Raw genomic sequence first — 144,179 nt, forward strand, 5'->3', positions numbered from 1 at the left:
ACCCTATTTTTATAAGACTTGAAAAAACCATTTTTGGTGGTATTCTGATTTCTCACTTGATTAACCACCAACTCACTGTCTCCATACACCCTTAAAGCTTGGATTCCTCTTTTTTGAGAAAGTACGAGACATTAAATCAAGGATTCATACTCAGCTACATTATTAGTGCAACTAAATTGGAGCCTAAAAGAGAAGTAGTACTTTACTTGTGTAGGAGAAATCAACATCACACCAGCCCCTGACCCAATCTTATTCCTTGATCCATCAAAGTACATACTCCATATCCCACTCATATCTTCTTTAGTACCCACAAGATTGGGAACTACTAAGACCTGTCTCAAGGGTTTTTGACATAGGCTCAAATTGATACACATTAGCCCATTCATCCAAGAAAAAATCAGGTATCTCTTCTAGGGGAGTGGTCAGCTCATTCACTATGTCATTCTCATCCATCTCTAGAATAGGGCAATTCATGTTGATGGGGTTGGGGGTGTAAGATTCAGTATGATGGAGGGATTGAGGCTCTACTCTAATTGAAGCATTGGCTCCATATCTCATTTTAAAAGACATATATGACCAATCAGAAGATATGAAACCACCTATTTGGGCAGTAAAGTCTCTTGACAGATAGATGGCAAAATATGGCTTGACCTTAGCAATAGAGATATCTTGGGTTACAGTACAACCAGGGCATGCATGTAAGGCCATCTCCACATTCCTAAGGATCTCTATAGTCTTGACAGTACTACCATCCAACTGTAATACATTCCTAACAATGGGCTCATATTTCATTCCCAAAGCATCAGCAACACACCTAGGCATCACTGAACTGCTAGCCCCTGAATCAATCATGCAATTATGGACTAGTTTGCCCCCTATAATTAGAGAAACATCGAATGGAGGAGGTCTAACCTTTTTATTTATTTCTGCCCTATCTGATGGTTGTACTAGGCTAGTGGCACTTTCCATGCTAGGTGGTTGATCCTTTGATTCAATTCTTTCCAGCTCTTACTGCAACAACTTCTTTTGCATGGGTATAGTAGCAACAGCATCCCACATGGAGATATTCACATTTGTCTTCTTCATTTACTCTACCACACTGAATTGCATAGCAGGTGTTTCGGTAGAAGCTTTGGGAGTTGCAATTGTATGAGGTTGAGATGGAATAACCTGTGGATCACTTGTATCTTTTCTACCATGATTTTGCCTTTGCTGCTGAAAGGCACTTGATTGATTTTTTGCTTCTTGCTCATGAGATATTGCATTTGAAGTTGAGGCCTACTTGGGAGGAGGGATAGCATCTTCCATAGCTCTTCTTTTGCTTCTAGTGTTAATGAGCAATGGAATCTTGGTTTACATTACAATGCTCCTCCATCTAATGATTCATAAAAGAGAAATCACCCTGTCTTTGCATATCTGAGGCATCCTTAAATTGGTCATCCTTGTATGATGGTTGTATTCCAGGCTCTTGGGCTGTCAAAGCCATAAAAGATTCAGCCTTCTAACACATACAATAGGCATAAGAGTAGTTACAGGAGGGACAAAAATCTTGATCTTGAGCCATATTGTTTTGAGGGACTATGGCCCTACTTTGGTTTACATTTGAGGTCAAAGCATGGCCACCCTGCCTACTCTGGTCAAAAGAATTGTTCTAATGATTAGGATTTCGAGGCCTACCACTGCTTGGACTTTGATATTGCAATTGATGAGGCTTACTACCTTGAGCTTTCTATCTTTCTAAAGTCACCACCTTGTTGCTTACTTTCTGCATCATAGAGGAGTTATCCTCCAGCTTCTTCTTATAATCTTGCAATCTTTTCTCTAAGTTCTTTTCTCTTTTATCCATGTTCTGCATCAGAGATTGCATCATCTCTTTGATTTCATCTATCCCATTTGAAGATGTGGAAGCTTGAGGGACTGGGACAAGGGATTTTGATGTAGAAGTTGTCGGAAGGGGGGCCATTGGATGTTCTCTAATTTTATTGCTATGTCATAAGCATTAGGCAAGGTATCTCCTCCCATAGTTTGGATTGTAGTGGCAATATTACTATTAAAAGCTCTAAGGTAATGCAAGAAGGCATTACCAGGGGTAGGCTTCACTGAAGTAGGTATTCTATCCCATGCCTTTTGAAATCTATAATTAAAATCAGTCATACATTCATGGGGGGCTCTTTTTATAGTAGTCGACTTCTCTAAAAGTGACAAATAGTCACTTTTATCCTCAAAATGTTTGCACAATCCTACTCCTAATCCATCCCAATTTGTTATAGAACCATGAGCTAAACCTCTATACTATTGTAGTGCTTTTCCTTTCAAGGATGAGGCTAGGAGCCTAACTGCAACATCATCCTTTCTAACACCATGGATAGTGCAAACATTTGCAACCTCTTGAATGTGTTCTGAGGGGGAGATAGAAGTTTCACCAGTAAAATTTGGTATACTTTTGAGGGCAGCTACTAGTATGTCATGTCTTTGGGCTAATAAGACAGGGCTCCCACCATTAAAGGTGGAAAAAGTATGAGCTCTAGGCAACGCCATATAGAAAAGTGATCTATTGATATGTATTGATGGTAGTCTAGGCTGAGATCTAATAGCAGAAGGAGTAGACATAGATCTTGTAGGTGTATTTGTTACTATTGCACTCCTAACTGGTGATAAAGATATTCTAGTCTTCATTCTTCTAAGGTTTGAAAATGAAAGCTCTTGATACTGAAACTTACTTCTAGAAGATGCCCTTGTTTCAGATCTGGGCATAAATTACTGCAACTTTGTCTGGAACTAGATATGTATTTGAAGCTTAGAGTCGCCAAGTCATTCAGCTTGAAGGCTTAAACACCAAAGCTAGTACTATCTCCTTGGTGTTGATCTTGAAATCTTCCCTTTTAACACTAGTAGGCTTGAAGTTTTCTAAGATGTTGTCCCACCGGGCATGCCAAAAATTATTGTCACTAAAGTCTATACCCTTGTCCAAAGTTGCTACCTAAGGATGACCTTGTGAAACATGGAAACAACCTCCAAGCTATGGGACTTGAACTATGAGGTTGAGTCTCCGGAGAAGGCCGAACTCCTCTTACTATCAAGATGCACCTAACTACTCTTGGAGAGGAAAAGGGAGAAGGAGAGCATGACATAAAATCTACCTAATCTAATCTAAAGAGGTGATGCACCAAAATAGAGTGTTTAGACCAATCTCTGCCCATATATGCACTTTTGAATTATGACGACACCAAAAATATACACATTCAAACCTATATTAATCTAACAACCACATGCAAATCAAAAAGCTAGATGAATAACACAAGGAATGAAAGATTCACTTATATATCACTCACAAACCAAAGGGACACTGTCATGCAGATTACAGATCACTACAAAACACCAATGAGAGGCAAATAATTCTTGCACTTGCACATTAATGGTTGAAGGAGATAAAACAGAATGTCATATAGTTCAGAGGCAAAGGGAATTTACACATGAGATTGTAGAGCAATATCAAAGAAGTCAGAGAAGGATCGACCCTACAAAATTCATAAAATTTTGCCTTTATAGCTTAGGCATAACTAGGATGTCCTCCAGTTGTAATTACTTCGCAAAAACCTACCATTAAGTCCTGCAGAGAATAATCATGGAGAAAATCTGATCTAGATACGGATCTAGATGTAATGATATCTAATCTTCTATGTCAAATGATGCCTTGAGAGGACGAAAATGGTTCCATTAAGCCATTCTGACCAGGTAGATGGATTAGATTGGAGGTGGAGTATTCTTCCTTGTCTCACATTCATTCTGGGTTGGTTGGGATTGATTACAGAGATCAGATTCGCAAGATAATCCTGGTTTTCCATCATTTTGGCTCATGAATCAGCAAGTCAATGAGTCAAACTAAAATTGCAAGTAGGACGAGCCATGTGGACCAATGAGCTTATTTCATTTTTCCACCCTGCGGGTCCTCCTGAGTGGGCCACCTCTTCATTACTAACCATGCCATCTTCTTTAAAAAATCTTGACCACAACATTATACTAACCACCGACCACTAACCGTCAATGCCTTAACTCCTCATACCCTGGCCAGACCCTGTGATCCTAACTGGCACCAACCGACAGTTTCATAATACTTGGCCCCACCCTACCATGCATCGCTGAGGTGCTATGTCACTATGCATATCCTCCGAGAAATTTCCCATAGTGAGATAGTGCCCATCGTGGATTTTATTTAGATCTATGGTGATCAAAAATTGTGCAACTGCACACTGAGTTGGTTGAGTGGACCAACGAAATACCACCATTGTACTATGACCCACCTGACAACTGCTACCGAGGATGAGTCATAATATTACTTTGGAGAAGGGCGGGCTCATGATGTCATTTGTGCCATGCATTTTTGAGGTGCTATGTTGCTATGGGTAACCTTCGAGCAATTTCTCATAGCGAGATGGCGCCCACTATGGATCTAGAATGATCTGACGATCGTGAAGACTCACCATATTACTGCACTTTTCCCTTAAAACTTCTGGGCCCATGAACCAACTCAGCACACCTAGCATCCGACTCGGCCCAAACTGGTACCATCCCTACAATTTCATAACACTCAGCCCCACCCTACTACGTGTCATCGAGGTGCTATGTCGCTATGGCAAAGGACTATGCAACTTCCCATAGCGAGATAGTGCCAACCATAGATATCTTTTGATCTAATGATGGGGAAACTGCGAGCCCATAGAAATAAATCTAGGAAATAAGGAATATCATAAGGTTCAATCATTTAATTTTTTTGATATTCTTGGGATATTTAAAATAACATTAAACTGAGAAGTGACCATTGGGTGAGCAAGTATTTGAAATTCAAATATTTGGTGGGGGGTATAATATGTAACAGGAGCCAAGGAAGAAGAAGAAGACACGCAAGTCAAGCACCATTAGCACTGACACATGGTCAAGGAGAGGATGAGAAAGAGGAGGAAGTAAATACTGTAGAAGGTGTCGAGGAAGAAGAAGTCGATGAAGTACCTATAACTACTGACAAAAGGAAAAGAAAGGAAAAGACACAAGAAGGGACAAAACCAAATAACGTTGCAAAACCTAGTCAACCCAAACTAACAACACCTACCACAAGGGATAGTACAAGAGTCATTGCACAGAAGGCTAAAGAGGCAACTAAGTCTAAAGAGAAGGAAGTTGGAGCATAGAAGAGATCGAGGAGAAAGCATGTTGCCCAAGCTAAAACTGATGAGGAAATGATTGAATCAGATGACAACAACCAATTCCAAGTGGTGAGTCATAATGCATCCTCAAACCTAGACAATTTATGTGAGAATGTTAGAAACAATGTTGATTTATCACATTTAAAGATTGAGAAAAATTAAGTAAAGGAGGTAGTATTTTTCATGATGGCTACATTTAAGAAGACTCCTCTAGAAATTGCCAACTCCATACCTAAGAGTTTATATGATAGAGTTGAGAAAAAATGACATTATTGTTTAGACACAAAGAAGAAAATTAGGGAGACAGTCCTTGCTCAAGTTATGCTAGAACTTAGCAAGGTAGAAATGTCAAAAGCCATTAAGAAATATGATGGCAGATTTGTGCCAAAGTATAGGGCATTTAACATATTACAGAACAACATAGAGGATGTTGTACAAAATTCCAAACAAATGTGGAAGATTGCATATGGATTGTCCATAGCCAAAGAAGTTGACCAAGAAATACTGAGGTAGGAGATGATGAAGAACATGACATTGAACAAGGCACAATTGAGGGAGGCACTGATATGAATGTTGATACTCAAGCAACAACTAAGGGAGAGAAACAACTAGAACAAAGTGTACAAGATACACAAATGCCTATTGCTAGCCCTCCATAAGTGATAAGTGAAAACATTGAAACTGTCAAAGTTAATGATGTTTCTGATACTATTGCTCAAAACATCAATCCCCTAATAGAGGAAGATTTGAAAAGGATACTTATCCAATCTACTCTTTAGGACAAATTATGTGAAAACCTTGTACTGGTGAGTGTAGATGAAGTTAAGAAGTCAGAGACTATAACTATAGGGGGGAAGTCAAAACACAAGAAATGCCTGCAATCACTCCTCAAGTCACAAGAGTACAACCTTTACAACCCCTAGTTGTATATCAAAGAAAGGAGATAATAGGTTGCATTGCCAATACACTCATGGAAGGCACTCCAGTATTAGAAAATATACAAGAACTTGGAAAAGACAAGACTGAGACAATTGGAGAAGACAAGGTGGAAACACTAGTAAATGATGGGACACAAAGCCAAATAGGTCAAGTAGATACACTTGCACCTCTAGCACAAGATCAAGGTGCAACAAAAAATAAAGAGGTAGAAAAGGACAAGTTTGAAGAGACAAGTTTGTTTCCCAAGCCAAAGGAACTAGTGGAAATTCAAGCATTGGTGACATTACTAGAATCTGGATCTCCTTCTAGTCAAGCTCTTCAGAAGTTGAGCATAAATGCAACACCTTTGTAATTCTCAGTGCCTAGTCCTAGCTCATCTAAGAAAAAAGAGATAATTACTTATTGATATGTTAGGCTAGATGAAGAGATTGTATTGCTCAAATTTGATTATGCATTAATAAAAAAGATGGCTATACTACAAGAAGCCCTAGCCAGGAATAAACATCAAGAATTGCTCAAAAGGGAGCATAGGTAGAAGCAATCTTTGATTGGTATCAAAGAGATTCTCTTAGATGCATTTAGTCTACCTACTCTAGATGAAACAAAGCCAATAATTCAACAATTGACCAATATAGTGGAAAGAGTAAGTGACACAAAACTTGGATACTAATGTCAAATTATTTTAATGGTCTAAAAAGAAGTTCCAAAGAAAAGTGAATGAGAAGATATCTATTGATATTGCACTAACATGGGTTGCATTGGAAACCAAGATAGAGAGTGTGAAGAAGGTACTAGAGAACATTTTCTCTTTGTACACCAAATTGTGTAATCCTACACTCTTCACACAAGAGATAAGGAATCAAATCCTGAGATTGGAGAGAAAAATGTAGTCATTAGTTGCAAAATTGACCATGTCTCTAGCTCAAAGTGAGAAACACTTCAAGACCCTCTTACAATCCCAAAGTCAATTAGCAACATTACAAGTAGATGAAGCCAATATAAGGGCTAAACTAATCAGCGTTTAGTCTACATTGACTCCTCACATGGAGATTTTATAGAAGGAGCTAGGCTATGTAGAAACACTTATGAAGAAAGACCCCAATCTTTCTACATTAGATGGCTTAGTACACCTTGTTGTCGAGCTAACCATCCAAATTAAGTCTTTAGAGGTAGCTTGTGATAATTGGGATTCAGCTCTTAAGATTATACTTGAGGTCCATAAATTTTTTTGGACAAATACACTATAGATGTATAACCCATTGACATTAGTGTCAAAAAGGGGAAGTAAAAAGATGGGAGTAAGAGAATGGGGGAATAAGAGCAAGCGAGAAAGAAAGAAAACAAGCAAAATAAAGAGAACAACAAAATGAAAAAATTAGTTTACACAAAAACTAGAGAAAGAGTACTAGTTGATGCAAATCTAATCAGCAGGAGAAAGATTTTGATACAGAGTATAGTACATAATAGATCAAACAACTCAGGGAGAGTTATAAGATTTTGAGGTATAAGTCATGTTGCAAAATTTTTATATTTTGAAATGTTGTATAGAATCCAAATAGCCATCTATGTTATGCTTGTAAGAATAAGATTATTAATGTATGATCAAGTGTTTTTGACACTCATGTCAAAGGGGGAGATTGTTAATCTCAGATTGGTTTTGAAAAGTGAGTGTATGTACACTTAAGTCATTTACTTAGTCCATGCCAAACAAGTAACATACGTCGAGCACAACATATAAGTTAGATCACATTGAGTAAATGGTAAGTGTTGAGTCACTCATATGCCAAGTCACTCCAGTGTCGAACAGATAGTATGTGTTGAGTCATTCAAGTGTCAAGCAGGCAATGCATGCCGAGTCATTCAGATGCTGAGTGATAATATTGAAATCATAGTTAGTGTTGAGCACCAAGAACTTCAGATGCCAAGTAATATTTTTTTGTCATGGTTGTTTGTATTGGCACAAATTGCTTTTTGGGCTAACTTAAGCATTGAATTGCAATTTTTTTTTGATAAGGATGAATCTTATATGTGAATCCCTATGTATTACATGCATCCAATTAGATAAAGGGAAGGTTTAAGTGGCAATATAGATGAATCAAAAATGTTACTTCATACCTAACCCTAAGTCACCTAAGTCTTCTTAAGGAGGACAAAACCCTAAATGTTCAAAATGTGGAGTATGAGTAAGAAGGAGAGTTTGCATGTGCAAATAGGACATTCATGGTGAACAAGGTATTATGATTTGAGATATATTGCAGAATCAATTAAAGGAGAACAAAGGAAAGAAATAGTGAACATTAAAGAGACATTTGATCAAGAAGGATCAAGTACACGTATTATAGAGGTGATCTGACCTCAAGCAACAGAGTGTTAATTTCATGATCAGTACTAAGACATTCTAATAGTTGAATCAGTTAAATCTCTTAATAGAGTAGTCCTAACAGGCTGTATTGAAATCCTCTATCACGGTGCTTACTTAATTGTGAGTTAAAGTGCTTTAACCAAGCACATGTCTAATAGGGTGTTGATATCCTTTAATAGGGTAAGACCTAACAGTCTTTGTAAGCCTTAAATGGGACAGACCTTTCATAGGGTAGATCATGTTTCATGATCAAACATTGTAACCTTCATTGGATACACTTTATTTGTGTAGTAGTGAAGATTTGTGGGTGTCATCCCCACCCCAATTTTACCTTCTCTTTGGAGGGTTTTTGGGTAATCATATCTTGTGTCATATATGTGTGAATGCGTACTTACATACTTTAGGTGTATATTCTTTACATGGTATTTCAATATATTTATTAAATTGAGAGATGGATGTGTGGTGATTTTTTTATGGGCTGAATTTTAAAGCATTGATTCAACCACCACCACCACCCCCACCCCCCACCACCCCCCCCCCCCCCCCCCCCCCCCCAAGTCTCAAAGTTTACCTTTCTTATTGTAATTCCAACACATTGGAGACAAAACCATAATAGGGGAAATGATTGTCACCAAAATGGTAATTATAATAGACAAAGAGAAATAATAATAATAGAAATCATTTTCAGAATAATCAATAAAATGTAGCAAATAATCAAAGTGGACAAAACAAGAACCAACAAAATAAAGGACAGCAAGATAGAGCTCCCATGATAATTGAAAGGAATAGAAAACTTGACTTTGCAAGGATTGTGGAATATCCAAATCCTATAACAAATGAATTAAGAACCATAATCCCAAATTTCTTAGGAGAAGAAACCCAATCAATTGAAATACATGTCATTAATCTAAAAAATACTATTGAAGAATTTGAAGAAAATCTTGAAGATGTATCTATGAAGTTGTTTGTGCAGTCCCTTACCAAGGACATTGCTGAATGGTATAAAGACTTATTTGAAAATTTCATCGCAAGTTGGTATGAATTTTTGGAGTTATTCATTGACTAGTTTAGAAGTCTATAGTGATACATCTTTTGCATCCCATGAATATACTAGTATAAAAAAGAATTCAAATGAGTTAGTGACATATTTCAATAAGAAGTTTTAAAAAGTTTTGAATAGGTTACCAAGAGATGTTTGACTAGTAGACTCCTATCTGATCAATTTTTACTTGAGTGATTTTGATAGTAAGACACACTATGAGATAAAATCTCTTAGGCCTAATACACTACAAGAAGCCTTCAAAGTTGCAACCACTATCGAGAATGATAGGAAAGCAGCTATAAAATTGGAAAGAGAGAAGATCCAAAGTTATTTAATCCCAAAGCTCCAAATTAGAACAAGGATGAAGAGAATATTGATAAGATGTTTAATATTATCAATGATTTACAGCTCAAATAGAATAAAAATGAGTTATTCAAAACTAATGATAGACCAACAAATATAGATTGTAAGATATTCCATAGAACACTAATTAGAGGGATGAAAAACCTATAAAGAACAATGAAACTCCTAATCCATTGAAAAGAAACAATAATTTCATTAAAAATGGCCCTTGGTGTGAGATCTATAAATTGTTTTATTCCCCTTATTAGTGTTTAATTGTCCACAATGTTCTAGAGGAAGGAGAAAAAAGAGATAAATGACCAACTATTAACACATTGTCATCAAATCCCTTTTGTAAAGATAATGATTCCTTGAAGGATGAATACAACCCTTATATTTACATGATGAGGGAAAGTGAAACAATATTCACATCAAGTTTTCTATGATGAGGATAAAAATCCATGACAATCAACTAAGGAGAAAAGAAGAGCTTACACAATTGCAACACTTGAACAAGCCAAAAAAAGCTATAGATTAAGAAATAGAACTATAAATCCTAAGAATGGGAAAACACTAGGGACAAACAAAATTAAAACACAAAATAATTTACCTAAAAGAGACAATGAGAAGGTGGTATCATATCAAGAAAAGGCGAGGGAAACTCTGTTGGATACAATCATTTAATTGTATGTTATCTTTGATGTTACACAAATGTCAAGTATATATCGAGCAATTAGTGTATGCTAAACTCACTCAGGAGTCAAAGGAAGTTGTAGTGTATGAAAAGCATTTCAATGTTAACCAAGTTTAGAATGGGTGCCTACTGAGCTCACTCGGTCACCTAAGGAAAGTCTACAAGGAACAAGTGTTAATGAGCTCACTTTATTACCAAAGGAAGTCTAAAGGAAAATCATTTTTGAGTTAATGTTGACCAAGTTGGGTCAACTAACGGAGGATTTTCCTATATTAATTTATTTGACCAAACAAGTTTGTTGGTTAGTTATAGCTGACTAATGGGATGAATTTTATTTGTTTGAAATTGTATTCAAGCCGACTTGAGAAGGGGAAACATATAAGTATAAGGTCAAGTTGTGGAGTGAATTTTTTTTTTAAAGGAGAAGAAGCTTTGGATTGAAAAGATAAATCAAGGAAGCAAATTAGGAGTTGTTTGTGTTGATATTAAAGTCAATTTCTCTATCAGTGACTCAACACTTAGTCAATTGGTTACATTGCTATCGAGATTATCATTTAGTTTATAGTGTTAACCAAGTGATTCATTTTTTCCTGAGCCAAGTAGTCAGAATCCAGTGTCTACCAAGAACCTAAGTCAATTTGCAGTGTTTGCCAAGCTCGTAGTGTTAACAATGTGAATCTAGTGTTGACCAAGTTATGCAGTGTTAACCAAGTGATTCAAAAGCTACCGAGTTTCTCAGTGTTCACCAAAGTCACATAATGTTGACCAAGTTCAAGCTACTTAGAGCTTATTAGTATGGACCGAGATTCAAGTTCAACTAAGTGCCAAAGTTTTTCAAGCATTGACAGTATTTTTCATGTATCATAACATCACCAAGTTTTTCTTCAGAACCTGCATTACAACAGTTGGGCTGAATTGTGAATTATGATGAAATTGGTATTGTAGCCAACTCTAGTGAGTTGTGATTTGGATTGGTATATATGTAATGCATTGTATCATATCCATATAAGTATGTGAAGAGTATATGATGAGTAGGAGTACAAATTAAAGAAGGCTACAAGCGGTATAAGGGATAGTAAAGATTTATCTATCTTAGTCAGATGATCATTGTAATTCAAAGAATATTATTTAGAAAATTAGAGTTGTAGATTAGAGATCACCCACTGGTTCATCCTAACATGTGCATTAGTCAAATCCTTTAACAAGGTAGACTTAACAGTATTTTGCTAAATCTATTAATCGAGTGCATACTCCATTGTATGATTGTAAATCCTTTAAAAAGGTGGACCTCATAGTTCTTATTGCTTCTAATAGGGAAGATCACCAAAAGTGGTTAATTGTAAACCTTAATAGGCTAACTTTATACTATAGTCTAAAGCTTGTGGGTATTATCCCCACCCAGTTTTGCTTTCTAATTGGAAGGTTTCTAGTTCACCATATATTATGTCAAAGTTTTATGAATGTTTTATTGCTTTCATTATTTCATGCATGCAATTAGATTAGAATATTATATGAAGGATTAATTGGTGAAATAAGATAAAGTTTTATTGGTTCCTGATTCACCCCTCCCCTTTCAGTAACCTTGCCTACCTTATATTTCCAACAATTGGTATCAGAGCTTCATGTTCTCACATCATAGATTTAATAGCTTATGTTCTCTTCTATGTGATTTATTATTTTATGATGGTTATATTTGCATGTAATTATTATTTTTATCTATGGTTAATCCTAAAAAATGGTATCAAAGTGAGGTTTTCTTTGTTTTAGCTATCCTTTGCAGGAAAGTCTCACAGTTGAGTGGGAGTGATGGCAGGCAAGGGTAGGTTGAAGGTTGAGAAGTTCAATGGGCAGAGCTTTCAATTATGAAAATTACAAATGGAGAATTATCTTTACCAGAAGGATTCATAGAATCCATTGGAAGGAAAACACAAGAAACAAGAAACTGTGAAAAATGACGACTAGGAGCTTTTAGATAGAAAGGCACTTAGAAGCATTCAATTATGCTTGACACCATAGGTGAAATTTAATATTACAAAAGCAAAGATGATGGAAGAGTTGATGCAAAGCCCTCCCTTCAAATAAGGTATTTATCATGAATTGTTTATTTAATATGAAGATGGAAGAAGGTGGATCTATTGCAAATCATTTAAATAATTTTAATATGGTTACTAGTCAGTTATCTTCTATGAATGTCAAATTTTGATGAAGAAATTAGGGCTATCTTGATTTTTTGTTCTTTGCCAGAAAGCTGGAATGGCATGGTAATAGTTGTGAGTAATTTTGGTTATCGATCTAATACCCTAAAATTTGATGATGTTATTGGTGTTATTTTGAGTGAGGAAACTCGTAGAAAAACATCAAGTGTATATACATCAGAAAGTGCTTTGAACACACAAATAGAGGTAGAACGAATGAGAGAGGAAGTAAATCTAGAAATCATTGGAAATCAAGAGGAAAGTCAAAGGAAAAAAGGTCTCAATCCAAAGCACTGAGAAATTGTCGGTACTATGGGAAGCCAGGGCATAAGAAGAAAGATTGTTGGACTTGAAAGAACAATGAAGAAGATAAACCAAAAGGGAACAAGGAGGAAAATGTGGTAAGTGGATAGTTTTTTTTCTAAAATTAAGTAAACCTGAACTTGGATGAGACGTTTGAGGGTCATCCACTCAAAATGACAAGATGTGTAAAGAATATAAACTATAGTACTCTAAATCTACTTTTTAAACAACTAGATTTATTTATTTTAAATGGACAAGATTAGGGGGGTCAAACTTTTCCCACACGAAAAATAGTTCCTAATTTTTTTAGAAATATTTCATAGTTATTTTCGTGTGCAACACAAAAGACAATTATATTCACTATTTTGCACATCCCTTTGTTAGGATGATAGTTAAGATTCATTTCTTGATGTAGGAGAATCTTGGGCTTGCTTGTGATTCTGCATGTTGGAGGGATTTTTTCTTAGGATTTGTGGACTCAGTGACCAAAGGAGTGGTGCTCAATCACTATTGGGTGTAGTGTTGGCAGAGGTGCTCAGTCATTGAAGGGGCTCGATCATTGAAGAGTCTAGAAGTTACTATTGCTCAGCACTCTGTTGTGCTCAACATGTGTTGGCTTCTTGGCATGTATTGGTTTCTCAACATGTATTGGTTGCTCAACAATGCTTGTGGGAGCTCGACAATACTTGAGAGTTTGCTGACACTCGATAGTGTGTTGGTGCTGACTAGAGTTCTTGGTACATTTAATGCATGTAGTATGTGATCATGATGTGGATCAGTCAGAGAGTTTGTGTGGACCTATGTGTGGTCATGGTTATATCTTCTATGTGTATTTAATCAGTGTTGTAAACTTGTGTCTTGTCCTAAGTATTTTGTATAGTTATCACATGTTAACTGCAGATTAACATGAGGGTTAACATTTTGTATTTAATGTTTCTTGTGAGCCCACTTGTAGCTTAAATATGCATTTAATGCAAGGGGTTTTATTTAATTTTTAATTTCTAGGCTAAATTTTGGCTTAGTTGGGTATAAGTAAGGGGTTGTGTGGAGTCTTTAGTCATGATCATTCAACTTGGAGAAGAGGATGAAGTTAGGAGTGAACTTTGAAGAGCTAGTAGTTGTGGCTTAGAAAGCTAGGAGAATGGTTGGTGAGCTTGCAAGTACAAGTTGAGATTTCCTTGAGGTTTTCTTCTAGAGATAAAATCTAGACTAATTGGGATTAGTGTTATGAGTTGAATCTTGTGGGATCTTGCAAAATTGTTCTTGTAATTGTTGTTGTAGTTGGCCCTAACCTGAAAGGCCTTGTAGTCAGGCATATTGTATGTAAACAATTATTTTATGAATAAAGAGTTGCATTTTTTATCAGGTCATGTACCTTGTGTTGTATTTCCATTGTGTGGTTATTTGTTGGGGGCTATGACATCTCCTTTGGGGATTCTCCTGCCTTTCACTATGTTAAGTGGTACCAAAGTAAAGGTCTTCTTGAGTGTGTAGACAGATCGCCAAAGTTGAGGCAGTTTGCACCAAGATCATGAGTTGGAGAAGGTTGATCTTGTGGTTGATTGATCTTCTAGATTTGTGGATTCGTTGCAAAGGGTTTATGAAACTCTTGGAAGATGCCTCTAAGAAGATTGGACCCTAGGACAATTGATGATCTTAGTGATGTTGTGGAAGAAAGAATCTCAAAGAAGTTTAACGTAGATTTTAGATCTTAGATGCAAGAGGTTAAAGCTAGTTTTAGATCTCAAATAGCATTGATGAAGAGTGATATGATTGTTGAAATTGTGAGTGCTTTAGGTGGCGTACCTAGGCATGTGTGTACTTAAGGTAGTTATAAGGAAATTGCTGAAAACTTTGAAGTTGTTGGATCGAGTGGTGAGGAAAGAACTAATCATGTGGAGAGACCTATTCAAATTATGGCTAGTTAGTTTGCTAGACCTAGATCTCAATTAAAGCTGAAGCATAAGATGGAGGTTTCTAATTTCTCAACTACTTTGAATCTTGAAGACCTAATTGATTGGATTGGTGAATTGGAAGACTACTTTGAGCTTGAGGATATTGAAGATCCTTTCAAAATAAGGTTGGTACAAACTAAATTGAAAGGACATGTTGCTCTTTGGTGGAAATAACTACAAAGAGACAAAGAGGACGAAGGTGAAATGAAGATCTCTAGATAGAGATTGATGGTGAATAAACTAAAGGCTAAGTTCATTCATATTGATTATGAACTTGAGTTGTTTAAGATGTTGTAGAACCTAAAGCAGAAGGATATGTCTGTGAAGGATTATATCGAGGAGTTCTACAAGTTGACTATTTAGTCTGAGCATAGAGAGTTGTCAAAGGAGAAGGTAGCTCAATACATTAATAGTTTGAGATTTAAAATTCAGGATGAGGTTGGTATGATAAATATTTCTTCAATCGAGGATGCTTATCAATATGCTTTGAGAGCAGAAGAGAAGTTAAAGAGGAGACATCAAGGTAATCCTTGAGGAAATGAGAAGTAGGATAGCTCGACACAAGTTAAACCAAGTGCAGAAGGTGAGCCAAAACCTGTTGATCAGAAAAGGAGGACAAGTGGAGGTGTGTTTAGAGGTAATTGTTTCAAATGTGGCAAAGAAGGGCATAAATATTGTGTATGCCTGATTGGTAGGACGGTTTTTGTTTTGAATGGGGTTGCAATCTAGGACACTAAACCTGAGCAAGGAGAGAATTTGTTGGCTCGACCAATACTAGTGGGTTAGAGTACACTGGATTCTTGTCAAAGGACTAGTTTGTTCAGGACTTGTTGTAAGTCTAGTGATAAAGTCTCCAAGGTGATTGTGGATGGTGGTAGTATTGATAACCTTTTTGCTTAGGAGATGGTTCGATAACTTGGTTTGAAGAGAGTAAGACATCCTTATCCTTATAAGTTTGGCTGGTTGTAAGGCGAGCATGCTTTAGAAGTGAGGGAGCAATGCCTTGTTGATTTCTAGATTGGGAAGTATAAGGATCAAGTATTGTATGATATTGTGGACATTAATAGTTGTCATGTGTTACTTGGTAGACCTTGGCAGTATGATTATATGTTGTGCATGATTGTGTCCAGAATGTGTTTACTGCTGAGAAAGGTGGTAGGAAGTATTCCCTAATTCCTTTGTAGAATGAAGAGCTCGGTAGGAGGAACTTGAGTATTGGTAGTCAAGTTGAGTTGAAAGATTCTGAGAAGGTTGGAGATTGGCATGGAAAGCAGACCTATGGCATACCAAAGATGGATGCAAAGAAGAAAAAGAAGAGCAAAGGAAAGAGTGTACAAGTTGAAGACTTGGAGGACATGTATGTGAAGAGCCAGTTTGGGATTTATGTGCTCAATCCCAGAAGATGTTCTTCCAGCTTCAACAAAATATTTTTGAACATGGGGTGTCTAATGCAGGAGCATCTTGTGCTTGCTTGCAATCCTACATGTTGGAGGGATGTTGGCTTTGGAGTTATGCACTCAGTCACCAAAGGAGTGGTGCTTGGTTGCTATTGGGTGTAGTCTTTCCTGAGGTCCTCGGTAATTGATGGGGCTTGGTCGCTGAAGAGCTCAGAAGTTACTATTACTCGACACTCTATTTTTCTCGGCATGTGTTGGCTTCTTGGCATGTATTGGTTTCTTGGCAATGCTTGTGGGAGCTCAAAAATACTTGGGAGTTTGCTGACACTCGGTAGTGTGTTGCTGTCGACTAGAGTTCTTGGTGCATTTAATGCATGTAGCATGTGATCATGATGTGGATTAATCTAAAATTTTGTGTGGACCTATGTGTGGTCTTGGTTATCTCTTCTATGTGCATTTAATCAGTGTTGTAAACTAGGGGTTTGTCCTAAGTATTCTGTGTAGTTAGTGTGTTAACTAAAAGTTAACGCGAGAGTTGACATTTTGTATTTAATGTTTGTTGTGAGCTCACTTGTGGCTTAAATATGTATTTAATGCAAGGGGTTTTATTTAATTTTTACTTGTTAGGCTGACTTGTGACTTAGTTGGGTATAAGTAGGGGATTGTGTGGAGTCTTTAGTCATGATCATTCAGCTTGGAGAAGAGGATGAAGTGTAGGAATGAACTTTGAAGAGCTAGTACTTGTGGCTTAGAAAGATAGGAGATTTCTAGGTGAGCTTGCAAGCACAAGTTGTGATTTCCTTGGGGTTTTCTTCTAGAGAGAAGATTTGGACTAGTTGGAATTAGTATTATGAGTTGGATCTTGTGGGATCTTGCGAAAGTATTATTGTAATTGTTATTGTGCTTGGCCCTAACTCGGAAGGTCTTATAGTAGGGCATATTGCATGTAAATAGTTATTTTATAAATAAAGAGTTTCATTTTGTATCAAATCGTGTATCTTGTGTTTCCACTGTGTCGTTATTTGCTAGGGGCTAGGACATCTCCTTTGGGGATTCTCCTACCTTGCACTGTGTTATTTCTAGAAGTTGTACATTTTTTTGTAATTTTATTATGAGTTTTTTTTTTTTTTGAATTATCGAACTAGCTACATCTTGAAATTTTGGTACCTATTCGTGTGTTGAGCATAACTTACACAAAAAAATAAAAAATGGAAACTTTTTTTTTAAAAGGTGTATGGAATCAAGTGTAAAACAATAATATATAGTTTGTTTTGATTTTTTTAAGTATATCAAAAGTTATTAAAAAAATAGTAGGCAAATGTACATAAGGAAAGCTAAGGCATTAGTAAAAGTAATTAAATTGTGTACCATGTTAATATTGTCTGAAAATAGAAAAATTTATATTTTCAAAAAACTAAGTGGCGGTTTTAGAGATACCCACTTCACCATTAGCAAACTTGATGAAGACAAAGACAAGAATTCATCTTAGAAGATGAAAAACCATCTAAAGGAAAATAAATTAGAGGGAAAATAGTCTGCCAAGCCTTTGGGTTGTTTTGCTATGCTATCACCAATCCACAACCTGATTGGGTTATGAAAATGAAAAAGTGTATTCAAAACTTGATCGGGTAGCTCAAAACCCGATCAGGTTTTGAAGAACTAAATGTTGGCTTTACTCCAAAGACCATAACTTTCACATGCGGAGTTTGATTAACTCCACTCAAAATGCATTGGAAAGATATTGAAGAGCTCTACAAAATGATATTGGTAAATCAATCTTTTTTAATCAAAATTTTATTTTCTATCAATTTAAATTAAGCATAATGTAAAATAGGTAGCCATTATTTTCCAAATGCATAGTAAATATGTAAACATGAATGCTAACATATTTTTTAATTTTCCCTCTTTCTCAAAAAAACACACACACTCACTCGCTAACTAAATAACTCTTAATATATCTCTGTTACTAACTCCTAACATCTCTCTTTGTCTAACTTGTTATCCTTAAGCATTGTCTCTCTTTGAGTAATCCCTAAGCCCCCGGTCTCTCTTCCTCTCCCTCTCTCCCTCTCTCCCTCTCTCTCTCCATATTATTACCCCTTTCTCTCTCTATCCTATTCTATTCTCTCCATCCTATCCCCTAATCTCTCTCTCATATCTCCCTCTCTCTCCATCACTCATCTCTCTCTCTCATTCTCTCTTGTCATATCCCCTCTCCCTCTTCCTATCCATTGATCTATCTTTCTCTCTCTCAAACTTCTTTCTAGCCCCTTACCCATTTGTCTATGAGCCCTAATCCCTAACCCCCCTCTCTCTCTCCATGTGAAGTTCCCACTTAAAGGATCACAGGTTAGGGAGAGAGAGAGGGGGGGAGGGTTGGGGATTAGAGGTCAGAGAGAGAGAGATGAGAGAGATTAGGGGATAGGATGAAGAGAGTGAGAGAGAATTGGACATGGACAGAGAGAGTGAGAAATAGGAGAGAATAGGATAGGATAGAGAGAGAGAGGGGGGGGGATAAGGAGGGAGGGATACAGAGAGAAAGAGGGGGGGATGGGGGGGGCTTAGGGATTACTCAGAGAGAGAGGGGTTACGAGATAGTTAAAGAATGTGAGAGGTTAATAGTTATTAAGAGAGATATATTAGGGATTATTTAGTTAGTAAGTGAGTGTGTGATTTTTTTTTTTAGGGAGAATAAATTAAAAATATGTTAGCATTTGTGTTTACCTATTGATTACACATTTGGAACATAATGACTACCTATTACATATCATGCTTGATTCAAATTGATGGAAAATAAAAAAAATTATGACATAGGATTAGTTTTCATGTTATAGATCCCTTCAGTATCTTTCCAACGCATTGTGAGTGGAATCAATCAGACTTTGGATGCGAAAGTTATGGCTTCCATAGTAAAGCCTATTTTTATTTCTTCAAAACTCGATCAGGTTTTGAAGAGGTTTTTTGTCCTTGAAACCCGATCGAGTTTTGTTTTTTATGCATTTTGGCTAGGCTTAGCAACCAAGCTTGGCCTCTTTTTGAAAATTTAAACAACCTGATCGGATTATTAACATTTTTAGGTTTTTTATGTGTGGTGTCCACTAAATTGTACACCATCTTGATGCACCACCCACTACAAGTTATGTATTAACTATTGGTGGGGTAGTAGTGAGCTAGGTTTCTTGATCAAAAAAGGTGAATGCTTTATCCACTACAGAGCCAAAGTATGTTGTTGCTACAAAGGCAGCCAAGGAGATGATATGGCTTCAGTTATTCTTTAAAGAATCGGGACACCAATAGAGGGACAATTATTTGTTTATAGATAGCTAGAGTACCATTCATCTTGGAAAGAATTCTTCTCTACATTCAAAGATAAAACACATATAGTTGCAGTAACATTTCATTCAGTCAATTTTGGATGATGGACAGTTAAAGTTGGACAAGATACATACAGATGGTCCAATCCAATAGATATGTTTACAAAGGTAGTGAGAAGGGAGAATTTGAACTCCTCTTCAGCTTTGATTGGTTTTCTAGAGTGAATAGAATAAAAGATCAATAGAGTCCAAGGTGGTTTATGTAATGGGAACCCTAGAAATTCCCAAAAACTAAACCAATTGCTGAAATAGATTTTTTAATGCAAACTGAAGATGGAACCGATGCTGAAATTATATTAATTCTCAAAATGATGAAATCAAGTACAAGCAATGTATTCCAAAGGCCAAACCCCAAGGGAATGACGTCTAGAATGTTACAAGAGAGGATGAGCGTCCCCTATTGCCAAGAAAGATATGTGATTCACACATCCAAGCTCTTATCAAATGTCATTCACAAAAATCTGATGCTCAACAATGAGACTTTCACCCCTATTTATCATTTTCCTTCACCCTTCTAGAAGGAACTAAAACATTAATTAATTGCAATTGCTAGAAGCTTCTCCATTCCAATAATTAATGCACTCTCTGGAAACTCCTCCCTTGCAATTCAATAATTAATTTAATTAATTAAATATAAAGTCACCTTTTAATTTAATTTATTTAATGAATTTATAAGAAATTAATTTAATTTCCTCTTATGCTCCACTTAGACTTTGGAGAACATGAAGGTTAAAAGATGGGTCATTATAGTTCACTCTCTTTGAAATTGCTTGTCCTCAAGAAATCTCAATCCTATTTACTATAGTACATGCTCACTCTCCCAAGTAGCATCTTCCTCTGGCAAATATCTCCATTTGACCAAATATTCTTTAATCAACCTACTTTGTAGAGTCCTTTCCCTAGTATCCAGAATAGCCTCAAGAATTAATACAAGCTTTCCCTCCTCATCTAATGGTGGTAATTCTACTGAAGGCACAACTCTAAGACCTATGGCTTTCTTAAGCCTTGACACATGAAACACATTATGTACCCGACTACCCTCTAGAAGCTCAATCTCGTAATCAACTTCGCCCACATTGTGAATTACTCTATAGGGGCTATAAAATCTAGGCTTCAACTTCTCTGCTCCGCTTTTCTTGAGTAATGATTGTCTGTATGGTTGTAGCCTCAGGTAAAGCATATCCCCAACCTCAAAACTGTGCTCTATTTGGTGCTGGTCCGCATACAATTTATGTTGATTTTGGGCTTGTTGTATATTCTCCTTGAGCACCCTCAAAATATCCTAACTATCCTGCAATAAGTGTTTAGCTTTGGGCACTGTACTATCCCCCAAAATCAGATCCATGAAACTAGGTGCTTCATATCCGTATAGTGCCATGAATGGAGTCATCTTGATGGACATATGATAAGTGGTGTTATAATAGTACTCTCCCATATGTAGCCATTTGACCCAAGCCCTCTGTTGTGCAGTCACATAGTTCCTCAGATATCCTTTCACCCATTTATTCACAATTTATGTCTGCCCATCTGCCTATGGATGATAACTAGTGCTAGGTGTAAGATCTGTGCCACACAACCTAAACAGGTCCTACCAAAAAGTACTCATCAATTTATTGTCCCGATCGTTGAAAATGAAACTAGGTAGCCCATGTAACCTGAATATCTCTCTAAAGAAAAGATTGGTCACCTGTGTTGCTATGTAAGTGGATGGAATAGCAAAGAAATGAGAAAACTTTGTTAGCTGGTCAACTATCACATAGATGCAATATTTCCCTTGTACTCGTGGTAACTTGGTGATGAAGTCCATAGAAATACTTTCCCATTTCCTATCCAGAATGGGCAAAGGTTGTAACAACCCTGCAGGATATGTGTGCTCTCCCTTATTCTGTTGGAAAATTGCACACTCCTTGACATGCTTCTGAACATCATCCTTGAGCCCTTTCCATGTAAATCGCTCACAGATCTACTTGTAGGTCTTTAAAACCCCTGGATATCTAGCTGTAGGTGCATCATGAAATTCCTTTAGTATTACCTCCCTAAACTATGATGAAGGAACCAAATATATCCAACCTTGAAACTTTATCAATCCGTCCATCACCATGTAACAATCATCATGTATGGTTCCTGCAATTACTCCAAAAGCCCAAGTGTACCTCACATACTCTTCTATGATCTTATTTCTCCAATCTCCTATAATCTCAGCTAGAGCATACATATGACGTCTCCTAGATAAAGCATCTGCCACCACATTCTTCTTACCTTTGACAAACTCAATGTCAAAGTCATAGGCCTATAACTTTGTAATCAACTTATGTTGTCTATCATTCAAATCACGTTGGCTCAAGAAGTATTTGATGTTGTTGTGATCGATTTTGAGAGCAAACTTTCCCCCAACTAGGTACAACCAAAACTTACCCAATGCATGCATTATAGCCAACATCTCCCGATCATAGATGGAATAGCTCCTCTCCGCTCCACGAAGCTTCCTACTCTCAAAAATAATGGGATGGTTCTTCTGCATCAAGACCACCCCGATCCCATCTCCTGATGCATCACAATGAAGCTCAAATGGCTTTGTGAAATCTAGTAGAGCTAGTACTGGACATGATGGCATCACCTTCTTCAAATGATCGACAATTCTTTGAGTTGCCTCTGTCCATGTGAAGGCCCCTTTCCTGGTAAGTTTTGTCAAGGGAGCAACGATCTGTGAAAATCTTTTAACAAATCTCCTATAAAATTTGCAGAGACCAAGGAATCCCTTAAGCCATATAAGATTCATAGGAGTAGGCCAATCAACAATAGCCCTAATCTTTTCAGGATCTATCCAAACTTCATCTGCATTGATGATATGCCCAAGGTATAGTAGCTCAGTCATCCCAAACTCGCACTTAGATTCCTTGGCATACAATGAATTTCCTCCAAAGTGGACAACACCATCTCAAGATGTTGCAAATGCTCCTCCCAAGTTTTACTAAAGAATAAAATCTCATCAAAGAAAATCAAGACAAATCTCCTAAGCTGCTCTCTGAATACTTGATTCATGCAACTCTAAAACATAGCAGGGGCATTGGTTAGCCCAAATGGCATAACCAAAAGCTCGAAGTGGCCATAGTGACATCGAAAAGCTATCTTCTCAATGTCCTCCTCTCTCATCCTAATCTGATGATACACTGACCATAGATCAATCTTTGTAAAAAAGCATGCACCATGTAATTCATGAATCGTCTCATCTATTCATGGGATGGAATATTTGTTCTTAATGGTATTCTTGTTTAATGCCCTGTAATCGATGCACATGTGCATCATCCCATCCTTCTTCTTTACCAACACTACTGTTGAAGCAAAGGGGCTCTTACTAGGCTTGATATGCCCTATTTCCAACAACTCCTTAATTGCCTTCTTTATCTTATCCTTATGTTTCTTAGGGTGATGATAGGGAGTAATTATGACTGGTTTGGCTCCCTCCTTGAGCTCAATAACATGCTCTATCCCCCTGTCAAGTGGAACCCCATGTGAAATCTCACCAAATACCTTAGTGTGCCTATCAAGTATCTCCTGGATATTTGGTGGATGACTCTTCACCTATGGCTCTTGTGAAGTTCGCATAGTGAAACATTTTGCTACCCGCTCTATGCTATTATATCGAAAAAGTCTCTGCATTCTCCTCAAGGAAACTACTCTACAACTCCCATCTGAAAGTCCTCTAAGTACAACAATTCTTCCTTCATGCTGAAACTTCATCTCCAATTTTGCTAGATGCTGAAACTTCATCTCCAATTTTGCTAGGTTAAGTGTGAACTCTACTAGCGAAGCCATCCATACCATGCCAAGGATGACATCATAGTCTCCCATGTCTACCACATAGAACTCATCTTCCACCTCATAGCCATCTCCAAACCTAATGTAAAGATTAGATATCTTCTGAGTGCATAATAGTTTGTCATCATTAGCTACCATAACTCTAAATCTGGCATGTTCCTCAGTCTATTGGCCTCTCTTGGCTACCAATTGTGCATCTATAAAATTATGTGTGGCCCTAGTGTCAATGAGTGAGATCACTTTCTACCCGTGTATAGTACCTCTAACCTTAAATGTGATTGCCTTCTGAGCCCCCATTAATCGTGCTAATGAGCTCTCATCCTTAGGAATGTTGCTCTCCTCTGTAGTGTTATCCTCATTTGAATCAAAGTGTTGATTCTCCCTCTCTGACTGTGACTCTTCTGCTGAGAAATATTCCATTTGATTTGCCTTAGCCTTGAGAGGACACTTATGAGATAAATCCCAAGGCTCTCTACAATGAAAACATAACTTCTTCTTTCTCAAATCATTCAAGGTGTCATTATCTAACTTATCTCTTTTGGGCTGAGCATCCTTGTGAAAAGGTTTTTTGTCCTTCTCCTTCTCCTTTTTCATATAAGAATAATTGTGCTAAAATCTGCTCCTAAATGAAGAGGGTACTAAGTCACGAGCCTTTTTAGTGGCCTCTTGCAACGTAGTTGGGTCATGCCCCTTGACCCAACCTTGCAAGGGTTCTAAGAGTCCATCCATAAACAACACTACTAACCTCCTCTTTGAAATACTTGTAACCAACACAACAAACCTCTAAAATTCACTGATATATGTCTCAACTTATCCCCACTGCTTGAGTTGTGTCAACTCCTTAAACTGTAATTCAAGATCCTTGGTACCAAATCTCTCTATGAGCTTCTCAATGAACTCGTAAGATGTGATCTGATTATGTCCCAAGGTTACCATTCCATGGTGCCACCACTCATGTGTCGGTCCATCCAAGTGAATAGTTGCATACTTTATAGCCTCTTCTTCAAGCATAGGATTCAGCTGCTAGTATGTATCCATCTTCTGCACTCAAGGTCATGTGATCATCTTCCTTGAAGCATCATAATAAGGTGAAGTAAGTTTCCCAACTTTCTTTCTTAGCTCAAGGCTTTGACTTTGTCCTCTTGATCTGGGCATGTGTCTCATCCTCAAGTCCAAGTAATCTCTGAGAGAAATGTCTACCTAAAACTCCAGTCCACTAGCCTCCCAATCCCTTCTAAACTGATCCTGTAACTCTACAATCTGTGGTTCATTAATTGATTGAACTGGATCTCTGGGTGGGAAGGTGGGTAGAAGAGGTCTCGAGCTAGTTGTTTGAGTTGGGTGTGCAACATGTCTAAAGTTATCAGCCTCATTTCCATTGTTGTCATATCCATTGTTACCATTAATGTTGTCTTGGCTTGCATTATCATTGCCCCTATTATTATTGTTTCCATTGTTGGCATCACTTGGTAATGAAGGTATGCTCTGATACCACTGATGAAGGTACGCTCTGATACCACTGACGAAGGGCCACACCACCCTTACCAACTCACAACCAAGAATGCAACAATATGAAGATAAAGAGAGAATAAATGCTTCCCAAGAAATTTTATTAAATTTTAAAATCCTTAGCAATTACAATAACATTTCTACAAGATCTCTCAAGATCCAATCCAAACCCAAGCTAGTCCAGATCCACACTCTGGTAGAAACCTCCAAGATCTCAACTTGTGCTTGCAAGCCACCAAGCAACCTTCTTGTTTCTAAACCGCAGCCACTAGCTCTTGTCCAACCTTATCCAAGATCCAAGTGTAAACTGCCTCACATTCGGTGCTCTACCTACACACTCACAAGTCCATCACAATCCTGCTATAAATTGCCTCACATTCGGCGCTCTGTCCACAGACTCTGGAAAACTCACTCTTCACTTCCTCCTTCTCTTTCACACTTTCCAGCTTCACACCTTGAAGCCTTCACACCTTCCAACTTTCCTTCCAACGCTTCTACTTCTCGAGCTTCTCCTTCTCAAGCCTCTCCTTCTCGAGCTTCCACTTCTCAAGCTTCTACTCCTCGAGCTTCCACTTCTCAAGCTTCTCCTTGAGCTTGATTAGAAATACTCATATGCCTTGCTTAAATAGGCACTTACCACCCAATGCATAACTTATCCACAACCTTCTAGAATTCCACCTACACAATATCCACAACCTTCTACAACTTCCATAACCTTCTACAATATTCACAACTTTCTACAATATTCTAACTTTCTAGAATTCTTCCCACACACCTCGATAAATGGAATGACAACCATTTATTTTTTGTTTTTTCTATTATGCCACCTATGCACCTCGAAAATAGAAATCCCCTTTTCCTTTCTTTTCTCCCTTTTTTTTTAAAAAAAAATTATTTCTCCTCTAATTTTCGTCACTTTCTCTCTCCTCCAAATTTTTTTTAATTTTTTTTTATTTTTATTTTTTCCAAAAAAAAAATTTATTTTTTATTTTTTTTTCAATAATTTTCCCATGCAAGATGCTCCTGCATCACTTGGATTAATATTGATGCCTATCTGTCTAGCCATTAGCTGCAACATCATATCCATTCACCTATTTTGATCCTGTTGCATCATATCCATATGCATATTTTGCTCCTCTAATGTACCCAATAACCTAAACATTACATTTTCTTGATCTAGACCAATATTCCTATCATCTCGGTCACCCATACTGCTATCTTGTTCAAAGAATGTCTCCTCTGTGTCTATATGACTGGATTGTACGTCCCTCTGCATGGATGAACTACCTTGTTCGTTCTGCAAGTCTAAACTCCTACTTTATCTTGCTCTGGTATTGCAAAAATTATAAAGTCCTTGTCACATGCTCAAACATAGATGTTGAAGATCTCCACAGGATGGCAAGACTTATAGCTCTAATACCACTGTAATGGGCACCCTAGAAATGCCCAAAAACTAAATCAATTATTGAAATAGATTTTTTACTGCAAACTGAAGATGGAACCAATGTTGAAATTATATTAATTCTCAAAATGATGAAATCAAGTACAAGCAATGTATTCCAAAGGCCAAACCCCAAGGGAATGACGTCTAGAATGTTATAAGAGATGATGAACATCCCCTATTGCCAAGAAAGATATGTGATTCACACATCCAAGCTCTTATCAAATGTCATTCACAAAAATCTAATGCTCAACAATGAGACTTTCACCCCTATTTATCCTTTTCCTTCACCCTTCTAAAAGGAACTAAAACATTAATTAATTGCAAGTGCTAGAAGCTTCCCCATTCCAATTATTAATGCACTCTCTAGAAACTCCTCTCTTGCAATTCAATAATTAATTAAATATAAAGTCACCTTTTAATTTAATTTATTTAATGACTTTATAAAAAATTAATTTAATTTCCTCATATGCTTCACTTAGATTTTGGAGAACGTGAAGGTTAAAAGATGGGGTCATTACAATTTGATCCAATGGGAGCCTCATGGAGTGGTGACATTGCTCCAGGCTCAGTCTCCAAGTGAGAGATTGTTGTTTAGTGTCGAGCCTAATCAATCCCCAAGTGGGAGATTGTTAGTTTGTAGTGACTAATTAGGGAAGTATTGTACATACTCCATAACTCCTTGGCATTTTTGGGCCGACATATTGTAACTAATTATAACCCTAAAGTGACAAAAATACTAGTATAAAATGGCTTAGGGTTAGGGATTTTCCATAAGGTATGATGTGATAATCGCTTCTTGTGACAGTATTGAGTTGTAAGGGTTTATAGATTGTAATTAGGTTGTAATCATTGGATAGTAATAATATTGGACTTGTTGTTTGGTGGACATATCCCAGGGATCGAGTGAACCACGTTAAATCTTGGTGTGTTGTGTTCTCTTTTGTGTGATTTATTATTTTTTGATATTGGTTATATTTGCATGTAATTTTTATTTTTGTCTGTGGTTAATCCTAACACTCATGAATGGAGTTTCATTACATGGTCTTCCATATAGCATCGAGTCTTTGATCAATGTTCATATATGGAAAAACATGATATGTATCATTGATCAATATTTGTAGATGACTAGTTGTGGTTCCTTTGGTCAACATCCTTGATCAAATAAGCATTAAATTCAACTTCCATCAATGTCTTCAAATGACTAGATTGTTAGGATTACTGAGACAAATGTAATAATTACATGAAAGTATAACCAATATCATAAATGAATAATACATAGAGAAGCGAACACTAGACACAAAGATTTAACGTGGTTCTCCCAATCCCTGAGCTACATCCACTAACAACAGGTCTAATATTCTCATTATCTAGTGATTACAACCTTATTACAATTTGCAATCCCTTGGAGCTCAATACCACCACAAGAAGCTACTAAATCATGCATAACAAAATCCCTAATCCTAAGCCATTTTATACAATATTTTTATCACTTGCAAAATTAGGGCTACAATAAGTCATCCAATAGGAAAATAGATCCTGACGCCTTTTAGAATAAAAAAGTCATTTGAGCTTTTAGGTGGCTACCCCAGAAAACCCCTGCAAGGGCATTTCCCCTCGACCCCACCCTATATTGTGATAGCGAGTGCATCTGAGGCTTTGCCCTAGGACCCTACAAGGGGTGTTGTCCCCAAACCCCCATACAACAATCTAGGGGGAAATCACACTAATGAAGTGGGAAAATATTAACCTTCGAGTCTGATTAGGCTCCACATAATAACATAGGTAGTTTTATGAATCTTGTTAATATATTTTACCCAATTCATTTATTTATTTTTCACTCAATTAAAACTTTTTAGAGGTTACACTGGAGACCCATTTATGTCCTAGCTCACCATGGAGAGCCACTCCACTCTATTACCCAAACACATAGGCTTGTCCCATTCAAATATGTTAGAATAATAAACAAATCAAACAAGGTCTCCAAGACAAATAGCCAAAATGATAAAAAAAACATTGATGGCTTCAACCAAGATCATGGGTCCCTTAGAATCCCAAAAAGGTGCACTCAATTATGGTCATGATGTGGTCTAAATGTCAATTACCAATATATTATGATGTTATCTCAATCGAGCATTAAAAAAAAGCTACCAAGGAGAAATGGTGAATTGCACATGCACAATGCATGCTCAACTAGCCTCATTGTCAATACTGAAAAATCGATGGTGAATCCAATACCAACAAGTAGTAACTACTCATTGGTCACAATCATGGGATAAGTTCATGCTTTTAAATTAAAAGAAAATGTAATAAGGGCTCAAGGGCTAATGTATTTTGTATGGCGCCCACTCCCGCTCTAGCTTCTGATGTGGCTTATGCTCCCGCGTCTGCGTCTACCCTAGATTATGCTCTTGCTTCATCTACCTTTGGCAGTGATGTTGCAAGCTACATTAATCGGGCTTCTCCTACCATTTCTTAAGAAATATTTAAGGGAGGGTTTCACCCTTTGCCCAAGGTGGGGGATGGTTCCTCTACTAATTTTTAGGCTAGGGATTCTCCTGTTCCTGGTGGGGAGATTTGTTACTCAGGTGTTGTGGGTGGTTCTGCCATTTCCTATGCAAATGTGGCCGCATATGAGGCTAGTCTTGGTGGTAAGGTTGTGTGTCTAAGGCTCCGTGTTGTTGAGCCTATTGTTGTAAGTAATCCCATCGTGATCAATTTAGAGTTTGATCTGGTTGATGAGATTTCTACTTATGCAAAGGACTTCTCCTCTACTACTACCATCTTTCATTTTAGGGGTTGTTGGCCCTCTCTATCAGATCTGCATGCTTGGATTTCCAAATTTTGGGAGCCTATAGTTTCAAATATAGTCCAAATTTTCCCTGTGGCAAGGGGCTTTTTCATTGTGAAATTTGCTTCTACTGATGATCGAAATGCCATCCTTCGGCGTGGTTTCTCTTGGGAGGACAGGTTCCCTTTGATGGCTAAACCTTGGTTTGTGGATTTTGATCTGTCAATTGAATCCTTTAACAAGATCCCTTTGTGGGTAAGGTCACCTAATCTTCCCCTTGACTTATGGCTAGATTCAGTCCTGGAGGTTGTGGGAGAGGCCCTAAGGAAATTTTTGCTGCTTGATACCACGTCTTCCAATGTATTTTGGATGACATATGCTCGCATTCTTGTGGAGATAGATGTCTCTAAGGGGCTCCCAAAAATGGTTAAGTTGGCCTCTCCCAATGGCTCTTGGATTCAACTTCTTGATTATGAGGGCATTCCTTTCAGATGTTGAAAATGCCATAAGACAGGCCACCTCGCAGCGTGATGCTCCTCTAGAAAGGTTAGATCGAAGAAGTCACCTTCTTGGTGGAAGGAGGTTTCGAATGACCACTGCATTGTTCAGAAAGCTCCCTCTGTAGGGGGTGGGTTGGTTGATTCATCTCAGGATTCTTTAGAAGTGGATTCTATTGCTACTCCTCATGATTTAAATGCATCCCCTATGGTGGTGGCCAATACAGTTGTCCCTCCTTCGAATGTTGCTATTGTTGATTTGGCTATTGCTCCTCATGTAGCTCTGGCTCCGAGGGGAGCTGTTGCCCCTCTTTCATGTGGTGGTGGTACTTCTTCCTTGGCTAAGAGGGCTTTGGGGGATGTTTGTGGTGTGGATGACTTTGCTTGGCAGAAGGCTGTTGAGATGGTGGAGGATGGATGGACAACAATAAAAGGAAAAAAGGTCAAGCCCTCAATTCCATCATTTGATATGTCTTTACATTCTCAAAAGATGGGTTCTAAATGTAAATCTTGAGGCTTAGATTACTTTTCCTGTTGCTCGCCTCGTCTTTTTGAGGCCGCCCCTTTTTGGTTTTGGTTCTCCTAGTCTTTTTTGCCTATTGTCTTGTAGTTTGACATGGTTCTGGATTAAATGTCTTCTTTTGTTATCATGGGGTTTCAAGATCCCATTTAAAACATGTTTAGGTGGTAGTCAAGCACTATGTTATTTTTGAGGCCACCTTGGTCACCTTGTTTTGTCGGGTCACCTATTTCAACTAAGGTTTGTTGTTATTATATTTGGGCTTCATTGAAAATCATTTGATTTGTAAAGGGTTTCAGGCACCCTTCAAAAATTGTTTTCCTTAATCAAAAACATTTAGTTGTAAAGGTCTTCACCGTTGATGGTCCTTCAGAAATGGGCAAAATTTAAACTTTAATTTAAGTTGAAAGGAGAAAATCCTTCTAGTCTATGGCACCTAACAACACATTGGTCCAATATAAACTTCTATTTTAGGAACTTAAAAATAGGCAAGAGATCTTGAAGGAAACCATATATTTTGACATACAAAACCAAATTAAATACATGAAAAACTAGAAAGGAAAGGAAAAAATCATACATGTGGGAGAATAAAATACATCTCAATTTACAATAAACAAAAATAAATCAACTGAGAAATGAGTGAGATCTGAGAAAAAACTATATTGCTCAATAGCACACACAAAATGGAAGATATATTCAAAATACTAAGAGAGTAAAAAAAAACTTTATCAAAACAAAGCAATCTTGCGCAAACTAATAAGTCAATATATGCAAAATCTATCAAGATGATCAAACTAAACAATCAAAAGGTTGGTGTTCTCAAATACAATTTCAAGGAAAACTCAATTTCTCAAAACATGAAGTAAGGAAGACAATTTTTTCCAATAAAAGTTACTTTTTTGCCTGAAGGCCAAAAGACTAAAACTCAAATCAGTTTAAAACATCATAGTCAATAGACTTCCCCAATAACCCGCTAAAAAAATTAATCCACTTCCAATTGAATGGAAATTTTTAGGGCACTAAAATATAGAACGAGTATTAAATAATAAAATCCACACCCTTATTATGGACCACAATTATTTATTTACATGAATGCAAGGGAACCATGGTATATAAAATTATAATAAATACACAATCTACAAAGTTAAGGTTGAGAGATTAACTCCTAGGAGTTCCTATATACCTAAAATATAAAATAATAATAATTTTATAATTGCAAAGGTAAAGGAAACACTTTACAATTATATTATTATTAGTACTTGTATATTGTAATGATTTTTAGATCTAGTGATTAAAAATATTGTTTAGACCAATCACAATTTATAATGTTTCTTATTTTATTACAAATTTAATATTTGTATAATATAAATAAAATATTTTTAACTTTATAAACTATTAAAACTATCTATTGTTCATATGATTGACTAAATGGATTTTACTTATATAAGAGAATTTTATTTTTTATTTTTTTGGTAAATAATAACTTACGATTGTATATAATATTATACTTCAAAAATATTATAGCATAATAATATAAAAATATATTATATAGTATAATAATATATAATATTAATTAAAAATACTAGATTATTGGTTCATTAACGGATTGGTGGGGCTCATCCCTAGTCTAGCAATTAAGTAGTGGCTCAATGGCAATCACTGGAACTGAGATGGATCAAAATAAATTTTTAAGGGGCATCAAAAACCAACCCAAGGCCTTCAAACATTGGAGCAATAGAAAGATCCAAAGATGGAAGCATTGTGGTAATGTCAACAAAGAGGATTGCAGATAGTACCAACAACCAGGCAAAATACCTCACAACACTAGAAGAAAATTTGATGGGATAGAAGTTGGCTATGAGAAAATCCACCTAGAAGGTGATTCACAAGTGATAGTTTGAAGCATAGTGAAAGGAAAATCGAAGGCATGGCATTTGGATAGATACATCAAACAAATCCGCTATCTTTTAGAAACTTTTCGGTAAAAGCGCAAACCCGTGTCACCTTTTTGTAAAGGAAAAGGCTAACAAAAGTATAGTTCTATTCACCTTCAATGAAATAAAACTGGTATTATTATTTAGAATTTGAAAAAAAGGTGTACTAATAACATGTGTAGAAATGGATGAAGTTTAAGATTATAATTTTTAATAACTATTTGGAATAAGAATTGATATATTTTCCTAATTTTTATAGGTAATTTTTTAGTTGCTAAAAAACACTAAAAATTATAGGTCTAGTTCCCACCACAATTCTATATTGAAATAAACTTATTTCTCTTTGATCTTGGACTATGTTATAAATAACATATATCGCTAGAACAATAAAAAATAAAAATTGGCTTTAGGCCTATATTTTGTCTTTTATAATGATTCAAATTTCAACTCGCCTGAAATCAATAATTTTCATCTCCCACCACATTTTTCCAAACAAATCTATTCTAACCAAAAGAAAAATTATACATTTTGGAAGAAGAGTCTCTCTTGTAGATCATTTTTTTTTTTTTTAAATTGATATGATTTAATATTTTTTCTTTCTCAAGATCGACATCTCTTTAAGTGTTAAAATATGTGCTTGTGAAATTTTTTATTCACAATATACTATATCTAATTAAAACACTATAAACTATATATGAAAATATTTTTGACTTTAAGCTCTATAAAATGGTGTTTATATGTTATCAAAAAAATATCATACAAAATAATAAAAATTATTAAAATATCAAATATTTTAATTTCTTTAGTAATTGGATACAAACTAGTATAAAACATGTATTTAATAGACATTTTCAATTAGAAAAATGTGAGATTATTTATCACTTAGCTAAAATGTATTTATCTAAATAATATGTTTAAACAAAATTAATTTTTAGATAGAAATACTCAAATTCAGTCATTCAAATAAATCAATCTAAAAGGTGCCATAGTTTTGTTATTTTACCCGGGCTTTAGGGTATCACATGTTCTAAGAGAGGCCAATGTCATCGTAAATAAGCTAGATCAAAGTTTGGAACGTGTGGTGACAATATGGAACTTTTTGAAGATTTCAATAGTTTATCAAAAGACATAATGTGGATATATCTCTATATTTCCAATTTGATCATTATTTATTAGAATGGATGCAGGAGTACCACCTATGGAGCAGTGTCTAGTAATCGTACGCGAGAGCAACCTTGGACAAGGCACATTGTAAGACCATGATTACCCCTTTCTTTCTAGAGGCTTCGCTTGGAAGTTTTAATGAGCATCGATCAAATTTAGTTCTCGACTCTCGGCTTGGGCAGCATAGTGAATAGGTAGTAATGGAGACCAACTTTTCACTTAGCGCTGATGGGAAGATTTTGGAATTCAAAGATACAATCTCTGTTAAACTGCATGGGGAATGTTTCCAACATGATGATTGAGTACTTTTGGGAAACTCTAAAGCTTCTTTTTGGTGAAGAATTATGGGAGTATGGGTGGGGGTCGAGGTTTGATCTTGACATCTCATCCCTTTTTCTGGTGCTTTCCCTAATTTGAAACCAAAGGCATGAAGCATTGCTTGGGCATACATTGAGCCCAAATGGGGTTTGAGGTCGGAGGAGTTGGTTGACAGAGCGGAGTTGGGGATAGGCATTCATAAGTGTGATCGACCTTGGCGCCTGATTTGCAACAACCTAGGGGAACTGAAACCCCTCTTGGTATGGACCTCAGGCACTCCTCTGAAAGTACACTTGCCAATTGCTCGTTGGGGATGGGTGAAATTTGGTGGCTTTCCGCAAACTCTAGAAATGGAGCATGTTTTTATTGGCAGTAGACTGGTAAGGCTATGAAGGAAAATCGCAAAGATTAGGTCTATTACTCCCTTGGATGAGGACATGAATTCCATGATTTGTAGACAAATTCCGCCAAGAAAGAGGACTCGCAGTGTTGCATTGAGTGATACTTAGTCGTTTGGTCGAGTGAATGGTGGTGAGGTTGCAGACATTGGTGGTTTGATGGTTTCTAGCAGGCTTGCATACAAGGACATATGTGCTTCTGGAGTGGACATCTCACTGCTGATAGCTGACTATGGATTGAATTCTAGTGAGCCCCATGGGCGATGTGGCAGAGCTTGTGGTGGTTTGCGCGGTTTTTGTGCTGGTGCTCATAGTTCTCGACTGAGGGTTGGTCCAATAGCTGTGGCAAGCAATGCCATTCAGAATTTCTCCAGGGAAGAGGTCGCTCTCTTGTTTAAATGAGCTTTCTCTTTGATGTTTCTGATAGTTGGTTTTCTGGCATACTTGTACATCCGGTCGTAAGTGGCCTTTGGCCCTTCAATGTTTTATGGGGTAGATGTGATCACACTTATGTCTCTTTGTGATCCTTTTGTGTATCTAGGAGGGTATTGGGTTTGTTGGTGTTGTGCCCTGCTCTGGCCTTACGAAAGACGACGAAATCTATTTACTTATACATTTTCTATTTTAATATATAACAATTTTTGCACCAGTAAAAAATAAAATTATATTACTAATATATTTTAAATATTTGATATATTTAATATAAAACATATTTTATGTAATAATGATATTTGTATAATTTCAAATGTGTGAAAAATAGTATCATAGTTATTTGTAAATATATTTTATAATTTAAATTATATAAAATTAATAGAAAATAATTGATATTGTTTATAATATAAGATTATAGTTCAATATTAAAAAATTTTAATTTTAATATGTTAATATTTACATTACAATTTTTTAATTATTAAAATATTATTACATCTACTATAATTTAAGTATATAATAATAATTAGGTAAAAAGGGTAAATTATGAGCCTCTTATTTCGGAGATCATGGGTTTGAATCTAGACAAAAATATTATCTCCATGTGATTAGTAAAATGAGATAAGTATTTTTTACTTGATTACTAAATTTTAAACGAGGAGAAACGCTAGGTCTTTGTCACCTAATATTATTTTTCCATTTCATTTCCTTTTCCACTTCCTTATAATTCTAAATAGTTCAAAATTATTTAGAAGCTAAGTTTCTGATTCAATTAACTTTCGCATGGGTAAATAATTGTTTTCTTTATTGCAAAATATAAGTCCTTCTCATCATTCATAATTGTTTTCTTTATTGCAAAATGTAATCACCTCTACAACCAGAAGAAAATGGAATGGCACAATTAAGCAGAACATTGTACAACTTATATTCTAAAATTCATCATGCACATTCTATGAAAATGGGAGATGAATACTTTAATACAATTTATCAAGACTTAATGCTTTTAACACAATGTGTCACTGGTGACAGTTATAGAATAAAATAATTTTTCAGAATAAGTCTTACCTCTAGATGCATGTCTCCTCGAGGGTCAACTTTCGCTTGCACAGGTAACAAATATACAGAACCCCAACATATTCAAAGGAAGTGAAATCGCAAAGCAGAGAAATATTTTTTTTTTTAAATTTAGAACTACATAATCTAGTTCTTCCATTCTTCTTTTTAATAACCAATTTAGTTGAAGACAACACTTTGACAGGCATAATGGACATGGACTGAGTTATATTTGCAGGCTGTATTATTGTTTTCCTTTCCGTGTGTTTTTCATTCTCATAATTTGGAAAGGCATTTTACTTATCAGGCGGGAGAAGCTCAAATTTGAAAATAACATAATTATGTTACTGACCATCGATTGATGGAAGCACCATAGTACTGACAGGATAAGACAGGAAGACAGATTACTGGACGAGATGTACGATGGTTCATAATACCATCGATGCATCCATGAACCAGCACCGTTAACGGAAACAGAGGTAGACGGAGTATGGCTGGGCCCCATCTTATCCACCTATGCGGTCAATGGCTTAGTGTGGGATGTTTAAGTCTGACAAAAAAAACACCTCTATAAACACGCTTCAACATTCTCCCATAGAACCATCACCGATATCTCACTGCCAAAGTTTATATTTTGAGTTGAAAGTAAAAAGAAGACTCGATCTCAAATTGGAATGCATTTTCCAACCACTGTACTCAATTCTACATCTTTAAAGTTTTTTAACATTTAACATTGTCCCCTAAAGTTGTTTCATGGAAACAGTACAAAAATCATGAATGTGAATTGGATAAATCTGAGTTTGCTCATAAATAGTAGAGAAAGCTATACAGCGCAAGCCAATTTTTGCATCTACATGTTTTAAAACATATTTCACGTCATTTCATATCCCAAAATAATAGCAGAAGTTAGGGTTGTTGAAGTTTAATCCTTGCCATGGATATTATAGCCCAGTGCATCCATCGACTCGTAATGAATATTCGGAAGTGTCAACCAAAAGACATAAAACTAAAATAGTACATTTTTTCATTTAGCAAATAAGTACTGTGGATTCTAAAATGTGTATTTTAATCTTCTGCTTTTACCAGTTTTTGCATGTGGCCTTTATTCTCACATCATTTACAAGAATGGTGAGATACAAAACAAAAAACTAATAAAGTAATACTATACAATATTTAATTGAATGGGAAAACTTCATACATCACCAAATCCAAGTAATCAAATAATCATAAAAGCCCACACTAACAATTCTACTTGGAAAAGAATGCTCAATTTAAAGATGTTCATAGAGGAAACTCATCATCGGTAAATTACTAAACTGACCTTGGGATTAGGACCATCTATGCATACCCTTGAACTAGAAAGTTTGTCCCTTAGCTAAGAGAGTTTCACTATCACATTCCATCATCCTATTATACAGTAATAAATAGCTCTTCGTAGAAGAATAGAATAAGATTCACAATCACATTCCAATATCTGCACTCCAAGAATAAATAGCGTTTAATAAAGGACAGAGAAAAAAATATACACGTCAAAGGCGTAGAATAAATAAATATGCCTCTGCTCCCCCATGTATAGAAACCTGACAACTAATATAAATCTAGAACTACATAAAACAAAAGCTCAAATTCTAAATAAGGGCTATATTCAGTAAGCAACAAACAAATATCTACAGAAAATATACTTGATTATTTTACATAATTATTTTTGTCTTCATGCATGGTGGTGCAGCTTGCTGCCCATGAACAGAAATTTTCCAAATAATTTCTTATATATCCGGTGTATAGGTAACCTTAAATGGCTTATTGGCTTACAGGAATGCATCCTTCTCCAGTAACTTGAGCACGTCCTTATGATGATTCAATTTGGCAACGTCAATGGATGTCTTTCCATCCAAATTTTGCAGGGTTCTGTAATAAATACCACATGAAAATGTGAATAGATGAATAAAAATATGCAATTGACTACCACATAGAAAAACTAGGGACATAAACCAAGCATCAGAGGCAATTGATCCCACAGGATCTATACATACACAGAAGCTCCATTTTTCAATAGGAGTTCTACACACTCCTGGCGTCCATAGCCTGCTGCATAATGAAGCGCCGTATTATTGTTTTTATCAAGTGCATCAACAACTACCCCAGCTTCTATAAGTACTTCAGCACATTTCACCTGAATAAAAATTAATAAAGATTCAGTACATAAATCAGACACAACCACGGAAAACAGAGAAACAAGAAACAATTATGGTCCTCACTATCTGTCATGGCAATTGTACACAATGCAACATATGTGCTTGTAAGCTCAATTTCATGGCACTACAAACCATACTCTTATGAATATTTGAAATTTCTGCATAACTTTGCACATACAATCCTTTCAGTATATGCGAACAGACAAAACAGGTTAGCTTCCAGGCAAATGAAATGAGATTTGATATTAATTGACTAGCTAGCCTTCTCCGTGCTCAATACTTCAAGTAGATATGGATGCACTAAAGTGACAAGTTAAAAATATATGCCAAAATTAGTTTTATCAGTATAGCACCCACAAAACTATTGATATAAATCATTGTTTCACTCAAACACTAGTCTGCTTGTGTAGGATGCGAAGAAGCCTATAGAACATTAACAACAAAGTACAACATGATGCATGCTTCGCATGCATGAATCAAACTAGTGTTGATGTGCATAATATGCAATGCACTTGAACTTCCCAAAAATATCAGACCAACAAGCCTAAGTAATTAATTTTCTAGCTTCTCAACATTTGTAAACACATCATCATATCCAAAAACTCATTCAGCCTTCAATCATAGTTACATCGTAGAATAAGCTTGAGCAGTTACTGAACTTGGCAATGTGTCAAGCCAGTATTGCATGGTGCTTAACCCCATATACAGCAACTATAGACACCTAGCTGCCCAGCTTGGGCAGTTGCTGAACTTGGGAATGTGTCAAGCCAGTATTGCTTGGTGCTTAACCCCATAGACAGAAACTATAGACACCTAGCTTGCAGTGGGAAGAATAGCAACGATCAGTCAGCATGGCTCTAGTAGAGAGATGAGTAAACAAGTACAAATTTTGGGCACATCTCCAGCATTTGAGTGGACTCAAACTCACTTCTGCATTCCAATAATTCGTGTATAATATCCTTAAGGCAAGTAGTCTTCAAACTGATCATAATCCTGTGGATCAAGTTGCCCGCCTCCTGACACAATTGGAAATTTGTGTGATTTGGTTGTCAAAATAAAGGCTTCAATGGGACAGACATCTTCTTGGGATGTTTTATTCCATTCAGGATGAAAATGCTCAGAGACAACGTGAACCTTGATGATTACCATCCCATGCTCTTCCCTATTGTGGTATTCATGTCCCTTCTCTACAGATGTTAGAAATGAATTTGTCCCTTAAACAGTCAATAAAATCTTTTCTCATCAAAACTCTATCCTTAGCTGATTCCTCAACTCAAACATCATGCCACCAGCCACACCATTAAAGAGAGCCTGCATCTTCAGTGGACTCAAGGATAGGCTAGATTTCATTGAATGCAGTGACGAACTACACCCCTCCAAAGAGTTTTGAAATACCTTTCCAACACTTCCAAGGCAAAGAATCCATATGAAAATTTATGACCTATTGAAGATTTAACTATCAAAACTGTCGCATGAAATTTCAGATAGACACTAACTTTGACCAGGTATATCAAGCCCTCAATCGCAAAATATGATCAAATGCAATACTAGAGACCTAGATGAAGTCTTGTGACGGATCCAAGTATCTGATTTAAGATGAAAATAAGAGTTCCCCATCTAAACATTTGGAAGGTATTAAAGAGAAGTCACTAATGAAATATTCATTATACTAACAAATGATCGGAAGGATCATTATAAAGAATTTACAAGAATACAATACTAGAAAGTTTCAAATAAGAAACTGAAGATAAGATAAATTTATTAATGTCCAACAAGAGACCAACAAGGATCTAAGGGACTAAAAGTTTACAAACAAGGGAAACCACACACAGTAAGTACACCAAACAGTGCCCATGAAAGAATAAAGCAACAAAGCAACAAAGAAACAATGGAAGGTACCAAGTAAAAGGACTAGGGGTCCTTCCTTGGCCGGAAGAAGTCCATCACAAGGACAAGGAACAAGGCGACCAATCATCCCAGAAAGTCTCTGAAGAAGATCCTAGAAACAATCTTATCTACATGATTTACATATTAAACATAGATGACCATTAAATAGTAGTTAAATAATGTTCTAATACCTTCCCTTAATAGTCAATCTATCAACAACACCAAGCTGCCCCCGAGTTTAGCAAACTTATTTGGGCCAAGAGGCTTGGTGAGAATGTCTACAGTCTAATCTATAGTTGGAACATATTACAACTGAACTGCTATGTCTTTAACCATCTGTCGAATGTAATGACAACGACGGAAGACAGATTCTAGGCAAGTTTGAAAACTCCCTCGTTGTTAGAGAACGAATCTGACCTATTTGAGATATTTGCATATCCGCAAGCATCCGACGAAGCTAAACTACCTCACAAGCTACCTTAACTACTCCTCAATACTCTACATCTGTTGAGGAGAGAGACATTGCCTGCTCTTTTTACTAGTTCAGATGACTACACCAGATCCTAAACTGAACATATATCCAGAGGTTGATTTCTTATCATCGATTGAGTCTAGGATCATGACTCCTAGCATAAAGAAGTCCATAATCAAAGGTACCCTTCACATAATGCAGCACATGCTTTGCTGCTACCCAAAGATCAAACTTGAGGGCTGTCATGAAGCATGAAATTTAGCTTACTGCAAAACTGAGATCTAGTGGTATGCAATAGATGAGACTGCCCACAAATCGCTTGAAAGTGGTTACATCAACAAATGGAGAATCAAACCTAGCTGACAACTTCAGTCCTTTCTCCATAGGAGTGGAAATAAATCTGCAAGTCTGCATTTGAAACATATCAAGCAAGTTCCTAGCATACTTAGACTAGGAAATAAAAATGTTATCATTAGCCTACCAAACCTCAACACCTAAACAATAATGGAGAAGCCCAAATCCGTCATATGAAAATCCTTGTATAGGCTTTGTTTGATTTTGGCAATCAAATGTGTTAAACAGCTAGTAATGATCAAGTCATTCACATAGACAACAAGAAAGAGAAAATCATAACCAGAGTGCTTGAAATACAAATTACTATCAAAAAGGCTATGCTAAAAACTATGAGCAACCAAGTACTGATCAACCTTGATGTACCACACTCAAGGAGCTTGTTTGAGTCCATTGAGTGCTTTCTTGAGTCGACATGATTGGTGTTCTTTGCTAACAACCTTGAGACCAAGAGGCTACGTCATATAGACTTCTTCCCACAACTCACCATTGAGAAAGGCACTCTTTACATCTATTTGATTGACTTTCTAGCGAGGACAAATTGTACTCATCTTGGCAATAGGAGCAATAGTCTTCTCACAGTCAATGCCATTCCGCTGAGAATCCTTGAGCAACTAATCTGGCCTTGTATTTATCCAAGGTACCATCTACACGATACTTGACCTTATACACCCATTTGCAGCTAATGGGCTTCTTCCCTGGAGGAAGATCAAAGAGAACCTAGGTGTTGTTCTTCTAAAGACTCTAATATTATGCATCTATTGCCTATTCCCACATTGGAATCTCTTTTGCCTCTACAAATGTTTGATGCTCATAAATACTATGAATGTTGGCCACGAAAGCAAAGTTAATTGTACTTCGTTGTTTGCCCTTATGTCTAAAAGATCTACCCTCGATGAGCTCATCAGGACAAAGATCACTGCTAGTCTTAGCCCAACATTTAGCTCAGAAAGTAGATGTACCAACATCATATGAGGAGTAATAACTAGAGATGAAAGTGGAAGAGGATCTGGAACAGGTGGAAGATTAACATCATCCAGAGGAAAGTCGGGTAGTGCATCATCAAATGCAAAATCTGCATCATCCCTCTCATAGGTGAACCCAATGGAAGACGAACACCCAAATCATAAGCCTTCAAAGGCTAAACCTTAGAATGTTGCTCAGAGCAGGGAAGTTGAAATGGTCCTCACTTTCAAAGACAACATAGCAATTGAAGATAAGATGATTTGTGTCTACATCAATCAGCCAGTAAGCCTTATGGTTGTCGTTGTATCCTATAAACATTAACTTCTAACTCTAGAAATCCAACTTGGAACGATGGACATTTGGAATAAATACATATGGTAAAGAGCCAAAAACATTTAGATGGTTGATCCTGGATTTGCAACCAATCTAGGTTTCCTCAAGAGTCTTCCCCTTAACATGTGTGGGAGACAAATTAAGGAGATAGGCCGCATTAAACACTACTTCTGCCCAATACTTCTTAGGAACATTTTTGTGTTCTATCATTGACTTGGTTGTTGCTATGGTGTGGTTGCAACGTTATACAACACCATTTTGTTGAGTGGCGTATGTTGTGGTTAACTAATGTTTGATGCCATGTGTATCAAAGAAAGTGAAGAAAGCAGTACAACAAAACTCCCCCGCTGCATCACTATTAAACCTAAGAGATATAGTAGAACTACCACACTCTTTTCCTACTGAGGCCTTAAATTTTTGAAGTATAGTAAACACATCGGATTTCTATCTAAGAAACTACACCCACTTTTTCTAACTAAAACCATCAACAAAAAGAAAGAAATACCTACACCTAGTAACAAAAGGAGTATTCATCGGACCACATACATGAGCATGGACCAACTATAGTACCTTAGAGACTTTCCATGAGTCATCGTCCTTAAAGAGTGTCCTGTGTTGCTTCTCATCTTAACAAGCTCTACAAACTCTAATTTTGAGTTTGAATTTCAGGTAGGCCACGTACTGAATCTTCCCAAACAAGCTCAACAAAATAGTGAATGTTTAGGTGACCATATCATTGATGCCAAAGATTACTAATAGAAGATGGTTTTGCTAGGAAGCATGCTCAAGAGAATCACTCTTATCTACAATGTTGTATAGACCATGATCCTCAATGCCAACAGCTACAACAGTGTGTGTCACACGATCAACAGTCAAACACTTGTGTGTAATGAACACCACATCAAGCTGAGAAGAATGCCACATGATCTGACTCATGAGAGTAAGTTTAATTCCATGCCAAGAACACAGTATGCATTGAGGAATATGAGATACCTCCCACCACATTATATCTAAAGCACCCTAACCCTTATCACATTGCTTGGATAAAGGATGAACATAAATTATTGGTAAGTGAATAGTGCCTTGTGAAATTCAAGATTGGGAACTACTTTGATGAAGTTTTGTGTGATATTATGCCTATGAATTGTTGTCAAATTCTTTTGCGAAGACCTTGGCAGTATGATAGAAAGGCTTTACATGATTATAGATTAAATTAGCATAATAGTTGGGGTAATGGGAAGAAACAAGTATTGTTTCCTTTGATTGAGAAACCTGAAGAGAATCATTGTACTACAATTAGAGCCTGCTTGGTATGAAGAAACATAATATTTGTTTTGCTTTGATCCCTAGAAAGATTGAGAAAAAAAGATGAACTTGACCATGCACCTAAGGTTAGATCCTTGTTGACAAAGTTTCTTGATATTATTTTTTATAATGTACCTGATGGTTTACCTCCTATGAGAAGCATTAGTGACTATATGGATTTGATACCTAGAGCTAGTTTGCCTAATAAAAAACCACATAGACTAACACCTTTAGGGAATGAAGAATGGAACATACAAGTGCAAGAATTACTTGAGGAAGGTTTGACAAGAGAAAGTTTGAGTCCTTGTACATTACCTATTGTATTGGCACCTAAGAAGAATGGGGAATGGAGAATATGTATTGATTCTAGAGCTATAAACAAAATAACAATTAAGTAGAGACTCCCCTTGCCTAGAATGGATGACACTACGAATGGTTTGAGTGGAACTAAATATTTTACAAAGATTGATTTGAAGAGTGGATATCATCATATTAGAATCAGAGAAGGAGATGAATGGAAAACTTCTTTTAAGACTAGTGAAGGTTTGTATGAGTGGTTGGTTATGCCTTTTGGTTTAACTAATGCACGTAGTACTTTTATGAGATTAATGAATGGAGCTTTGAAAAAACCCTTGGGTAAATTTGTGATTGTATATCTTGATGACATTAATCTATAGTAAGACAAAAGAAGAACACCTAATGCATAACAAACAAGTGTTGCAAAGGTTGAAAGAGGAAAAGTTGTTAATAAACTTGAAGAAATGTTCTTTTATGAAAGAGGAAATTGTGTACCTTGGTTTCGTGATTTTTGTTGATGGTTTGAAGATGGAAACTGACAAGGCAAAAGTTATACTTGAATGGCCTACATCTGAGAGCGTTGGAGAAGTTGGAACATTTCATGGATTGGCAAGTTTCTATAGAAAGTTTATCAAAAATTTCAATTCAGTATGTAATGCTATGACAGAGATAATAAGAGGTGATATAAAAGAATTCAAATGGACACATGGAGCAAAAAAAAGCTTTGAAACATTGAAAGAAAAGGTAGCGGAATTGCTTCTGCTTGCTTTGCCTGATTTTACCAAAGTTTTTCACGTTGATTGTGATGCTAGTGGAAATGCAATTGGATCTGTTTTGAATCAAGAAGGTAAGCCTGTAGCTTTCTATAGTGAGAAATTGAATGATGCTAAGAGAATTTATTCAGTTCATGACCAAGAAGTATATGCAATTATTCAAGCCTTGAAGAAATGGAGACATTACTTGATGCCTAAGGAATTTGTATTGTACATTGATCATAAAACTTTACAGTATTTGGGAAGTCAGAATAAGTTGAATCAGAGACATGAAACATCTGATGTCTTCTCACAATCTCAAACAAAGTAGCAAATGCTATGAGTAGAAGAAGAAGTTTGTTGACAGAGATGAGAGTTTAAGAGTTTGGGTTTGATTATTTGAAGAACTCGTATGAAACTGATCCTGATTTTGCAAAACCTTGGAAACCTTGTAAGAATCACATCACTTATGAACAAGATAAGTGAGTTGATCATTTCATTCAAGAAGATATGTTGTTTAAAGGAATTCAATTGTATATACCTAGAGGATCTATGAGAGAAAATATCATTAAGGAGAAACATAGTGGTGGACTTGGAGGACATTTGGGATTGATAAGACACTGAAGTTGCTTTTAGAAAGATACTTTTGGCTACATATGTACAAGGATGTTCGAAGGATGGTAAAGACTTGCAATATTTGTTAAGTTGCTAAAGGAACTAGTTAGCACATGAGATTGGATACACCTTTACCTGTTCCTTGTAAACCTTGGGAAGATATCAGTATGGACTTTGTTTTGGGATTACCTAGAACTCATAGGGGTAATGATTGTATCTTTGTGGTGATTGACAGATTTATAAGATGGCACATTCCATACCTTGTAAGAAGACATCAAATGTGGTACACAACAGATCTATCTTTCAGAAAGATTGTGAGATTACATGGATTGACTAAGACTATTGTTTCAAACAGAGATGCTAAGTTTACTAGTTACTTTTGGAGAACACTATGGAAGTTGAATACTGAGCTTAAGTTTAGTTCTACATTATATCTATAGACAAATGGACAAATTGAAGTTGTAAACAGAAGTTTGGGTAACCTGTTGAGATGTTTGATTGGAGACAAACCTACTAATAGGGACTTGGTCTTGGCACAAGCACAATTTGCATATAATAGTTCAGTAAACAAAAGCACTAAGAAGACAACTTTTGAGATAGTAAACGGACTACATCTTAGAGGAACTACAGAGTTGAGAACCAGAATGTTGAGTTGAAACATAGTGTCGAAGTTGAGGAATTTGTGGACTTTATGAAGAATTTACATGAAGTAAAGAGTAATCTGAATAATGCTAATCAAGAATATAAGGAAAGAGCAAATAAGAGGTGAAGACATAAGACTTTTGAGGTTGGAAATGAGGTGATAGTACATTTGAAGAACAAATTTCCTATTGGTACTTATAGCAAGTTGAAGATGAAGAAATTTGGGCTTTGTAAGATCTTCTAGAAATATGACAGTGGAAATGCCTTTGAAGTTGAATTGCCTGATGACATGAATATTTCACCTATTTTCAATATTTCAAACATTTATGAGTACTTTGAATCTGATGAAGAGACATCTGATAAATCTAATGATCCTAAAAAGAAGACAGAGGGAATAGACAAGATTTTGGATACTAGAGTCTATAAGAACACCAGAGGAAAGGATAACAAAGAATACTTAGTGAAGTGGAAGAATAAACCAGTTAGAGAAAGTTCTTGGATTTTTCAAGTTGAGTTCGATCTTTATGATACTTCTCAGAACATCAGGACTTCCTAATGTGGACATCGGTCATTATTTACCCTAGGTATCTGATGTAGGAGCATCCTGGGTTCTTTGTCAATCTTGCATCAACCAAAAATATTTCATGTTTATTTGTTTATGTCTTTTGTTTGAGGAATGGCACTTGTTATTCGTATTCCTTCTTTCTACGCAGTTGGCTTCTTAATGTGGACCTATCATGGATCCTTCTCCTGCATTCATAGAACTTAATTTGATCGTATCTGGGGGTTATCCTTTCTCTTTTCTTGTCATGTGTTCTTTCTTGGCAGCTTTGAGTAACATGCAATTTTGGCTTCTGCGAGGTAATTTATCAAGGCTTTCCATGTCCTTGGGATATTCTTCTTGGATCACGTGTGGACCTATCTTTGTCTCCGCGGATGTTATTTTTCTTAATTGGAAGGTCATTGATTTGTCCTTTGGACCAGGACCTATATTTTGTAATAATTTACCTGACAAGCCAGCTTGTTGTCTTGTTGTCTATATATATTCGAGATCTAGGATTAGAATAGACACAATGAAGCTAGATAAAAGGAAGATAATAAGATTTTGGCTCTGTAAGCCCGAGCTTCTAAGCTTGCAGGTTGTAGTTTGATTGTTGATGGCTGCAAGCAAGTAGGCATTATGCTTGGTATGTTGAAGGAAGATTGTCTCAGAATATCTATATTGAATTCAATTTAATCTCTAGTGGTTTCTCCCATTTTGTGGGCTTTCATGTGTAACTCTAGCAAGGGTAGCTTGGGAGTGTCCTTGTTGGACCCTCTTGGCCTTGCGTCAAAGGCGTAAAAGGCACTCTTTCCTCTGTGTTCTCAACAACACTGGCTTTAGGCTGAGACCTTCCCTACTTCCATTGTTCGTAAGCTAAATCATTGTGACAATCCTTGATCACATCGCCATATTTATGACAGTAGTTACACTAAACCTTCTTTGTATCTTGAGACTGACTGGAGCCCTTCTGTTGAGATGACTGAGCTTTGCATTTATCCATGTGAAAGGATTTGGCTGCAAATGCTTTCTCCAAGGAGGACGAAGTGGCACTCCTATCAAATTGTTGTTTCCAACGATCTTACTACAAAAGTTTGGTCCACAACACTAGAAACTTCAGATTAACATTAGTGGAAGTAATGTTGAGTCTCTATAAAGTGCTCATAAGATTTAGGTAGACTCTTCAGAGAGATAACTATCATATCTTATTCGTCCATTTTTCGACCAATAGCTTCGAGATGATCTCAAATGTCCTTAATCTTTGTGAGATGCTCCGATAAGGACATATGTTCATTCATCATGATGGAGAACAACTTGTTCTTCAGGAAGAATGTGTGGCACTTGTCGGATGTCTCATGCAACTCCTTTAGATGCTTCCAAATTTTTTATGTTGACTTGCTAGAAGGAATCTAAGGCAACTGCTCATCTATGACAGAGAGCTTGAGAAGCATGATAACTTCTTGATTCCGGTAATCAAACTTGTTCTGGTCTGATCCGGCTGTGGTAGGACGGTTCTTTGTTCTCAAAACAAGATCATCAAGAACATGATACTCAAAAATTGCCACTATGTGTTGCTTCCATGTGATTAAATTTTTGTTGTTGAATCTTTGATTGCCTTCCAACATTAAGTTGGTCAATGATGCAATCTTGCATGCTTCTCAATGCAAGAAAAATGAAAAATAAAGATGAGGCAATAGCACAAAATCTGAAACATGAATCCAGAGTAAAAACTAAGGCATAGACAAGTACAAACTTCAAAGAACACTATGACTAGCATGGAATTTGAGAAAAAGATTATAGCTAAACCAAAAAAATCCAACAAAGCCCCACAAGAGCACTTAAAAAACCCACAAGGAATCCATAATCAAATCAATTTTCTGACTAGCGCAAAGTTCAAGGCAAAAAATTTAAAAACTGAGACACCCATAAAATTTTGACAACCTAGTTGAGCTTTTGAAAAACCCACCAAAAATCTATAATTAAACTTTTAATCTGGCAAAGAGCAAAGAATTTTGAAAGAAAACTTAGCCATCTGTAAAAACCTTTAAACAATGGCAGACTGGCTGTAAAAAAATTGAAAAATTAATTATATCAAATGTTTATTTTTAAAAATTAATTTACTTTGTCTTCATGGATTGCTAGTAATTTTACAACTTAAATAAATTATTTTAATTGTTTACTTTGTATTGTCTTCATAGGTTGCCAGATCATCTGGATCAAAAAGGAATTGGAGCACATATTCTTTCATCTACTAAGTATAGTGCAATAGGTTGCAATAAAAAAGAGTAATAAACTTAGTATATGTGCACTCCATCTTGTGTCTCCTTTCATACAAGCAGAATGAATACAAAAAAGGGGAAATAGAGATGTGAAATTTAGATGCAGAGCATACAGAGCATACAGACTTGGATGCTTCCACTTCTCAGTTTGCAATTGCTGAAATGGAAAAATTTGGCAGCGATAATAATATTGGTGCAGCTGATCCCATTGGTCTTGGCACTATTTGTGAATCAACTAATACCATTGAAGAAGATGGACATGAAGGTGAGATGAATAAATTATTAATCCGTACATTAAAACAGTGATACTTGATGTTATGAATTATCAATTAACATTTATATATTTTGATGGTAAAGTATATGATGCTATGATTGCAAGTTTATGGTAAAATATATGATGCTAACATTCAAAATTTATATATGTTTTTGTATTAATGAACCCAAACCCCATTTCAAAATTTGGTGTCCCGGGAAACCGGTGAAACCAAACCAGCGACTTAGGTATTAGTAGAAGCTACTGAAGATGAGACTGTGGACCATGTGAATCTTCAAAGACAACCAAGCAAGTTATCAATTTGTGCACTCAATGCTAGCAGAAAATTTTGACACGATTTGCTTCAAAGACTCCTCATGCCAGTATTAATTAGCTACCTTTTATACCATATAAAGTCATAAAAAGAAACACTACTTGAGAGGTATATTTTTGTCACAGTTTGTTTATTAAATAACACGGCATGAATGATGGGGATTTATTACATAATTCAATCCCTAATTTGAATTATGAAAGACAACTAACATCCCTGGTATATTAGCGTGTAGACTAAATACTAGAGATTGTATCTTAGCTATTGTAATGATGTCAAAACTCTTTTACTTTGAATGCCTCTTTGTTTTCAAGGAGAAACTATAAATTAACAATGTCATTGATTTTATAAGTTATAAAACAATGCGAAGCATTTTTATGCACACATATCTGTGTTGCATAAGGGATCATTTGTTTCTTTTAGAGTTCATACCTCTCCATAACCACAAGCAAAGTGCAAAGGAGTCCGACCTTCAGAATCTTTCTCATTTTTATCTGCACCATTTTCAAGAAGGTTCTTCAATCCCTGCATTCATACAAAAATTTATTTCAAAATATTATATTGGTACATAAGACTGTCTTAGTGGTATGCACATCTTTGTTTTAAACACTCGGCTATGCATAATATATGAAAGTACGAAAAACATTTTTTAAATGTAAAGAAACATTAGGGAAAATCTTCTTATGGAATACAGAATTAATCCTAAAAAACTGAATATTGGTGTAAGAAAATGATAGACTAATCTTGTGAAAAAACTATATATGAGCACACCCAAAAGAATGTGGCTGAGGAAGATTCGTACAGGTGGGAAAATTTGAACAGTGGCGCAACTAATACAAAGATAACACAGAAGCTACAAAGAGGGGTCACACTAACTTCTAAGAATCAGCTGCACCCTGGAAGAACTATTAGACCAAATGAGCTAGAAATGAATCCTCATTTGACGCATAAATGGCCATTCCTAGTGATGTGGCAAAGTTGATGCATGTGGGACGCTCGAGGCACATACTTCATTGCATGGAACATGCATCAGAATAAATAGAAACATCTTGGTATGTGTTAACAAAAGACCCAATTCCAAGGAAATATGCAATCATTTAGAGTTAGAATTGCCTTAGATATCTCATAATTGCAGTGCAAGAAGACAGTTGTAAGAAGAGGGCTTTGAGGGGTTCAACTTGTGCATATACTGTATGTGAAGGGAAGCTGCCATTTAGAATGGAATTAGGATTACATAACTAGAGCATTAAGCAACTTGTGCATCTTTGTCTTTCTGTTAGTCAAGTTACTGGTGAATTCACCTTGGGTACAAGAGTAGCACATGGGTACAAGAGTAGCACATGGATGCTAAGTAGGTAGTTGTAGAGTAGTAAAGTGCACAATAATAATGTGGATAGTGTTGATCACACTGAGGTTCCAACAAATTCAACTAGCATGAAAGGCCAAAGGAGTTCAAACCCATTCTATCTGTGAAAGCACACAGAAACATAAGCTTCAGGTGTGCTTGCCCTTGAGCCTAGGAGGGACTGAAGTCCATTCCCCCAGTCTGTTCATCTTAAACTTGATGGGTGATCTCTGATTGGTGCATTAGGATAAGGAGAATCATGGCAAGGTCATACAGGCACAGGTGGAGATGCTGATGAGGATTTGGTTTCATGCACCATGCACATTGTGTGTGATGTGACAAATGAAAACTCAGCACTATTGAGAGAAAAAGCAGTAACAATGAGATGTGCAATAACTGAAATAAGCAAACAGTTTGGAAGGATATTCCATGAATTGCAATATATTCTATGAGAAGGATTCAAGAAAAAAGTCAGAAAATAGTGATTAGAGTTCCACAGAAATCAGAAAGTAGACATTCCAGATCTAAAGGCGAACCAAGAATTTGGCATTTCTAATTGAGAAAAAAGCTACCATTGAATTACATTATTAGAGAAAAACAAAATTTATATGCCCCAGGATCAAGAGATTAAACAAGAACCCAGACTTTTGGATTACAAAACAGCTATATTGAATTACAGAACTAAATCATGAGAAAACCTTGAACAGACAGATATTAAGTGCAGAAAAAACACAAAAACATCAGATTTGCGAATAGAAGAAAGGGCACTCCAAGAAACATAACACAGATCCAATAAACAAATAAGTTCTTTCTTGTTTAGGGAGTGATCTCATATACCATGACTTTACTCAAGCATGGCAATTCACATAAGTCTCATTATTATCCATCAGGTGAACTTCTGTATTGAATGATTTGAAAAGAATATGAAGCTCCATAATGAAAGAAATTACATTTTTCTGGTGTCAATCCTCAAAACACAAGATTAAGGATTTCCCACAGCTGCTCCGCAGATAAGGCTTCACCCAAAGAACCAGAGCCTCTACATTCTTCCAAGGCCCCAATGCAGAGGAAAGATGGACCACAGTGTCTCACAACAGGAAGGGCTCCTTGTTTTCTTCTGCTATCCACAAGCAACAAGGTTCCATTTAAACCACAGCCACTCCTGCAATCAGATGTTTCGCTGCCAAACCCTCTTAAGAAGGGAAAAGAGCCTCTGCTGCAGTCATTGAGGGTGTTATTTGCTCAGCTTGAGTTTGAACCCCTCAACATGCCTCAGTGCTAACTACTCAGCCAATCACTCCCCACCACTCTCACAGTCCTGGGCAATTGAAGGCAACCATGCTCCAGAAACATTCAGGGTTCCTTATGCTGGCTTTTAAAAAGAGTTTGGCTTCTTGAACAATAGTTTCTCCTCTCTTAAGCACAAGGACAATATGCGATAATTTGAGTCACGAATTTTGTGTCATGGAATGTCTGAAGTCTCACTGACCTCGCTAGGAAGTTTCCTATGCAGAATACTTGACAGAAATATCCTGATATAGATTTTTTTTAGTCTTCAGGAAATCAAAATTGCTTCATCCATGCTTTCTGAGGCATGTCATTTTATTTGGCCAGCCCTGGATTTTGCACTCAATCATGACGCAGGTCAACATTTTCAGAGACAAAATTTGACCATTTCCAAGTTTCGGGGACAATTTTCGATTTTTTTTGCGTGACCAGCTTGGAAATGTTTCCAGCTGTCTCCAAGTCCCCGAAATGGTTTTTTTTCCAGTACTTGGACATTTGGAATGGAAATGCATTTCTGGGTTAACACTACTACAAGATTATTGCCAAGGCATTTGATCTTAATATCCATCATTTACATCTATAGATTTTCCAGCTAGAACAAATCAGTTTGATAAAGTCCAAGTTTATTATGGACAACATTATTTTTGAGTGGGAAGGCATGGAGTCACCATATTCCTTAAAATTGATATCATTTGGCCTCTTCCCTTACCATGTTCAGTGCCCTTGGCTTTGGCCCTTGTCTAATCCAATTTGTGAAAATTTTGTTTCGGGATGCCTCTGTGTGTATCACATCAAAAGCCACTAGTTTAAGGCTTTTGGACTTTTTTGATCTACCTAATAAGGGTGTCATTTGGCTCCTTCCTTGTATATTTTGCAGTGTTACGGGACTCGGACTCACCTCTGACTCGGAAAGTCAAAATCCGACTCGGACTCGGACTCGGACTCGGACTCGGCGACCAGACTCGGCAAGGACTCGGAAAATCAAACAACCCATGAAATTAAAAGATTTTTAAGCATTTAACGATTTTTTCATGCATCATTTAGTCAATTAACATCAAATACACAATAATTGAGATAAATAGAAGCTACTTAACACTCATACACAATTTTGCATAGATCACACAAGTATAACAACGAATTTTTGAAGGAAAAAACTGAATAACATAATATAAAGTTGACGATTTAAGATTTGAGATTCAATCCTTAATAGATTCCTGACATACCACAACATCATTTTCAGAATTCATATACATTGTAAAAAAACACCTTCCAGAAATCTCTGTCTTTTTATTTTATTTTATTTTTAAATTTATAAAAAACAAAATTCGGAGAGTCTTGGGCTCTGGACTTGGCAGAGTCCTTGGACTCGGCGAGTCCACGTGGACTCGGCCGAGTCAGAGTCTAGAGGCCATTTGCCTTGGAAAGGTTGCCTCTGCCTCGGACTCACAGAGTCCTACTCCAACTTGGCAAGTCCTGGAACACTGATATTTTGGTTGCTGAAGGCTTTTTGGGCATTTTCTGGTAAAGTCTCTTTCTATGAGGCGGGTCAGGGAATTTCCCTTACCAAGCACCTTCGCAACTTGTCAATGGCCATTTTGTGAATGATTATTTTCACATCTTGACTCAAGATGAGCACAATGTCAAAGAGATGCTTCAATGTCTCAACACATTTTGCTCAGCCATTGGGTTTGCCATTCAATAGCATAGAACTAAATGCTACCAAAAATCCTTCCTCTAAGCTCCCTCTTGGATGTTTCTATTAAATTTTCAAGGATCACTTGCAAATGTAATAACACTGCCAGATCGGTTTGTGTGTTCCAAATGCAACATCCCCTTAGATTTATATATAAAGAATAGGCCATGAATAGACATGTCCGTTCAAGGGACATGTCTATTCATTAATCAGATAATTAATATGATAACAAATTTAATCACATATATGTGTGCGTGTGTATATTATATTAATTTTTCTCATATAACAATAACCTTATATCTCAAATATAAAGAACACATATTATATCTCATATATAATCAAATATCCTACTGAAGCTATCAAACATCAACACTCCCTCTTAGCTTAAAAGGATAAACACATAAGAATTAATATTACTACAACGTAATATTACAAATAACAATTTTAAGGATATCTCATTTGATATCTCTAGATTACCACCATTTGATATCGCATTCAACATCATGAGTATTGGTCTTCTGGAATATCAACATATGACATTCACCAAGTACCCAAATAAGGTTTGATATCACATCTAATATTAAGAGTATTGGCCTCCTAGACTATCAATGATATTCACCAAGTACCCAAATAAGGTTTGATATCACATCTAATATCAAGAGTATTGGCCTCCTAGAATATCAATGATATTCGCCAAGTACGTTTTGAGTAATGGACTTCCAGAATGTTGAGATCCAAGAAATTCACCATATACTCAATTTATTTGATCTCATAATACAAGCTATTGTAAGATTGTCACCTTACAACAACTTCTGCAAATACAAGTGACATCATTTGGAAGTCATCACTTCCTCATGATGTACATAGGGAGTAGGTCCATTAAAATCACAAAGCCACGAGGTATATTCATGAATTACAACCCTCTTAACTGCTACAATTTATTGATCACTGGAGAATCCATCTCAACATGGTTTACTACCTCTGAATCAATATGATCGAGATCACCAAAAGTTGACTGAATCATATCCTCTATCTTCTCCCTCTCTTTCAAGGTTGCCTCTAATGAAATATCAAGCTCCCTCTAAATCTCAATCTCCCTCTTCTAGCAATAACATTCTCGAAGGAAAGGATCAAAGCACATAGCTCTTATAGTACATAAATATAAATAAGAATGTTGACATTAATTAGAATGTTAGTAATTTAACTCATGCTTATTACCAACAATAACATACATAATTTTAACATAACTCTTTATTTTATATTTCCAATAAAAGAAATAAGATAACATAATACTCAATCTTTACCTTTCATACTCTCATAATGAATCTCTTCATATCTAACAACATTATAAATTGTCATCATTTCCTTACACTATCAAATATCTACCATAATATGTTAACAATGCAAGGAATTAAAAAATATATAATTACCTTGGACTATTTAACATATCATAATTATGTTCAAGTTAGATAATTAACATTTATGAACACACTTCTTGAATTTAAATTAAAAATGCATTGAGTATGTTGTTACCCACATCGATGCTCATATGCATGCGCTTCATGTGACATCTGCACTTCTAAATGGTTCCACCCATCCTTGCATATCACCTTTACCTTGCTTCATTTCACATTTCCACATGTTGTGCTAGGTAAGAATTTGTATGGTGACTTATTTATCGCCTTGACATACTCTTTGATTATTGGGTCACTAGTTTGCACAATTGCATATACCATTGCTTTTAATATATATATCTTCCACCCTCTTACAAGATATCATATTGATCTCATCAATCCTTTACATCAAACTTGATTGGATCGACAAGCGAAAGCTTATCTCTGTATCACCGTAAACCCTTGTTTTAATATCTTTGACGGTTTCATGATTAACGGTGATCTTGCCTAAACTCACTTGGCACGGTTTACATGTTGAGCCCTCACAAATTCATTGGTATGGCCCGCTGCATGTGGTTTCGAAACGCTAAATAAATTATACTCTCCCATTTTTAGATCGAATGCAAAGATAAATGCCACATAATCTCTTCTTCATACGGTTCTTTCCCGTGATTTGCCTTTCTATCCTTGTGGGTCTGTTGCGTACGACTAAGGGTCTTCTTTTATATGGTAGATGTAATCATTTTGCCTTTCCTTATATCCACATGTGGATTTGCATGCATATCATGATGGGGCGTTGTTTTTCCTTTTTCCCATTCTCGCAAGTAGAATGATATCACTTTATTTATCTTTTACTTCAAACATTAACATTACAAATGCTCATCTGTGCCTCCGTCAATTGCTTGTGGAAAACTCCTATGTATGGTGTGGGGAAGTAGAAGGAAGGCACATGTCATATGTACCACTTAAAAAAATTTGCAAAAGTCTCATGTTTTGGGAGTTTAACTGAAGTCAGCAACTTTGTATTTACGCCCAGACCTGTATTTGTGCTCCCGCTAGCGATATTGGAGTGTTCATTTGATACCCAATGGGGGTGTAGGAAAGCTTCCACACAGAGACCAAGTGACCATCATACCATTTATTTCACTGAGTTGAAGACATTACGCACAATACCCCTTGTTGAATACAATCATCGCCTTTTTACAAACATTTATGAATTGGAAAATATGCTGCAGAGGGGAAACGCAAAATGAAATTTTCCGGGCTCACAAGTTATGACGAATATTTAATCCACATCTCTGGATATAATAATATTTATTTCAAACATTCATGAAATATGATGTTACCTCTAATGCACAAAGAATGGTCTTTAAACTTCAGAAACTACAAAGATGCACTTTTATCATTTATTGAAGTTTACAAGCTACACAAGAACTAGGTTTTGATACATGTTAAAGTATAGCTTCAGTAGAAGTGAAGCTCTCACTACATTTGGTATATGAATTTGTGTTTATCTTATATATACATATAAATATTTATATATAGTTTCTGATTATGTATCTCAGAAATTATTCATAAATTTTAATATTAGTTGTATCTCCCAGAAGTTTATATATATATATATAGTTTCTGATTATGTATCTCAGAAATTATTCATAAATTTTAATATTAGTTGTATCTCCCAAAAGTTTAGATATATATATATATATATAGTGATTATCAAAAGGCTATCGATGTTTGTCATGTTACAAGATTCAAGAATTGGCAGAGTAACGGATTTCCGGATTATTGATTGATTAACAGAGGAATAAATGTGTTCCTTATAAAGAATTACAAGGACATTGCTTCTAAAAGAAATGATGTAGACTGAAGACGGAATTAGAAACAAAACTGAAGACAGGATAGGAAACATTCCTATCTAAACTGACGACAAAAAAGACAGGATAGGAAACATTACTATCTAGACCGAAAGACGGACTACAGACAAGTGGTTGATCATTATAGAAAGTATAAGATATTATCTTAATACCCTCCCTTAATGGTCAACGTACAGATGTCAGAACAGTCTGGGATAACTGAGACCCACCCTGGATCTATAGAATGCTGAAACCAAGAAGCTTTGCCAGAAGAGTGCTATGATTCAAAACAGATTGCAATTACAAAACTAAAAAACAATAAAACCCAGAATCTCGTGCAAACTTGCGTATTACAGACAACATGAAATGATTTTTAAGGAGAAAATCAACAAACCCAGAAAAATAGAAACAGACTAAGAAGACGAAAAATGCAGCTTTGCCTTGATCAAGAAGCTCGAATACTTGACTTCTGATGCTGCTGATACAGATGCTCATAATATGTGAATATCTTAAAGGGCACAAACTTCGAGGTGAGAAAATGAAGGACCCAGAAAAATTGGAGTACCCAAAAGAGAGCTTGAAAAACCCAGGAATAATATGCTGTCAGAATCCAAATTTGATGGCTCAAAAATCGAGGCACCCAAAGAAATCTAACGACAACCCATTTGAGATCTTGAAAAGCCCACCAAGAATTTGTAATCAAAAAACAATTCTGACTCCAAAAATTAGGGTTTCGAGCAAAAAATCAGTCGGCGGCCATGGAGGTCGAAATGGCAAAAAATGTTAGTTTTCTAGAAAAAAAATGTCAATTTAGCAATGGTAGGTGGCAAACAGGTATTTGTTGTGATCAAACAACACAGAGCCATCTGAAAACGACTATGATTGCCCTTTAAAAATGTGGATTTGGCAGGAGCAGAGCTGTTTTTTGTTGGATACAAATCATGCTGCAAAAAATGACCTGATTTGTAGAGTACAAACAAGCACGGTTTGCTGAGTAGTGTTAAATTCGGACCAGACACGAGCACCTATGTTTTTTTTGGATTAAAAAATGACCACGATTTTTCCAAATTTTTTGATAAAAAACGACCATGAAATTCAGATGTTTTTTCAATACGTGATTTGCAGAACTAGACGCAAAAAGAAATCACAATTTTCAGCGAGGAGTCACAAAACCCTAGCTTGAGATTTCTCCAAGTAGAAAAACCTAGGCGGGTTTTAGAGAAAATCGACTGAAATTTTTTTTGAAAAAATTTAAACAAATAATTTCAAGAAGAAATTATAAATTTTTCAAAAAAAAATTAACTCTAATACCATGTTACAAGATTCAAGAATTGGCAGATTAACGGATTTCCAGATTATTGATTGATTAAGAGAGGAACAAATGTGTTCCTTATAAAAAATTACAAGGACGTTGTTTATTTTGTTGTTTCTAAAAGAAACAATGTAGACTGAAGATGGAATTAGAAACAAAACTGAAGACAAAATAGTAAACATTCCTATCTAAACTGAAGACAAAATAGACAGGATAGGAAACATTCCTATCTAGACTAAAAGACAGACTACAAATAAGTAGTTGATCATTATAGAAAGTATAAGATATTATCTTAATATGTCATAACTATCGGCCTTGCATATATTAGCTAAACCAAAGGCGTGAAAACAAGTTTATGGTCCACATAGGGACATGACCCTATGTAGCCATTGGCCACTTAGAGTCATGTCTTTGTAGATCACCAGCTGGGAATGAACAGCAATCACAAGGCAATGCTCTATCCCCAACAGCGATCAATAACATAATTCAGTATAATAATATAAGGAATTGCAAAATACACATGGCATCATATTCATATATATAACAGTATAATTATCTATCAGAATTCTGTATCAGAATCATATAAATATATAAGAAATACTCCTAGTTCTATATCAGAACTTTGACATTACTGATCAGGAAGTATGAAGAAGATATCAGTATATCTCTATCAGAGATCCCCTTTAACTTATACAATACCATGTTAACTTTTCGAGGATCACTTGTAGATGTAATAGCACTGCCGGATTGGTTTGCGTGTTCCAAATGCAACATCCTCTTAGATTTATACTAAGTCACAAGGTTCGAGTTCAAGTTCGAGTTCGACAACTATGAAGTTAGGATCAAGTTCGGCAGGGTCCAAAAAAATTCGGGAAAAAATTCGACATTAAATTTATCTTAAATAAATATATAAATAAAACAAAAAATTAATGTAATAATAAATAAAAATATAATATATTAGTATTTTACCAATGAGAAGAAGGTCAATAAAAAATATATAAAAATTTAATATTTTTCTAATAAAGAATATACCTAATTATTTTACTATTAATAAATAAATAAAAATAGCATACATTATAATAATGTTATTAACTATTGAAACCTAAATTAAAATGAAATACATTATAACAATGTTACTAACTATTAGAAATGGTAGTCGGGACTTGCTAATAGTCGTTGTTGATGCCGCCGCTACTGGGAGATTGTTAGGATCTTACCGCTACAACCACCTTACTATCAGATGTTGAACATGGACCCTCTTCTTCAGACGCAAATAATCTTAGATGCTAAACGACCTACATAAATGACAACTGACGACTAGTTCAAATGCCTCTACTCTAGATGCAGACGTGCAAATGATTCTACTTCAAACGCAAATGATTTCAAACGCCAGATGACTAATGATTTCCCATGCCACGACTTGCAATAGACGACGTAAATGATTTGCAAGCTGCGGTAGACAATTTGCCTTGCCATCCTTCAGAAACGATCTTCAGAAGAAATAATTTTGAGCAAATAGAGCTTCATTTTAAAGTTTTTTTTTGGCCGAAAACCCTAAAAAATGACACCTATGAAATATGTTCTCTGCCAAAAGACAGTCAGAATGATTTCATACAAATTTTATGCCGAATTTAACGATTTTTTTTTTTTTTTTTTTGAAGTTTGCCGAAATCCAAACATGAAGCCGAAAATTCGGCGAACCCTATGACTTAGGATTTATATATAGAGAATAGGCCATGAATAGACATGTCCCATGATGGGACATGTCTACATGTCTATTCATTAATCAAATAATTAATATGATAAAAAAATTAATCACATATATATGTGTATTATATTAATTTTTCTCATATAACAATAACCTTACATCTCAAATATAAAGAATGCAAGGCATTGGCCTGCAGTGCAGCGGTTGCTGCTTCTTTTTGTAATAAGAAGATCTTGTGTTCGATTCCCAAAATGGGAGGTTAAACAAGCTTAATATAAAATATAAAGAACACACACACAAACACAAACACACACACAAATATATATATATATATATATATATATATCCTACTGAAGCTATCAAACATCAAAAGCTCCACCATGGGTGGAAGTGGCTTGGCCATTGTGAGATCTTTCAATTTTTAGGAGTTCCCTTCACTTTCCAAGGGTCTCTCATGGACCTTTGAAATGCGGTCCTTGCTAGAATTGAGTAAAAGCTACCCTAGTGGAGAACCAGGTCACTCTCTCTAGCTAAACAATTTCAAGTGTCCTCTAAAATCCTTGCAGCCACCCATGTCCATTACTCGCCTTGTTGGGCTTCATCAAAGGCCTCTTACAACAAGCTTGTGAACTTGCCAAGGGATTCCTATTCAGACTCCCTCTAAATCTGATAGCAGTCTTCCTTTTCTTGCAAGAACGTCCCTGAAAGAAAGGAAAAGATCAAGGAAAATAGATCTTATTATAGAAATACAAATAAGAGATTAACTATATTGGGAGTACAATACTAAGAAATTGTACTCAAAAGGCAATACTTATCTCATGTAGTCAAGGATAATGCCCTCCAAATGACTTCTTCTATTAAGTCATTGTTTCCAAGATAATTCACAATTGCCAAGGATTTCCTTCTCCATTGCATGCTTGTTAATTGTAATGATATAACCACTATCCTTATGAGATATGTCTATAATCATTGATTAGTTTTTACACTAAATTGAGCTACTTTTGAATTAGTATTCATTCCCAAATTTATCTAAATCACCAATAAACTCTTTATCACATGTGGGGCCCAACGTCTATTTATCAATGTTTGGCCACGTCGTCGATCTGCCCATTTGAAGGAATCTTAATTACCATGTTATTTTTCACAATACAATTGCATTCACTTTGGGACCTTTAAAACATCACTAATGAGTCTATCCTCTATGTATTCTATAGTTACTAAAGTCAAAATATCTTCTAACAATTATTGATTTGATCGAACATAACGCGCTTCATCCTCGTGCTTCAAATATAGTGCATATTCGGATTTGACTTTAAGCACTTCCCTAATGGTACAAGCTCTGCTTATGACTTATAATGGACCGTCTCCTATACATGTGTCATTATCAGTAATATTTATTGTGTTGTTTCAGTGGTGTTGATTCTATAAGACTTCAATTATATTTTTATTGTTCACTACAATATAACATATATTGTAATGATGGAAAGACTCCTTTATTGTTCGACATCACTATTCTCTTGTGGTGGGTTACTATTCATGCGGGCAACATATTAATATTGTCCCTTAATGAGATGTGCTTGACTATATTCTACATAAGTAGGAGATATTTCCACAGCAAGTCAAATTGTGATATTGCTATCAGGATTTAACTGCGTAGTTTTTGAGTCAAACTGATTGATCCATGTATCATGAGTAGTGATTCATACACGAATCCATATCTCATGAGAATAAATGGAATCCATCTCTCCCAGTACTAGGATGGGTGACCTCCCGGGAAGTCCCGAAGCTTCACCTTTGTGAGCATCACCTAGATCCAATGAGTGCTAAGTGTTCCATTTAGTCTCATGAGAGTTGGATTTGTGTATGAATCACTACTCATGATACATGGGTCGATCAGTTTGACCTAAAAACTACACAGTTAATCCTAATAGCATTATCACAATTTGACTTGTGGAAATATCTCCTACTTATCAATTAATGAGCTTATGAGGCTTTCTAATGAATGGTTCATAAGGCACAACACTAGGTGAAGGTTTTGCAAATGGGGTTGCAAGCAGAGTGGGTTTAACCATGGAGGAAACTCAAAAGTTTAGCGGGCTTGAGTTGGAGTAGTATTGGGTTGAGTGACCTCCCGAGAAGTCCTGGTGCTTCACCTCTGTGAGCATCACCTAGCTCCGATGAGTGCTAAGTGTTCCATTTATTCTCACGAGAGATGGATTCTTGTATGAATTACTACTCATGATATGGGTCAATCAATTTGACTAAAAAATACACAGTTAAATCCAAAATAGCAATATCACAATTTGACTTGCTATGGAAATATCTCCTACTTATCAATTGATGAGCTTATAGGGCTTTCTAATAAATGGTTCATAAGGCACAACACTTGGTGAAGGTTTTGCAAATGGGGTTACAAGCAGAGTGGGTTTAGCCATAGAAGAAACACTATAGTTAAGCGCACTTGATCTGGAGAAGTACTGGGAAGGGTGACCTCCCGAGAAGTCCCAGTGCTTCACCTCTATGAGTATCACCTCTACTTGCTCAAATGTTGCTTGTGCCTGAGTAGATGGAACTCAATCTGGATCTTCACACCCCTGCATGTGAATGCAAAGGGGCACCCCCCAACTCGACCCTACGGAGAGTTAATTGCAAAAATCTATTTCCCTTCGTTAGATCCAATGAGTGCTAAGTGTTCCATTTATTCTCATGAGAGATGGATTTGTGTATGAATCACTACTCATGATACATAGGTCAATCAGTTTGACTCAAAAACTACACAATTTAATCCTGATAGCAATATCACAATATAGTCTGCATAATCAAATGGGGTCGCCTTGGGATATGTTATCCTTCAATATGGCTTGTCTTCCCTTTCATGACCATGCTCATATTAAATATGTCTTCATTCTATGTATGCATGGTTAATAATGGGTCCAACATGTAAGTCACCTTTATTATGGCAGTATCCATGTAGATTGCAAGGTTTGTATTTGCCCTTTCTCTTTTTAGACCTTCGATTGATTCTTATATTTCAAAGGTGATTAGATGCGTCACACATTAAATATGATTGCACATTCCTTCTATTCATCACTGCAAGGATTAATGTTGACCACAGATGTAGTTTGGATTGAATAGTAAATGTAATCGATGTTTCACTTAGGGCTGTGTGGGATGCTGCTTGAATCTCCCTTTTGTGGATCCCTCCTATTACGCTCCACTAATTATCAGCTTTCCTTAATAGTGGTCACTGTACACAATGTCAATAAACACGCCGCAAATAGATGAATGTATGTATTTTTACTTTGCTCCCCTATCGTCAGTTATACTCCTATTCACTGGTTAGGATTAAAACACCTGACTATACAATTTCATTCATAGCCAATTGTCCTTTCTTTTCTGCAGCTAAGGCTAATCTCTTATGAATATGCGATGATTGTGAAGAAAAGGTCTATGAAATCTAACTCTATCTAACACGCTTTTAATCATTTTCTTACATTTGCAGCCTAGCTTTGATATCATGTTATATTTAGGATTGTTCAAATGTAATAGCATTGCCTGATTAAAGTATGTGTTTTCCAAAGGTAGCAGTTGCTTGCATTTATATTTAGAATAAGCCAAGAAGAGATGTGTCCCTTCATGGGACATGTCTATTCATTATTATGTAATTAATATAATGAAAAATTATAAATTTGTAGTTATATATATATATATATATATAACTAATTTCCGTGAATCATTATTAAATAAATTTCTCTCAATATATATATTATATCTCACATGATATTAATTAAATATATATAATATCTTCTATAGTTTAACTCATAGGTTTATCCAACAGAAGCTACCAAAAACAATAACAAAGAATATTTGTGTCTAAAGCTTTGTTTTTGTAGTTTTTTTGCTATCTATGAGAATATTCGATCTTCCAGTTAGTCGACTAGGGTTTTCACAAAACTCTGTTTTATTGTCAAGTTGATTTTTTATTACATATTTTGATAGTTTTTTCAAGAGCTTTCTTGGGTATCTCTCCAATCTTTCTGCATCTTCCAAAAATTTGTATTGGGATTCGTGCCTGAAAATTTGCAGTTCAGTCTCAAAATTTGTGCATGTTTTTCTACATCATATTATTCACAGTGTGATTTGCACATGTTGCATGCATTTTGCCTCGATATTTCTTGTTACCATTTGGTCAACCATCTTTGACCTCATCTTCTCAATGACATCTCTGACAAACATTCTACTTGAGGGCAGTCAGAAATTTAACAACAAAAATGACAATATTTGGGATCCACATATGATGACAATTTTTTAATATGTCTTGGTAAAATTGTTTTGGGGAAGTATTAACCCTCCAGGGGAAGAAGGCAAAGAGAAGGATAAATTTGTTCAGCAGAATCGAGAAGCTATTAGGCTCATAAACTTTCAATCAATAATGATCACCTACCATAGGTTTCTTCCAGCAAAACAACTGTTGAACTGTGAATGCATCTCAAAAGCTTGCATGAAAGCTCTGATAAAAGTCATGTGTTCTTCCCAAAGACCATGTTTTTCACAATCATGATGGATGAACAGGTGTCCATACGGATCATCTCAATAAAATCAAAGGCATTCGAGACCAGCTGGAAGCCATTGGACACAAAATGGAAGAATACATGGTGATGATCACTCTAAAGAGTCTAATGTCTTCCTATGAGCACTTTGTTGAAACTCTCAACCTTGCCTCCACTCATTTTGATATTTCATTTTCCTATCTCTACATAATGCTTCTACAATAAGATCGCTGGAAACAACAATTCAATAGTGGTGCCAACTCATCTTCAAACCCACAAGCTTTCTCAGCTTACTCAGTTCATAAGGATACAGGTCACAATTAGTTCTCTCAATCTTCTTAGCAAAATCCCTCTGCTCAATCATCAAAAGGCCTGGAAAAGGAAACTATTTAGTGCAACTAATACCATAAGTTTGGTCATATGAAGTTGAAGTGTTGTGAATGCTTAGCTGCTCAACCCAAGCAATCTAGCCTATAGTGCATATTCCAAAGCAAATTGAGAAAGGTCAGTCTTCCTTTCACACTTTCGTGGCTAAAAGACCTATAGATCATGTAAAATTCTCCGCCTGCTATTGATTCAGGAGCCTCCCACCACTTCACTCATCTACAAGACTAGTTCATAGATTTACAGCCATTCTCATATTCAGTCATTTTTGGAGGAGAAGAATATTGCTACCAAAAAAGGCAATATAAAAATTTAGTTCAGAGGAAGGAAACTGATTTTCCTTGATGTATACTATGTTCCAGGAATGGATCTTAATCTTCTCTCAAGTCAATCAAATTTTGAGACATTTTCCTTGGCTTGATTTGTGCTTCAGTTCACATCAGTGAAATATCATTGATCAGAAGACTTAGTCTATTATTGTTGTAGGTGTTGAGGATCATGATCTTTTCAGACCTTTTGAGTCTGGTGATTCTCAGAAGCATGCTATGGAAGCCCAACACTTCTCTATTGTTACACTGGCATTAGTGGTATGAGCGCTTGAATGTGCACTATCTTTCTCAACTTGTTCAAAAAGATCTTTGTTGATGTTTTGGTAGCTTTAGTAGGATAAATCTATGAGATCAAGCGAAATTAATATAATTATATATATACAACTATAATTAAGTTTTCCATTATATAAATTATATTGATGAACAGATGTCTCATGAAGGGACATGTCTCTTCTCTTGGTTTATTCCTCATACAAATACAAGAGGATGATGCCATTTGGAAAATACATACCAAGAATATGGCAGTGCTTAGTACATTTGCAGTAATCCTCAAAAACTTAACACAGTATCAGAGCCAGACTTCAAATGTAAAGAATAAAAAAAAGGGAGAAGATATTCAAGGAATAATCACAGAAGAAACATGACAAATAAAGTAATATAAGCAAATAAAATTAATAAGGGCGAACAAATGGGACTTGAAAAGGAGGAATTAGTATGAAATGAACGTCGACCATTAAGAGTTTGCAGCAGACGGGAGAGGGAGGTTAAAACCGCTCACTGCAGGTATAGGTAAGAGGAAACAAGTATTCTACAGACTCTCCAGCCTATTGAAGATGGCAGAAATTATATAAAATGATGGAATGGAGAATCACGTCAGGTCTACAACCATCGTATTAAGGGTGACATTTTCAAAAGTTTTTGAGCATCTATGCAAGAAATTTCGCTAAGGAAGATTACGAGCATAGTTGGCATAATCGCAAAGTAATCTACAATTTTTCAAAAATCACCAAGTATTTTGGATGGGCGAGTTTTCCTGCCACAAAATCACAAATTCAAAAACTTGGCAGTATGCAAAAAATCATCAATTAATGGCAGAGTTTTTGGCGAGTTTTTAACAAAAACTCGTGAGTTTAAACCAACAACTATCCTGTGCGCACAAGCTAGGGATATAGGCCAAAAAGTTACATGTTTTCTGTGCATTTGAAGGCTTGAGGAGTGGAGAGAAGAAGGGTGCCAAGGCATTCTTAGGTACCTAGACCCCCTCTCTTTTCTGCTAGTAGAGCTAAGAAGAGGAAGATGTGATTGTATCGATGTATTTAGTATTTACTTCTAGTTTGACATAAAATATTTACGATTTTGCTTCCCCCCATTAGCATTCCGCATCAGATTGCGATTTTGTACCCACTGTGCATTTATATATATCTAAACTATGTTTGTTTCTTTTGTGTTCTCTTTAATTAACTCATTACATGCATCTTCTCATTGAATTTCGCAAAAAAAATGTATTTTTAATTAAATTAAGAGGTTTTTTAGGTTCCCAAGTTTTTCTTGAGTTTTTTCCTTAAAACTATCCGATTTTTTCCCAAATAAACTTTTTGTGGCTTGGCGAGTTGTTGTCGAGTGAGAGTTTTCCAACTATGATTACGAGTGTAAAGCTAACTATGTGCCAAATTGGCTAAATAACAAATTGATAACAAGGCCAAGTCATGGATTTAGGGATAAACGGATATACTCCAGCGACGGGGATACCATTGATCTTCAACATCTAGATATGTTTGCAAGTAATCTCAAATGTAGGTCCAAGTTAAGAAGAATCCCAAACTAGCTAAATAGTCTAAACACTCAATCAATTACCATTCAGTGGAGAGCCGCATAACTTTTACAATCAGCAATAATTCATTTGGACTATACATATAGGAAGACCAAGGCATCGAACACGGGGAGATAGAGAGAAATATGAAGGAAGAATAGGACAATCTTCCTACTCAATAGTATAATCCATGGCATTCAGAGATTATTGAATAGCTGATACTCGCATTTGTAAATTGCCTTTTACCCACGTTGGAAGTCCAAACATTAGAAAGCTTCAGAGAAATGTATTCCTAGCGTAGACCATTTACTCTCTACACAAATGCTTAAGAGTAAAAACCAAAAGCTATGTTAGATAGGGAGAGAATGGTCAAACTATGGAATCACGGAATCTTACAAGCACTGAAAATGAAGGTCTTCGCATAATACAAAGTCAAACACCAAATAAGTACCACCAACAAAGGTGACGTGGATGCCACCGAAATAGGACAGTTCTAAAAAAATTACGCATTGGACAGTAAAGGTAGACTCCCCATACCAATACCAGCACATTATTGGTACAAACATCGACATCATTTGCTGAATAAGAAGACCATGTGCTCGATAATCCTATAGAAAATTTGTCAGATGTTGAGAAGCAATCTTACATTGGCATGGAGAGTTATGATTGATTCATACAATGAAGTGATTAAGTGGTGAATTGAGTAAGGCGACCACCTTTTCCCTACAGGGACATTCCACAGGACACCCACTAAGTGGGATTTGATGAGATTGTCACTGCGAAATAATGAAAGTTTCTATACTCATTATCTCAAATAGTGACAACAGCTTCATGATATGTAAGGAAACTTAGATAATTATAAATAAGAGAAATAATGAGTAAGCGATATCACGTGAGAAAATAGAACGAGTGAGTAGAATATAGTAGAATATAAAAGCATGCAAAGTACAATTTTGATGAGGAACTCTCTCACACTAAAATCAGTTCAAATTTAAGGGGATTCATCACTCTAACATAACCCTTTAATTACAAGAGATAAGTATTTTTTGATTATTATATCTTAAGAAGTACTTTTATTTATATTTTTGTAGTTAATATTATTCTATGCATATTACAAGAGCTATTTGCCTTGATCTTTTCCTCTGAGAATGTTATTTGAAGGAAGAGGGAGGAAAAGGGAGACTGAGACTCAGAGGAAGCTTAACATTTCATTAGAGACAACCTTGAAAGAGAGGGAGCAAATAGAGAATATAATTCAGTCAACCTTCCATGATCTCAGTCATACTGATTCAGAGGGAATAAACCATGTTAAAAGGGATGTAATGGGCACCCTAGAAATGCCCAAAAAACTGAACCAACTGCTGATAGTGATTTTAATGTCTTTGCATAGATTTGAAACCACATAACATGAACAAAAAGGAATTTATGCAAAACTGAAGATTGAACTACTATTGAAATAATATTAGTTTTCAAGCTAATAAAATCAAATACATAGCAAACTTTCCAACTTACTAATTACTCCAACAGTATAACATGTTATTCCAGTCATGATTTCCCAACTTGTTGCTATAGTAGTATGAATAGTGCCACGCTACCATGCTGGTACAGTAAAAACTGCCTTCAATCAGTCCAAGACCCTCATTAAAACATTCCTCCACAATGGCATAAGTATCGGACAAGGAATGAGAATGGTATGAGCAAACACCCAATCCGCCTATAGCTGGAAATGAGCCCAAGCTGCCTATTAATGAAGCTAATAGGAATGAATTCCAAAGGCCAAACCCCAAGGGAATGACGTCTAGAATGTTACAAGAGAGGATAGACGTCCTCTAATGCCAAAAACAAATCCGTAACTCATGTATCCAATTTCTTCTCATATTCAACCTGCTTAACAATAGCCACAAGCTCTCCTTTTATTCCTACTTCATAGGGTTGACCACTTTTCACAAGCAATGTGGGATAAACAAAATAACATTTTAAAAAAAAAGGCTAACGGTCACACAACTGGACAACTGCTAAAGTGAGGACATTACACTCTGCCCCCCTTGAAATTGCTTGTCCTCAAGCAATCTCAGTCCTATTTGCTGTAACACCTACTCACTCTCCCAAGTAGCATCTTCCTCCAGCAGGTCTCTCCATCTAACTAAATATTCTTTAATCACCCTATTCTGCAGAGTCCTCTCCCTAGTATCTAGAATAGCCTCAGGAATCAATACAAGCTTCCCCTCCTCATTTTATAGTGGCAAATCTGCAAAAGGCACAACTCTCTGACCAATGGCTTTCTTAAGCCTCGACACATGAAACACATTATGCACTTAACTGCCCTCTGGAAGCTCAATCTCGTAGGCAACCTCACCCACCCTGCGAATCACTTTGTAGAGACCATAAAACCTAGGTTTCAACTTCTCTACTCCGCTCTTCTTGAGTGATGACTGTCTGTATGGTTGTCGCCTCAAGTAAACCATATCCCCAACCTCAAAGCTGCGCTCTATTCGATGCTGGTCAGCATACAATTTTTGCTAATTTTGGGCTTGTTGTATATTCTCCTTGAGCACCCTCAAAATATCGTGACTATCCTACAAGAAGTTTTTTGCTTTGGGCACTCTACTTTTCCCCAAAACCAAATCCATGAAACTAGGTGCTTCATAACCGTACCGTGCCATGAATGGAGTCATCTTGATGGACATATGATAAGTGGTGTTATAACAGTACTTTCTCATATGTATCCATTTGACCCAAGCCCTCTGTTGTGCAGTCACATAGTTCCTCAGATATCCTTCCATCCCTTTATTCACAATCTCTGTCTGCCCATCTGTCTGCGGATGATAACTAGTGCTAGGTGTAAGATCTATACCACACAACCCAAACAATTCCTGCCAAAAAGCACTCATAAATTTACTATCCCAATCACTAACAATGAAACCAGGTAGCCCATGTAACCTAAATATCTCTCTGAAGAAAAGATCGGCCACCTATATTGCTGTGTAAGTGGATGGAATAGCAAAGAAGTGAGCAAACTTCGCCAGCCGGTCAACTACCACATAGATGCAATCTCTCCCCTGTACTCGTGGTAACCTAGTGATGAAGTCTATAGAAATACTTTCCCATTTCCTATCCGAAATGGGCAAAGGTTGTAACAACCCTGCAGGATATGTGTGCTCTCCCTTATTCTGTTGACAAACTGCACACTCCCTGACATGCTTCTAAACATCATTCTTGAGCCCTTTCCATGTGAATTGCTCATGGATCTGCCTACAGGTCTTAAAGACCCCTAGATGTCCAGCTGTAGGTGCATCATGAAATGCCTTCATTATTACCTCCCTAGACTGTGATGAAGGAATCAAATATATCCTACCCTGGAACTTCATCAATCTGTCCATTACCACATAACGATCATCCTGTATGGTGCCTACAATCACTCAGAGGCCCAGGTATCCCTTGCATACTCTGTCGTAATCTTATTTCTCCAATCTCCTGTAATCTCAACTAGAGCACAAATATGAGGTCTCCTGGATAAAGCATCTGCCACCACATTCTTCTTACCTTTGACAAACTCAATGTCAAAGTCATAAGCCCGCAACTTCGTAATCCACTTCTGTTGTCTATCATTCAAATCACACAAACTCATGAGTATTTGATGTTGTTGTGATCAGTCTTGATAACAAACTTCCCCACAACTAGGTAGGACCGAAACTTGGCCAATGCATGCATATTAGCCAACGTCTTCCGATCATAGATGGAATAGCTCCTCTCCACTCCACGGAGTTTCCTATTCTCAAAAGCAATGGGATGCTTCTCCTGCATCAGGATTGCCCCAATCCCATCACCTGACACATCACAATGAAGTTCAAATGGCTTTGTTAAGTCCAATAGAGCTAATACTGGACATGATGACATCACCTTCTTGAAATGATCGAAGCATCTTTGAGCTGCCCCTATCCGTGCAAAGGCCCCTTTCCTCGTAAGGTTTGTCAAGGGTGCAGTAGTTTGTGAAAACCCCTTAATAAATCTCCTATAAACCCTGCAAAGACCAAAGAACCCCTTAAGCTGTGTAAGGTTCGTAGGAGTAGGCCAATGAACAATAACTCTAATCTTTTCGGGATCTACCCGAACTCCATCTACACTAATGATATGCCCAAGGTATAGTAACTCAATCAACCCAAACTCTCACTTAGATTCCTTGGCATATAGTGACTCTTTCTCCAAAATGGACAACACCATCTCAAGATGTTGTAAATGCTCCTCCCAAATCTTATTGAAGATCAAAATGTCCTCAAAGAAAATCAGGACAAATCTCCTAAGCTATCCCCTGAATACCTGATTCATGCAACTCTGGAACATATCAGGGGCATTGGAGCATAACCAAAAACTCGAAGTGACCATAGTGACACCGAAAAGTTGTTTTCTCAATGTCCTCCACCCTCATCCTCATCTAATGATACCCTGACAATAAATCAATCTTCGTAAAAAAGCATGCACCATGCAGCTCATCAATCAGCTCATCTATCCGTGGGATGGGATATCTATTCTTAATGGTCTCCTGTAATCAATGCACATGCGCATTGTCCCATCCCTCTTCTTTACCAATACTACTGCTGAAGCAAAAGGGCTCTTACTAGGCCTAATATGCCCCATCTCCAATAAATCCTTAATCGCCTTTTCTAGCTCATCCTTGTGTTTCTTAGGGTGACAATAGGGAGTAATCATAACTGGTTTGGCTCCCTCCTCGAGTTCAATAACATGCTCCATCCCTCTGTCAGGAGGAACCCCATGTGGAATCTTGCCAAAAACTTTAGCATGCCTATCAAGCATCTCCTGGATAGCTACTAGATGACTCTTCACCTATGGTTCCTATGAGGCTGGCATAGTACAACATTCTGTCGCCCACTCTACATCATCATGCCGAAATAGTCTTTGCATTCTCCTCAAAGAGATTACTCTGCAACTCCCATCTGAAAGTCCTCTAAGTACAATAGTTCTAGCCTTATGCTGAAACCTCATCTCCAATTTTGCTAGGTTGAGTGTGAACTTGACTAGCAAGGCCATCCATGTCATGTCAAGGATGACATCATAGTCTCCCATGTCTACTACATAGAACTCATCCTCCAACTCATAACCATCTCCAAACCTAATGTGAAGATTAGATATCTTCCAAGTGCATAATAATTTGTCACCATTAGCTACCATGACTCTAAACTTGGCATGCTCCTTGGTCTATAAACCTCTCTTGGCTACCAATCTTGCATCTATGAAATTGTGTAGCCCTAGTGTCAATGAGTGAGATCACTTTCTGCCCCTGGATAGTACCGCTAACCTTAAATGTTATTGCCTTCTGAGCCCCTATTAATCGTGCCAATGACTTCTCATCCTCAGGAATGCTGCTCTCCTCTGTAGTGCTATCCTCATCCGAATCAAAGTGTTGATCCTCCCTCTCTGACTGTGACTCCTTTGCTGAGAAATACTCCATTTGATTTGCCTTAGCCTTGAGAGGAGACTTATGAGATAAGTCCCAAGGATCTTTGCAATGAAAACATAACTTCTTCTTCCTCAACTCATTCAGGGTGTCATTATCCAACTTATTATCCCTTTTTGGCTGAGCATCCTTGTAAAAAGATTTTTTGTCCTTCTCCTTGTCTTTTTTCATATTTGAATCCCTATGCTGAAATCTACTCCTAAAAGAAGGTGCTAAGTCACGAGCCTTCTTAGTAGCCTCCTGTAATGCAATTGGGTATGTCCCTTGACCCAACCCCTCAAGGGATTTGACAGTCCATCCATAAACAACACTACTAACCTCCTCTCTAAAATATTTGTGACCAACACAGCTAACCTCTGAAATTCACTGATATACATCTCAACTGATGCCCACTACTTGAGTTGTGCCAACTCCTTAAACTATAACTCGAGATCTTTGGTATCAAATCTCTCTATTAGTCTCTCAGTGAACTCCTCGTAAGATGTGATCTGATTATGTCCCAAGGTTACCGTGCCATGGTGCAACCACTCATGCGTTGAACCATCCAAATGAATAGTCGCATACTTGATAGCCTCCTCCTCAGGCATAGGATTCAATTGGAAGTATGTATCTACCTTTTGCACCCAAGCTTGTGTAGTCATCTTCCCTAAAGCATCATAATAAGGTAAAGAAAGTTTCCCAACTTCCTTTCTCAGCTCAAAGTTTTGATTTCTCCCTCCTGATCTGGGCATGTGTCTCATCCTCAAGTTCATATAATCTCTAAGGGAAATATCCGCCTAAAACTCCACTAGCCTCCCAATCCCTCCTGAACTGATCTTGTAACTCAGTAATCTACGGTTCATTAACAAGTTGAACTGGATCTCTGGGTGGGAAGGTGGGTAGAAGAGGTCTCGAGCTCGTTGTTCGAGCCGGGTGTGCAACATGTCTAAAGTTATCAGTCTCATTCCCATTGTTGCCATGTCCATTATTACCATTAATGTTATTCTCAAGACTGTTGTTGCCTCAACCTCCATTATTATCATTGCCACTATTGTCATCATTTCCCCCATTGTTATTGTTTCCATTGTTGGCATCACCTGGATTAATATTGACACCCATCTCTCTAGCCATAAGCTCCAACATTATATCCATCCGCTTATTCTGCTCCTATTGCATACGTTGCCCCTCCTCTAATGTACCTAGTAATCGTTTCAACATTACCTCCTCCTGATCTGGACCGAAATTCCTGCCTCCACCTAGTCCTGTATCCCTGTCATCTCGGTCACCCATATTGTTCTCTTGTTCAAAGAATATCTCCTCTGTGTCTGTATGACTAGATTGTATGTCCCTCTGCACGGATGAATTAGAATGTTCGCTCTGCAAGTCTGAACTCTTACTTTGCCTTGCTCTAGTATTGCGGAAATTGCAAAGCCCCTATCACATGCTCAAACATAAATGCTTAGCCCTTTTAATTTTTTATTTTAGTGTTTTGACATTTTGTCAAACACTTTTCTCTCTATTCGGCTGTCCCAAATTCCCTATAAGACCCACAGGATGGCAGGACTTAAAGCTCTAATACCACTGTAATGGGCACCCTAGAAATGCCCAAAAAACCAAACCAACTGCTGATTGTGATTTTAATGTCTTTGCATAGATTTGAAACCACATAACATGAACAAGAAGGAATTTATGCAAAACTAAAGATTGAACTACTATTGAAATAATATTAGTTTTCAAGCTAATAAAATCAAATACATAGCAAACTTTCCAACTCACTAATTACTCCAGCAATATAACATGTTATTCCAGTCATGATTTCCCAACTTGCTGTTACAGTAACATAAATAGTGCTGCGCTACCATGCTGGTACAGTAAAAACTGCCTTCAATCAGTCCAAGACCCTCATTAAAATATTCCTCCACAATGGCATAAGTATCGGACAAGGAATGAGAATGGTATATGCAAACACCCAATCTGCTTGTAGCTGGAAATGCGCCCAAGCTGCCTGTTAATGAAGCTAATAGCAATGGATTCCAAAGGCCAAACCCCAAGGGAATAACGTCTAGAATGTCACAAGAGAGGATAGACGTCCTCTAATGCTAAGAACAGATCCATAACTCACATATCCAATTTCTTCTCATATTCAACCTACCCAACAATAGCCACAAGCTCTTCTTTTATTCCTACTTCATAGGGTTAACCACTTTTCACAAGCAATGTGGGATAGATAAAAATAAATAAAATAAAATAAAGGCTAAAGTGGGGACATTAAAAGGGATTCTCTAGTGATCACTAAATTATAGCAGTCAAGAGGACTGTGATTCATGAATCTCCCTCGTGACTATGTGATTTTAAAGGGCCTACCCCTTGTGTACATCATGAGGAAGTGACGACTTCCAAATGATTATCACTTGTACTTGCAGAAGTTATTGAAAGGTTACGATCTTACAATAACTTAATTTTCTATTATGATGGATAGCTTATGATGTATATGCAGCTCATGATAGATTATACTTTGCATGGTGGATGTTTATATAGTGCAAATTATGAGAATGCGTGTGCACATACCTTATAAATATTTTTTACATGGTGAATGTAATGCAAATTGATGTTTTGGAGGCCACTGCACATAGTACTTGGTGAATATCATGCAACTTGATGTTCAGGAGAGCATTACTCACAGTACTTGATGAATATCTTGCATCTCAACATTTTGAAGGCCATTATTCAAAGAGTATTTGGTGAATATCATATATTGTTATTCTGGAGAACAATACTCAAATGTGGTATCAAAATGGTGAATATCATATGTTGATATTCTGGAGACCATTGCTTTATTGAGTACATGGTAAATATCAAGTGTTGATATTCTGAAGACCAATACTCGTGATATCATATGTGATATCAAAATGGTGGATATCTTCTTATCAAAGATATCTTTAAAACTTGCCAATGGTGTAATACGTGTCATGTGTTTATCTTCCCTAGCTAAGAGGGAGTGTTGATGTTTTGATAGCTTTAGTAGGATAAACCTGTGAGATCAAAGAGATTAATATAACTACATATATATACAACTATAATTAAGTTTGCCATTATATTAATTATATTGATGAATAGACATGTCTCGTGAAGGGACATGTCTCTTCTCTCGGTTTATTCCTCATACAAATACAAGAGGACGCTGCCATTTGGAAAAGACATACTAAGAATATGGCAATGCTTAGTACATTTGCAGCAATACTCAGAAACTTAACAATCTTGTCATTGGATTACTAGATATTCAGACCCAGAATCTTGAAGCTTGCGGAGCATGTCAGGCTGGCAAGGAGCATCGCACTCCTTTTTCAGATGGTGACTCCTAGAAAGATTGTAAGGTATTACAAATGATCCATGTTGATATTTGTGGACCTATGGCTACTCCCTTTGTTATCGAGTCTAGGTATATTTTAATTTTTGTTGATGATTTCAGTCATAAAATGGGGGTATATTTCCTTCATTAAAAATCAAAAGCGTTTGTTTTGTTTCAAAAGTTCAAAGCATTTGTAGAAAATGAGTCTAGTCAACATATTGTTACTCCTAGAATTAACAATGGGGGAGAATTTAGCTCCTCTACCTTCTCCCATTTCTATGAAAACTGTAGCATAAAGCACTGATTATATACACCCTACAACCCTCAATAAAACAGTGTCATTGACCGTTGAAACTACACGATCACCGAAATAGACCATTCTACGCAGTCCACACTATTGTCTATCTTCTCAGCTGTGCTCCTATAGTGGCTATAAAGAAACAGACTCCGGAAGGGGCCTGGTCAGATCGTAAGACTAGAATCAGTCCTCTCAAAGTTTTAGGCTCCACTATTTTCTCTAGATCCCTGTTAATAAACCTACCTAGTTAGATGCCAAGAGCCAGAAAACTCATGATAACTGGCTACAGTGATAATCACAAGACCTATCGCCTAGTTGACACAGAGACTAATTGTCTCCTCTTCAATCAAGATGTGGTCTTCAATGAGGAACGAGGGTTATTTCAGCTCTCTCCTTCAGTTATGGATTCCAAGGATCAATCTCTCAAAGCTCAAGACTTGGGTGTCCATCTTCCATTAGGTCCATCTGATGGGAGGGCTCCAATTGTCCATGTTATTGCCTCCACCAGCTCTTCTCTCCCTTTGGATCACCCAGACAAGCAGCTTCACCACCTGATTTCTCTCAGAATTCATCCGATCTTTTGTTTGATGATGATGATCCTATTGCACCTCCTGCTTCTAATGTTGGCACTTCTACCCTCTGGCCTAAATGGTCGGCTAAGACGGTGATCTGCATGACGATGAGCTCATCAATGGTAGAATTGCTTGGAAGAAGAGAAAACCTTCTGATTCTATACATTTTGTTCTCATGACCAACATTCACAGTGCGTATGTACCTCTAACACACAATGGCTATGAACTCTGTGTGTATGTACCTCAAGTGGGAAGAAGCTATGAAGTCTGAACATCATAGGCTGTTGAAAAATAACAATTGGATTCTGTAAGATCTTCCTTCAAGATGAAGATATTCTTTCGTTATCAGAATGTTTCTAATAACAACAATTGTTTCAAAATAGAAACATCATCTTTGTAAACCATAAATGAGTGTCTTGCTCATTCATTAATTCATCTAATATTTTACCAATTACATGTGTTACAAGGACATGGATAAAGAAGAGGCTGCAATAGAAGAAGGGTGGTAACTCCTAGACGTGAACCTAGACCCCAATGATATATGGGGTTGTAAGGATGACAGAGATCTGCTGCTACTATTGTACCCACCTAGCGGCTTTTATTTGTGTTTTCTGCTCTTCAAGCTTTGCCCATGTTCTCTAATCTATTTTATTCTCTGGACTGTTCAACTCGTAGAAGGTAATCTCATATCTGCCTATTTTTCTGTGAGTGGTGTACTTGAATTTAATATTTTGGGCATGTTTACAGTAAAATCAAGAAAGAATAAATTATGCTTTTTCACTTTTTATTGATCTAAACACGCCTGTTTGGTAATATATTTCAGAAAGTCACAAAGATAACCAAATGTTTCGATGACAATCTCAGCTTCAAGAATCTATCTGGTAGCTTTTGTAAGATTAATATTCACAATTATTCAAAAATTACAGACCAAGAAATAAGGCATTCCAGGTAAACTTTCTGACATCGATTAATTGTTCCATGTGTGCATGAAAGCTTTTACCACCATACCTCCACATCACCCACACTTGCAGTGCGGTGAACAGTAAGCTCATCCTCACCCTCGTAATCATTGTTCTCTTCAACCTGATCTGCACCTGATGATTCATTTGATGCACCGGCATCAAAAGAAGATCCACCTCCCATGGTTTCACCTAATTTGGCCAGAATAGTTGGATCATTCCAGTACCTGCGAAGTAGAAAACATTGAGATCAAGCTATATATAGGAAAATCAAAATTCTTCAACAAAAGTCATTAAACCCTAAACTTTTGTACTTTTTAGCCTCATCAATACTTTTCAACAGTCAAACAATGTAAGCTATAGCTCAATAGAAATGTTTCCTACTTCATCATTGCAGCTGGACCCCCAGACTCAATCTCGTCAAGAATAGGCTTCAAAGTTGGATCTTGTTTAACTTGTGCCATATGTTGCTCTATCTGGTCCTTTTGTAACATGCCAGACATGACTGGGTCCTGGAATCAGTTTGCCAAGTAGCACTTAATACCAAATTGAAGGAATTGTAAATTTATCAACCATTTTTGACAGTATGCAAAACACTATTACCTGCATCAAAGCATTACCAAGTTTCTCAGCCATGGTCATAAACTGAGGATTTTGCATGACCTGTTGCATTGCTGAAAAATACTGCTCAGCAGCCAGCTGTGGGATTCCTTCTTGACCTGATCCACGCACACTGTGTTGCAATTGTTCTGACATTTGATTGAACGATGGGTCCTTGGCTATCTGTTCTGCCAATTCCTTTATACTTGGATCCTAAAAATGAAATAAATGCAGAGGTGTTTTTCAAAATAAACATTAAGAATTGAAAACACAAATCATATGAAGAAGCGATAAACGCATTATAATATAAAGTTCAATACAGAAAATAAGCAGATTAAAGATTTTCTGAAACAATGGTATAGCTGACAAGTGGATAACAGAAATAGCTGATGAAATTTAAGTATATACAATAGAGAAAAAACAATTGTTACTGGTTTGTGTGTATAACAGTGAGGTGTGTCAAGATAAAGTTATAAACATTAAGGAGAGCAAAAAGGAGGACCAAGCAAAAAGGAGTGAAAACAGAAGAGAAAAAATGGTCACAAAAGAACAGGCCAGAGAAACAACAGCACCATCAGATCAAGAGTGGTAATAGGAGCAAACTTAATTCCAATGAAAACTATAGGCACCATCCACTATAACCACCTTTTGGTGAAGCCCTAAAAATGGACCTTACATGTACAAGCATTGACTCCTGAATTTCTGACCTTCAATCCAACGCCCTAATTGGAAAATTCTAGAAATTCTGGCCTGCGCAATGGAACTTGCAGCACTTGGTAGAAGAGAACTGGAGTGATCTACAAATTTATTCTTTTTACCTAAAGGTTTCTTACTGGTAGTTTTTTCCAACACAGGATCAAAGGAAAAGATTTTAACTAGAGGCCCATGGCTCTTGATTCCTTGAATGGTTCAAGGTTTTTGCCTCCAGCATTGGCTGCCAACTTTAATGGCAACTAATTTGAAGCTTTCTCCAGTATGTCTGAGATTACACAACCTGCCAGCAGAGTAGTGGATATTTTGATTCTCGCGAGGATTAAAAACTCTCTAGGAAAACTTTGAATCGCTGATGAGAATGGCTCTGAGTGAACATTCAGAGATTGTGGCCCCAATTTGTGTCAAAGTGGATGTATTTACCCCTATCCTATCTTTCATCCTTCTAAATTCAAGTCACGGACTTTCATGGCAAATATTCAAATTGAAGCTTCAAATTCTTCCATTGGCAAATCATCATGCCAAAAAATTCTGCTCAAATCATGAAAAAAAAAATATTGAAATCTATATGGTAGGAAGGCAGGGCTGAGGGGCTCCATTCTGGAAAAAAATGTTGAAGCTTCTTCCCATTAAATCCAATTTTGAATTCGGCAATTAACCATGTAGCTGTATCGAGACATGTGTAGCTGACTTGTGTAATCATTACGTAGACTTATTTAAGTAGTTGAGTTGGCCTAAATAATATAATTAGGTATCCAAGTTGGCCTACATGATATCAAGGCATAGGTAAGGTACATGTAGGAGGTAGTGAATGTTATTCGATCATCATATTGTGGATGTGTTCTTATTAAAGACGATTGGAGGTTTGGCCCCTCAAAAAAGTCTAATTTTCAAGTATTTGCAACATATTTTCCCTTATATTCCTCTATGTGCAAGTTGTTCCATTATAGGTGGTATTAAAGCATGATCTTGGCACTGTGAAAGCAAGAAACAAAGCTAATTTTTTTGAGTTTCAAGGTCATATTGGGAAGCAGAATTTCTCACTTTTTGACAATATTTCAACAAATCTTTGGAGTGTTAATCAAGAGTATGCTTCAGTCCTAATTTGAGAGTAATTGGAGCAGAATTAAAGGAGCTAATGTAGAATTAGGGTTTCCACCAATTTTGTTCCTAGGGCTGCAAATTAATGATTTTTTTCCTAATTTCTAAAGGATTATAAAGTGATTTGATCCACCTTGTATACATATAAAATTGGGCATATTAAATAAACATATTAAATACCCCATTAATAATATTTCTCTACTATATAGTCTAATGTAATTAATTATCTAACCATAGAGTTCACCTTAATAATATTCCCCTATTATATAGTCTAATTTAATTATTTGACTGTATAATTCACTTTACCTAAAATCATTCTAACATTTCCCATAAATCCTTTAACCATTTATGCAATTTCACTTTGCAAAAAAAAATCTATTTCATTCCAACTCATTCAACTCAACCACATCTAAGATATTTTGGAGCATTTATGATATGCAACCCCCCAGTTTTTACTATTCACCATTTTGAAAATCTATAAGTTAAGGGATTGTTGAGAGGAAAAGGATCCATCTTCTTGCTATCGAGATCATCATCTTGAATTGCTCTTTCATTTTCATCCATGCTTTGATGGTCTACTTTTGGGAGGTTCATGCCTCTGTGCCCTCTAGGTGAAGGTACCATTCAACATAGACCAATGTATTTGTGACGTGCTTAACCGCCTCCCATGGATCCCTGTCTCTGGCTGTTGTGATATTCATTGATAGCTCAAGCTTTTGGTCTAATGGCAATGGTGATTCCAACACTACTATCTTTACTCAATCTTTAAAAGCATTTAATTGTTATCTCATTTATAACACATGGTCTCATTTCTTGCTTTTTATAAATATTGAGACCTTTTTGGTAGTATTTAGTTCTTCTTTAGTTGTTATCCAGGTTTTAGCTTCATTTCCAGAATAGATTTCATCTTACTTAGCATACTTGTTATGTATCATTGTATCTTTCGTATTATTTACTTATTTATATGCATTTTTAGCATAAAAGCATCTTTCATTTGTAAGGTTGTCATCTTGGCTTTGATCTCACATGCTAAATTGAGAGTCATCAATAGATCAAAGCAAGATCCTTGGAGATGGAGGATCATGGGACGCCCTTATTGTAACTAGTTGCTTTCGGTTATTTTTTGTTATTTGTTTCATTGAACTGATGTCCTATGAGTATGTGTAGAGTGATTTTGTTGTTTTAGACTGACCCTATTTGCTAACATACACACCTACATATCTTATTATAACTCATTTATTTCAGTAAGTAGTTTTAATTTTAGGGTTTTAAGAATATCAATCTATTCCTGCAATTTGAAGTTTTGTAAGTTTTTAGATTTAAGCTGGAAAAAACATGTAATGATAGTCTTTGAAGATATAATTTTGGGGCTAATTGTTTTCAAATGATCTGATCAAGGTTCAGTCTACAAAAGCATTAGATTTTGCATTGTCAAGCTTCAGTAAGGGAGAAGAATCCCTACACTAATAAAAAAACCCTTGATAAAGGTAATTCATCAATAGTGAAGATTGATACCAAATCCATGGAATATATAAGGGAAGGAAACAAGAAGTTGAAGGACAAAATCAAGTTGGACATTGCGATTAAGATCCAACAAATATCTTAAGAATTGGCTTCTCTCAAGATCATAAGGGGCAATGAAACCTGACAAAAGACTAGGGACAAAAATGTGTCTTCCCAAGGACATGATGCTAACTCAAAGGTGAGGATGAATCGCATAAATAATTCTATAGCTAGCCACTTCACACCTAAGATTGATATGGGAAATTTCAATGACAAGGATCCAACAACTTTGCCAAATGAAGCGATTCTTTTATCTTCATCATGCTCCATGCCAACAAAAGGTTGCAAAGGCATCATTATCTTTTACTTGGAACCATACCAATTCATATAGAATTGTTGGCTATGTTAAGAGAGGAAAGAAAGGGAAGTGTTGTCATAAGGTTAGATATCAGTGTTAAAAACCCCGCGCACCGAGCATGCATACATCCCCGGTGTGGGTACCTCGCGCACCCAAGTACCCCCACCACACAAAAAGCGTGGCCGAACCGGTCAGAGCACCCAAGTGGGACACGAGTGCATCCGGGGTGCGCGTGGGGTGCAGCTAGGGTGTGCATGGGGTTTGACCAACATGTTGGATAAAAGTCAAAACAAAAAAAAACAAAAAAAAAAATTGCAATTGTTTTGTATTGTTTCTTTTAGCAAGGCAACCCTAATTTGGTGTGCGTCCCATGAGATCTATTTTCATTTTTGATATTCATATTTGCACAATGAATTTTGAATCTTTCATCTTTGTCGTTTGATATATTGATAGTCAATGGTTGACTTACATGGTACTAATTGTGGTTTATATTTTTCATTTATCATTATCATTATTATCATTATGTTTAAAAGTTTTAGCATTTTACTAAGTTCAATGGTTATGAAGTTTCGAATTTCAAGTTTGAACTTATGATTCATGAATTGCATTTCAATTTTCTATAGTCAACTATATTTGGTATGTTATATTGAAGTATCATTTCATAATTAGCATTTTCAATCATATATATATATATATATATATATATAGTATATGACCCCGCCCCCCCTCCCACCCTCCTCCACAACCCCGCCGTCCCCAAATTGAGGCCCTTTTTTCCCCATACCCAAAACTCGTCCCAACGTCCCCCCGCACCCTTGCACCAATGTAACACTGTTAGAGATTTAGAAGGAAATCATTACACATTATGGTGACAATCTTTTAGACGGCTACTTCAGCCAACGTATCAAATCAAAGCATTGTATTCATCAATTGCAATATCTATCTTAAAAGTGAAAAAAGTTGCAAAGAAAAATTTGAAAGAATATTTCTTAGGAGGTTTACAGTACCAATCAAATATGAAGTATGTGTTACAAACATAAATGGCAAAATACTTGACTTATTAATCAGAGATCAAATGATCTATATATACAAAGAGGAGAGTCGAATAGAATAGAAACATTCTATTCTAGACTACACCTAAATATTAGAAACATTCTAATATTTACAAAGATACAATAAGATACAATAGTGAGCATTAAAAAGAAACATTAAGATTATTCTAATACCCCCCCTTAATGCTCAATCTGTTGACTACACCAATCCCCTGAATTTAACAAACTTGTCAGGACCAAGGGGTTTTGTGAAAATATCTGTTGGTTGCTCTGAGGTAGGGACATAGAGTAACTGAATAGATCCATCTTCTACTAACTGTCGGATGTAATGGCAATGAAGCTCTATGTGCTTGGTTTGTTCATGAAACACTGGGTTCTTGGCAAGTTTGAGTACTCCCTGATTGTCTGAGAACAAAGAAGTTGGACCTATTTGAAGAATATGCATATCACAAGCATCTAACGAAGCCAAATTGCTTCACAAGCTGCCTTGATAGCTCCTCTATATTCTGCTTTTGTAGAGGAGAGTGCTTGTGCCTATTGCTTCTTACTGGTCCAGGTAACTACTACAGATCCGATACTGAACACAGCCAAAAGTAGGTTTCCTATCATCAACTGAGTCGGCCTATTCGGAATCAGTGAATCCACTAAGCTGAGGAGTAGTACTCCTTGTGTAAAGAAGACCATAATCTGAAGTACCATGTACATAGCGCAACACACGTTTTGTTGCAATCCAATGATCAGTCTTGGGGTTCGTCATGAACCGTGAGATGTAGCTGACTCCAAAACTAAGAACAAGTCTAGTAGTAGTAAGGTAGATGAGACTACCTACCAGTTGCCTAAAGAGTGTTTCATCTACAGGAGGACCATCAGATTGTGCGGACAATTTCAGACCAATCTCCATAGGAGTGGAGGCAGGTTTGCAATCCTGCATTCGAAACATGTCAAGAAAATTTCTAGCATACTTGGATTGAGACAAGAAAATATTGTTGTCAATCTACCAAACCTCAACACCTAAACAATAATTAAGCAATCCGAGATCTGTCATATCAAAAGTTCTGCACAGATCCTGTTTGATTTCTGAAATCAAATGTTCTGAACTCCCAGTAATGATCAAATCATCCACATAGACAACAAGAAAAAGAATATCATTACCAGAGTGTTTAATATACAAATTACTGTCTGACGGGCTAAGTTGAAATCCCTGAGCAACCAAGTACTGATCAATCTTTATGTACCAAGCCCAAGGGGCCTGTTTAAGACCATAGAGGGCCTTCTGGAGTCTACATACTTTTGGTTCTAAACCGGCAACCTTGAAACCTGGGGGCTGCGTCATGTAGACTTCATCCTGTAATTCACCATTGAGAAAAGCACTCTTCACATCCATCTGAAGAACTTTCCAACCATACTGAGCTGCAATGGCAAGAAAAAGGTGAATAGTGCTCATCTTGGCTGTCGGGGCAAAGGTCTCCTCATAGTCAATGCCTTCGCACTGGGTGAATCCTCGAGCAACAAATCTAGCTTTGTATTTGTCCAAGGTACCATCTGCATGGTACTTGACCTTATAGACCCATTTACAGCTAATGGGTTTCTTCCCTGAAAGGAGATCTGAAAGAACCCAGGTGTGATTCTTTTGAAGACTCTGAAGCTCAGCATCCATTGCATGTTCCCATTCTAGAATTCCTTTGCCCTCTGCATATATCTAGGGCTCAGGGATACTGTAGATGTTGTCCATAAGAGTAACAATAACTATGTTGTGTTGAATGCTCTTATTTCTGAGGTTCTACCCTCAATGAGTTCATCAGGACAAAGATCACTAATCGTTTGAGCCCACCATTTTCGCCGAGGAGTAGAGGAGCCAATATCAGATGCTATCGGAATAGTTGGATGAGGAGCAGTAGGAGCTGTATTCTCTGGAGGTGGCTGAGGTGGTGTATCAGTAGCATCAGATGACTCATATAAAATAGAAGGACCCAAGTCAAAGATTGCTGAAGACTGAATCTCGGAATGCGGCGGGGAGGCAGAGAGCTGAAATGGTTCGAGTTCCTCATCAAACACAACATCACGACTGAAGATTAAACAATCAGTGTTTACATCAATCAATCTGTAGGCCTTATGTGTGTGACTGTATCCTGTAAACATGAGTTTCAGGCTTTTGGAATCCAACTTAGTGTGTTTGGCATCAGGAATCCATACATATGCTAGAGAGCCAAAAACTTTCAAATAGTTGATCCTAGGTTTGCGACCAGACTAGGCTTCCTTAGGAGTCTTATGGTTAACTGCAAGAGTGGGTGACTGGTTAAGAAGGTAGACAGCTATGGATACTACTTATGCCCGATATTTTCTGGGAACATTTCTATGTTCTAGCATAGCCCTAGCCATTTCTGTGATGGTACAGTTTCGACAATCTATAGGACCGTTTTGCTGAGGGTTGTGAGGTGTAGTGAATTGATGCCTAATGCCATGAGTACTACAGAAGGCAGAGAAAGCAGAAGAACAAAATTCCCCCCCATTATCAGTCCTAAGAGTACGGATGCAGGATCCAGACTCTTTTTCTACTAAGGCTTTAAACTATTGAAATACAGGAAAAGCATCTGATTTTTGCTTAAGAAAATATACCCACATTTTGCAACTAAAATCATCCACAAAGAGTAAGAAGTACCCGTTCCTAGTAACAGAAGGAGTATTCATAGGATCACATACATCAGCATGGACCAGCTAGAGTACTTTAGATGCCCGCCATGATTCACCATCCTTAAATAATGTCCTATGTTGCTTCTCTGCTTGGCAAGCTCCGCAAACGCAATGGTTCTGGGTCTGGATATCAAATAGGCCATGGACTAAATTATCCCAAGCAAGTTGTGCTAGATATTGAATGTTCAGGTGACCGTATCGCTGATGCCAGAGGCTACTGAGAGCGGATGATTTTGTGATGAAGGCTCAAGGGAATTGCCTGAATCTACAAGCCTATAAATACCATGATCCTCAAGACCAACAGCAAGTGTAGTGCAAGAAGCACGATCAATAATCGAACACTTATTTCCACTAAAAACAACATCCAACTGAGGGGAGAGCTTCATAATCTGACTAACAGACAAAAGATTATGTTTCATGCCAGGAACATAACATACATTGAGGAACATGAGTCTTCTTCCTCCGGACTGAATCTGAACATTGCCCTTGCCTACAATATTGTATTCTTCGCTACCTCCAAAGATTACTGAGTTAGAATAGGGAGTGAATTCAACAAACCAATCACGCCTGTGAGTGAAATGTCAGGAGGCATCGAAATCTATGTATTAGGTGGAAGATTTCACATGATCTGCAGGTATGCTAGCCATAAAGGCATGGTAGATAGATTCTTTCTACTCTGAGTGTTGGGCAGCATTGATTTGCTTTTTAATTGAGTCTGACTTCTGATGCTCATAATATGTGAATATCTCAAATGGCACAAACTTTGAGATGAGAAAATGAAAGACCCAGAAAAATCGGAGTACCCAGAAGAGAGCTCGAAAAACCCAGAAATAATATGCTGTCGGAATCCAAATCTGCTAGCTCGAAAATCGAGGCACCCAAAAAAATCTAACAACCCATTTGAGATCTCAAAAAAACCACCAAGAATATGTATTCAAAATGATTTTCTGAAGTCAAAAACTAAGGTTTCGAAGAAAACCCTAGACAGCAGCTATGGAAGTCAATGTTTTTATTAAAAAATGGCGGATTTCTAATAAAGGAACACCTGGAATTGGAAGATTTGCTATCAAACAGGGTTGTGAATGCTAGATATACAAAAATGACACTACAGCATTGATCTCAACATACAAAATACGTGTTTTCTGCAAGCGTTTTGCAGCTCCAGAAAATCCGTCGCTTTTTTCAGATGTTTTTTCAGCTTTGCACTGCCATTTGTTGCGATTGCCAAAGGAGACGAGGTTGCCAATGAAAGAAGGATGCAGAAAAAAAACACCCAAAGAAATCGCAATTTGCAGATGCAATTTTGTAGACGTGAGTGGCCAAATCGCAATTTGGAGAGAACAAAACCCTAGCTCAAGATTTCAAATTTCTCCAGGAAGAAAACCTTGGGCGGGTTTTTGAGAAATTGAACGAAAAAATTTTGAAAAAATTTAAATAAATAATTTCAAGAAGAAATTATAAATTTTTTTGAAAAAAAATTAAGTATTAGTTCTAATACCATGTTACAAACGTAAATGGCAGAATACTTGACTTATTAATCAAAGATCAAATGATCTATATATACAAAGAGGAGAGTCGAATAGAATAGAAACATTCTATTCTAGACTACATCTAAATATTAGAAATATTCTAATATTTACAAAGATACAATAAGATACAATAATGAGCATTAAAAAGAAACATAAAGATTATTCTAATAGTATGCATATTCCATCAAAATTGTATATATTACGTAATGACTATGGGAAATCAAGTAGAGGAGAGTTTTGTCGCCAATAGAAGGTAACAATTTGTAAACATAGCAAATAGAAGCACTCTTACATATCAGTCACTCCCTCAACCTACTAGACTAATTCCATGATAAATTAAAAAGAAGAAAGCTAAATGGTTGTCGGGCATAAATGTACCAAAAATATTCTTGTCATTCACTATCAGGAATCATCATAGTACAGGCTCTCAAGCTAGTAGGTTTATTAAATAGCAAGAGAGTAGCAATGACGATAGACTCGGGAAGCACTCACAACTTCAACAGAAGTTAGATGCTTGTCTAAATGGTTTTTGTATGTCAAAATCCAAAATTCAGTTTCTAATTGCATATGAGGGTACCAAGGAAATACCCACAGCGTTAAATTACCCTTGGAAAATTTTTAATTGCCATCTTGATTGCCTAATGTTTGTTATCCATATGGGTGCAATAGATATTGTTTTGAATAGGGAGAATTACTCTAATCCTACTTGGTCATGGGTTAGAATTTCGAAGGTTAAATATCTGGATCCTTTGGAGGATATTAGAATCCTCACAGTTCAAGATTCTCCAAAAGGGTTTGCAGTATGGACCTTCATTATGGAGTGTAGGCAAGTGGTGACTAATCATTTGTCTTGACAGATCAAGGATGGATGCTCAGCCCTATTTTGGTCTGACTCTTGGAATGGGATGCCTACTTTATCTCAAAATGATCAATTTCAAGATTCAAAGGATCTCTTTGTTAATTTATGGGGTGACAAGGTGAAGGACTATATGGTTAAGTTGCTCTACTCCTTTAGGTGATCAATGGGTCTAGAAGAACCTATCAACTTTAGGGTTAAATGATTAGCAATTGGCCATAATGAGGAAGATTTTCTTGGAAAGAGAGGCAACTTTGAATGGACGTAGGTATAGGTTGATTTGGTGTGCTGCTAAAAGTGGTAAGTATTGTTGTGAAACTAGGGTATTTTATGCTTGCTAACAAGGAGGTCAGCAAGGAATGGTCCTTTAAGTTATGTTGGGATCAGGATTGTTACCAAAGGCGGAGGCCTTTTCTTGGTTGGCTATCCAAGGGAGGATTTTAACCAAGGGAAAGAAGGAAAAAATATGGTTTTCTTTGTATTTGACTTCTTTGTCCCTTTCAAACTAGTTGGCGCGAGTGTCATCCACCCTTGTCACTCCTTCCTTGTACTAGTCGTATTCGTGCAGGTAAGTGTCCTCCGCTTCCACTTCCACTTCCACTTCCAAGATTTCCAACATGTGACAGTTGGGATGAAAATTTTCATACTCCATTTGCCAATCAAACAGCCCATTGAGGGAACTGGTTTCATCACGTAATTCCCTACCCCAATACTCCTTCATCATTGGGTTCTATCCCTCCTTCCTCAATGTACTCCCCTTCGTCAAATTCAGAATTTGATGCGAATTCATGGCTCATTGTTTGGTTTCGAAGGTTGATGGCATATTTCCTCCCTTTACTCTCGATGAAGAGAGTGTTCTTCAAATTGTAGTTTGTCTTTGTTGTGATGAGCCATTCTCTCTCAAGGAGGGCATCGTAACTTTTCTTCTCCAAAGAGATAACCACAAGGTCTAAGAAGAATTATTGGGTTTCAATAATCACATTCTGGGCCATGAGTGTCTCAATTGGTTTTATACCATTTGGTTTGCACCTACAAAGTTGAAGTTTTGCAGCCAGAGAGTGGATTCCCCAAGCACCTTCCATGTCTCCTCTAGAAGCACATGTACTCTGGACACTCCATCCACAATGGTGTTGATGGGTACCACCCATAATTTCCATTTCCACCATTGTCGAAGTTTGTCACACAACCACTGTCAACAACACTTAAGTTTTGTGGGGCTGCTTGAGCAAGTAGCTTTTCTAGGTGCTTTCTCTCTCTTTCATCCCCCACTTACCAACCTCTCGACCACCCTATGTATAACCAATGTTAGTGATTACCACCTTCACTTGTAGTAATGTCTCCAATAGGTTTTCCTGTTGTACTGGGATGGTTGCTAGTAACATCTGTCATATGATGTTGGTTTTTGGTATTGACCGTACTAGTGTACTAGCAGTGCCCTACCTCTATTCTTCCTCCATTACCAAGTCCGACCCAACCCTAGCTTCCTTCAGTTTTGCCTTCTTCATACGTGGATCAATGTATGTGGTTTGCTAGGCCTAGAGTCTCATGACTGCAAGGACTTCCTTTTCAGGGTGTGTTATATCATGTTTACAACCTTCCCCTTAGGACAGTCAACATCTTCATGGTTGTCAAGACCACACCATTGGCATAAGAGACTTCCACCTCCTTGCTCCCTTTGGCAGTCTCGCACGAAGTGACCCCATTCGCTCCATTTGAGGCATTGTATCATCGATCGCCCCTTCACATTGTACTAGATGCGACTTCTCGAGGTATTTCTATTGTTATTATTGTTGTTGCCTCTTCAGTTGTTGCAGTAGCCCCCATGTAAGGCATTAGAGTTTAGGGGTCTTGGTGGTGCGGTCAGTGGGGTTGCATGTTCCCCTATGTGAAGAGCACTTCGGTTCTCCACACCTTAGGTTGTACGGGCATTCCTTAATGGAGTGTCCTAGCACTAGGCAAATGTCACAAAAGTATTTCTTGGAACAATTGGCCCTAGTGTGCCCTACATTTTTGCACTCAGTACACCATACTTCTTTGCTCTCCTCTGTCTCCACTCTGTGTTTGGATCGTTCATGATTCGCCCTCACTATCACCCTCGGTGTTGTCATCATCACTGACCCTCTTTTTCCATCTTGATTTTTATTCTCTTTCGATGTCCATTGCCTAGTTGCATGCCTCCTTGAAGGAGAATGGAGGTAATACCTTCATTTTTTTCTAGATGAAAGGCATTATTCCTTCTATAAACCATCTCTTCTTCAGCCCATGGACTGGTTGGCCTTCCAATTTACCAATCAGTTACTTTAGCCTACGATGGTAGCCCCGAACTATCTCATTCTTCCCTTGGCAAGTATTGTGTATTTCTGCTACCACCTCATTGTCATCACAAAGTAGACTAAATTTTGTTTCAAAGGCTTGCACCAAGTCCTTCAAAGTCGTTATCTTGGACACTAGGAGGTCTGTGTACCAAACAATTGCTATACCTCTTAAGGTGGTTGGAAATCTTTCAGAGAGTAGTCCTTGTCATCTTGTCCACATGCCTCCCAAATGGTAACACACATTTTACAATGGTGTGTCAGGTCCTCTGATCCATCACCTTTGAATTTGGATGGATTTTGTTTGTATGAGTTATTTATTATTTTTCTCCAATTGTTGGTACCTTGTGTGTTATTAGACTTAGGTGGGTCGATTACTCCTCTGCATCCTTGTACTTCCTTTGTACCTCTCGGTACATGTGAGATGTCTTCCTTTCCCCCTCCATCATTGCACCCACCTATACGGTTTCAGTATTCCCTCCTCCAAGTTTCGAGTTTTTTTTCCTCTATCCTTGTTTCTTTGGATATGTTAAGGCTCCTAATGCCCCATAGGGTACTTTCAAATATGTCACCTACCTCTCCCTCCAAATCCTTTTCTTTGCTACTAACTTCCTCAAAGTGCTCTAATGGCTCTATCTATGTTTGCATAGAATCACTCTCCCACTACCTGCTTTGCACCCTTGTAGTGCATAGGGAATGTCTAGTAGAGATCCCCTGTCGGTGTGTGTACCAATGGAACTTTGATTGTTGACAATGCTAAAAGAGCTTCCCACAAGTTGTTGTAGCCATTTTCGTTGCCCGGCTTGTTGCTTGATCCGCAAAGCCCTCCTTACCAAAATCTCTACATCCTCAGATTGTGGTTCCTTCCCCGTGCACCTTCTTTATTTATTTGGCAAAAGGGGCATTAATTTTGGTTGTTGGGAGTGTGGCGCCTAGTTGTGTCGCATGGTTCTTCCTCCCTTCGGTTCCTTTCTTTGTTGTTGCATGTGTTGTTCTCTTTCCCTTGACTTACGCTATTCTTAAATTTCCACCAGCATGCAAGCCAACAACCTTGTAAGGCTACCCAAAAGATCATACACTTGACTATTCACCATGAGTTCGGCACGTACGATGCTAGGGGAAACACAAGACCTTCACCATGAGTTGGGCAAATATGATGCCAACAGAGGCTACTCTCTTGAGCCTCCCGCTCCATGTACTAGTCGACCAACACGTCCCATGCGTAAACCAAATCCTGTGACTAGTCTTCTGGGGCCACTTTTGTATTGTCCTTGACGTCACTGTCAGTTACCAGGACTTGTTGATCGAAGGGACAACCCATTATGTCGCCATCCCGCCTATCCTACTTCATCAAAACTCTAGGTTCGAACTTAGGCAACGGCAGCATAATGTTAGATGCCTAATTTGAGATGTATTGCCAATATAATGCAATTATAACCATTCAACATATAGTGTTAACTAGGGAGAATTGAGCAAGAAAGTACATCATACAAGGCGATATGACAGAATGATATGGTTTTTCATAACATCATAGTTTCCTTCCACAATCACAATGATGATTTGCTTCCTTCTATCATGGATACAAATAGACCCACATTTGATTAAGTCCACCAACCAATGCAAACTGACACTATTTGGAAACAACTATTTTATTATTCCACCCCTTGACTAACAAAGTATTATTATGGCATAATAGCTGCCTACACCATCTTGTAAACAAATCACATACTACAATGCTAATTCCTAGACATTTACTGATCTTGACTATATACTTTCAACAAATAATATAAAATGGATAACTGAAAGCACATACAAGTTAATCCATTGTGCAATAACAAGTTCATAATGCCTATAAAAGGTTTGAGCATACTGCCACCTCAATTCAGGTAGTCAGTTTACTGTTCAACTTCTCAAACATCAAGCTTTCTATTGCAAATATGAGAAAACTTCAACAACAAAAAATGCATTTTGTGAATATCATAATAGGAATTTAACATACATTGAGCAGGCTTGACATTGCAGAGAAATCAAATGGATTTGGAATTCCCGTGTTTGCATCTGATGCACCCCTCCTTTGTCCACTATTTTGTGATTCAGATTTATCAATCTTAGTTTCCTTGGTTTCTGTTGACTTCTTATCTGAAACACTCAAGAATAAAAGGGTAAATCCACCAACTGAATTATGTCATATACAAGACTTTAAAGCCCAGATTTGTAGAGATTATTTCTGATGGAAAAGACACAATCATTAAGTATATACATCATATTACCAACTAGAAAATGGCTTTGCCAACAAACATCATTTGTTATTAGTTTAAATACAGATGATAAAATTCTTCTTCAATGAAAAGAAGTTGAAAATAAACAAAGTTCGCAAATTATACACTTGGAAGCGTAGCTTTGGAGAAACAGAAGTAAGCATAGCATTGACATAGTTAAGAACTGACCAGTCTCAAGCAGTGGAATTATTTCACTAGTTTCAAAATATGTCTATAAGTTATATCTATTTCATGGGTCAACTTAAAAATCTAGGAGTACGATAAAGCCACAAATGCATTAAAATTATCTGCTCAAAGGTATGTTTAAAGCTTATGCACTGTCTAAAATGTTCATACAAAAATTTAAAACATTGTGAGTCTTGTTAAAAAGATTTCTAAAATATATAGGTGTTGTTCTTCTGGTTTTCCCAATTATGTAAGTCTCTTTAAAATTTTAGCTTTCAAATTTTAAATTCAAAGTACCTACATTATTATTCTAATTTGTGCATTGTGGTTTTGCTAGCAGATCTCTAATCAAGAACATAACACGTTGAAGATTGCTTAGAGAAGTTTCAGGTAAAACAGAACATTGTCTAGAAGCTTCTCAAATTGAAAGAAAATCTAAATTATAGTGAAAACTTAAGGTTATCTCACACAACTCATAATTAATTTTTCAATTTCAAATTCATAGTATGAAAGAAGTGTGCAGCTCATTTTAGATGATTTTCAATACCCAAAATGGCTTTCTTGTACATGTCTAAATGTACAGATACTGCAAATTTCCACAACTCAAAATATGGTGCTCGTATTGTAGAGAAAAATGGATATGCAAAGATGATCAGCACAAACTTTCATAGGCAATTTTTTAAAAAACTGATGATAAATACAGTTTTTTCATACTGTTTGACCACTTGTTCAAGACCCCAAAGATATTGAAACAAAACAATTTATTCTTTGTAGTATGAACAAAAACCTAGGTATGAAGCCAAAGTCTGATGTCGTACAATACTGTGCAATCTTGCCCTTCTAACTTTAAACTCAAAGGCACTTGTGTAGTATAGGGTATTAGAATACCTTTAATATTTTTAATATCTCACTATATTTAGCTAGTTCTAGTCAATGGTCATTTAGGCTTTCTTTTCAGTTTGCTCTTTCAATTCTATTTATAGATGTCTTTATTAAGACAACCATGTTTGTTTTTTTCACACTATTATTAGCATCTGTAAACTCCATTTGAGAGTTTATTGTTAATGCAATAATCAATCTGTTTATTCTGTTATATTCAGTTTTTAACAACTTCATGGTATCAGAGCGGTTAGTTTTTTGGGCGAATTTTTCTCCTAAGGTTAATTACAGTGCTGCCATCTTTGACTAATATTATGTTGGAGGGAAGCCAGCAGTTTAATGGTGCAACTACAACACCTAGAAGCAGCACATGATTATGATATTTGAATATCGTTGTCTTGCCAAGATTGCTTTAGGAACAGAGCCACATCCTACAACAATTTATATAGATCGGGATAAACGGGATGAACGTAACCATGAAGTTGTTGTGCTGATCAAACTTTCAGTTGCAAATGATCAGCTCCCTCGGGTGCTTTCCAGTAAAATAGCTACAAAAATTTGGGACATCTTGAAGGATCTTTATGAGATGTCTGACAAAAGCCACACTTTCTTTCTAAAGAATTTGTTGTTTTCAATCATGATGGATGTGGATGAGAGGGCAACTCTCCAAGCACATCTAAAAATCAAAAATATATGTGGCCAGTTAGAGGCTATTGGCCGCAAGATGAAGAAAGAAGATATGATAGTGATCAAGTTGAAAAGCTTGCCCCAATCCTATGAGCACTTCGTAAAGATGGTCAATATCACTTCTACTAGTGTTGCCCTAACTTTCTCTAATCTCTGCAACAAGCTTCTACACCAAAATCAACGGAAGCTACAATTTGGAAGTCATGACAATCCCTCCTCTTTTGAACAAGTAACCTTTCCTGCACAGTCTTAAACCAGATTACAAGTACCGCTCAATACTCTCAACAGAAAGGTTCAGATGAACCTCTAGCATCTTCAAAGAGGAAGAGTGTTCAGCGCAATTATTGTCACACGCTTTGGTCACATGAAGAAAGATTGCAAGAAAGGCTTGGAAGTTGCACACATAAGAATGGTCCCAATAGAAGGCCTCAGTTACACTGTATGCAGATGAGTTGGAGGTTGCCTCCTATGCCTTCTGATCAGCTCATATTATGGGAGGGTTTTAATAAATTTTTCCTCATAAATTATATGATGGGTTTTCATAATTTTTTCCCTTTGAAAATTGTTCAGTTAGGTTTTACCGTTTTTTCTAAAAAATGGAGTTTCATATTCTCTAATCCATATTCTTGGATTTGTATCTCTGCTTCTGTTCAGTTTTGATCATTTTTCACCTCAAAAATTGTGATTGGTCTTGGTCGACTTTTCTCATCAAAATTCATTTCCAATTTCTGTAATACACGAAGTTCATGTGGGATGTCCGTTCAGGGTTTTTTACTGTTTCTCTCCGAAAAATGATGCTTTATACTCTTTAAATCATAGTATTTTGCAGTCAGCTTTGGGGCATTTTGCTCATCTGCGACTGTTTGGAGGTCATGACAGTCCCTCCTCTTTTGAACAAGTGGCCTTTCCTGCAAAAGTCTTAAACCAGAACACAGGTACCTCTCAATTCTCTCAACAGAAAGATTCAGATGAACCGCTAGCATCTTCACAAGCTTTGGTCACATGAAGAAAGATTGCAAGAAAGGCATGGTAGTCGCACACATAAGAATGGTCCCAATAGAAGGCTCCAGTTACGATGCATTCAGATGAGAAGGAGGTTGCCTCCTATGCATTCTGATCAGCTCATATTACGGGAGGGTTTTAATAATTTTTTCCTCATAAATTATTTGATGGCCCCTTTTAAAAAAATTCTGTTAGGTTTTACCATTTTCTTCTAAAAAACGGAGTTTCATATTCTCTAATCCATATTCTTTGATCTGTATCTCTGCTTCTGTTGGGTTTTGATCATTTTTTCGCCTCAATAATTGTGATTGGTCTTGGTCAATTTTCTCATCAAAAATCATTTCCGATTTCTGTAATACACGAAGTTCATGTGGGATGTCCATTCAGGGTGTTTTACTGTTTTTCTCCGAAATATAATTCTTTATGCTCTTCAAATCATAGTACATTGTAGTCAGTTTTGGGGCATTTTGCTCATCTGCAACTGTTTGGAGGGTTCCGCAGTTGTTCTCAATATATCTTTGTTTCTAAGTAAGAACAGTTCCATTTGTTAAATTTTGAACCAGAAGTAGATAGGCAACAAAATTGAATCAAGAAACACTCAAAACCATATATCACTATTCAGATACCGTGGGAAAAAACACTTCTGCTTGAGGGAAACAAACCCAGCCTGCAAAAATGGTGTCTTTAATTCAATCTTCAAAACAATACAAAAGTTCTTCCTTATGACTGAAATCTTTAAAACATTCAATCAACAGTACTAATCTTTTATCACAATAACTCACTGAGATTGTTTAATGATCGAAAACAATATGATAATATAACTGTGTTTTCCTTTGCACTCAGATAACAAATGTGAAATTCTGAAAAATAGAATAAACTGCACTGAAGCAATCTCAGAAAAACATCACTCAATGGAAGCAATCTCAGAAAAACGGTATCACCCAGGTACGATAATACTAAAGACTTTATAAGTCTGACTATGCAACTAATTACATATTACAGAACATAGACTAGAAGACAAAAGGCCCGACTTCGCCCTCAAATGGTAAATAATAATCGCACATGTCCACCACTCTTGTCATAAACAAAGCATCAAGAAAAATGATGAAGTTTAACCCTCAAAGCAAACCAAAAGAAAAAACTTGCATGGAATATGAGGAGGTGGCAGTTAACATCACTGCTTCCTTTACAATAGTCAGAACAATCATAAATTCCCAAGAAAGATAACGGCACTTTAGACAGCCATGAACCGATGACTCACCTTCAACGTATGAACCATAAGCCAGGTCATATGGCCAAGTCATCATGGGCTCCAAAATTTCCTTAGATACAAACAATCATTGCGCGAACATAATAGAGCTGAAGCATTACTGATCAAAGCCAATAACAACTTCCAGCAAAAGCAAATACTCAGACATAAGCAGGAACATATATCATTTCAACTTGGATTGATTTAGGAAGAATGTCACAACTGAGAAGACATAGAAGCAGCTGAATGTGCATATCAAACAGCAGCAATGATCAGAATTTGACGGAAAACAATGTAGACATTTTTCATCTATTAAACTCAACACTGTTATCCAACATTAAGTTGGATGGCTCTGTGATTACTTTTGGTCGGTGATTTTGCCGAAGATGGACAGTGGAAGAGTTTGTGGTCAACTTTACTTTCCCACCAGCAAATCATTCTGAAGAAGGGGACCACCTTTCCGTTTTTTTCTGGCTATACTTGATCACTGACATTCTGCAGAACCAGGAAGTGTCTCACAGCAGAATGTTTTGTCATATTTGTGACCACAAGACATGAAACGTCTTCTGCAAGGTAGCTCGTAGAATGTTCATTAAGGGAGGGTATTAGAATATTTTTAATATTTTTACTTTTAGTATCTTGCTATATTTAGCTAGTTCTAGTTAATGGACATTTAGGCTGTAATGTCCCCTTTTTAGCATTCATAGCATGATGTTGTCGTTAGCCTATTTCCCCACAGTCCCGTAGGCTAACCAGGACATTAAAGGGGCTTAAAAGCCATTTGGCCTAGATAGTTTCAGTTGCAAGTCTTTTTGAGGGGTTTTGAGGCAACTTTGGGCATACTTACTATTTATAGTAAGTCATCTTGGATATGGTCGGACATCTAGTGGCAGCGGTATGTCGATGGTAATTATTTAAAATCGGCAAAAAGACTTGTTTATCATTGATAAGATTTGTTATGCATTGATAAAGTTATTTTATAAAGTTAAATTTAAATATTTAACTTTATTAATGCATAGACTATAGTTTGTGGGAAATATTTAAATTAAAAGAGTCCCCTTTATTTTATAACACATTGGAGACATAAGTTACATAAAGGGAGTGATGTTTTATCCCACATTGAGCAAACGAAGGATTGAGCTCTTGTGAGAACACTATAAAAGAAAGGGAAGAGCTTATTTTTAGTATGCTTAGAAATATCAAAAAAATTGAAAAATTTTCTGGAGATTATGTCTCAATAGTTTGAAGGACGAAATCCCTTCAAGTTGGAAATCTTGACGCCATTGAAAGATATGGTCTTGAGATTCAAAAGGGTAGCAGTCTGAAAAAGCAGATACAAAAAAGCAGTCTGAAAAAGCAGAACCGAAAAAGCGAGCCGAAAAAGTAGTCCGAAAAAGCGGAACCGAAAAAGTAAGCCGAAAAAGCAGTCCGAAAAAGTAGTTCGAAAAAGCAAATCGGAAAGGGCAGCATTGAAGAAAATTATTACAGCCATCTACAACCAGGTTCCTTTATTAGTATTGTTTTTTTAGGATGTTATAAGTTCAGCTGTAAGTGTGCATTATACCAGCATTATCATTTTGTAATCCATGTAAATGCCAAAAGTCTTGGCCATATTTCATGAGCATTGTATTAGAAATTTCATTGCAAATTAAGAAGATAATAGTTGTTGGTGTCATTTAAGCAATTCAATATCATTATTTATCAACTAGTTAATTTGCACACCAACTGTTTGTAAAAATGTCAGTTGGCTGTAGGGTTTTCATTTCTCATGCTTAGATCATATATATGCACTGAATATTGTCAAAATTAGTAGCACACTCATGTTAGGCCATTGTGTAGTCCATTTGGAGTCTTCTAGCACAAGATTCTCATTGATGCAAATTGAAAAAGAGTCATTTAAAGCCAGCTGAAATACTATATCAGTCATAAGTCCCTTGCATGTGAATTGTTTGATGAAATTCCTTGAGCTTTCATCAGCATTTTTTTGAAAACAGATTTGAGGAGGGTCATTACATGTGCTTTCTTTTTAGTTTTCTCTTTCAGTTCGATTTATAGACATCTTTATTAAGACAACCTTGCATTTTTGTTCACACTATTATTAGCATTTGTAAACTATATTTAAGAGTTCATTGATAACGCAATAATTGATCTGTGTATTCCATTCTATTGAGTTCTTAACTTTAAACTCAAACTAATGTGTGTAGTATAGGAAACAAAGCATTAAGAAAGCGAGCTAATATAAAATAATGGAAATATCTCATGGAAGTTGAAAATTTCAACAACTGTACTAGCACCCATCATCCAGAAATTTTGTGGATCTTACAAACAGGGTAGAAATAGATTACCAGATGCAGCATTCTGAAATCTGTTTTATATTTGCATAGATGACTGGCTTTGTGGGTTAAGGGAGGAATCACTTCTTGATGTCGTGCAGATAGGAGAACGAGGGATTCTTGAGGAAATCCTATCCCAGTTGGGTAATTCCATATCTGATTTCATTTTTGGATTGCCCACAAGAAGACATGAGGAGTTTATTTTTTTCATTTGGTTGAAAAATGACTCCATCGAGGCCTCGAATTTTCCTCCAAGCATTTCCTCGTTGACCAAGAGGAGAGCCAGAAGTTGATGACAGCAGACCAATTGCAGGGCTTAGGACAAGCTAAAAGTGTGATCACCTAGGCAAAGCGATAGTGGTCACCACACACAGACACAATAATTTGGTCTAGGTTTTCATTAAAATCCTAAATGCACCCTAGTGAGTCGTGCACACAACCGTGGCCCAATTTGTTGCACAATTAACTCTACCAAGGAGGTAAGGGAAGTTAGACCTCCAACCCAATCCATCTTAGATTTTAATCATATGATTAAAAGCAATTATTTCTCCTATTTATACAATTTATGCAGTCAAGTTTTTCAACAAATTAGTGAAGTCGATACAGCACTACCAGATCAAAAGAATAATCCAGACAACATATAGGAAATCTCACATTTAATGGATCACAAATGGCAAAAAGTGAAATTATGTAATTTTCTGCTAAGTTTCAGGTTTTTGAGTTTTCAGTAAAGATTTAAGTTTGGGTTTTTGTGTCGAAGAAATTTGCATTTAGCATCTGAAATTTATAACAGCCATATCTTCATCATATCAATCAGATTGTGACTATTTTGGAATTGTTTAAAAGAATTTCCAAAGCTCGTTGCAATAACGTAATTTTTGATAGAATTTAGAGGCCTCTCTAGTTGTCCTGATTCAGCCAAGGATGGATTCTTTTTGTTGGGTTTCAGCTACAGCTTAAAATGTTTGGCTCCCCGTATTTGACAGTTTGTCTACTGCATTTTATGGATGGTGAGCCTAGCACGTGGGTACCATCCCATAAAGTCTTAACATTATTGCATTGATTTCACCTTTCCTTTCAACAGTTCATTCAAAGAAGGTTGACTTTTAATTCCCCGTGATTGTTGAGGTATGGGATTGTTGACCTGGTGACAATTTTTAGAGTGGTTGTAAGGCTCAACTAGGAATCTGCGGCTGATCCTGATGACATTTTGATGCTTAGCTCCAACATTCATTATTAGTGATGCATTGTCAGATCTTAATTAGTCCAATCAGGTCCTTCACAAGTTTCATAACCACGATATATTTTATATATCATATGGATAACACATGATAGTGATGCATTATTCACATGGGTACCAAAGCTTCTGTAGATATTCCCAAAAATTTAAAAGAACGACATCATGAGTGAATGATTTTTAGTTGGTAAGACCAGAGGCTCAGACACAAGTGTATTCTTATTTGAACACCCAAGCTCAAAGATCTTCTACAGAAAATTCCCCAGCAGGGAATACAAACTGGTCAATAGAGCTAGGCAGTCTTGCTTACCTCAAGAATTGGACCTGATTGAGAGGGAAAACAACCCATCCCAGCTAACAGTAAAATGAACCTCGATTGCATTACCGCTGCATATATGGCAAGAGGTGTTTCCTTGCCCAATCGAGTTTTTTGGAATGGATGAAGGCAAGCAGTAGATAGCATTTGGGGTGCAAGAGAAAAAGAAGCTGACAGTTGTCCATTCTCTGTAAAACTCTCCTGATTAAATACAAACTCATAAATCAGATAAAGGTGTTAACTCATAGTAACACGGTGATGCATCCCCCCCCCCCCCGATTTGCCCCACGTCCTGGAGAATTCAACGCACCGAAGACTTGGGGACTCCATCCCCCTGTCCCGAGAGGCGCCACCACCTCCACGGGGATGGGGGACATCCCGATGTTGACTATTTGCAGATTCGACTATTTATGTTTAATGTTCGACGTTCCAATTCAATGCAATGTTCAAGTATTTACCCTTTTACATCTTTATATCTTATATTGCAATCATATTTTCATAACTAGCATTTTAAGTACCATATGGATAATTATATATCTCCCCTCCTATCCCCCGCCATTGTCCCCTCGTCGTCCCCAAATTAAGGCCCCTTTGTCCCCCGTCTCAGAAACTTGTCCCCGCCATCCCCCATCCCCTAGGGCAGTGTAACTATGTGTTAACTGTACTCTTGCACATAAATATGGCATTCCCAATACTATACTAAATTTGTCAAAAAAACTCAACAGAGTGCACTCTTTTCCGTTCTAGCACTAAATGCATCAATTCAAAATACATCGCATAAGAAAACAAAATTTGTCCAAAGTGAACAAAACCAGACAGATATTCGGGACTCTGAGAAACCACCCAATATACCACAGACCAATATATCTCGAGGGAAAAAAGCACCAATTAACTGTGGCAAAATGCTCCAGTAATCCCTTCCACAACGGCTCACGATAAACTAACAAGAAACCCCACAGTTATATGTATTCCATTGGATTCCGAACAACTGTTAAACCCGTCATCATTTGCTCAGATCGATGAGAACTCCTACCAACATTTATGGCTCATCCATGGTACACGATTTTAGCCACTTACTGCAATTGAGCTCATTTCAGTAAATACTCAGCCAAGCCATCACCAAACCCATGCAACGGCAATTGCCCAAAATACACCTATTGTGTATTTATAAATGATTAATGTAAAACTCTTTATCCAGTTGCGCTTGCTTTCTAACTACCCAATTGAATTGTAAGGAGGCCCTGCCCTAGTTACCCTCAAATGGTTGAATTGTTTTTTAAGAAATAAAAAACGATTTTCCTGCATTTAATCCAACAAAGCATGTTTTAGTCGGACCAGTTTAAGAGAGTAAAAGCCCAGTGGCCCTGTTATATATCCAAGAAGGCCTAATCTAGAAATATTATCAACGGTATGCATTTTTCCTTCATTTAATCTTGTCTCTGCTAAAACCCAATCAGCCGATTAATATTTTACTAATCAAGCTAAAATCCCTGAAGGATAATACGAAAATAACATCAGTGGGCATATAACTCTTAATCCATTTAAACCAATTAAGCGCAATTTTTTTCGCTGAAAGCCGATTGATAGATAGCACGCGCCTCTCCTACTTAAATACCCTAGAATGCACAATTGAAAAAAATATACATACTGCAAGAAATTTTTTTGCCACTACATGCGAGCAACTAGTCTTTTACAGCCTATAATGTTTTTCACAGATTAAATAAATTAAAGAAACAGAAACTGATAAACATTTCGTACCTCCTGGGGAGGCCATAATTATTGTCAAAACCAAGCTTCGCCGACCGTCTGCGATTATTTGGTTTCAGGGTGTCAAAATGCTTCAAACAAATGCAAATTGGAAGTACTCTGTGCACTCTACCAGCACATCATTATTTGGCCACGTTGTCGTTTGATCAGCTCCTCCAAATCTGTATTAAGCTTCAGTTGATGTTTTATTCGTTTCAATCTCCTACGATGGGAAGAGGTCCACATGGCACCTTATCAAAATGCAAGTGCTGTAATTTCATTGGTTGTTTTCCATTTTCTTCGAAATCTCTTTGCTCATCAAACTGTATTGCACGTGTCCATGTTAAATTGTATATACTTTAGAAAGGAGAAAAATAGAAGGGGGTTTTATACCATGGGCACAAGTGGTCGATGAACCATCCACGGAATACAAGGAAGTCATTCAAAAACAAGTTAGGAGACAAATTAAGAGGAGAAGGAAATACAAGAAAGTATTGTAGACATCATTATCAAAGGCTTAAAAGACTGTGGGGAATGTGAGAAAATGGAGATTTTGACACATGAACTTCCTTAGAGACAAACTAAAATGGACTGGTAAAATTCGGCAAGCAAACAAAATTGGGAGAAGTATGGGAATGGGGAAAAATAGACATGTGAGAGTTACTTTCAGCAACATAGAAGATAAGAGTGCAATCTTGAAGAACAGAGGGCTACTCAAAGACACTCAAATATACTTAGACGAGGATTTAACCATTAATCTACAAGAGGAAAGGAGGAAGGAGTGCGAGAAAGTAAAATCAGCAAGGGTTGTCGGCAAATGGGCTTGGATGAAAAACGGTAAAACACAGATTGCCGACAAATCAGTAAATCAGAAATAGGAACTTAGGGCCCCACGAGAGTATCTAAGCATGGTGAGTTGGAATTATAGAGGATATCCATGGAGAAGAGGATCGGGGTCAGGGCCCATAGTCGAGGGACAAGACATTATTTGTCTCATAGAAACACACGAACACAAGGGACGTAAGATCCCAGATTTTGAAAGGTACAATAAATCTGTGTGTGGAATGAAGAAACAAAGACAAGTAAAGGGCATGGAGGGATTACTATCTTGATAAAAGATACATAGAACAAAATCATAAAATTGGAGAAAGAAGACCCAAATAAACAATTTATATGGCTAAAGATTGAGGATGATGAGGAGATCACATGGCTAGCAGCATGCTATTTCGCACCAAAAAGCTCTAAATTCTACAAAAAGAGACATCTAGACAACAAAGATCCATTTGCAGCTTTAAAGAAAGACGTGCTTTTCTTTAATCAAACTGGTAACACAATCCTTCTAGGAGATTTTAATGTTAGGATAGCGAGTAACCAGGCTATTCAGTTGGGCAACGATCTAACAGAGGACGGTAATCACTTGTGGCTAAAAGAATATGATAATAATATTAGTAAACGAACTTCTCAGGATAAAAAAGGTGGTGCGTCTCACTTTGGGGCTGAACTCTTAGTGCTATGTAGCCTCCACGAGTTAGTTATGTGTAATGGTATGAAGACGTGGCCTAAATCAAACAAATTTACTTGGAAAACGTATAACAGACAAAGTGTGATAGACTATCTAATATGTTCGCAATCAATCATCACCAAAGTGGTTGATTTCAGAATTAAACAATGTCTCATAGAGCTAAATTCAGACCATATGCCTCTCTATATTAAATACAATATGAAGGTCAAAAGACAGAAAAGTGATTAGGTCCTAGATGAAAGCACAAAAGGACATAAAGAGGGCAAGATTCTTATAAACAACGATAATAAAAATATATTTTGCACCGCTCTTGAACAACAACTCCAAATGCATCATGACATCACGAATATCAAGGAAAACAATGATAAGAAAAGCCACATCAGTAGCAATTTTCTAATCTCACTAATTAAGGAAGCACTGAAGGGTTACAAGAGAACAAGGATAAAGAAGAGCATCTCAAACGCCTTTCTAGCTAACCTATGGTATGATGAAGAATGCAAGGCCACAAAAAGAAAATTTAAAGGGAGAAAGGAAAACAAAACAATCATAAGAGAATACAAACAACAAAATCCAAGAAAGAAGAACATGTGATTAACAGGAAGAAGGAGTTAATCATGTTAGAAAAGCACAATCCTTAAGATTTTTGGAGAAAATTACAAGAAGCTAGGAAGCAGGCTAAAAATAAAATTATGGATTCTCAATGGTTAGAGTCTGCAAAGACTCTTTACGAGAGACTGGAGGACGAAGTTTCACTCCCCACAACCAACAATTTGGATGAGCTATTTTTTGATGAAGACGTTACTCTAGGGATAAGGAGATTAGTGAGTGGAAAAGCTCAAGATATTGATGGGTTGTAGGCTGAATTTCTAAAGTGGGGGATAGGTTTGTTGACTCCACACATCAGGGACATTTTTAATATGGTCATGCAAGGCTTCTTTCCAATGGAGTGGACCACTAGTGTAGTTATTCCTCTCCATAAGAGTGGAGATGTCAATAGCCCTTCCAACTACCGCACCATCATGGTGAACCCCCTATTAAGTAAACTCTACGGGAGTATACTAGAGTGGAGAATTAGCAGATGGGCAGAGAAAGAAGGGAAAAGAGCTATGGGACAAGCGAGTTTTAGACCAAAACATTCCACCATTGATCATTGCATTACCATAAGGTTTCTCATAGAAAAAATGTGGGATAAACAGGGGGAAGAGACTTTTTGTTGCTTTGTTGACTTTAAGAAAGCTTTCGACACTGTCCTTAGGGATAAGTTATGGAATGGGATGGAAGAATTAGAGGTCCCAACAGAGTATAGAACTGTTGTTTATAAACTTTACGAACAAGTTAAAACAAAAATTAGAACCAAAGTGGGCATGTCAGAATGCTTTGGCAGTGACATAGGGGTCAAATAGGGATGCTCGTTATCACCTACCTTGTTTGGCCTTTATATTGACAAATTAGAGGAATGGCTAAACAAAGCCAATGGAGAGGGAATTCAGTTGGTTGAATATGTGATCAGATTGCTTTAATATGTTGATGACGTCATTCTCATTGCTAAAATAGCACAGGGGCTAAGAGAACATTTGAAGAACTTAGAAACCTTTTGCACGGAAGTAGGGATGGAGGTCAACACTTCTAAGACCAAGATCATGGTCTTTTCCTTGAGGAAGAGAAAACAACAATGCACTTTCATATTTAATGACAAAGCACTATAAATTGTAGAAGAATAGAAATATTTAGAGATAGATTTCCATTACCGGCTCAGTTGGGAAACATGCAAATCAAAAAGGATACAAGGGGGATGGAAGGCATTGTATCTTCTTCAAAACAGGTGCAGGACAGCAAAGTTATGGGATTGGAATATTGGTGATACCAGTTATTTTATATGGTAGCGAGGTATGGGGAAGTAGCGTATCAAACCATAATGGCGAGAAATTGAAAGAATTCAAAAACACTTCACAACTAATCTCAAAATCAAATCCACGGTCCTATATGAGATTATTTTGACAAAGGTGGGATATTCCTGGTGGAGGCCTCAACAATTGTTAGATTGCTGAGCTATCTAAAAAAGGTGAATAAAATGGATGCACATCGTTGGCCTAGTAAGGTGGTTGATGGAGAACTGGCTCGTCGGAAGAAGACATGGAAGAAATAAAATAATAAATGGTTCAATAAGTGGAACATTAACTGCCTAGAATGCCCAGAAAATAATTCTGAAATTAAAAAAATTGGTGGTAGGAAAAATCAGATGTCATGTGGGCGAACCAGCTAGGTAGAAAAAAAGGCTATTATGTCAAAGAATTTAATCCCGTGTGAACATGATGACAAAGAATATTTAGAAGCCAAGATCAAAGGGAAGGCAAAAATCCTAATCACTCAATTGAGATCTAGTTCCCACCATTTGAGATATGAAACTAGTAGATAAAAGGTCCCTAAGGAAGAGCAGGAGGATAGAATTTGTAGAATTTGCAACAAGGGTGTGGTGGAAACAGAGTGGCACTATTTGAAGGATTGTACAACATAAGAAGACATTTACAACCAACACAAAGAAACATTAAAAGTGGACAACATAAAAGACCTTTTCGAAGGACCAAGACTCCTTAAGGGGACCATTTTACTTATGCAAATTCACAACAAAAGAGACAAGTTGGAGAAATCACATCAGTCTGACTAGGAGTTTTATGTGGGTCCCTTAGGCTTATGGTCTCGTGGTCATCATTAAAAATCTTTCATTCATTCATTCATACTCCATGATATTATGTCATAGTTTTTGGGTTTTATGTATGGTGACAGTAATATGGGACTACTTCGTAATCCTTTCAGAGAGGCGCTTCGCACTATAAACAAGGCGTACATACCCTATCCCCTAGTTGGATTTGAACTTGTGACCTCTCTTTCAAGAGTACAAGGTAAATGTTTGACTCTCTTTTAGGTTAGCTTTTAAGTCTCCATGTTGATTTAACACTATATTTATTAATTTAATGTTAAGTAATTTTCACAATATTGTATCAATATTTATGATTTTAAAGTGGTTGTTATAATTATTATTATTTATAACTTAATGAAATTATTCTCTAGTTTAAAGAAAGGAATCGTGCAATGACACGTCAAAACATCAATACAACATGACTTGAGGGACAAATGTTGATCTCACTTTATTAAGGGTTGTTTAGGGCACCTTGGAAAAAAACATATTGATGTGGTGTTGAAACTTTATATTTTTGGTCAAATTTGGAGTTTCAAATAGTGATAAAACCCTAAATAATAGCCTCCTAAACTCCATCCCCAACAATTAATGAGATGAGGAGTAAATGACATGGATAAAACATCAAATTATTTTCAAGTCAAAGTTAGAGGAGTAAGGAAGGAAGATTTTTTATAAGAACAATTAGAATTCAGTAAGCGAATGCTTCAGAAATGATGGAATTTTGACCTATTGCAAAGATGAAATCAACAGAAGATGAAAACAATCAAAATCTAAAAATCTAAAAAACACTCAATTTAGGAAATCCAATTTCCAATCTCCAAGCAAAATCTTGGATTTTCACGTGGTAGTTATTACTAAATTTAGGAAATCCAATTTCCAATCTCCAATCAAATAAGATATAGAATCAAGACTATAACAATGTAAATATTTTACTTTCTACTGTATTTCAAGTTTTCTATTAGGAACTGTGGGCTTATATAGTTTCTAATATATAAATCAAAAGTTTCAACTCCATTTGTCACTATGGATTTGATTGATTTTGACCTTATCAATCCTTTGGTGATTTTGTCTTTGTGATTGGAAATTATTCAGTTATCTGGCAATTTGATCATTAGAATTCTATCTTATTGGTTTCATTAAGTTTGGGTTAAATTTGACAGGATTGTTGTGGTGTAATCAAATAATCGAAACCACTAAAGACAAGGAGTTGATAGGAGCATTCAGGTGGTGTTTCTTGTCTCATTGAAATTGTACACAAGATTAAAGGAGGATTTGTTGTTACTACCTAATAGAAGAAAGCATTGGTCTATAATACATTTTTTAAGTCTCTGCCAGAAGGGTTACAAACAAAATGCAGTCATCAATATTTATTTCAAACAAAGCAATCATAATTGAAAAGCATGCAATATTCTCAAAAAATTCAATTCAATGACCAAAAGATAAGTTACAAATTATGAAGTATACAGTTTGATCCTTCTCAAGACTTGTTGTCGTCTTAAGAGATCACCCTAAATTCAAGAATAATTATTAGATAATCTATTATTAAAAAATTTAACCAATGGATTATAATAAATTATAGGTACACCCACTTAGGTCTTGTAGAGCCTAAAGAGAAGGGGAAAAGGATTGTAATCGATCATTCTCATTTGTTGGCCAAATCAATTGGAAAGTCTAAGAATTGAGTTGGGCAAGCTCATAGGATTTCCAATATATTGATTTAAGAACCAATAGATTGGTGACTCTGTTGGGGAGGTAGTTAAGTGATCCATTGGAGGGGGGCAGAGAGAGAGAGAGAGAGAGAGAGAGAGAGAGAGAGAGAAGTTCACTCTAGTGGACAAAAGAACCAAGAAGACCAGCCAAGCATATTCCTTGTAGAGAGGTGGAAACTATGATAAATCAAAAAGTATTTCAACTAGTGGCTCCAGTGAGGGAGAAGACCTAGAAGGAGACAAGTAAGTATCCTATTTGAAAGTGACAACAACTTTATTGATAGGAACCTAATGAATAAATAAAGAAGTTACTAAAAATTTGGATATTCAAATTGTACAAAAAATATATTTGTATAAAGTAAATAAGAAATACTCACAATGGAGAGGATTATTTATTCCTCTTAGATTCGAGTCATTGGACTTTAGAAACATCCTTTGTAATCATAATAAGTTATTCCCTAAGCTTGTACCTAAATTTTATAGAGTTTGGGATGAGTGGGCACTCAGACATTTGGAGGCATTCTATAATTTTATGGATGACTATCAAATTTATGCAAAAGATCAAAAGATACAATTATTTTCTAGATCACTAAGAGATAATGCAAGGGGAGCTTGTGAATTATTTCCCTCTCAAAGCATCTCATCGTGGAAAGAATTTGAGCAATGGTTAATGGTTGAATTTCACGACACAGTTGAAGATGAGTACTCATATACACAAGAAGAAGGTCAAAATTACACTATGAAACCAAGATCTTGTTCATCTCCTTAGATGAATTCTTCAATATATGAAGATATGAACATGAATCAATACTTTCCTTTTTTAGAAGGATGTCTCCTATTTATGAGCAAGTACCTTCAAATATGAAGCCTCATGATTCTGTGTTCATTTAATTATTAATAAAAATTTGTGAGTCTGGTTTTATTTATCGACATGACTCTTTTAAATCAATTACTATTGCTTGAGTATTTGAGACAATTTTTGAACAAGTTGTAGAATGTAATGATAAGGAGAAAAGAATACACTTTTTTTAGCATTATAACACTTTGAAGGAGGATTGTGAATTTCAAGATGTTGATTCAATGCATGAGGACTTCATTAGAGAAGATAACATGGAAGATCATGAGCCAACATGACCGATTCATATGTAGTTGATGAGAAGACCTACGAAACATATGTATGTGTAAGTAATGAAACAAATGTAGATGATGATGATGAATTGGAGGAAGAAGATCTTCTCAACATCAAACAAATTAATGATGAGATATTTGCATAGTCCATGATCATTATCTACAAGAACTTTTGGATTTGATTATGTATAGTATTTTTTTACATCAAAGACGTAAACATAAAAATGACTTCATTTTTCAAAGGATACAATGCAAAAATAAATATATCCTACGAAGTGTTTAATGAACAAGGGAAATTTCCAAACAACAAAACTGGTATTTTGATAGATAGGTACATGTTTTGTAGATGAAGTTCAAAAAGAAAGCAATTTACAAGAGGATGTTGTGTCTAAGGAAAATATACATTATGATGAATGTATAGAAGAGAGAACATCTAAAAATAATTTTCAATATTTTTGAAATCCCTTATGTGATCGAACATCAGAAAAGGACGTAGAAAAGTCTTGTGAAGGTTTCTATGAATATGCATTTTCTACATTTCAAAATTCATTGGGGATGAGAATTTGTATCTTGAGCATAAGGAAAGGGAAAGTGCATTTTAAAATAACTTTGAAATTTCTTCAAATCCACTTTATGAGAGAACCATAGAAGAAACTGACAAGCAAACATACAATGACATAAGCAAAAGAGGCTCTCTTGTATGCCCTAATTCACTATGTAAGGAAAATAAAGCATTTTTATAAAATTGGGAGATGGTAAAAATAAATGAAATTAAATATGGATCAAATGGGATTAATAACCCATTGTATTACAAAAAGGGTTATTTGCATCCCAATTTGGATATTAAGGTTGTGGACATAAATATTCCAAAAGAAAGGAACTATAAGATAAAATTGTCACAAATGTTTTTTGTACAAAGTAAAGTACACTAATACAAGTAGGGGGTATGAATAACTTGTATGCCAACTATAACTTAAATCCAACTTCAATGACCAATAATGTGAATAATTCCAAGATATAAAACATACACAATGATTTGTTAACTAGGGAAACACTTGATCAAAAAGAAAACTTCAATCAGGATAGAACCCACAATATGATGTACTAATATAAAAGTTCCTTGTGAAAGGTGTGACCCTATTAGGAGAAAAATATTATTTAATTATTACATTTAGGTGATATGAGACTTTGAATATGTTAGGATTAACCTCAAACAAAAATAACAGTTACATGCAAATATAACCAATACCAGAAAATAGTAGATTGCATAAAAGATAACACAAGACACCAAGATTTAACGTGGTTCACCCAATCCCTGGGCTACATCCACCAACAACAAGTCCAATATTATTATTATCTAGTGATTACAACCTAATTATAATCTATAATCCCTTGCAGCTCAATATCATTGCAAGAAGCTACAATATCACTATTACATTAATGAAATCCCTAGCCCTAAGCCTTTTTTTATACAAGCTTTTGCCACTTACAAAATTAGGGCTAGAATAAGTCGTCCAATAGGAAAAATAGTAGCCAATGCCTTTTACAATATAAGGGCATTTTTGGCTTTGGGGTGCTCCCCTCAAAAACCCCTGTGGGGGCATTACCCCTCGAACCCACCCTATACTGCAATAGGGAGCACGTCTTGGGGGCACTTCCCTTGAACCCCTATAGAAATAATATGGGAAGAAAACCATGCCGAATAAACCTCCGAGTCTAATTAGGTGTAACGCCCCGCTCGGGAACCCAAGAGAAATAAACCTAACATGTTACAATGTTTACTGAACTATATATTTTTTTTTTGAAGTTTTAACAACATCAAGATAACATTAATGCGGAAGCAATATGAACATACACAACAAATACACATTTGCAATTACAGATATAGTTTCAATTCCTCAAAGGTTCCTTTACGTTGAGTCACATTTAATAATTTTAAATTAATTAGTTTAAGTTTCCAAGTACAATGTCTCATGATCATAAAGAAATAATAGATACATAATCGATTAATTATAAAAATTATAAATTTTAATAACGTTTATTTATCACATTCATTAATTAAAAATTTGCTAAATTTAATTATAATAAAATTTTAATAATTAACAATATAAATTTATTAACAAATTATTACTAATTAATAATATAAATTTAACTTTATTTAAAATATTATAAACTTCTATTTTTAAAAAAATGATTTTAAATATATTTTAAAAAGAACGTTTATAGCCCGCCGGCTATTTAAAACTGGCCGCAGCCTTAAATCTGCGACAGCTTCTGCCATAGCAGACTACTACCGCAGCAGCAGTACTATGTACTGCTGCTGTTGCAGCAGTCACTGCTACGACAGCAGCCAACTGTCGTAACCAGAGTACAAGGGGGGTAGGGGGTAGGGTAAAACCCGCCCCTCCCCATATTTAAATTTTTTTTTTTTTTTTTTAATATTAAATCGCCCCTGTCCACGTCCAGCACATTAATAATTTTTTTCTTTATATGTATATATATATATTAGAAATTTAAGAACTATTTTATGATTTGATAAATTTTTATTTTATTAAAAATTTATGATATCCATTCCATTTCTAATTAAATTTTTCTTTTTATATCAAACCTTTTTCTCAAATGAATATTCGTTCTTAAAATCTATTGAAAGAGGACGTTTATCTTTTAAATCTCAAGCTCGATTTCAATATCCAAATAGATTCCCATATTTGTTTGATTTCTTATTTGGTCTTATGCATATTAAAATATAATTCTCTAAAATATACTCAACAAAGTATCCATTTAAGCCATGAATAGATATTTCTCAAACAAAAACAATATCGCATACCAGAAAAACAACACATGCAAAATACACGGAGCAGACATAAACTTGAAGGGTGAAAACCACTATACAGTCAAGCCACGAGATCCTACCTGGATCTGATGCTAACCTTTGACAACTAGATGCAAATTCCTACCACAAGCAAAATCTTCCAAGCCACATAAAATTCTTTTCTTTCCAAACCCTTCGAGTTGCTCTCCATAAGCCTGTGTGTGCCTTGAAACCTTTGTTTGCCCTGAAAACTTGTGTGTAGCCTGAAACTTGTGTGTGTCTTGAAATCTGTGTCTGAAAAACTCTCCCTCAAAAATGACCCCAAAAACCCTCTAATATAGAATCTAATTACCTTTAGGGTTTCTGTCACCACTAGTCTAAAATTATAATTATTTTATTTAATTAATTCGTTCATGCACAATTAATTTCCTTTTTAAATTAAAATATTCTTTTATTAATCCTTCATGCACTTTAAGTGAATTGTTAAATTACTTTATTTAACTATCCACTTGACTTCTATTTTAATCAATTTATAACTTATAAATCTCATGCGCACTTAATGCGATTAAATATCTTTATTAATTTCACATGTTTAATCTTTTCAACTCATGCATAAATCATGCGAACTATAATCTTTATGATAATTAAATATCTTTTCACTTTTAATTTCATTTTTTTAGAAACTTAATTGATAAAATATTTATTAACTTAAATAACAATAATATTTAGCATTTATTTAAAAATGCACTCTAAATATATTATTATTAAATTAAATAAATATAATCACGTTCTAAAGTTAAACTTTATTTAACTTTTTAATATATTTAGAACGTTTAATTTGATAAATATTTATTAACTTAAATAACAATAATATTTAGCATTTATTTAAAAATGAACTCTAAATATATTATTATTAAATTAAATAAATATTATCATGTTCTAAATTTAATCTTAAAACTTTTATCTTCAATTTAATTCTTTATATTTAATTAATTTCTCAATTAATTAAATATAATTAAATATTCAAAAAGTCATAATAATTCTCCATTAAATTAAATTATTAATTTAATCTATTAATTAGACTTAATTAATAGAAATTCATCAAAGACTCACAAAACAACATACGCACAAAATACTCACGGGTTTAAAAAGGGTAGACGGTATGTTACGAGTCCTCCTTGCAGGACAAGTATTATAGGCTTATGGCTAGGATTGGACCTGATCATTATCTTCCCATTCTCACCATTTGAGTATTTGTAATAGGGCATGCTCATCCTGGCAATTCAGGGAAGTCGATGCCCGGTACCTGCATCCTGCATAAAAGACGAGCATGTACATGTATATAATATATCTAAACTAAACAGACAATGGCGGGGAGTGGTTCATCGTGTAGATCCCGAATAGCAGGTGACTACGACTCCCTCCCTTAACCACATCAAACACTTCAGACAGAAAGATAAAATAAACACTCGCACCATACACATGCAAGTATGGGGTAAGTATCGTAAAAATCACAAGTCTAATATCAAATGTGCACATTTAATAATGCATCTCTATCAATACAACATAATCATAATTAAATATATCACGTTAACATTGTTACAAAAGAAACCACATTTACTAATTAGGAATCATTAAGACATCATTAACGACACATGAATGAAATCAACTAAGCAACAATAACTGATACATTTGTAATCAAAGTCATGAAATAATATCATAATATTATAAATCTAGTATCTCTAAAGCTAATCAAAGCATAAAATCAACCTAAAAGAATTTGACAATGATAATAGAAATGCGATCTAGGGGCAGGCACTACATTAGGCTCCACATCACAACAAAATCCATGTCAGAAGATATTATCCTTGTTAGGAGAAATAAAGAAGACAACTAAATCCATTGCCCGAATTGCTTCAACACTATTATACAAATAAATCTTTAGGATAATAAATTCAAGTAGTGAAATGACTAAACCTGCAACTTAATTGCCAATAAAAATCCTTTGAAGCTCTCAAACCAACATCAACATAATCATCTGCACTACTCTAATCACATTCACATCCTTAGACCACATCTACATCAATGCAATACAATGTGATACTTTTTCTTGATACATACAACCCAAAAATAATCTTTCCTATATACCTCATCCTAACAAATAATTAGGTTGGCCTTTTGAGATTACCCAATATATAATTAATTATATAGGACCTTATTAATATATTATAATAATTTTTCACATGCTATAATACACTTTACATCTTCCAAAATCCCAATACAAGAGTTGTCTACCGGTGAACATATCACATGTTATGCTTTAGTGTCCTTCACAAAATAATCTTCAATATGTGCTAACATGAACATGTCTTAAACCATGATCTAAGATCACTCACCTTATTCCATCTCACTCATTTCCTATACACTAGCATGCTACAAGTCTTTACATAATCAATTATAACTTATCCAATTCTCCATATAAACATTCTTGAATGTGAATCTAAGCTCGCATAGCTTAACCTTGTTAGAAATAGATAATACTGAGTGTGGGGGGGGGAGGTGAATCAATATTCTACAAACTTTTTCCCACAACTGAATATTGTTTATTACCTTATAACTTGCATATGAAAGTAAGCCAACAATGTTGGATAGTAATATAACCATACACATAGAGAACTCATAACACCATTATTTGTTAACTAGGGAAGCCCTAGTCAAGGGAAAACCCTAGTGGGGATGATACCCACTAGACGATTCACTAAACAGTAAGATCTAGTTAAGGATATTGACTCTATTAGGAGTCTATGGAGTACATATAGTGTTCGAGTCCTTGTTAGAGGACTAGGCCTTGTTAGAAGCCTCAACCAATACTTGCTTACTACTATAATTCGCAATTGATCTAACCCTTACATCATATTCGCATCACATAAGCCTTGCAAATGGTTCTCACAATAGTTCACATGTCGCATCTAATCGTGCAACTTCTATAGTATTTGCGCATCACATCTATTTAATGCAACACTCTACACACTATTTGCACAATATAAGATCTTTACTTATACCTTGCGTATTCACAAATTGTTGCTCAGTTAGCTTCCATGTTTTACACGCTTGACATAATATAGAATAATATCCACATAGTTGGCTTAACATGACTTAGTAATTATTTTGTAATCAAAATAGTTCCTAAAGTTGTATGACTTTGTTATTTGCTATGCTCTGTCCTGCACAGTCAACTACCAGCACAGTTAAACTTATTGTAACTTATGTCATACTAACCGTACACACATGTGCACTGGTACACATCACCATGACAATGTTACGAACCTTCCTCAATTGTGCATAAGCTTACCTCTCTGTGCATCATCTATACTGTTAAGATTTGTACACTGTACTCCTACAAACTATCTAATACTTAGACAATTTTATGTCTCTGAATGCATAAATGAAATGCTAAGTATATGTTGCCATAAATGAAAACCATCAATACATATAACTGACTATATTGCCAAAAAACCTATCATATCCCAACTTTGTTGATCAATCCAACTTCTATAATGTACATAAAAGTATCTCTCATACACTCAAACACGTATATGTTGACATCAATGACAAACCTATTATCAGTGCAACACATAATCATCCAATCCAAGTGTCAAACATTCTCTTAATCCCAATAATCTCCCCCTTTGGTACTGATGGAAACATGTGATGAAAAAACATGAATGTCAACTTTGTTAGCTTTTTTGATTGATGTTTCAATTTAGTTCCCTAACAATCTCCCAAACATCAACATCAGAATCTAATTTTTTGAATATCTTCAACATATACAACAATATACATGATTTTCCCCATAAGTTTTACTCTCTCCCATTTATATATCATGAATATATGAATTTTTTATGTTCTTCTCTTCCCCATTCACATCAATGACAAAGGTGTCACTATCCCAATCTAAGAATCTAAAGTGCTTTCATTATTATACATGTCAAACCAAGTGCCAACAAACACTATTGTACCAAAACATTACATAAGAGTATTTGAATAACTCTTGCCAAAATAATTACTCTCTCATAGGAGAAACACCAAACATCCAATCTATAATGAATAAGGCTTTGATTGTACTAGACTAATGTAATCTTGCATTAATTGCTCCGAATCAGGTTGGTACATTACCCCAAGCATACATCTAAGGTACTCAAAAGTATCCTTAGCCAATGCTTTAGTGCAAATATCTACTATGTGTTCCTTTGTACTAACATACTCCACTCTAATTTCTATTTTTTTGCAATCCTTTTACCTATAAAATCATATTTGATAGCAATGTGTTTTGTCTTTCAATGTAAAACTAGATTCTTTGACATGCATATTGTACTCGTGTTATCACAATGAATAATAATATGCTCTAGAAATTCAATACCTATATCCTTCAACATTTTTTTTATCCATATTATCTAATTACAATTATTTATTGCTGCCAAATACTCTACTTTTGTTGTAGATTGTGAAATGCAATCTTGTTTCTTGCTTAGCCATGAAACCAATCTTCCTCCTAGAAATAATGCACCACCACTTGTGCTCTTCTTATCATCAACATTGTCTACCTAATTTGCATTAATGTATGAACGTAAAGTAGAATTATTTGAACTATCATACCATAACCCAAAACTTATGTACTCATCTAATATATGAATATCCTTTTCACTACTACTAAATGTGTCTCTTTAGGGTTTGCTTAAAATCTTGCAACAATACCAACTGTACTTGCAACATTCGACCTTATGTGAGTTATATATTATAATCCTCCTATCATTGATTTATATATTATTTTCATTGCACTAGGAGACTCGTTGTTTGATGCAGGAGCATCCTTGGTTGGCTAGCAATCCTGCATGTTTGGGTAATATGGCTTTGGAGTTGGAGGACTCAGTTAGTGAAGAGGTGGTATTCAATCGATATTGAGTTGTTCATGGTGGTTGTGTTAATAGAGTGACTCGATTAATAAAGGCATTCAACAATGCCTGGGGTACTCGGTAGATATTGTAAGCTCAGTTTACACTAAGAGCTTGATAGTAGTGTTGCCTGAGTTGCTCAATCTACGAAGGAGGAACTTGACATATATTTCAAATTAGTTTGCATTGGGACTTGGCAATAGTGTTTTCCAAGTTGGCTTAGTCTATGATGGAGCTTAGTTATGCTTGGTGGAATGTTGATGCTCGGTGGTGGTTTCTAAAACTCGATTTGGTCTTGGGTTCTATATTGCCCAAATTATTTGTGAGCTGACTTTTAACATTTAATTTGGGTTGTGGGTAGTTAATGAATGTTGCAGTCAACTTGTGGCTTTTGAAAATAATTAATGTAAGGGTTTATCTTAATTTATAATGGGCTAGGCCAACTTTTGGTTTAGTTGGCTATAAGTAGGGGTGTTTTGTGGAGTCTTAAGTCGTGATGATTAGAGTCACCTAGCTTGGAGAAGAGGATGAAGTGTAGGACTAAATTTTGATAAGGGCTAATAGCTAAGGCTTGGCAAACCAGGAGATTTATTGGTGGGCTTGTGAGCATAAGTTGATATTTCCTTGGGGTTTTCTACCAAAGTGTGGATTTGGACTAGTTGGGATTAGTGTCGAGTTGAATCTTGAGGGATCTTGCAAAACTATTTTTTAATTGCTATTGTATTTGGCCCTAACCTAAAAGGCCTTATAGTTAGCCACATTACATGTAAAAAATTATTTTATGAATAAAGTCTTGAGAATTGGTATCAAATCTTGCATTGTTGTTGTGTTTCCACTATGTGGTTATTTGTAGGGATCCATATCACCTCCAGTAAGGGTACCCTCAAATCCTCGTTGCATCAGGTAGTATCAGAGCTTAGTTGTTCCTAAGTGTGTAAATCAAGTGCTGAAGTTGAGGCAGTTTGCACCGAGACTTGGGTGAAGGTTGGAAGAGAAGGTTGATCTTGTGGAGCTGATTGATCTTATGTATTTGTGGATTTATTGCTTTGGGTTTACAAAGGATCTTTGAAGATGCCTCTAAGAAGATTGGACCCTAGGGTGATTGATGATCTTAGTGATGCTATGGAAGAAAGGATCTCAAAGAAGATTAAAATAGAATTTAGATCTTAAATGGCACTAATGAAGAGTGATATGATAGATAAGATCATAAGTGTTATAGGTGGTGTACATGTGGGTACTGAAGATGGTTATGAGGAGGTTGTTAAAGACTTTGATGTTGCTGGATCAAGTAGTGAGGACAAAACTAAATGTGTGGAGAGACCTATGGGAAATAGGTTTGGTCATGTTTTCTAGATCTAGATCTTAGTTGAAGTTGAAGTGGAGGTTTCTAATTCCTCAGGTACTTTGAATCCTAAAAACCTTCTTGATTGGATTGTTGAATTGGAAGACTATTTTGACCTTAAGGATATTGAGGATCCACTCAAAGTAAGGTTGGCACAAACTAAGCTTAAAGGACATGTTTCTCTTTGGTGGAAAGAACTACAAAGAGATAGAGAGGAGGAAAGTGAAATGAATATCACTAGATGGAGGTTGATGGTAACTAAGTTGAAGGCTAAGTTCATTCATGTTGATTATGAACTTGAGTTGTTCAAGAGGTTGCATAATTTGAAACTGTGAAAGATTAGACCAAGGAGTTCTACAAAATTGTCAAAGGAGAAGGTAGCTCAGTATGTTAATGGTTTGAGATTCAATATCCAAGATGAGGTTGGCATGTTGAAGATTGATTCAGTTGATGATGCTTATAAGTATGCCTTGAAGGAACAAGATAAGTTGAAGAGGAAAGGTCAAGGTAATTCCAAAGGGAAGGAGCAACAAGATAGCTCAGCGAAAGCTAAACTGAGTGTGGAAAATGAACCAAAAATTGTTGATTAGAAGAGAAGGATAGGTAGATATGAGTTTAAGGGTACTTGCTACATATATGGTGAAGTAGGACACATATCTTATGAATGTTCTAAGGCTAGTGATAGAAGAATTTTTATTGTGAATGAGGTTGAGGATCATGATAGTCAACCTGAGCAAGGAGAGATTTTGCTAGTTTGGCGAGTACTAAATTGTTAGAGGACACTAGAATATTGTTAGAGGACTAGTTTGTTAAGGACTTGTTGTAAGTTTGGTGGTAAAGTCTACAAGGTGATTATGGATGGTTGTAGTACTGATAACCTTATTGTTGAGGAGATCATTTAGAAACTTGGTTTGAGGAGAGTGAGACATCCTTATCCTTATAGGATTGGTTGGTTGCAAGGTGAGCATGCTTTGGAAGTAAGGGAGCAATGCCTTGTTGATTTGTAGATTGGGCAGTATAAAGATCAAGTGTTGTGTGATATTGTGGACATGAACAATTGTCATTTGTTGCTTTGTAGACCTTGGCAATATGATTGCAGGGTTATGCATGATTGTGTCAAGAATGTGTTTACAATTGTGAAATGTGGCAAGAAGCATTCCTCAATTCGTTTGTAGAATGAAGAGCTCGGCAGAAAGAACCTGAGCATTGGCAGTTGAGTTGAGTTGGAAGATTCTGAGAGGGTTAGATATCACTATGGAGAGCAAACTTGTGGAACATTGAGGATGGATGTGAAGAAGCAGAAGAATATCAAGGGAAAGAGTGTACAAGTTGAGGACTTGGAGGATATACATGTGAAGAACCAATTTAGGATTTATTTGTTGAATCCTAGAAGATGTTCTTCTAGTTATTAAGAACATCTTTTCAAACTTGGGGTGTCTAATGCAGGAGCATCCTTGGTTAGTTGGAAATCTTGCATGTGGGATATTTTGGCTTTGGAATTGGAGGACTTGGTTAGTAAAGAGGTGGTACTCAGTCGATACTAATTTGTTCATGGTGGTTGTGTTAACGGAGTGACTCAGTTAATGAAGGTGTTTGACAATTCTTAGGACTCGGTAGATACTATAAGCTTAGTTTACACTGGGAGCTCAAGAGTAGTGTTGCTCGAGTTGCTTAGGAGGAACTTGATGTATACTATGGCTCGGTTTGCACTGGGTCATGGCAGTAATGTTTCCCAAGTTGGCTCGATCAATGATGGAGCTTGGTTATGCTTGGTGGAATGTTGATGCTCAGTGGTGGTTTCTAACACTCGATTTGGTCTTGGCTTCTATGTTTCCTGAGTTGATTGTGAGATAACTTTTGGCATTTAATTTGGGTTGTGGGTAGTTAATGAGTGTTGCAGCCAAGTTGTGGCTTATGTAAATATTTAATGTAAGGATTTATTGTAATTTGTAATGGGCTAGGCTGAATTGTGGCTTAGTTGGGTATAAGTAGGGGTAGTTTTTGGAGTCTTAAGTCATGATGATTATGGTCATCCATCTTGGAGAAAAGGATGAAGTGTAGGAGTGAATTTTGGGAAGGGCTAGTAGTTAAGGCTTGACAAACCAGGAGATTGTTCGGTGGGCTTGCAAGAACAAGTTGAGATTTCCTTGGGGTTTTCTACCAGAGTGAAGATCTGAACTAGTTGGGATTAGTGTCAAGTTGGATCTTGAGGGATCTTGCAAAACTATTTTGTAATTGCTATTGTATTTGGCCCTAACTTGGAAAGCTTTATAGCCAAGCATATTGCATGTAAATAATTATTTTATGAATAAAGTATTGAGAATTGGTATCAGATCTTGCATTGTTGTTGTGTTTTCATTGTGTGTTTATTTGTAGTGATCTAGATTACCTTTGATGGGGGTACCCTCGAATCCTCACTACATCATCTGTACTTGATAATTTGCATCATGTAACCATAAGTATTCCAATTGGATTATAGTTCTTTAATCCAAATCTTGTCGAAAGATCATTAAGATACTTGGTCTATGATATGAAAACTCCATTGTTATTTTGATTTATTTTTAATCCCAAGAAATAATTCATTTCACCAATCATAGACATTTCAAAATCATTCATCGTTTCTTCATAAAAGTTCTTAGTAGCCTCATCATTACCTCCAAAGATAATATCATCAACAAATACTACAATGATTAATAAATTACCCGAGTTATTTCTTAGGTACATTTTATTGTTTATAATCCCTTGTCTAATTTGAACTCTATTCACAGTGTATACTATAGTAGTAATTGCTTCTCTCCAATAGATGTTCTACATTCCTTCACTTACTAATGCGTTCCTTCTTTCTGCAATCCATTCTATTGTGGTGTTTTTGGAGTTGAAATTTGTATTTTGATTTTGTTGTCTTCATAATATTTATTGAAATGATTTAATGTAAACTCACCTCCTCTATCATATATTAAACATTTATTTCTCAATCTAGATTCATTCTCTACTTTAGCCTTGAATATCTTAAATTTTCAAATGCTTCAAATTTTTCTTTAAGAAATTCTACCCATATCATTCCTATAAAATCATTAATAAAAAGAGTGTAATACCTTTCACTATAGAACGCTCTTATCTTTGTAGGAACACACAAATTTGTATGAATAATCTTTAACTTCTCTAATATAGTGAACAACTTGCTTGGAAATGAATAATTCTTGTGTTTAGTCATCACACATTCCTTGCATACCATGTTATATGGTTTCAAAATCTTGATTTTCCTGCATTGTTTTTATTAGATAAATAGGTTTTACAGGGAACCTGAAACCTGAAAGTTAGTACATAAGAAGGCTAATAATAAGTGTGACAACCCAACCAAAAAAGTATAAGTTCAAAGGCTAATAATAAGCATTAAGCCCAGCCAAAGGAAAGAGTATTGAGAAAAGACCAGGACAAGGAAACAATCAAGGCCATGGCCAAAAGCCAGAACAAAAAGCCAAAAGATAGCGAAAAACAAAAGAACAAGCAAAAGTTATTCCTCGTTCTTTTGCTCCAGATCATGCATCACCTGAGAAACCTCAAAGGCTTGTTGATTCTCCTCCATTTCCATCTGTTGTGCCCTTTGATTCACCTGGTTCTGAGCACGAGTGGAGTTGTCCTTTGCAGGGTTGTCCTTTGTTCTGGCCTCATCCCTGTCATTTCCATCCTCATCATCATGCATTTCTCTGTCTTTGATCCATCCCATGAGAGAGATGATGTTGTTGTTGATGGAGCTTAATAAGGAAAACATCTAATTCGCAAGGTTGTGATTATAGTTTTCTAGATTGTGTATCCTCTGTTCTGCCAAAGTGAGCCTATCAGCCAAATCTGTCTTCCTGTTGGCATCTCCTTTCCTTGTTGCCTTAATGTGTTTGACTTGGTCTTTAACCTCCTCAATCTCGTGGAAAAGCCAATTGATTGATCTGAAATTATCAATCATGCTGTTGCGAGCATTATTTAAAAGGTTCATCCCTGTCTCCCTGGCTCTGTCTGAAATCGCCACAATCGCCGGATCAATTAATTATTCCAACCGCTGCTCTTCTTGATTATCCACGAGGATTTGGGGATTCATGGCCTCCCTAAAGATTCCCATTTTGGCAGTTTTGACATTGAAGTTGATCCACGCTTTCCTCCTGTTATTGGTCTGCACTTCCCCTTCCGCATACCCAACTTTCTCCTCTTTCTGCTCCTTAGGGTGGAGATGGACAAGAGAAAGGGGCATCATAGACGCCTCCTCATATTGAGAGCACACATCCTCCACACTCTCCCTCTTGCGCTTCTTCCTTCCAGTGTCCTCCTTTGTATCCTCTTGCGTCTCCTTCACCACCTCCTCAAACTCTGGATCCTCCTCATCTTCGCTACTTCCCTCCTCAGCCTTCTCAGCCTGCTTCTGCCCGAGATCCCTAGGGATTTTTTTGCTTAGGGTTATGTGGGGGATTTTTTGACATGATAAGTCACTGCTTTCCCTGAAGAGGAGATCCCGCCTTTCTCATAACTGAGGCTCTGAATATCATCCGAGTGAGAGGAGTAACTGGAACTTCCATTCTCCACTATCTCTGTCTGAGGGGGGGCGTTGCTAATAGTCTGAGCTTTGAAGTGCTCATGGATAAGTAGCAGCAGCCCCTCATGCAGAGTTGGGTTTGCAATGGGCTTCTTTTTGAAGCTGTCCATCGCCTTACTCATAGAGGTTAACAGATAAAAAGGGAAAGAAATTCTAGCTTTCTTTCGAAAATGATTTAAAATAACAAAGTGGTGGGTTCGGGCTCTATCAAACCTTGGGTTCAAAGTGATATACTCAATAACAGCTTTCAGAACATACCTCCACCACTTCTTCATGGAGTCGGGGACATAGTAGGTGTCAAATTTTTTCAACGCCTTCAATTCCTTCTCACTCTCCACAAAATCCCTAACCACATTGGCTGAGAGCTTCTTATCCCTGAAGAATTTGAAACCCTCGATAGGGATCTCGGTGAAAGCTGCAATCACCTCCTCCGTTATCCAAAAATTGATGACATTCACCTTAACCCTGCCATCTTTCTAGGACCCCACCATACTATTGGTCGCCTCCTGGTAAAAATCGCCCAGCTTCATGAGATACTTGGTTACCCCACACTCATCCAGCTTTTCCCAAACTTTTGACCTGCTTCTCCATTTCTCAAAGTCCCCCACTGGCTCCTTTCTGCATCTCTTGCCCACCATCTCCACACTCTGCACACCCACTTTACTCATAAGCTCTTCACTGTGAGACTGGAATGGACCACCGAGATTAAGCAAAGAGCAGAGGAAAATAACTCTGTTGTTGCCCCTGAAATGATTGCAGTAAACAACCCACAAAGCATGGCAATTAATCAATAAAGGATATCTGCATTTATGAATTCCCACTCTTCTATTATGAAAAGTACCCATATATCGTAACCCTTTCATATTCATAATTACAGCTTGATATCCTTTGTACTCCCTTGGATTTTATCCAAGTCAATCTGACACTTGACGTCTGTCGGCAAAGGAGTTTCGGGAAGCCAAGTCAATTTTTGGTCTGTATCGACCCCTATATTAGCCAACCTATTGGCAATCGGTTTTGCTTCCTGGAAAGTACGGGTGACGTGGAATTTTTTGAATTTTCCTGCATTGTTATTACTTATCTTCACAATGCTATCAAAATTTATATGACAAAATATCTTATGCCACAATCAACTGTCATCAACTCTCAGTGGGATTTAATTGAAAAATATTACCTCTAGTTATTGTATTTGTTCTAATCAATTTACCATTCTTTTCATTGATTATACATGTCTTATCAACAAATTGCAGATGATATCCCTTGTCAACTAGTTGTTCAACACTTAACAAGTTATGTTTTAGCTCATTAACAAAATATACACTACTACATTTTGGCTCAAATTGCAATGGTAGGCCATCACAATTGCAATGGCCACTTGTCACCCGAGCAACAGTAACATGAATTGGCCCTCCTCTGATGGGTGTCAAACTTTTGTTGTCATAAATTGTGATGATAAGCTAGTCCATCACAATTGGGATGCCTAAAGTCATCACAATTTGGAAAAAATAAAGGGGAAGAGTACCTCTTCATGCCATCGTAATTTGGACGATCGACTATTGCAATTACGATGACCTACATTTTTAGTCTGCCATCATACTTGCAACAAAGTTGCTATAAGCTCGATGGGCATCCGTCAGATGGGATGTTGCAATGATGACAACATGTGATAACAATATTGTTGGAGCAATGACCATCCAGTGGAATTTACTATTGTAGGTGCGATGGTGTGTGACAATAATGTTGTTAGAGCGATAACTTCCCATCGAACAAGATGTTGTAATTGCGATGGCTTGTTGCATTATCAAAAAAAATTGGTAGTTATGGTATTCTATTGTTAGTTCCTAACATGGAAGATACCTCTAGAGCATAGGCATCCCAAGGCATTTGTAACTATGTTTTCATTTGTCACCTTTAAACAAATTTGGCTTGCATACCATTTTAGTTGAATACTCCAAATTAACATAGCCATCTTCAACATACTTCCACATGGGTTCAATTTCCTATTTCATCTATCATCATGGACTTCACGTGTAAATTTTTTGTACTGACAAAATGAAGAAGTTGGTAGAACGAATTGTAAAAAGCAAGTGTGTAGCATATGTAGATCTCTCACTTAAAATGTCTTCTCTACATTCTAGTTGCGGTAGGAATGAGGTACTAGACTATTTGATAAAGTGTCATGTGAGCAGTTATTTTAGATGCAAGGTGAAATTGTAGGGAAGTAAACAAAGTGAATAAATTTTTATCTTACCACCTCTTACATTCTTTCCACCTTGGTTGAGGTCTCCATGCACACAAACACACCCTAAATCTTGTTCTTACCCGTGGGCCAGAGGACAAGCCTTGAATCAATATTTTAATATTTTTTAAAGCATGATTGAAGTCATTGAAACAATATGGATTGTATTGGAGATTCAAACAATGCCTAAAAACATTACATCAAAAATTTAATAAGAAAAGCATGACTTAAGTCTTAAGCAAAATAAGGACTACACTGGTGTAATGATCACATCATTTGGATCACATTGTCTATCACTTGAACATACAAGATTGCTCAAATAAGGCCAAACATGACTTTTGTATGTTTGTTTTGAATTAAACAACATACAGTTAATGCATAGATCATAAATGTATTTGGAGTTGCATGTTGTTTTTGTTTACTAAACCTTTGGATGACATACTTTGAGATAAACATGTCAGACATATCACAGAAAAATATTTGTGTTGATTAAGTCCATTAGCAATGACATGTATTATGTTCAGAAGGCCTTCAAATAACTAAAGTTGTTTAGAAATAAATACTTACTTTCATGATCAAGAACAATGCTCCTTAATGTGAAAACAAGATGGAAACTTCAAACTACTGTACTATGATTTGAACTTTGTAAGCATGTATATTCTATCTTTGAATTAGTATGGTGTGACAAGGCTCATTGACAAGATGCAACAACCATGTTGACAAACAAGGAATCTTGCACTCTTTAAAATAGTTCCATCTACATCCACACCTGATTAATCAAATATAAAAATGTCTTTTCCCTAGTGAACGAACATAGATCAAACTAATATTCAACAGAGATTAACTGAAATCAGATCACAAAAATTAATTAGAATGGAATACTCATATTTCAATACTTAATTGTGCTAATGGAGAAAGTGGTATCCCAAGAACTAAAAAAATGTCTAAATTATCATATGGAAAGGGCACAAGTTCTTCAAGCTTATACATATATGTTGTACTAAAGTTACAGGTCAACAAGAACATAAGTATAGCATTATTGATGAATCCCACCCATTGTAATCATTGTCACACATTTAGAATCTACCATCATTTAACATAAACAAATAGATATCCATTTACTTTGACTTTCCAAATTTGACCTTTCCTTTACAAGGTTGTGATAAATAATGTAACTCCTAAGGAAAGCATTTTCCATAATCCAACTTTTATGTTCAAGTAAAGAAATGCACAATATACTTAGGCAATAACTTGTAAGGGAAAACATGAGCATTTTAAGTAAGCAATATTCCTCAAAATATGCACTAATGCAATTAAAGAACAAGTTATGAATTTAACTTAAAATTTAAAACATAGATTACTTTCACACAAGAGAATAGTAATGCAAGACTATAAGTATTGGCAACTACCTCAAAATTTGCTAGTGTATTTTCAAGGTATATTGCCTGAGTAAATAGTGATGAAAGTAAGAGTGTCATTTGATGTCCACTCAACCTTAGAGATCTTCTCTCCTAAAAAATCCTGGACAAGAGAGATCATATATCTTAAGAACCATTGTGCCTCAAATGCTTAAAAAAGAAAAGCCCAAAAAATTGAGTAATTATCTAGTGATGCTAGCAAAACTAGGAATATAAGGAACAAAGACACGCCTTATTATAATATGAATGATTTGGTATAGATGATATGATATGTGCAATAAGATACATTGCTACAAATTTTTTTGGCTACGACAATGGTTTTAGAAAGATTCTCCAATTATATAGTCATCATGTCAAGAATTGGACCAACATCACCAACTTGAAGACCCAAAAGTTAATCAAAGATGTCATGGTAGGTTCCTAGAGAGAAAAATTGCAAGAAGTTATTGTGATGAAACTCCTTTACTATCTAACATCTATGTTTTGCTAGTAAAAACTCCACTTTCCTTGTTTATAGGCATTTCTTATTCTTTGAGACAATTTCTTGGCACCTCTTTAGGATTGTATCTAAACAAGTTGAACTTTGTAATTATATTGACCAACTCTACATATTAGTGGATATTTAATAACAATTTCATATGTGACTAACAACATGTGCATTCAAAAAAGGAAAATAACTATTAAATTTATCACCTTTTTTGCAAATTGCACCAAACACTCTGCAATTGTAGCCTAAAAAGACTTGTTCCAATTGTTTATATCATCACTAAGATTGGAAGCCTCATAAGTACGATGCATGCTCTTTCACAAATGCCTTGCCAGATTAGACATGGCACCAATTATTGCTACAAAGGCTTATGATTTTGATTGTTGTGCAAGGGTAGCAGAAATTTCAATGATATTAATTTGCATTTGAGGTTGTTGTACCACATTCTTGTAATCAAGATGTTTAATGAGCATGAACAATAGCAAATGAGTAGAATGGCCAACAAGTTGACCCACAAAAAGCATGAAATATCATAAAATATTAAAATGAAAAGGTAAACTTGGCATTTGGAAACAGTTACTAAAATATTCACGTATAAATGATAATTTAACCAAAGTATTTTGAAATTTTCAAAATTCAAATCAATAGATATTATATATAAACCTAGAGATGTAGCCAATGAATTTTGACCTTTGCATATTGTAATTTGCAACAAGGATTATAAATTGTGAAATTATAAATGTTACCTGCTTTCTCCATTAAGCATTACATGTCATACAGAACATATAGTACAAGTCCATTTTGAAGGGACCAGTGTTTCCCACTATCAAAAAATGAAACATAGGTTCAAGTACACAACATATTTTGGTGGCCTCCTTTTCTAATTTGGCCATATTTGAAGACAAATCTTTAACCAAACTTTAGGATCCTTTGCTTCATCCCTGTAATATTATTCAACATATCACCACACTCAAAATAAATAATGAAAATAGTTCATGAGAACACTGTGAAACAATAGAATGCACAAGCATGTGAATTATGGTGTATTCATATACCCTAGAAGATGTGTTTTACCCTTTAAGTCTACTACCTCCCAACATATCAAGTCAATTTTTATGACAAGATTCATTTAAAAATTAAAAATATATATCATGAATCAATGTATACTTTAGAATGATCTAATACCATCCACTATTCAAATTCTTCTTCATGTCTCCCAATTTATAAAAAAAGTTATCAAATGCAATCATTCAATGAGAAAATGAAAAATATAATAATTGTAGGAATTTGACTTGGGCCAGAATTCACCCAAGACCAAGGAACTCAAACACAAGAACAACAGTAGACCAAAGATAGAGTAGGATCATAATGACGATATATTCATTCAATATGCCATATGTGCCATATCAAGAGTACACTAGGAGTGCCTGTATATAAAGGCCTTTGGAGAGCTTCTAGAATGCATAGAAGTCAACATCATGGTAAGTCATACAACCAGGCACATGTCAACCAGATATGGGTTATCCTCCATTAAGCACAAAAGTAAGTGCGATGATCTGAGGATAAGCCTACAATAGTGTAGCACACAAATCAGTGGTGTAGACAACATGTGCTAAAATAGGAGTGTGAATAACTATGTTGTCTACATGACAACTTAGCGAATGATGCAAACTCCAATGTTGTAGACACCATGTGCATTAATAGAGTTGCATACTTCTATGTTGTCAACATGACAACTCAAAAAGGTGCGCAAACTCTTAAGTGTCTCACTTAAATAAATAATAAAATAATGCATTAACCTAAGTAAACTTAAGTAAAGTGTAAATAGTGAATACTTATTTACACCAACAATAATAAGAGGAGGAAAGCCTAGTGACTCATACCTTTGCCCATCCTAGTGTCATAATTACAATGCAAGATAAGACATGAGAAACTGCCACTACAAAAATGAAGATATGTAGTTGATGGAGTCCATCTTGTGATATAAGAGGAACCTTCCCCTACATCAAAATAAGAAAGGACAAGATCATTTAATTTTCTTTCCATTAGAAAAGTGGTTCCATTTGATTTGAATATACAAGAAAAAAATTCTACCTTTGAAACACAATGACCAGTTGCAACCTCATTTGTTGCCAAGCTCCACCTTAATGGTGTTTCATGAGAAGCTATGAACATGAGCTTTCTATGTATTGAAAACACTCTAGTCTCCTCAACACTACTATCTTTTTCTTTTGAGGCCTCCTCATTTGGACATGGAAGGAAAGAGTCTCCTAAGCTCTTAGATATACAAATCTCTACAATTCTTGTCTGCCCAACAATAAACAGAAGTGAGATAAATCCCAATAGCATCAATTCTGCAAGCAATTCAGAAGAAATCAAGCTAAATACTTTAATTATGTTATTTACATTGGATCATGCTTTCTAATATCTTTCTCTTATTTATATGATGAATCATAGAATGTGATCGAAGATGTTGATGCAAAAATAACAATGCAATCAAACATGATTGTAGATAAATAGAAACAATAGAATATCTTAGAGAGGAATAACTTGAGGCAATCCCATAGAAAGCTATTCTTTCAAATACTTCATACACTACAACTAAATTTCATGAATCAATGAGTTTGACTATGGTGTGACATAGTTGGTTTTCATGCAATCATAGGTTAATGTTGAGCTTCACTTGCTTTCAAGAATAGTTTAATATTCTCTACTAATTAGGGCCAACCACATGAAGATGGAAGCTCGTTTGCCCCCCCAGCCCCCAAATTTTCCATTAACATCTAAAATTCATTCATTCTATCAAGAACATGTAACATTCATGAATTATCACATGATAACATTCATTAACACAAGTTTTATTAGAACATTCACATTAACATTAAAACATAAGATTCATTAGAACATTCACATGAACATAAATAAAAGATCTAGACATAAACATCAATCATTATCAAATAAGTTACATAAGTTCACATAAATCATCTTTTTTTCTTTTTTTTGCTTTTTTTGTCCTTCGCTATATTGTTGCAGAGGCATATCCATGTCGTCATCAATATTTCTTCTCATCCGTGGACATGCACTCACTGTCCTTTGCAAAGATCGGTCCTCTACAATAACAAATAAAAGAGTCAAATTTTAAAAAGTTGAGGCTTTAAAGATTTTAAAGAACATTATAGTGCTCTTTACCTTGTCCAACCACATCATCTTGCTTGCCAGCTTGGACCTCAACACACTCATCAGGAACAACCTTTGCATCCCCTGCAACTACAATACAAGATATTTTCTTAATTACAACACATAATATAGTTAAATTTGTATTACTACACCAAATTCAATTAAAATTTTTTACATGTATTAATAATTTAGAAATAAAAAATATATACCTTGAGTACTAGGATCCACCTTTGAATCTTTGCCTCCACGGTGCTCGAGTAATGTATCAAGATTAGTAGGTTGTAGCCCAATGTAAATAATTAGTGCATTTTGTTGAAAATAATTGATTAATTGTGTATTGCCTTTGATGTTACACAAAATGCCATATCATTGCTAGTCAGTGTATGCTGAGCTCACTTGAGCGATGAAGACGGTTTCTTGTGTCTACCAAGCATTCTAGAGTTTGCCAAGTTCAAAAGACAATGTCTACCAACTTCACTTGGGTGTCAAAGGAAAGTTTACAGAAGTTGAGTGTTAATTGAGCTCACTCAAATGAAGAAAATGTTGGATGTAACCAATATTAACTGATCTCACTCGATTACCAAAGGAACTTTGTGAATATGCAGTATTAACCAAGTTCACTTGGCTAACACAGGAAAATCATTTCAGAGTTAGTGTCTATCGAGCAGGGTCGACTAATGAAGGATTTTTTTGTTTTGGCATATTGAGTTCAATTGATTTAATTGTTGATTTTAGCCGACTAAGAAGATGAATATTAAGTATTCTAAGTTGTATTCAAGTTGAATTGACAATGTGTAAGGTATAAATATAAGGTCAAGTTGAGAATTGAATGTGTCAAAAATAACAAAAGGTTTGAAGATTCTTAGAGAAAGTAAATTAGAAGGATAAGCATAATATCCTTGTTAAGCTACAAAGATACATTCGATCAGAAAGGATCAAGTATACAAGCCAGAATTGAGATTTGTAATCAACAATTCAGTTGCATTAGAAATCAAGTCATTTCATTGTTACTCTCTAACCATTGTAGCAGTGATCTAAATCTCTTAACAAAGTTGGCTTAAAAACTATTTGTAAATCCTCTAATAAGGTGGCATTTCTATTTGATTAGTCTTAAAGACCTCTAACAAGGCCACTCCTAACAGGGTGATCAAATCCTCTAACAGGGTCACACCTAACAATTTATTTTGTAACCTTTAACAGGGTTGGCTCCTGACAAGGCTCACTTCAGAAGAGTGAAAATCAATAACTAATTGCAATTGGTGGTTTTTCCCAAATTGGGTTTCCACGTTAAATATTGGTGTCACTTGTGTTCATGCTATTATTTTTATGTGTATGAAACTATGTTAAACTTAAGGTCAATCACATTAAGATCAATATATTCAGTTATTGCCAAGTTAAAGCTTATTCTTAGTATTTTCTGAGTTACAACATTTGCTAGTGTAAACCAAGTGCATGTGTGTTTGCCAAGTAACAATAGAATATAATTTAGTTAGAGTTTATGTTTTGATTTGTATTGACATCTAAGGGATCTAGTATTTATTTTGTAGTAACTAATTCACCCCTCCCCTCTTAGTTACTCCTCTTATATTTCCAACAATTGGTATCAAACCTAATGAATAAAGAAACCTTGGCAGCATGGCAAGATCTTATGAAGTTGCATCTGGAAATGATCAGTGATTCTAGAATACTTAAAAATTGCTTACAAAGCTCCTACTGGTACAATGGCTATAGAAGAAATTACTGAAAAGAAAAATCATAATATCATGATGATTGACCTTGCATCAACTCTTCACTTTGATGAATTTGATGAGGTCAAAGGATGTACTATTGCTCATGAAATGTGGACCAACCTGAAGGATATCCATGGAGGTGACGATAAATTAAAGAGAGCTGAGGCAGAAAGCTTGAGAGGCTAGTTTGATCAAATGAAAATGAGAGAGGATGAAAACATTGCAAAATATATTGAGAGAATCAAAGCCAGTGTCAATGCTATCAAAGCCTCTGGAGGAACAATTGAAGATGTAATAGTGTTAAGCAAGGTACTCAGAACCCTTCTTCTTATCTATGTAATTAGAGTGTCTGCTATTCAAGAGATGAGATGTGATCCAAATAACAAGATAACTTTGGATAGTCTAGTGGGAAGATTTACAACATTTGAACTAGATTACTATGATTATTATACTCCTAGTTCTAGCAATCTTGAGTCTGCATTTGAAGCCAAGGTATCACTCAAGAAGAAAGCTAAAAGATCAAAAAGCAAAAAATCTAAAAGTGAAGAGAAAGACAATTCTGATAGTGATCTTGAAGCCATTGAAGCATTTCTTGCAAGAAGGTATCCCAAAGGCAAAAGAAAGTATAAAGATAAAATTCCTTTAATATGTTTCTCTTGTGAAGAAGTTGGACACATTATTGCAAGATGCCCAAACATAGAAGATAGAGATAAAAATAGCAAAACAAGTACAAAGGCAAGAAGGATTTCAAGAATTTCAACAACTACATGGACAAAGGTAAGAAATCTTGTTTTATAGCTAAAGATTCAGATAGTAGTGAAGACAATGAAAATTGTATATATTGTTGTAAAAGATGAATATGATGATGGAGGAGATAAAATGACACTTATCTCTCATGTTATCAAGAATGATACATGGATTATTGATAGGGTCTACTCACATAATATGACTAGTGATAAAACAAAGTTCGAACACATGGAACATTATGATGGTGGTAGTGTGAGATTTGGAAAAAAATGAACCTTGTTGCATAAAGGGAAAAGGTTGTATCTCACTAACCAATGAACTTAGATGTGATAATGCTTATTGGGTTGAAAGACTAAATCATAATCTATTAAGTGTGGCCTAGTTGAATAGCATTGGATTCAAGGTAGAATTCATTAATGGGAAGGCCAAATTGCTGGATGGAGAAGGAAACTGGGTTGGGTCTGGCAAACAAACAAAAGGTAACCTATTCTACCTAGATCTCAGTGAAAGTTAATGTTTTATTACTCAAGTAGAAGAAAGTTGGTTGTGGCATAAAAGGTTATGTCATGTTAACATTGATAATCTAATCAAGATAAGAAAGATGAAAAGAGTAAGAGGTATTCCTCGTTTGAGGAAACCTAATATGGGTGTATGCAAAAATTGTCAAATTGGAACAATGGGAAAAACTATTCAAAAGCAAGAACTATCATTCAAAAGAAGTCTTGGAGTTGGTTCATACAAACCTTTGTGGACCTATTGGAATAGAGAGCTATACTAGAGACAAGTTTTTTTATTTTATTTGTTGATGACTATTCCAAAATGATGATTGTAATGTATCTAAAAGAAAAATTTGAAGCTTTTTAAAAAATTAAGTGGTATCTAGCAAGAGTAGAGAAAGAAACTAGAAAGAAGTTGAAATTTTTGAGATTAGACAAAAGTGGTCAATTCATTTTCAATGAATTCAATGAATTCTACATTGAAAGAGGAATTAAGAGAAAAGTATCAACCCTTGGTATACCACAACAGAATGGTATAGTTGAAAGAAGAAACATATCCATCATGGATTGTGCAAGAACCTTGATGATAGAAAAGAATGTTGCAATCAAAAATTGGAATGAAGCAATTAGTATTTTAGCACATACCTTGAACAAAGTATAGTTGAAGAAAGACTCAAATCAAACTCCTTATGAACTATGTTATGGCTACAAACCTAATGTAAGTTACTTGAAAGTATTTGGTAGAAAATGTTATATCTTGAAGGAATCTAAGAAAGGTAAATTTGATGTCAAAATTGATGAAGGCATATTCCTAGGATACTCTTGCAGAAGTAAAACATATAAATTTTTGAATTTATCAACTCATAAAATCATAGAAAGTGCACATGTGAAAATAGATGAGTTTGCAAAAAAGAGTGAAGAGGAAAGAAACAAACAACCTGAGCATTACATAAGGTTTGTTTACTACGAACTTGATACATTGCCAAATATATTTGGAAGTCAGGAGGCCTCACCTTCCAAGTTCCCAAAATCTCCAAAAGTTATCGAGTTGCAACCTGTGCAACCCAAGTCATAGTCTAAAGGACCTAAGTCATAGTTAGAAGCTACTAAGCTAGTGCTAGAGCAAACCGAGTCAAATGGACCTGAGTCATAGATAGTGGGACCCAAGCTTGATATAGAATATCACGAAGAGGTTAGTGGAACATGTTCTAAATCTAAAGTACCTATGTTAGCCAGATATGTCAGAAGGTTGTTGCACCTGATCAAATTGTTGGAGATAAATCAAATGAAACAATGACAAGCAACAAATTCAAAGTTACATGTTTGCTTGCTTAATTTAAACCTAGAAATGTTAAAGATGCTTTGGAAATGAAAGTTGGATTGAGCCTATGAATGAAGAAATAGAATAGACAGAGAGGAATAAGACTTGGACTCTTGTTCCTAGACCCAAGGATAAAAATGTAATTGGCACAAAGTGGGTTTTCAGAAATAAGCTAAATGAAGATGGAAAAGTTTCAAGAAATAAAGCAAGGCTAGTGTGTAAAGGTTATTCTCAAGAAGAAGGTATTGATTATGGTGAGATTTTTGCTCCTATTGCAAAATTAGAAGGTGTCAAAACTTTATTAGCATATATAATAGATAGAGAATTTAAATATTATCAAATGGATATAAAATCTACATTCTTGAATGAAATTCTTGACGAGGAAGTCTACATTGAACAACCTGAAAGTTTTGTAGATCCTAGCAAAAGAGATATGGTCTAAAAATTACATAAAGAATTGTATGGTCTCAAGAAATCTCTTGAATATTGGTATGAAGTACTTTATAACTACTTGATAAAGATTGGTTTTCAAAGAACAAATGATAACAACAACTTGTTTATCAAACAAGGACAAGACAAAAAAGATTGTGTTGGAAAAAATCTTTGTGAATGAAACTTTTTTTATAGGAAATGATGACTTATGCAAGGCATTTTCAAAATAGATGAGTAAAGAATTTGAGATGTCCATGTTTGAAGTGATAAAACTCTTTGTTGGATTGCAGATCCAACAGAAGAAAGATGACATATACATCACACAATCCAAATGTATCAAGGAAATACTAAAGAAGTTTGGAATGGAAGATTCAAGACTAGTTAGAATACCTATATCTACTAGACATAATATTTCCAAAAATGATGATTCCAAAGAGGTAGATCAAACCACATACAAATCAATGATTGGAAAACTGCATTATGTAGTGCACATAAGGCCTGATATTTCATTAGCAGTTGGTATGGTGGAAAGATTCTCAAAAAATCCCAAAGAAAATCACATGATAATAATCAAGAGAATCATGAGGTATCTAAAAGGTACTAAAGACTATGGATTATGGTACAAAAAATGAGGCAATTTGGATTTGAAAGCATTCACAAATGTTGATTCGACAGGAAGTGTTGATCACAGAAAGAGCACTAGTGGTGGAGTATTCTTTCTTGGTAAAAGACTAGCGTCTTGGACAAGGAAGAAGAAAAATTGAACTTCTCAATCCATAACAAAGGCAAAATATGTGGTAGCAATAGTTAATTGTTCAAATGTTGTTTGGTTCAAGCAATTGTTGGCAGGTATGAAGGTAGAGATCAAGGATCCAATGGTTATCTTTTGTGATAACACCAGTGCAATTAATATATCAAAGAATCCTATAATGCATACCAAAACCAAGCACATTGCTATAAAATATCATTTTTTGAGTGAATTAGTACAAGATAAAGAATCAAGATTGGAATATGTGAACACTAAAGAACAAATAGCAGATATATTCACTAAGTCATTACCTAAGGATGCATTTTTGTATCTAAGAGGTAAGTTAGGGGTGATTCCCTTATCTGAAGCTCACTAAATGAAGTTTACTGATGCATCAACCATAACATGTTGAATATCAGACAATTGATGTAGTATTGACAAGGCACATTGCAAATGAATCAACACATGAGGTACATTGATATTTACTGAAATGACATGAAATGTCAAAGAGGGAGAAGTTTGTTGTCATATCTCACAGAAATTTTATAAAGAAGGAGTATATATTTCATAGAAATTTTATTACTTCCTGAGATGTCAAAGAGGGAGAACTTGGTTTGATATCAAAGAAGGAAAGTTTGCTATCAAAAGATGTTGAAGACAGAAGTTTACTATCAAAAGAAGATGTTGAAGACAAAGTTTTGCTGACAGAGGGAGAAACTGAAGGCAGAGGGAGTTCATACTAATAAAGGGAGTTCTCATAGATGAGAATCATAATGAAACTAAGGATATGTTCCTTACTTTACTCTTTCTCTAAAAATTTCATTGTATTATGACATGTGTTTCCATTAATGCCAAAGAGGGAGATTGTTGAAAATAATTGATTAATTGTGTATTATCTTTGATGTTACACAAAATGTCATATCATTTTCAGTTAGTGTATGCTAAGATCACTCGGGTGATGAAGATGGTTTCCTATGTCTGTCAAGCATTCTAGAGTTTGCCAAGTTCATAAGACATTGTCTACTGAGTTCATTCGGGCATCGAAGGAAAGTTTGTAGGAGTTGAGTGTTAACCAAGATCACTCAGTTAATGAAGAAAATCTTGGATGGAACCAGTGTTAATCAAGCTTACTTGGTTACCAAAGGAACTTTGTGAATATGCAGTGTTAACCAAGTTCACTTGGTTAACACAAGAAAATCATTTCAGAGTTAGTGTCTACTGAGCAAGGTCAACTAACCAAGAATTTTCTTGTTTTGGCATATTGAGTTCAATTGATTTAATTGTTGCTTCTAGCCGACTGAAGGAGATGAATATTAAGTATTCTAAGTTGTATTCAAGTCAACTTAACAATGTGTAAGATATAAATGTAAGGTCAAGTTGAGAATTGAATGTGTGGAACATAATAGAAGATTTGAAGATGCTTAGAGGAAGTGAATTACAAGGATAAGTAGAATATTCTTGTTGAGCTAGAAAGATACATTCGATCAGAAAGGATCAAGTATAAAAGCTAGAATTGAGATATGTAATCAAAAATTTAGTTGCATTAGAAATTAGGTCATTTCATTGTTACTCTCTAACCATTGTAGTAGTGATCTAAATCTCTTAATAGAGTTGGCTTAGCGACTATTTGTAAATCCTCTAACAAGGTGGTATTTCTATTTGAAGTGTCTTAAATACCTCTAACAAGGCCACTCCTAATAGGGTGATGAAATCCTCTAACAAGGTCACACCTAATAGTGTGTTTTGAAACCTTTCACAAGGTTGGCTCCTGATAGGGCTCACTTCAGAAGAGTGAAAATCAAAAACTAGTTGCAATTGGTGGTTTTTCCCAAATTGGGTTTTCATGTTAAATCTTGGTGTCACTTGTGTTTATTCTATTACTTTTATGTGTATGCAACTAAGTTAAACTTAAGTTCATTCATATTAAGATTAGTATATTCAGTTACTGCCAAGTTAAAGTTGATTCTTAGTATTTGTCGAGTTACAACATTTGCTAGTGTAAATTGAGAGCATGTGTGTTTGCCAAGAAATAAAAAAATACACTTTAATCAGAGTTTATATTTTAATTTATATTGACATCTAAGGGATTTGTGATTTATTTTGTAGTAACTGATTCACCCCTCCCCTCTTAGTTATTCCTCTTATATTTCCAGCATATTTATCAACAATATATACATATAAATACAAGACAAATACTAAGAAATCTTAATCATTCATTTTAATACATATAAATATATTTACTTTAAAGTTTTAAACAAATATATAATCATTGTTTCCTTACTTAAAATAAATATAACTACTTATATTTTTGGAACTTAATATCAAATAAAGTAATTGCTAAAGTATTCAATTTGAAATAAAAATTAGTTGACTTATTTATCTCACTGATAGATCTAGTAGAAGAACCTTGTGCACTCATTTCTTGGAGTCATTCAACCACGACTATATAGCCTTTTGTGTAGCCTAATTTCTTGTCCTCTTGAGAAGTTGTTTTTTGAACTCCATAGCCCACATTTTTGCTTGGTATCATGAATTATTTTACTAATCAATTTCATCAAGACCAAATTGTTTACAATTTATAAATATTTGCATACAATTTTTCATTTACTTATAGTTACAATTTGGGCAACATGTTTTGAATATCCACCCGAGTTGAGCTTTTGTTGCTTGCACTTTTGTCTTCTTGCTTCGGTTGTCTTTGATGTGTCAAGCAACCTATGTGAAGTTTGAAATATGTTAGATCACATAAGTATTAAGATTAATTATTAAATTATTTCTTTCTTAATATTATGACATACCTTCTTTCCTTGAGAGTAGTACCATTTCTCCATCATCTATTGTTTTTCTCTCAATGGCATTCTTTTTAAGATTCTCCCACTCAATAATTGCAATATAGGGGGGCCACTCATAACAATTTATTTTTTTCATTTGGGTCCTACAGTTGTACCTAATATACTTCAAAGCTTGGCCTACTTTTTCAAGGAGCCTAAGTCATTAGTATAAAAAAATTTAATGGTACATATTTCACCTTTTATATACTATAATGACATATATCACAAACCTTAGCATACATGACATTATTATGTTAGATAAAATATTCATAACCTTCAAATTCACCAACAACAATACAACATAGAGAAGAGTTGATTGTGATCCTTCGTAAAGGGTTGTGTCTGCCTTCTCAAGTAGAGGTATATCATGGATGACCTTAATGCCATCCTCATCATAATCATCATCATCAATAGTAACATCAACACCAGTACCAAATATGTCATGGATCAATGCATTCATACCATCATCTTCAAATGTGTTTCTGACACATGATCATCATCTTCCATGGGATCATGATCTGCTCCTTCAATACTCACACCTCCATGTTCCTCCATATTCACACCTCCATGTTCCTTTGAGATGTGTTGGTTCATATCACATACTACCCTAGGGAGATCGACCTATATAAAAATGATGATAATAAAACCATCGTTATGTGGTCCATATGTATATTAATTACAAAAACAATATAACAAACAACTTACCAGTGGATAATAATCAATTCCCCCTTCAATGTGACCATTCTCCCTACAATGTCTCTTAGTTGTTTTGATTTTGATTCTTCTTATTTTTAAGCTATTACAACTCTTGCAAGGACAATAACATTTGTCATCGCCTTCTCTTTGAAAGTTAGACAACAATCTAGCCATTGTCTCCCTATTTTGATCAAATTCCCTTGTATTATCCGACATGATCCTTCTTCAAGGAATAACTTATTCTTGTACCCTTATTGAGTTGGTTGTGTATATCTGCAAAAAATTTGGACATGTTGTACTTAATGTTTATATCTGCACATATGGTTTTGAAAGAAAAATTTGGTGTAATTAATGTGTATATTTACAAAAATATTAGACATGTTGTACTTAATGTTTATATATGCGCATATGGTTTTGAAAGAAATAATTGGTGTGATTAATGTGTATATCTACACAAATATTGGACATGTTGTACTTAATGTTTATATCTACACATATGGTTGAAAGAAAAAATTGGTATAATTATTGTGTATATCTGCAAAAATATTGGACATGTTGTACTTAATGTCTATATCTGCACATATGGTTTTGAAATAAAAATTTGGTGTATTTATGCCTCTTCTTTTTGTTTTTTTTCAAGGGAAGCTTGTCAATGGTAATAGAAAACAAGAATACATTTTCTAAGAGTTTATAATTGTTTAATAAAATTAATGTTTTATAAAAAAATGCACTTGAAGAACTGTTAGCTCAGAAGCAAGAACATGATGTTAAAATAGTACAAAAAGTACTTGACATGGGAGGTTCGCAAGTGAGGATGTTGACCAATCTTGAAAACTTGAATGTTGAAATGAATGCTATCGAGGATCAAACACCTATGTAAGAGTTACAACATAATGTGAAGTTGATTTTAGATATGCTGGAGGTAGATATTCAGAGGTTTGATCAAAATTAAGGCATGAGAGAGAGTCTGAGGCAATATACCAGAAGGAGAAGGAGTGGCTTTAGAAAGAGACTACACGACACAAACAACAACTAGGCAACATAAAGGATATTATGGGAGCACTAGATAGAATCCAAGAAAATGTTGTGGTAAATAAGATTGCATGAAGAAAACCAAATCCAAAGGTAAATATTAGATCTACCTTGCTAACTCCCAATGGGTTGGGCTATTATTATTTATCCCCATCACAGGGAGTTGATCTCACCTAGTTCCTCCTCATGACTTTGAATTCCTTAATAATGATCTTGGGTGCTCAAATTAATGTCCAAGACATTTTCACCTTCGGGCCCTATTTGATCATCATTTGAAAGGGCCTCAAAGTCAACCACAAAATGTCTCTCAATATATTGGTTTTTACTTTCATTAGAGGGGGAATGTATCTCTTGCTTAATTGGCCATAAGAGTGACCTTTGCTTCTTTTGAGGTGGCCCCTTTTCCTCTATCCTCTTCCTCTTCATTCCTCTTGTTTGTAACTCCTTGTCACTCCCTCTATTTATCTTCTTGTTTTTGCCTTCTTATTTTCTTGAACATCCAGAGAGTTGTTCACATGATTCCTCATTTGCTTCTTCTACATCTTTCACTAGTTCATATTTCAATGGAATTCTTTTTTCCTTCAACAAATCTATCTATTGGTTTATCCATGTGTGAGTGAATGGTGTTAAACATGAACCATTATTGTGTCAAAAATTCATCTTTTTTTGACCAATCTATAACAAGAATTACATTCTTTCTTGTTTTGTCATGATCACCTTGGAAATAACATCTGCATTTTCTTAAACCAACATATCCTAATATCTTAAATGCAATAAATTGGAGGGTATAGTAACTCAACTATATGAGTTGCTTCTATAGTTGACTGCTACTTTCATTCATACTAATTGTCAACATACTCTCTTGAAATTTTTGAGCTTACATTTGTTCTCTAATTTCCTATATTTGGCGTGGGCTTGATCATGCAGGACAATCTGTGCCTGTGATCATATGTCACTAGAACCTTGTAAGCCTTTTTTCATTTCATATAAATTCTCATTTGAATGGCATAAATATTGGTATTGGTATTTTATTATGAAACAACTGAGGCTTTAGCTCAACATGTTAATAAAGATCATTTAGAGGAGGGTCTCATCTATCCACAATTTTGAAATATTAGAAAAATATTAGTGCACATAGCTACATAAGTTGCTGCAATTTCCTATGAACTAGGTATTTTTCTGGAGATCATTTTCATGTTCTACACAAAAAAAGTCAACTAAATTTCCTGAAAGCGGTGGCTTTTTAAGCTAATATTTTGCATTCCATCATCAATTTTTTAAAAAGAAAATAGGACTATACAAATAGATGCATGCAAGGAAAAAAATATGTGTGTAAGCTTGGTCTCAAGTCTATACATGTGTAAGCTTGGTCTCAAGTCTATAGGTATGGTCAAATTTGTTCATTTGAAACATTTTTTTGGTTTGTGTGTATGTTTTTAATCTGGTTTTTCCTTCAAAAGTTTGTGTGCATGTGATCTTTAAAGAAATTACACTTCTCACAAGATTCTTACACTCCAATTTATTTCTTTTAAGATATTAAGATATTTGGATTTGTCATGATCACCTTTGAAATAACATTTGATCACCTTGGAATTTGTCATGTATTGCATTTGCATTTTCTTTGCCATTGCTTATAAGAGTGTTTCAAGGTTGGCAACCACTTCAACATCCTTTGCATGGTTTAAAGGTAATGTCATTGTGGTAGAGGCTTCTACAAGGGAATGAGCCTCATGATTGTGGCATTTACATAGAAGCAAAAATTTCTTCTTCAACTCCTTTCACTCAACTCTTCACTGAAGTTATTCTTCTAGTAGTGAGAATAACTACTACAAATTCTTGAGAGCCAAGGGACCTTGAACCTATGCGATAGTTTTTGGATACATGGGAGAAGTTACTACCAGATTTAGTACTTCATAACATTTTGGATCATATAGGATTCCCAAATTAACAACAATAATAGATACTTGGGATCCTCACAGGAAAACTATGCCAATACATGCATGGTTACATCCTTGGATTCCATTGATGGGCTACTGTATAGAGCCTTTATATCCAACCATTCTTTATAAGATGGGGAATGCATTTCACACTTGGCATGGAAGTGATGCATCTGCATATGCAATTTTAATACCTTGAAAATTTTTATTTGATCCTGCTAGTTGGGAACAACTGATTGTTTGTTTTATTATACCTAATTTGATGACAATTCTATAGGAATTTGTAATCAACCCAACTAATCAACAAATAGACCAATTTAACTAGGTTATGACTTGTTTCTTTCTAAAAATATTTGCTATGATATGTTTTTGTATAATTTGTTGTGAACTTTTCCCATTTTTTGTGGTCTACATTATTTTTATGCAAGATTTTGAGCTAAGTCACTTAGCACGAGTTGAGTGAGTTTTATTGTTTTATTATTTGGATTTTGGAATATGTATGCAGATGGATCAATTTTTTTGTTGTACTAATATGTAATAAGAATCTTTAAAAAGATATTTATGTATATATAAAGACTACAAGTTATGTAATTTGTCATGTATTGCATCTACATTTTCTTTGTCATTGCTTATACAAGTGTTTCAAGGTTGGGAACCACTTCAACATCCTCTGCATGTTTTTGAGGTAATGTCATTATGGCAGAGGCTTCTACAAGGGAATGAGCCTCATGATTATGGCATTTACATAGAAGCAAAACTTGCTTCTTCAACTCTTTTCACTCAACTCTTCACTGAAGTTATTCTTCTAGCAGTGAGAATAACTACTACAAATTCTTGGGAACCAAGGGATCTTGAACCTATGTTACATTTTCTGGAGACATGGGAGAAGTTACTATCAGATTCAGTACTTCATAACGTTTTGGATCATATAGGATTCCCATATTAACAACAACAATAGATACTTGGGATTCTCACAAGGAGACAATGCCAATACATGCATTATTACATCCTTGGCTTCCATTATTGGGCCACTGTATGGAGCCTTTATATCTAAAAATTCGTTATAAGTTAGGGAATGCACTTCATGCCTGACATGCAAGTGATGCATCTGCATATGCAATTTTTTCACCTTGAAAAACTATATTTGATCTTGCTAGCTGGGAACAACTGATTGTTCATTTTATTGTACCTCATCTGATGACAATTCTATAGAAATTTGTAATCAACCCAACTAATTAGAAATTAGACCAATTTAACAAGGTTATGGCTTGTTTCTTTCTAAAAATATATGCTATGATATGTTTTTGTAAATTTTTTTGGGAACTCTACCAATTTTTTGTGATTTGCATTATTTTTGTGCATGATCTTGAGCTAAGTCACTTAGCACGGGTTGAATGAATTTTAGTTTTTCATTATTTGGATTTTGGAATATGTATGCAATTGGATCAATTTTTCTATTGTTCTAATATGTAATAAGCACCTTTAAAAAGATCTCTTTGTATATATAAAGATTACAAGTTGTGCAATTTGTCATGTATTGCATCTGCATTTGCTTTTCCATTGCTCATAAGAGTGTTTCAAGGTTGGAAACCACTTCAACATCCTTTTCATGGTTTAGAGGTAATATCATTGTGGTAGAGGCTTCTACAAGGGAATACACCTCATGATTATAGCATTTACACAGAAGCAAAACTTGCTTATTGAACTCCTTTGACTAAACTCTTCACTAAAGTTATTCTTCGAACAGTGAGAATAACTACTACAAATTCCAAGGAGCCAAGGGACCCTAAGCCTATGCTACATTTTCTAGAGACATGGGAGAAGTTACTACTAGATTCAGTACTTCATAACATTTTGGATCATATAAGATGCCCAAATTAACAACAACAATAGATACTTGGGATTCTTGCAAGGAGAGTGTGCCAATACATGCATGGTTACATCCTTGGCTTCCATTATTGGGCCAACATATGGAGCATTTATAGCTAACCATTTGCTATAAGTTGGGGAATGCACTTTGTGCTTGGCATGCAAGTAATGCATCTGCATATGCAATTTTATCACCTTGAAAAACTGTGTTTGATCCTGCTAGCTAGGAACAACTGATTGTTCATTTTATTATACTTAATTTGATGATAGTTCTATAGGATTTTTTAATCAATCCAACTAATGAGCAACTAGACCAATTTTAACTAGGTTATGACTTGTTTCTTTTAAAAAATATCTTCTATGATAAGTTTTCGTAAAAAAATTGCGAACTCTACCCATTTTTTGTGGTCTGCATTATTTTTGTGCATGATCTTGAACTAAGTCACTTAGTATGGGTTGAGTGAGTTTTATTG

At 35.8% G+C, this 144,179-nt stretch overlaps 1 protein-coding gene across 1 annotated transcript; it reads right to left on the bottom strand.

Moving 5' to 3' along the window:
* Positions 1 to 37,152: 37,152 nt before the first annotated feature.
* On the bottom strand, positions 37,153 to 101,978 carry LOC149541122 (ankyrin repeat domain-containing protein 2B-like). Its single transcript, XM_089802118.1, has 8 exons — positions 101,813 to 101,978; positions 91,907 to 92,046; positions 77,798 to 78,007; positions 77,579 to 77,706; positions 77,244 to 77,421; positions 49,329 to 49,421; positions 37,711 to 37,850; positions 37,153 to 37,585 (listed from the first exon to the last, which is right to left on the bottom strand). Exons 1-8 carry the CDS (start codon positions 101,826 to 101,828, stop codon positions 37,486 to 37,488), a joined length of 1,005 nt encoding a protein of 334 aa, XP_089658244.1. The 5' UTR covers positions 101,829 to 101,978; the 3' UTR covers positions 37,153 to 37,485.
* Between the last annotated feature and the right edge of the window lie 42,201 nt (positions 101,979 to 144,179).

Source organism: Cupressus sempervirens, chromosome 9, assembly GCF_028749045.1.
Source record: "Cupressus sempervirens isolate cs-2001-9-10 chromosome 9, ASM2874904v1, whole genome shotgun sequence".
In the NCBI taxonomy this organism is placed as follows: Eukaryota; Viridiplantae; Streptophyta; class Pinopsida; order Cupressales; family Cupressaceae; genus Cupressus; species Cupressus sempervirens.

Coding starts and splice junctions, on each gene's coding strand:
- LOC149541122 (XM_089802118.1), bottom strand. Junction 77,422..77,578: donor GGTCCAGCTGCAATGATGAA/GTAGGAAACATT, acceptor TCTACTTCGCAG/GTACTGGAATGATCCAACTA. Junction 37,586..37,710: donor TTGAAAAATGGAGCTTCTGT/GTATGTATAGAT, acceptor TATTTATTACAG/AACCCTGCAAAATTTGGATG.